Here is a 144,179-nt window from a genome sequence, read left to right as displayed (position 1 = left end):
TATTTATCTATCACAAATATTTTTAATGATATTTTTTTATGATAATATTGAGTATATTTGTAAAAAATTGGAATTGTGTATTAAAAATTTATCTAAATACTTATAATACCCAATATTTCTATAATTTATTGATTAATACTTTGTTAATAATACCAACAAAATTTCAAAAGTCAGAAAAAACTATAAAAACGGCCAATTAAAGTATTTAAACCTTTATTTTCTTGTCTAGACATCTATATGAGGGTTGAAAATAAAATTTACAAAAATCATCTCTGGGTATATATTATAGTCCAAAGAAGATTATCTATGCTGGTTTGGGATTATACAGAAATATCTTTAATAATTGAATAATATTGAAAGTGAAATAGAAAACTAAAAATTAAAAACTGAATCCCTCATATAATTTTAATATAGCCCAGTCTGGTTAAAAAAAAGGTGGAAAAATGTTTCGCAGATATCTGAAGCTTTTAAGACATAGGAGGGGGATACTAGATGATGAATAGATGAAAAGATACTCCTAGTTTTACCTTGCGTTTTTTTTAAGCAATAATTTATGGTCACAATTTAAATTTTTGTCTATAAATTTTTTCCCTTATATTTTAAATAAACAATATTTCTGTCATTTTTTTATGTCAAGAATATCTTTATTTTCCCGTTTTTATAATTAAAATTGATAAATAATTTACAGAGATATTTGCAAAAAAGCAGTTTTTTTGCACTAATTTATAAATTTTATTAATTTTTTTATTAACAAAATAAAATGGTATTAATACATTTAAACATCAAGGAATTACCATCTTTTAGATTTGTGCGAAATTTCCCCCCGATCAGTCAAATATTTTATAAGTTATTTAAGTTCTTTATCCCTGAGGCTAATTATTTAAACTATTGAGCTTGTCCTATGCATGATGCTAGACACATTCAGCAAATTTCATAGGATTCTTTAAGACTTAGACTATCTCAGAAGTTAAATGCGTATTGAGTTTTCATCGAAATTATTTACAAAATAAACGTTTGAAAAAGGGGTATGTTTTTTACTTATAAACAATTATATTAACTTGTATATTTTTTTTTCAAGCTACAGACTTGTACGTACAACCATTGGATAGCTGGTAAAAAAGCTCACAATAAAAAATAAAAAACCTTCTATGACCAATAGGAACGAAGTTAGTGACTATTATAAAAAAAATCATATCTCCGTTGTTTATAAACATTAAGAAGTAAAATTTGCACAAATTTTGAATGAAAATCTAAACTTTATATTAAAACTTATAGCTATAAAATTTACCTAATTTTTCGAAACGACGGTACTTTCGAAAGATCGACATAGGAAAGTAAAGAGGATATCTGTTTCAGCTCCGTTTTTTTTTCGGCATCGGAACTTCAAATTGCAACACGTAGGAAAAATTTACATTATCTCGGCTTCTTTTGCAGCTGCAAGCCTCTTTTTTTATTCTGGAGTAGCTCGTCGAAATATGAATAACTACATAGTTTTCACTGGCCGGAAAATATGTGAAAACTCGGAAAAATTGAGTCCATTTGAAATTCACCCTAAATACTTACTTTTTTTTAATTTGCTCAAATAGTCTGTCGCAGTATTAATAATGATGACATAATACTTATATATTTTATAAATTAAATTTCAGGAAATTTTTTACACATGATATTATTATATTTCTTATATTAATTATAATTGTTGGTATTTTGATAATTAAGAATATTGATTTTTATTCTATTTTTCTTACAAATATGATATACAATATTAATCTAATCTGCCTTACTGCTTTGATAAAATAAGTCGATTTTTTCATCACTTGCCTTATTAAATTTTGCAATGTTTATTGAACTTTACTTTTTTTATTTTCTTTACATACATTGGTTTAAAAGTTAAAATTTGGTTCATTTATTCGACTTCACTGTCAGGTCTGAACCTTTTTGTTGCAGGTTGTTTGTCTTCACTTATTAAGTCAGTCTTTCCATACATTAACATATTATTGGGCGATCTTAATGCTAAGGTGGGTCAAGGTAAGGTAGGAGAACAAGTAGGAAAATATGGGCTTGGAAACAGAAATGACAGAGGAGATCGATTGATTCAATTTTGAAAAAGTGAAGACTTTGTAATAACAAATACCTTTTTCAAATTACCTCCTTGACGGTTATATACATGGACATCTCCACAACATACCAAAGAAAAAATAGTGAGAAATCAAATAGACTACATTATGATAGCAAGGAGGTATCATAATGCTGTTAAATGTACTAAGACGTACCCTGGAGCTGATATAGGCTCAGATCATAACCCGGCAGTTACTGTGATAAAGGTGAGACCAAAAAAAAAATCGGTTGCCAGTAAAGTTGGTTTTACGGGCGAAGATTTTACGTGACAACGTCTTTTTCTCGGTAGAATATTTATTGATATGAATATTATTAAATTGCACAATAGGGACAAGGAATTGAATGAAAATAAGAATTGCACAAATTTTAACTATAGAAATATATTTTGTTTACTAAAACATTGTACATGTAAACTTAAACTTAACTAATTTCTATTTGAGTGAGAGGTTATAATTTGTTATTTTAAATGTTTGACTAGCAATACGCGCGGTTTCTTCTCAATCGACTGAATTACGATTGATTGCAGAGTGATTTAAACTAATAATTTACTTAACACTATCAACATTTGTCAATAGTATGACATAACCTATAAACTCAGTTTCTCAACTTTTGTGTCAATCTAACAATTAATCAATCAATCATAGTTTACGATAATGAAATATTAGTGTACAATTATTTACCTTTATTGTTGTAGTTGTTGTAAATGACGAATCTAAGCACTCCACATTTTCACTACAGACACAGCTGACGATACTTTCAACGATTTTCAACTTTAGCGATTCAACGCGCCTAATTCTCTAGTGCCGCGCGCAGCGGACCGATCATGTTTGAGTGGGAGAGAGACGCAAGGCATTCGCCGGTCCGGCGGGCCTCTCTCTCGTTCGGCGACTCACTGTAACAGACGTGAGCGGGCGTTACTCTTTTTCTTAAATGACTCCGAGCCACAACCTAATTTAAGACGTTGTCACGTCAAAAAGATTAGAAGACCACACAGAAAGGCACTAGATTTAAATAAACTTAGAAACAAAAATATACGACAAGAAACAGAAAAAGCAATAAATGAAAACCTCTGTTCAGTGCAGCAACAAATTAACGATACAAACAACGTTAACCAAAAATTAAAGTACATAAATACAGCTATACAAACAGCAGGAAAGAAACATCTTACAAAAACAACAACAAAGAATAAGGGGTGGATGACACAAGATATACTAGACTTGATGGAACAAAGAAGAAAGATGAAGAATTACCCAGAGAAATACAAAGAAATAAATAAACACATAAAAAAGAGAATAAAAGAAGCCAAAGAGGAGTGGATTAAAGAACAATGTGAAGAAATGAAAACCTATGAGAAAAAGTACGATGCGTTCAATATGCACAAAAAAGTAAAAGAGATAATAGGAAGCATAAAGAAATGCCAAATAGGTAAACAGTAGACAAAGATGGAAATCTTATTGTAGATCTGGAGAATAAAATAAAAAGATGGACAGAATACCTAAATGAATTATTTGAAGACGATAGAAACAACTTAACTCAGATAATCAATGTAACTGGGCCAGACATATTGAAAGAAGAAGTAGAATACGCAATAAGAAACGCTAAAAATGGAAAAGCAAATGGACCTGATGAAATTCCTACAGAACTGTAAAAGCTTTTGAATGATAAATCCGTAACCATAATATAAAATTTTGCAGCGAGGAGCTAAAACAGTTTCCCCTCCACTTTCCTATGTCGATCTTTCGAAAGTAACTTCGTTTCGAAAGGTTTTAAGTTTCGAAAAATTGGATGAATTTTATAGCTATAAAATTCAATATAAAGTTTAGATTTTCATTCAAAATTTGTGCAAATTTTACTTCTTAATGTTTATAAACAATAGAGATATAATTAACAAAAAAATTGTCGCTAACTTCGTTCCTGTTGATCATAAAAGGTTTATTAAATGTTAGTTTTTTTACCAGCTATCTAATGGTTGTACATACAAGTCTGTAGCTTGAAAAATATAGAAGTTATTACAATTGTTTATAAGTAAAAAAGACACCCCATTTTCAAACGTTTATTTTGTAAATAATTTCGATGAAAACTCAATATTCATTTAACTTCTGAGATAGTATCAGTCTTAAAGAATCCTATGAAATTTGTTAAATGTGTCTAGCATCATTCGTAGGGCAAGTTCAATGGTTTAAATAATTAGTCCCAGGGATAAACAAATTCAATAACTTTTAAACTATTTGACCGATCAGGGGGAAATTTCGCAAAAATTTAAAGGACTGTAATTCCTCAATGTTGAAATGTATTAATAACATTTTATTTTGTTAAAAAAAAAATTAATTAAATTTATAAATTAGTGCAAAAAAACTGCTTTTTTGCAAATATCTCCGTAAATTATTTATCAATTTTAATTGAAAAAACGGGAAAATAAAGATATTCTTGATATAAAAAAAAGTTATAAATATTGTTTATTTAAATTATAAGGAAAAAAACTTATAGATAAAAAATCAAATTTTGTCAAATCAAATGTCTTAAAAGCTTCAGATATCTGCGAAACATTTTGCCGTGAAATCGATGATTTTTGTATAACCAGACTGGGCTAATAGTAAACATAGACGAGGGAGATACACAAATAACAAGTTAAAATACCATATAAGTAATGTAAAAAAAACGTTTCCAATGATAGAAAAAAATATATTCTTTATTAGTGACTAGACTGACTAAGTACGTCATGATAATAAAAAATCAAATTTTTAGATTCTTGAGGTTAAATAGTACTCTTTTTTTTGACAAATATTTTTAATCTTTATTCATCCGATAACTCAAGGAGTTCAAGTTGCTCACAAATCCTAAAATATTTTATCTAACATTATACTATTTGTGAAAAAATCATTGATTTCACGCAAAAATCTTAGATAGATATGTATTTGAAAATTCTAAAAGGTATATGAGGGGTAGCTAGCTGATATAAAATCCGTGAATACGTAAGCTGATTTTGCTTTGTGTTTGTTTTAAATAATTTTGAAAAGTGAAAAACTCATTTTGCCTACTAAACGTTTCTTATGCAGTTTAGAGAAAAATAGTTTAAATAAAAATTGGAGATCTTAAAATGTTATTCAATTTGCGAGTTTCTAAATTAAAATATAGAAAGAATTCACTAAGATAGTTGCAAAAACCCTTTATTTTGGAATAACTTATAAATATTAATAACTTTGTTTTTTTGCATAATGTTATTAATTTTGTTTATCTAGAAAAGCGATAATTTAAACAACTGTTTTTGTCCAGACATATACCATAGAGGTATTCTGTAAATCGATTCTATAAGGATACATTTTTAAAGTATATTAAAAACACTGTAACATTTTATTAAATTTGTTATTAAAATACAGTTTGAAAAGGATTGGCTTTTTAGCTTATAAACAATTATAATAACTTTTTTATGTCATAAGCTTGTTAGTAGGCCCAATAAAAATCTGGTAAAAAAAGCATATTCCAAAATAAAACAAAGCGTTATATGACCAATAGGAAAAAAGATAGCATTTTTTTTCTAAAAACCACATTTCCAATATTTATTAAAATTAAGAGCTAAGTGTTAAACAAATTATAAATAAAGATCTAAATTTTATTAAAAAAAAGAGGTTAGTCTTTGTATGTGGGTATATTTTATTTTATAAAAAACCCTTAAAAGGGCAACATTAAAAGCACGAACGTTTTCGGAACAACTGTTCCATCATCAGGTTAAAATACCTAAAATAAGTATAAACCATTTAATTACAGCAAACGTGGTTTAAAATTTTGACAAAGGTTAAAAAACAAAACGGTTATACTTACAGGTTACCATGCCTGAGCCACCAAAATATTTGGGTAAAAACCCTTTAAAATGTAACGTGTTACCAAAGATTGTACATGATGTTAATAATATTATATTATGATGTTTAATATTTTAATTAAATTTTACTTCAGGTAACATACACCCATGCTTAAGTGAGTTCCAGTGTCCGGAGAGTAAACCTCTTCAAACGGACTACAGCTGGTAACTGATTGATAAGAAAATACCCATGAACGATGTCAAAAACAAAATGTCAATGTACCATGAAACAATATTAGTTAAACATAGTATTACTACAGCCAAAAGATTAAAAAATTTTTGATGATGTTAAAATGATAACAGCAATCCAGGTGTTGGGATTTAAAAATTTTTTCTATAATTATTTAATATTGGATATAAAAGATGTAAATTACTGGTGTTGTTGAAGGTCATGTTTAAGAGAATGACGTATGCATTAGGCAGCTTATGTTACTCTTTATCGTATGCAGTGTGGTCTAAAAAGTGTAATTTGTGACGAATTAGCTTAAATATATGGAAATGTCCTTTTATGTTGCTTACATCTAGGACAAGGAAAAAATAAATAGTATATATTTGTAGCTAATGTAAGACTTCGTATTTAAATGAGATTGTTTAATACTGCTCGTATCGTAAAAAAATTAATATAAGTGAGTCCAATAGATTGAGAAAAGGGATTAAAAATCTTCCGGCTGAAGGAATTAAAGTTATAATATATGTGATTAAATTTAAGAAATTGAAAAGGCTGAGATCCTCAGAGACTTGGCAGGAATAAAAGTAAATGAAATGACTAAAGAATAAAGGAGAGTGGGTTAAAGGAAAATAAATGAGTTAATCAACAAAATTAGAGATGAAAGAGGTCCTTCATGCTTAAAGCATCTAGCACCCTGAACAAAATATATTTTGATTATATTAAATTCGGTACATAAAAGCCTGAAATTTTATTTGTGAGTATGATGTACTAAGTTGTTGACTAAGAGAGGGGGGAGCAATGGTTGATTAAGTGTTTTGGCAAAGTGGGAGAAAGTGAATTCTGATGAATTGCTGGATTGTGTTTAAATGGTTACTGAGTTTAGAACTAATGAGTGGATGGTAGATATATGAATTGACAGAGAAATAGGAAAAGAAAAAAGAGTGGACAGGAATATAATGTAAACGTGAAGATTGTATAATGAAATAGTGAGGTATAATAGATGTGATGTTAACAATAGGGGGCTGAAGAAATTCTTTTGGAGGGAGTGTTGTGACAGTAGTGTAGAGAGAATGGTTGTTTTAAAAGCAACAATTGTTGAGAAGGATTAGGTGTTGACGTTTATAGAGGAAGGTCAGATAATGAAGATGGGGTAAATTTGAGAAGTGTGGGTTATGAGAAGAGTTGTCGGTGTAAGGGTTGAAAGTCACGGTTGAAAGATACATGGCGATTAACGCAGTTGGGGCTTCTTTGCTTTTCTTTGACTATTTCCAAGTCTTCATATAGATCTAATTTTAGAAAATTTTTTTGGGGTATATTATGTAACAAAGAGACGTCTTCTGGTATGTTGAGGGTATGTTTATGTTGTGCAAGATGTTGTGAGAAGGTGGAAGTGTTCTCTTTTTTAGTGTGTTCTAAGGAACGGGAAGTTAGTGATCTACAGGTTCTACCTATATATGTAGCATCACAATCAGAGCACTGTAATTTGTAAACACCACTACGATCCATGTACCATTACCAGAAGACGTCTCTTTGTTACATAATATACCCCAAAAAAATTTTCTAAAATTAGATCTATATGAAGACTTGGAAATAGTCAAAGAAAAGCAAAGAAGCCCCAACTGCCTTAATCGCCATGTATCTTTCAACCGTGACTTTCAACCCTTACACCGACAACTTTTCTCATAACCCACACTTCTCAAATTTACCCCATCTTCATTATCTGACCTTCCTCTATAAACGTCAACACCTAATCCTTCTCAACAATTGTTGCTTTTAAAACAACCATTCTCTCTACACTACTGTCACAACACTCCCTCCAAAAGAATTTCTTCAGCCCCCTATTGTTAACATCACATCTATTATACCTCACTATTTCATTATACAATCTTCACGTTTACATCATATTCCTGTCCATTCTTTTTTCTTTTCCTATTTCTCTGTCAATTCATATATCTACCATCCACTCATTAGTTCTAAACTCAGTAACCATTTAAACACAATCCAGCAATTCATCAGAATTCACTTTCTCCCACTTTGCCAAAACCCTTAATCAACCATTGCTCCCCCCTCTCTTAGTCAACAACTTAGTACATCATACTCACAAATAAAATTTTAGGCTTTTATGTACCGAATTTAATATAATCAAAATATATTTTGTTCAGGGTGCTAGATGCTTTAAGCATGAAGGACCTCTTTCATCTCTAATTTTGTTGATTAACTCATTTATTTTCCTTTAACCCACTCTCCTTTATTCTTTAGTCATTTCATTTACTTTTATTCCTGCCAAGTCTCTGAGGATCTCAGCCTTTTCAATTTCTTAAATTTAATCACATATATTATAACTTTAATTCCTTCAGCCGGAAGATTTTTAATCCCTTTTCTCAATCTATTGGACTCACTTATATTAAATTTTTTACGATACGAGCAGTATTAAACAATCTCATTTAAATACGAAGTCTTACATTAGCTACAAATATATACTATTTATTTTTTCCTTGTCCTAGATGTAAGCAACATAAAAGGACATTTTAACAGGACAACATAAAAGGACAATATTAAATAATTATAGAAAAAATTTTTAAATCCCAACACCTGGATTGCTGTTATCATTTTAACATCATCAAAAATTTTTTAATCTTTCGGCTGTAGTAATACTATGTTTAACTAATATTGTTTCATGGTACATTGACATTTTGTTTTTGACACCGTTCATGGGTATTTTCTTATCAATCAGTTACCAGCTGTAGTCCGTTTGAAGAGGTTTACTCTCCGGACACTGGAACTCACTTAAGCATGGGTGTATGTTACCTGAAGTAAAATTTAATTAAAATATTAAACATCATATAATATTATTAACATCATGTACAATCTTTGGTAACACATTACATTTTAAAGGGTTTTTACCCAAATATTTTGGTGGCTCAGGCATGGTAACGTGTAAGTATAACCATTTTATTGTTTCTTTAACCTTAGTCAAAATTTTAAACCACGTTTGCTGTAATTAAATGGTTTATACTTATTTTAGGTATTTTAACCTGATTATGGAACAGTTGTTCCGAAAACGTTCGTGCTTTTAATGTTGCCCTTTTAAGGGTTTTTTATAAAATAAAATATACCCACATACAAAGACTAACCTCTTTTGTTATACGTGGTATACAGCCAGCTGCAGGAATTATTTTCCTTGTGGATTTTTTTTTAAATTTTATTATCCATTTTATACATGATATATACCGAGACGAAGTAAAAAGTTATAACCCGTTAAAATTATGGTACTCGTAAAGTATCTCCACGGAAAAGTGGAGCGGTGAACTTCTTCTTCTTCTTCTCGTGCCGCTCCTAGCGGAGATTGGAAATCATCATGGCCACTGCGACTTTGTTAGCAGCGCGCCTAAAAAGTTCAATCGAACTACACCCGAACCATTCACGTAGATTACGAAGCCACGATATTTTTGTTCTTCCCACACTTCTTTTGCCCTTAATTTTGCCCTGCATGATATTTCTTAAAAGTTCGTACTTTTCACCTCTCACAATGTGCCCCAAGTATTCCATCTTTCTAGTTTTTATCTCATTTAGAATTTCGCATCTTTTGTCTAAAGTTTGGAGTACTTGCGTGATAGTGACGCGGTCCATCCATGATATTCTGAGAACGCGCCTATAGCACCACATCTCGAAAGCTTCGATGTTTTTTGTGGTCAACTGTTTTAGTGTCCAAGCCTCTACTCCATACAACAGGGTAGAAAAGACATAACACCGCAGCATTCGTATTCGTAACTTTATATTGATATCACGATTGCAAAAGAGTTTGCGCATTCTATTAAAGACTGATCTAGCGATTTCTATTCTACATCTAATCTCTTTTGTTTGATCAGTATCGTCTGTGATCCAAGCACCTAGATATTTATAACAGGACACACGCTCAATCGTTGTATTGTCTATTACAAGATTAGCTCTGATGTTCGTTTATTTCGTAATTACCATAAATTTAGTTTTTTTCAAATTAATTTTCAAGCCGTAACTGTTACAGTATATATTGAGACTTTGAACGAGATGTTGTAGTTCTACTAGCGTTTCCGTTAGGAGAACCGTATCGTCAGCATACCTTATATTGTTGATCGTCTCACCATTTATTATCAGACCAAGATCTTCTTCCTCGAGTGCTTGTTCACAAATAGCTTCACTATACAGATTAAATAAAAGTGGCGACAAGATGCATCCCTGCCGGACTCCTCGACGGATTTGAATTTCTTCTGTTAGCCTACCCTCAACCTTCACATTTGCTGTTTGATTCCAATATAGGTTGCATATAATTCGAATATCTCGGCTGTCTATATTTTTCTTTATTAGAATTTGTCTTAGTGGTTCATGTTGTACTTTGTCAAAGGCCTTTTCGAAATCAATAAAGCAGGTGTAAATTTCTTGGTTCATGTCTAAGCATCTCTGTGAGAGAACGTTCATTGCAAACAGAGCCTCCCTTGTACCCAGCCCTTTTCTGAATCCCATCTGAGTGTTACTGATGTCTACGTCTAATTTCCTACAGATCCTATTATGAATTATTTTCAGGAACAGTTTTAGAGCATGACTCATCAAAGCTATCGTACGATATTTGCTGCATTTCCTTGTATTTGCCTTTTTTGGCAGTAGTATAAAAAGGTCGAACGGAGCCATTCCCTAGGTATTATTCCAGTTCTATATATTGTGTTAAATAGATCTAGGAGTATTTTAATAGATTCATTGTCCATAGGTTTGAGCAGTTCTACGGGAATTTCATCAGGACCGGGGGCCTTAGCACTTTTCGCTTGTTTGATTGCATAATCTATTTCTTCTCTGATTATATCAGGCCCTGTATCATCTGTATATTCGTTTGAGATTTCTTGTCTATCTTTGTCATCAAAAAGTTGTGATATGTATTCTGTTCATCGATTCATTTTTTGTTGTAAATCTGTTATGAGTAAACCATCTGTATCTTTGATCTGTCCTGTCTGTGTTGTTCTTCTCCTTCCTGTTATTTCTTTAATCTTTTTGTGTACATTAAATAAGTCATATTTTCGCTCTAGTTGTTCCAACTCCTGGCATTGCTCACTTAGCCATCTTTCTCTAGCTTCTCTTATTTTCTTTTTTATCAGTTTATCTGTTTCTTTGTATCTTATCGGATTATTTGTTTTGTGTACCCTTCTTTCACACATCAACTGTAGTATTTCCTCATTCATCCATTCTTTATGTTTCCTTTCTTTCGGTGTTAAATTTTCTCTCCCTGCCAGAAAATTTAACAGGGAAAACAGCGGTGAACTACAAAAATATTATTTATACTTGTTAGCTACTTATCTTCAATTAACGCAATTATAATCAAATGAATTATTTTTTTAAACGAAAAACTATATAAAGTTAAATAAAAGAAATTAATGTATTTTAATAATTTTTAATTGTTATTATATATTTATTTAAATAATATACACTTATTAATAAAATTAAAATATTTCTTACGAGATAATGTTATAATAATAATAATGATAATAACGGATTTACCGGAAATATATTGTTAAAGATCCTAAAGTCCAAAATGACAAATGCCGATATGGATGCTAAGCCCAAGAAACCATCCAACATCTTACTGGGGGCTGCCAGGCGTTTGTCGGAACTGATTATGAAGAACGCCATGACTCAGTAGGAAAGATTATCCACCAACAACTAGCTGACAAACTGGGACTTCTCCAAACCGACCATCTTCCTTATTATCAATATGTCCCTGACAGAATGCTTGAAAATGACAACTACAAGCTATACTGGGACCGCACTGTGCTCACAGACCAACCAGTGGTACATAATAGACCGGATCTCATACTAGTTAATAAACTTACCAGGCAAACAACACTTATTGATGTGGCGATACCTAACACCAATAATTTGCGTGTTAAATACAACGAAAAGATCGCCAAGTATAGAGATCTAGAAATACCAATCAGGAGACAATGGAGAATGGAAAGTACCCGGTACAGTACCGATTATGCTATCTACTGCTGGTGTTATTCCCAAAAACCTCCTAGCGAACATCAAACAGCTGGGTCTAAATGAACATCTTTATAAGGCCATGCAGAAAGCTGTACTCCTCGCGACGTCCAGATGTGTACGAAAATTTGAGGGAGATACTCCAGCAAACCAAGTCACCTAGGTCTCGATAACACGAAAAGAGTCCCACCAGAGCTCAATCCTTTTGATACCGTAGGTATCTGGGATAAGTGAATTTTTCCCTTAGAGGGAGTGTGAGCCGTATGGCTAAGTACGGATTTAGTAATAAATAATATTACAATTTAATAAATTTTTATGAAAAATTTTTATTAATTTACATTTCCAGGATTGTCCGAGAGATTAATATAATATAATATATAATATAAAAATGAAGGTTCAGCGTACGATATAAGCAAAAAAAATATTTGAAATTTTTCCAGTACGCTTCAATTTGAAGTTCCAATCTAACAAAATGTAGCTTGACAGTTCTTCTTTCCACTTTTCTGTGGTGGTACTTTACGAGTATCACTATTTTTACGGGTTATAAGTTGTATATCGAAAAGGCTATTTTTCGTGTTTTTTTTAAACTGTTTTTTTACCAGCTTTTGATGAGCCTACATAAATATAAGCGTGTAGCATATACAATGTCAAAGTAGGGATGGGAAAAACCTACCGGTTTTAACCGAAAACCGGTTTTTTTACTTCGCAATAACCGGTTTTTTCGGTTGTTTTTTTGTCCCGGTTATAACCGGTTTTTTATTTTTAATGTAAAAACCGGTTATTAGGTTTTTACGGTGATTATGATTAGGTTAGGTATTTTTTTGGATCCCAATCATAATTATTATTTTCAAGTAATTATTCCAAACAAAACCATAACTCAAATTTTATTTTATTTTATAAATACAGAAGCAAACTGAAAGTTCAAACTCTCATCAGCCAGAAACAATTAAGTTTTATTATAATATTTCGTTGAAAAGGTATTTGTAATCATAATATTTACATAAGAAGTGATCTTTTACATCATCTATTTTTCACACTTGACTCTTGACATTGAAAGTGGGTGAATGGTTGTTTCTAGTTGTTTCTGATTACCAAAAATAATGTTCTGACTATAAATATCGAATTACCGATTACGAATACGAATCTCCAAGGATTTCCCTACGTTTTCAAAACGATACACACATTCAGGAAGTATTAAATGAGTTAAAATGTACCTATTAAACAAATATACAAACGTGTTAAAAGTAATACATGATAATTTTTTTTTGATGGTAGTAAAAATAAAAAAATAATTGCATTATTCAATTTAAAATATTTATGTTCATATTATTTTTTTTAAATCCCATTTGAAAGAGTCTGGGAAATTTTTGATAAGTTGAAATGGTTGGGGTGGGGAATTTTTTGGGTTTGGGAGGAGAGGAAACTTGGTGGGTATTTTAGAGGATTATATTTTTAAATGGTAAATTAAATTTGCATCATTAATGGAATACAATAATTGCATATTATATTCTACTCTCATTATATTCATTGACAATAGAACCTGAATTATTTTAGCCGCTCTCTGTTGAGCAGTAGTATAATAATTTTGGTTTACTCGTTTACTGCTCTCTACATCTGACTACAACCAGATGAAATTCTGTCTACCATATGCTTAAAAGATTTACACTAATGTCCTCATATATAGCTGCAATATTGGCAGATCCCTCAATTAAAAAAGCACCAAGGATGATTTCTGATTCAGATATAAAACTAATCACTGAAATTGTAAGCATTTTATCGCATTTCGATGAGGCCACAAAGGAGATCTCGGGTTCCCAGTACATCACTGCTAGCCTTGTTTTTCTCCTTGTGTCTATTATCAAAAGATTTTTAAGAAACCTCAAGCCAAACCTTAGTACAGCTCAAAAGTTATGCCAAAAGCTTATAACGAGCCTTCAAGAGAGGGGCACTAGGCTTTTACGAAATCCCCTGCTTTGCCATGCTACAATCACGCACCCGAGGTTCAAAAAACTATAACTGAATCCGTATATAGCGGAGACAGTCACATCCAATTTAGGCTCGGAAGTTAGGACGTAACTTACCGAAATCGGAAAACTTTGTCCTTCCTGCTCCTTCCAGAATGAAGAAGCCAAAGTAAGTTTAAAATCAAACTCTCTTTGGTCTTCACACGATCTGGAGTTGGTGAACAGTGGTTTCAGTTCAAGTTCTCAGGACACACAGATTCAAAGTTCTTTTTCAAATGAACTGACTCTATATCTGCAGCGGCCTTTGCTGCCAAGTGATCCGTTTTCATTCTGGGATCAGAACAGAACCTGTATGCCAGGCTTGGCTTTTATAGCTAAAAAAATACATGTCGTTGGTCGGAAGTTCGGTGGCATCAGAGAGACTTGTGTCATCATTGAATGATATTGTGTCAGATGAGAGAAGCCGCTTAATCGACCAACATATTATATGAACGAGTTTTTCTTAATAGGCTTCATGAAAAATACTGGCCAACATAATGCTAAATCCATTTTATATAATATAACCTATTTGTAACCTTCTAACCTATACTTTTTTACTTAAAATATTACTTCATATTCTTTTATTGTATATTATTGCAATATGTATATATTAATCTTACGCTATATTATATTTAATAATAATTATAATCATAATTAATAATAAATAAATATAATAATTAATAGAATAAAATGGTTTTATTAAAAATTGTGTTTTATTTATATTGATATTGATGTTCTTTCGATAATTCTAATTTTGATCATATTGATATCGAGTCGAATGAAGTATCGCAAACTAAAGTGCATTGTAAATGTAACTTTGTAACTATTGGATTAAAAAAACCGAAAACCGGTTTTTGGAAAAACCGGTTTTTTTTTGGCCGGTTATAACCGCCAGGTTAAACCGTAAGCAAAAAAAACCGGTATAACCGAAAACCGGTGTTTTGTCAAAAACCGCCATCCCTATGTCAAAGTTATTATAAATGTGTATAAGTTCAAAGGTCAGCTCTTTTTTAAACTGTTTTTTAATAAGAATTTAAAAAGAATGTTTTAAAAAAGTTTTTTAATATGTAATAAAAATTTATGGTTCAAAAAATCGATTGCAATTTACAAAATACCTGTAAAGTCGCAATTTGAGCAAGTAGAGTGTTTAAATAATCGCTCTTCGGGATAAACAAATTGAATAACTTATTCGTAACTATTTGCTCTATCTTTGTGATATTTAGCACACTTTGATAACTCATTAATTGCCATAATTCAAAGTAGCTTTATAACATGTCGTTATGCAAAAAAAACAAGTTATTAACATTTAAAAATAACTGCAAAAATAATGGCTTTTTAACAATTATCTCGGTAAACTGTTTGTGTATTTTAATTTGGATACTCTCAAAATAATATAAATAGTTCTTGCCCAAACAGTTATTCTAGAGGTATTTTTTCGCAATTAAAATTTGTTATTAAAAGCAGTTTGACAAAGACTTTAAAATATAAAGACATAGCTTATAAACGTATATAACAACTTTAAAATTTTTTATGTTATACACTTGTATGCAGGCTCAAGGAAAAGCTAGTAAAAAAGAGACTCTTTAAAAAATCCAGAACCTTCTATGACCAATTAGGAATCAGATAGCATTTTTTTTAAACCATATTTACATTTTTTATTAAATTAACAGCTGAAGCTTAAACAAATTGTAAAAAAGATCTAAAATATAATTATCCAACTGACAAAAGTAATACACAGTAAAGAAGTAAAAAGTTATATCCGATTAAAATGATAATACTCGTAAAATACCGCCACTTAAAAGTGGAGCGGAAAACTATCCGGTGTAATATCTCAGTTTGTGTCTTGTTATTGGTCATTCTGTTATTTTTTAAAATAGGTGCTTTTCACCAGCTTGTCATTAAGCCTACTTAAAACCATGTGACTTGAAAAAAAAATATTACAGTTATTGTAATTATTGTTTAGAAGCTAATAAGTCAGACCTTTTTTAAACTGTTTTTTAATAACAAACGTAATTAAATGTTAAAGTTTTTTTAATAAACCTTATAAATGAAACCTTAAAGAATTGATTGCAATTTTGAAATTAAGACGACTTTAATAATTCAAAAACTGTCGCAATTTAAAGGAGTTATATTACATGTGTTTATAAAAATAAAGACAAAGTTAATAAGTAATAAATATTATGATAGTTAATAATATAAAAATAAGTTTTTGTTATAATTATCTCTATTAAAATGTAAAGGATAAACACTTAAAGACAGATAGATTAATAAAGAAAAAATCATGGATGACGGATGAAATCCTGAAACTAATGGACGAGAGAAGAAATGCCAAAAATGACCCAGACAAATATAAAACTATAAATATATTAATAACAACGAAAATCAGAGAAGCGAAAAAAAAAGAAGCCAGGAAAAGATGCAAAGAAATTAAGACTCTGCAGTCAAAGTACGATAGTCACAATGTACATAGGAAAGTTAAAGAACTCACAGGGGGACCAAGATGAAGGCAGAAAGGAAGTATAACTGATTCTGACGCAAACATCATCTTGGACAAACACAGTAAAATAAAAACATGAAAAGAATATCTAGAAAAACTATCTGAAGACCAAAGAGATATCACCTTTGAGCTAGAAGAAGAGATAAATGACGGACCAAGAATATTACAGCAGGAAGTTTACTCTGCAATTACACAGTTAAAGGATGGCAAAGCGGCAGGCCCTAATAATATACAAGCAGAACTACTCAAACTAATGGACAACGAATCTATAGCAATAATCGCAAATATATTTAACAACATATACAACTCTGGAGAAATACGAACAGAATGGCTAAAATCTGAGTTTATTGCACTTCCAAAAAAACCAGGAGCCAAAAAAATGCAAAGATTACCGTACTATAAGCCTCATGAGTCATCTCCTAAAATTGTTTCTAAAGATAATTAATAAGAGAATTGTTTAAATTCAAATATGGTTGTATAAATTAATCAATACATTTGTCCTCCCTGTATTCCTACGATCCCTATAAGTACCGCCATCGGGCTCGTGGAATGCGTCCCTTTGAGAGAGAAGAGCACCAGTCGTTGAAAAGAAAAGACGCAACCCGGCACGTGAACCCATGCACGCATATTGAATTGATTTCGTTCGTTGTTTTGTAGTGCAAACCCTGGTAATTAGACCCAGCGGTAAGTTTTAACCTAGTTTTACCTAAACCTATAAATTGTCTTTGATTGTTTATTGCAACCATTTAAATTTTAATAATTATTTGCATTTATGAGGAAAAGTCCATTTTTCTCGCCAGAGTTATCGAAGGAATAGTTCTGTTAATTAAGTACTATTAATTTGTAAAAGTACATTTGTTTGTTAATACCCCACATTGGCCTATCTAGCCGGATTTGAACTCATTTGTTGAAAAAATATTTTGTTTTATTTAAATTTTAATGGTTGGTTTCGTCGAATGTCGTATTTTTTATCGTTTTGAGGGTTCTTATCTTAAGTTTGCGTCTCTTGTCGTGGCTCGAGAATAATTTATGACCTTTTTGTAAAGTCGACCATATGGAATTTTTTAAAAGGGGATTATCGTCGTTTTAATAAAGTATCAAATTACAAATCGGTAATTTCGGATTTTAGACCACATTTTTGTACATTTTCGTTTGTATAAATATTATTGGAACTTGTTAAAAATTTAAAATGGAAAAACTTGAAGAAAAGAATAGGAAGCTCAAATTTTTAAGAAAAACTGCTTTAAATGATATTCAGTTAATTTTCGATTTAGGTTTTAAGTCCCTTTCAGACGTTTCTATTCGCCCTTTATTTAAAACTAGACTAGAGGATTTAGATTCGATTCGCGAAGAGTTCTTAAAACATCACAATAATATTATTAGTAATATTCTTTCTGTACCAGACGCGGATACGAGGGTTGAAGAAAATGTTCGGGAATTATTTTTGGAACAATTTTATAAAATAAAACTATTTAGTGCGGAATTATCTGAGCCACAATTTGAAACTCCAGAACCGTTTAGATCAGTAGTAGTTCCACAATCAAATATTCGCTTGCCTAAAATAGAGCTGCCTAAATTTAAGGGTGATTTTAAGGAGTTTAGTTCATTTTTAGATTTATATAATTCGGTTGTACATAATAACGCAGGCCTAGCAGACGTAGAAAAGTTTAAGTATTTGAAAGGATGTTTAGAAGGGACTCCACTTAGTTTGATTCGTAATTTGTCAATAAATAGCGATAATTATCAAATTGCTTACGATCTAATTGTTAAACGCTACACAAATGTTCGTCGTTGTGCGACCGCGCATTGGGATGCGATCTTGGGCGTACAGAAAATATCGGTAGTTAATTCGAAAAATCTGGCTAAATTAGTAGATACGTTTTTAGAAAATTTAGCCGCATTGAAAACATTAGGTCTTCCGACAGAACATTGGGATTTTATTATGTTTAATTTACTTTTGTCGAAATTAGACGCGGATTCAGTAAAGTTATTTGAGTTAGAAAATAAATCGAATAAAATCCCGTCATTTCAAAAATTGGTAGAGTTTATTGAAACTCAGTACATTGCTTACAATAATTTGAATAGTAGCTTAAGTGAATCTAAGAAATCGTCGAGGGCTCCAACTTATACGGAGCCAAAGTGTAATTATAAACATTCCAATGAGTCAAGGCATAATAGTAGTTCATCCTTTGTTACAAATTCGTCGTCAATATGTTGTGCTTTATGTAAACAAAGTCATTTTCTTAACCATTGCTCGTTGTTTTTGAAAAAATCTCCAAAAGAAAGATACCAATTGTGTAAAGAATCTTCCTCGTGTTTTAGGTGTCTTAATCAGGCTAATCATTCTGTCAAGTCGTGTCCAAAGGCCTTTAAATGTAGTAAATGTAATAGTCACCTTCATAATAGTTTGTTGCACTTTGATAGAAATGGTTCCAATAGTCAGTCGTCCATAGAAAATACTAATAATCCAGGGGCATCGGGAGTCGAACAAAATTCGCCTGAAATATCACATTGTGCTGCTAGTTTTATAGGGAAGAAAAACGAGACAAAAAAGGAAATTTTGCTTGGTACCGTTTTAGTTCACGCGATTGATAGTAAGGGGTGTAAACAGCCCTTGAGATGTCTTCTAGATTCAGGTTCAATGAGTTCGTTCATTAGTCGTAAAGCTGCCAGTAGATTAGGTTGGCCTAAAACTCCTTGTTCATTTGAAGTTAACGGACTCAATTCGATGCAAACGAAACTGAATCAAGGTCAAATAAGTTTTTCTATCCAACCTCGTCATCAGGAGTCACCGGTGTTTCACTTGGAGGCTATTATTACAGATCGGGTTTGCTCGGATTTGCCGAGCACCAAAATTGACATATCGACGTGGAATTATATTAAAAATTTGAAGTTAGCCGATCCCGAATTTAACTGTAGTCAATCTATAGATTTGTTAATTGGTTGTAGCATATTTTCGAAGGTGTTGTTAGAAGGTAAAATTGAAGGTAAAGCGGGACAACCAGATGCCCTAAATACCGTTTTTGGTTATATTTTGTTAGGACCTACTAGCACACCTAACCTTTCGTCGACTTCCCTTGTTTGTCTTTCAAATATTGAAGACCCACTAATTTCTTCGTTAACGAAATTTTGGGAACTGGAAAACGTACCGGAAAAGCCAGTTTCAGAACCAGAAGACGTTCTGTGTGAGAACATTTATCTGGAAACGCATAATCGGGACGTCTCGGGTAAATATGCTGTATCTTTGCCTTTTCGTGAATCGCCGCCTTGTTTGCAAGATAGCTATGATATTGCTTTAAATAGATTGCTATCATTAGAACGACGCTTATCTCGTCAACCAAGTTTGAAAAAAGAATATTCTTTTCATATGCAGGAGTATCTTGATTTAGGTCATATGCAGTTAGTCTCTAATGCCGAAAAGAAAAGGGGAAAGTATTATATTCCACATCATTGCGTTGTGAAACCAGATAGTGTTTCAAGTAAAATTCGAGTTGTATATAATGCGTCTCAGAAAAGTCCCAGTCGCGGTAAATCTTTAAACGACTATTTACTGGTCGGTCCTAAGCTGCAACAGAACATAGTCTCGCTGTTGTTGAATTTTAGACTTAATCGTTTTGCGCTGTGTGCGGACATTCGTCAGATGTATCGTAATATTTTAGTCGCTCCTGAACACACGGATTATCAACGCGTGTTATGGAGATTTTCTAGCGCTGAGGAAATTCAGGAATATCGTTTATTAACCGTTACTTTTGGAATAGTATCTTCGCCGTATCTCGCTTTAAGAACTCTCCAACAATTAGCATTAGACGAAGGCTCTCGTTTTCCTAAAGCCGTCTCGCTTATTCGTCATGCTTCGTATATTGATGATTTTGTTTTTGGTGCTTCGACTCTCGAAGAAGCACAAACTTTAGTTGACGAATTAGTCGCTTTGTTAAAGTTAGGAGGCTTTGAGTTACGGAAATGGTGTTCGAATGAACCCAAATTGTTGTCGCAGTTTCCTGAATCCCATATTAATCCTCACTCCATTAATTTTGATCCAGAAGCAAATGGTCCTTCATTAAAAATCCTTGGTTTGAAGTGGATTGCACAGTCCGACGTCTTTCAATTTTCAGTCAAATTGCAAGACGTCCCTTGTACCAAAAGATCGTTTTTGTCCGAATTAGCTCGAATTTATGATCCTTGTGGTTACTTAACACCTATTACCTTTTTCATTAAACATTTAATCCAACAACTTTGGGCAACCGGTCTTAAATGGGATGATCGTCCTCCTTCGGAAATAATTCGTGTATGGGAGCAATATAAGAGCGAACTATCTCTTATTTCACAGTTCAAAATTCCTCGTTTTTTGAATATTTCCTCATGTCCGATCTTAGAGCTTCATGGATTTGCCGATGCTAGTGAAAAGGGATATGCTTGTGTCGTTTATATTCGTAGTATTGATACTCGTAACCTAGTTCAAGTTAATTTACTGTGTGCCAAATCGAAAGTAGCTCCTATAAAACAGATTACTATACCTCGATTAGAATTGTTAGCTGCTGTTCATTTGGTAAAACTTATGTCGTTTGTGTTAGAGTCGTGGAAGCATATAATATTTCAAAATGTGTATGCTTGGTTAGATTCTCAAATCGTATTGCACTGGATTAAAAGCTCCCACTCGAGATTCAAAACTTTCGTCGCAAATCGCATTTCGTATATCCAGTCCCATAGTCAAAATTATTCTTGGCATTATATCGAATCTCGAAATAATGCAGCTGATGCTCCTTCGCGAGGCATGCTACCGGCCGCTTTTCTATCAAAATTAGACTGGTTAACAGGTGCTTCGTTTTTGTATAATATTCCATTAATTTTTCCAGAGGTTCCTCCCTCATTGCAGGAAAAATCCTCTTTGGAAGAGATAAAGAAAGCTTTAGTGTTTGTTTCCACTCGTGAGGAACATTTTCTGTCTTGTTTGCTGAAAAATAAATCGTCTTTTACCTCGATCCAAAGAATTTTGGCTTTTATGTTGCGATTCGCGCACAACTCTCGTTATAAAAGGTCGAAACGGTCAGGACCCTTGACTTTCGTAGAATTAGAAGACTCGTTGATTATTCTTGTCAGATTTACACAAGAAAAGTATTTTGAAGAACATCTTCAATCAAATTCTTTTCCAAAACCATTTCGTAAGTTGGGAGTATTTTTAGATGATAGTACTCAGTGTTTAAGAGTAGGTGGTCGTCTATCTCAGTCTTCGTTATCGTATGAAGCAAAACACCCGTTTTTGTTACCAAAAAAATCTCGTCTTACTACTCTTCTAGTTCGTCATTATCATGAGAAGTATTTACATGCTGGATTTAAGAGTACTCAGTTTTTGGTTAGTCAAAGGTTTTGGATAATGTCTTCTAAACAAGCCGTTAATTCGGTATTGTCCAAATGTATTAGGTGTTGGAAACAATCTCCTAAAAACTTACAACCCCCTATGGGTAATTTGCCTAAATTTCGTCTCGGTGCCATTAAACCCTTTTCGATTTGTGGGTTAGATTATGGTGAACCGTTCTCGATAACCATGTCTCGTTACAGGGGAGTTAGAACTCAAAAGGCCTATTTGTGTCTATTTGTATGTTGCGCTACAAAGGCTATACATCTTGAATTAGCTAGTGATTTGACCGCGGAAGCCTTTTTGGCCGCTTTACAACGTTTTTATTAATTTTGTTTTGTTCGACTTTTGTCAATATAACCGCGACGAAACCATCATTTTAATTTTAATTTTTTTATTGTAGTTTAAGTTTTGAATATTTGTTTAAGATTTGTATAGGAATTGTTTGTATTAATTATCGTTTTAGTTGTTTAAGTAATGATAGTATTTGGAATTCGTTTTGTTTTTTAAAGACCTTATGGCCTTTAAAGGGGGGAGAATGTTTAAATTCAAATATGGTTGTATAAATTAATCAATACATTTGTCCTCCCTGTATTCCTACGATCCCTATAAGTACCGCCATCGGGCTCGTGGAATGGGTCCCTTTGAGAGAGAAGAGCACCAGTCGTTGAAAAGAAAAGACGCAACCCGGCACGTGAACCCATGCACGCATATTGAATTGATTTCGTTCGTTGTTTTGTAGTGCAAACCCTGGTAATTAGACCCAGCGGTAAGTTTTAACCTAGTTTTACCTAAACCTATAAATTGTCTTTGATTGTTTATTGCAACCATTTAAATTTTAATAATTATTTGCATTTATGAGGAAAAGTCCATTTTTCTCGCCAGAGTTATCGAAGGAATAGTTCTGTTAATTAAGTACTATTAATTTGAAAAAGTACATTTGTTTGTTAATACCCCACAAGAATCTACAAGCTGTGTGAAAGTGAAATTTCCCCCAACCAGTTCGGTTTCACAAATGCTGTTGGTACTAGAGAGGCTTTGTTCTCAGTACAAGTCTTATTCCAGAGATGTAGAGACGCCAACTGCGACGTATACGCATGTCTGGTTGATTACGAGAAACTGTTTGATCGAGTACAGTACGCCAAGATGATGCAAATACTAAAAGAAACAGGAATTAACAACCAAGATCTGAAAATAATTAGTAGCCTCCACTGGAATCCGACAGCAAATCTCAGAGTTGAAGGTGAATACACTGACTACGTGAAAATCATGCGTGGAGTGAGGCAAGGCTGTATTTTATCTCCTCTAATCTTCAATCTGTACTCTGAGAGAATATTTATCGAAGCTTTACACGAAACTAAAAAAGGTATTCTACTAAATGGTTACCGGCTAAACAACATCAGATATGCAGATGACACCATAATATTTGCGGACAACTTAGAAGACCTACAAGTGGGTCTTATGAACAAAATCACGTATTACAGTCAACAATATGGACTCCATATAAACGTTAAGAAGACAAAGCTTATCATAATTAGCAAGAAAATAATAACAGAAGGTCAACTCTACGTCAACCAATCCCCTGTAGAAAGAGTGACGCACTACAACTACCTCGGCACCATAATAAATGAAAAATGGACCAACAACCAGGAGATTAGAGCACGCATCGGAAAAGCTAGATCCACCTTCAATCGGATGGAGGCCTTCTTTAAGAGTCAGTCTTGATACAAAAGTAAGAATGCTGCGATGCTACGTCATCTCTGTCCTTTTTGATGGTGTTGAATCGTGGACCTAGAACGAAGATATGTGCAGAAAACTGGAAGCATCTGAAATGTGGCTATATCTAAAAATGCTTAAGATTCCGTGGAATGATCGAGTCAAAAATGAGGAATTCCTCAGAAGAATAAATAAGAATCGAAAAGTACTGACCAACATCAAATCTCGAAAGTTACAGTTCTTCGGACATATTATGCGAAATGAATCCAGATATACTCTCCTTCAAGCTATCCTGCAAGGAAAAATATTTGGAAAACGAGGTCCAGGAAGAAAAAGAACATCTTGGTTAAAGAACCTCAGAATCTGGTTCAATACAACATCTGTGCAGCGTTTCTGCGCTGCTGTAGATAAGATAAAGATTGCCATGATGATCGCCAACATTCGTAACGGATAGGCACATCAAGAAGATAATTATCTCGGTGAATCGTTTATGTATTTTATTTTGGAAACTCTCAAAATAAAGAACTGTTTATGATCTACAACTTTTATCTGACATATTTTTTTCTAGACTGTACAATAAACTTTTTATAATTTTTAAGACTCTGTTTTTTACTTTTTACGATTGCTTATAAAAAAAACCAAACAAAATCAGCTGTACGTCTTACGGATTTTTCATCGGCTACACCTTATATACATATTAGGACATTCAAATATCTGTTAAAGATTTCTTCAGCTTTTTTTCTTCATGGACTGGAGTACATTAATGTGGAGGCGCCCTATGTGTCTCTCAGGAATCGTGACAAACGAATTTTAAATAAATCCTTTGTTATAAAAATAAATCGTTTGTTTAAAAATTGTTCACCCAATTATGATACACATTTTAATTTCACGACCAAAGCATGTTGCTTACATAATAATTATAACTTCACCATAGCAGAATGCATTGTACACCACTTTCATAACTATAAAGACAGCAATGTATATATAATATATACACACAATGCAAAAGACTAGGGATATTTTTATAAATGGACGTATTTTGTTTATCTGTAATCAACTTAAAAAAGTAATACAAAATTGTAGTTTTAATTGTTGTTTAATATGTCAAAAACCATAAATTGCAAAAAACAGAAAATTTGAGCAAAAAAATATATTGCAAATCACCCATGTTTCCCATACCACCATAAAATGTCAAAAATACGAAATATAAACTTAAAATAGAGTATGGCCACCACGTTGGCTTATCACAGCTCTACATATACTGTTCATGCTCCGAATCACATTCTTAATGTCTGCTTGAGGTAGTTGTGCTCATTGTTCTCTCAGAAGCTCTTTTATTTGAAACTCATTGTAGATATTGTCCATATGTGGAATATTTCTTCGTTGGAGCACGTCCCATACATGCTCAGCGAGATTCAAGTCCGGTGAATGTGCTGGCCACGGCAATACATCAATACCCTCGTTATCCAACCAGTTTGTTACAATATGCGTAACATGTGATCGAGCGTTATCATCCATCCAAAGTAAAAATTTTCTCCAACAGCAGCAGCAAACGGGCGCACAACAGGTTCAAGAATAGTGTCTAAATGTTGCTGACTTGTGAGAACGCCACGTGGGAAAATTAGGTCAGTTCTTTCGTCAATCATGATTTCGCCCCTTACCAGGTCCGACGAGAATCTGGATGTAATCCATATCTAGACTCGTCAGTAAACAAAACTGTGGCCCAGTCATTGTCAGTCCAATTCTGAAACTCTTGAAACCAGGTTAATCTTGCACCGCGATTGCCTCTAGATAGAGGTGGACATCTCAGTGGTCGCCGATTACGAAGATTGGCTTCATGAAGACAATTCCTCACAGCACTGCTGCTAATTGTTGCATTATGTGCAAGCTGTAATGTAATTCATTAACCAGCTCGGATGCTGTGATTTTTGGCTGCCTTCTGTCATTTAAAATTAAATATCAGTCTTGAGCGACGGTTGTAGAGCGACCACGTCCTGGATGTTGCTCGGCTGGACTCCCAGTGTCTCTAAACCGACGCCACAAACGACTTACGACGCTTTGGGAGACACCCAGCTGGTTGGCAACTTGAGTTTGTCGCATACCAGCTTGAAGGAGGCCCACGGTTCTATTTATCTCGTCCAACGTTAAATATTGTCGTTGCATTGTAACAAGATGATAGCTTTAACTCACCTATTAAGCAAGAATGGTATAAAGTGACTAAAATTAAAAATAAACAAAACATAAAAATGTCGATTTTTTTGTCCCTTGTAAAAAATGTTCTAAAACACGTATTGCTATCAGTTTTACAATTTTTTTTTTATAAGAAGTGAGTGTCTGTATCAACAATTATAGTACAAGTAAATTTATATGGTCATGAAATTTCTGTCATTGGTATTGTCAAATTATTAAAATATCCTTAGACTTTTGCGTTGTATATATATATATATATATATATATATATATATATATATATATATATATATATATATATATATATATATATATATATATATATATATATATATATATATATATATATATATATAGGAGAAGGTACAAATACGGGCTGTTGACAAGTAGAATTGTTTTGCCTAATAACATATTTTTTCTTTCTGTAATGGCATAAGAACAGTCACGGTGTCATTTAATTAAGAAATGAATATAGTGAGGAGATATAAATAATTATGAGCTACCAGTAAAAATATTTTAATTTTAATTTCATTATTTTTAAGTACCATATTCACACACATATTCATCTCTTTTGGCACCAGAACAATCTATATGTGCCCACAAGTTGCGTATAAGGCAGCGAATCCATCATTTTTACCTCGATAATCACCACAAATTTTTCCGACACAGAAAATACAATTTACGTCTGTATTTTTGACTCCGTTACACCAGAAATTTGTGCAAAATTTCCCCCTGATCGGTCAAAAGTTATTTAATTTATTTATCCCTGAGGCTAAATATTTAAACTATTGAACTTGCTCTATTATTGATGCTAGATACATTTAGCAAATGTCATAGTATTCTTTAAGACATAAACTATCTTAGAAGTTAAATGTATATTGCGTTTGCATATAAATTATTTACAAAATAAACGTTTGAAAAAGGGGTATGTTTTTTACTTATAAACAATTGTTATAACTTTTATATTTATTACAGACTTGTACGTACAATCATTGGATAGCTGGTAAAAAAACTCATTTAACAATATTTAAACATTAAAAAAAACCTCTCAATAGGAACGAAGTTGGGGACTATTCTTTAAAAAATCATATCTCTATTGTTTATAAACATTAAGAAGTACAATTTAGCACACATTTTGAATAAAAATCTAAACTTTATATTGAAACTTACCGCTATAAAATTCATCGAATTTTTCGAACTTAGAGCCCTTCGTAACGAAGGTACTTTCGAAAGATCGACATAGAAAAGTGGAGGTAATAACTGTTTCAGCTCCGTTTTATTTTTCGAGATCGGAACTTCAAATTGAAACACGTAGAAAAAATTGACATTATCTCGGCTTCCATTGCAGTTAGAAGCCTCTTTTTTTTAATCTGTGGTAGCTCATATCTACATAGTTTTCACTGGCCGGGAAATATGGAAAACCTCCGAAAAATTGAGTCTATTTGATATTCACCGTAAAAACTTACTTTTTTTTAATTTGGCTGGAATAGTCTGTCGCAGTATTAATAATGATGACATAATTTTCACCCCCCTCCTTCCGAAATCTCGGAAGGAAAGTCAACATAATCTTTTTTATTTTATATCAATGATGTAGTAATACTTGTATATTTTATAAATTAAATTTCAGGTAATTTTTTGCACATTATATTATTATCTTCCTTATATTAATTATAATTATTTTTTTTTAGTCACCTACACTGTGAACTCGTGTCTTGTGCCGTTTTACTGCTGGTGCATTTAATTTATCTTTGATGTTTTGCGAGTACAATGCTTCCTGTAAGGTGAAGAAATTATAAGCGTTCCATGATTTTTGGCCCTGGAAATATTTAATGAACTTACAAATTTCTGCACACCAGAAGGATCTGGTTCACTGATGTTGCTGGCTTCTGGTGTTTTTGATTGGATAGCAGGTTAAGTAGCTTGAGGTTTTGAATGGTTGTGATTGTTACTCTCAACTTCTGCTGCAATAAAGTCTGCATCTGAGAACAGTCTTATTTAATGGATAAATTACAGTGAAGCGGAATACATTTTGATTTACTAGCAAAAAAATCTCTTAGTTGTCTCATTACAAGCATAAAATACGCACCAATCAAATATATTTTGATTAAAGTTATATTTTTGTTATTTGAATTATGTGACTTAATAACTGTTCTAATACGGTAATAAATATTATGTTATCTTTGAATAATCTGATAACACAGCAAAATGATTTTTGAAAACAATATAAAAGCTTACAAACATTGTTTAGAGATTATCAGTTTGCGTCAGCAAATAAAAAAAACATGGTACCAAAAATATTACTTGCATTTTTTATCGTACAATTTTTAATTGTAACCTCTATACCAATAGACACTTTCGTCCCATTAAATAACGATGATGAATTCAATAAAACTACTCCAGAAATGATAGCAAATGCTGGCTATCCTGTTGAAACTCACTATGTGTCTACTATTGATGAATATATCCTATGCATTCATAGAATACCGTCTGGAAAAAATGGAAAAAAAAATAATAAAGTTGCATACTTGCAACACGGAGTTCTCACTTCTTCTTCTGATTGGATTTTGTTTGGACCGGGAAAATCTCTTGGATATATTCTTGCTGATCAGGGATATGATGTTTGGATGGGGAATGCAAGAGGTAATTCGTTTTTTTTTATAATTTTTTTATATTTTGTATTGGATAAATGTTATGAAGTATTGATTTAATCGATAGTATCTGTATAATTTTTGAATAGATTTATTTTTGGACATAAATCTAGACTATGGATCTTAATTTAACTTTTTTGTAATATTTAATGTTTTTTAGTAATTATTTTATTTTCTTTTACACGAACAATGTTATTAATTACCTATTGATTTTATTTAAAGTATATGTTATTACACACACACACACGCAGTGATCAACCCTGCCCCTAGGAACATGTGTATACCAATGTAAGAATGGGATCCACATGTCCGAAGATCAAACCAGTCACACTTCGCTAGTCGAAGTAGTACCTATCTGACCCCCAGGCTTTTCCACCATCCTTGCTCATCGTGTGACTTACGTGAGGAGGCTTATGATCTGAAATTTACTTAAGGTGCCCTGGGTAATAGGACACCCTCGGTTTTTAATGAATGTGGTTATGCCACCATCAGGGTTAGCCACATCTAGGCTTTTCTCCCTATTTACTTTACTGGCTCTATTGATTTTACTATAGCTTTACGTCGGGACTTGAGTCCCTAAAAAAAAAAGAAAAAAGAAAAAAGAGCGTGTGTTCCGACCATAGAGCCGCCAGCCTGAGCTGATGACTCTATGTTCGGAAAAGAGTGTGTGCTCGGCCACTTAGCCGCCGATTTGGCAAAATAAATTTTGTTCTCCTCGCCGGCTGAGTACCCGAGTGGGGTCCGGCCACCAAGCCCATGTATGCCGCATATGGCCTTAGTGCTCGGATTTCGCGAGTAGATCTTTCACTCGATCTGCCTTAAGGGCCTAGTCCGCAGAGCGGTATATAGAAGGCCTGACGGGCCCCTTCTATATTTGGTTATATAAAGTAAATTTACGTTAAAACGATTAAATGAAAGTATTGAAAATTTCAATGTGAATTACGTTATTGAATCAGAAAACATTTTTTTTTGTGAACTTCCTTGGTGCTTCGGGACTATAAAATGCATGAGCAACAATTCTTTCCTTTTTTTCCTTAATCCTATTTGTGTGCGTGTATTGGGATGTGCATTCCCAAGTATATACGGCTCTCACACACCCCGTTGTATATTGTTCTTATGTACCTAAAAACCTAAAAACCTAAAAGAAAGCGTACCCTCTCACCAGAGTTTTTTTTTGTGTGTTTTCTGATTGACTGCATTTCTTTGTTCGTTCTTCTTGCAACCATCTCATTCTTTATTTATTCGTTCGGTTTCTCCCTATATCGAGCTATCTGTTCTTTAGGTCTTCTGTGTACCGTCCTTGTGTTTTCATTGTAGTTAGTCAGGTCTCTTAACATTCTGCTAGGGTAATTTCTTAGTCCGTTGAAAATTTCATATGCTCTCTCGTCTAGCGTGCGTAGGATTCTTGTTTGTCCTGAGTCTCTATATACATATCTTAAAGGTACGTACTTTGGTATCTTAAGGGCATCTCTGACTATTTGATTTTGAGTGGTCTGTATCTTTTTCCTGTTTGTTTTACAGGTGTGTCCCACGCAGCGGATGTATATGTTAGGACTGGCAGGATAATACTATTCGCAGCCCTGGTTTTGGTTTTAAATCGTAGTTTACTTTTCCTTCCAATAAGTGTTGAGAGCTGAATTTTCAACGCTTTGGCTTTGTGTATTTGCTGATTGATGTGCTCAGTGAACGTTAGCTTCTTATCTAGATGTACCCCTAGGTATTTAGCCTGGTTGGTCCAGTCTACTGGGTTGTTTTCGATTGTAATTTCGCGATTTGATACACTTCTTCTATGACTAAACATTACAGCCTGTGTTTTGTCTGGATTTAGGGCTATTTTCCATTTTGTGCACCATCTTTGGAATCTGTTCAGTGCTCTTTGCAGATGATTAGCTGCATGATCCGGGTTTCTCCAGCTAACAGCTATTGCTGTGTCGTCAGTGTAAAGACTCAACAGAGAGCCTGGCTCTTTTGGCGTGTCGGCCGTATAGATGGTGTACAGGTAAAGCGATAGCACCGCTCCCTGAGGCACACCCGCCTCCAGGGTCCCGGCTTCAAACAGGGTTGCCCTTATTCGAACTCTGAACCTTCTCTTGGCTAGATATGACGCAAGGAGGCATGTCATCGCCTCACTGTAACCAAATTCATTCATTTTATATATGAGTCTATGGTGCCAGACTCTGTCGAAGGCTTTGCTGACGTCCAGAAATGCTGTGGCTGTATACATTTTTTCATTGAATCCTTTAGTGATAAACTCCGTTAGTCATAGTATCTGTAATTCACAGGAGTGTTCGCTTCTGAACCCAAATTGAGCTTCTGGTATGGTTCCTAGTATTTGGGATTCTTCATTGAGTCTTTTTAGTATGACTCTTTCTGCTATCTTGCTTATAGATGATAATAGGCTGATAGGTCTGTAATTTTGCGGAAATGTGCCGTTTTTACCAGGTTTTGCAATCATTATTACATGTGCTCCTTTCCACCTATCTGGGAAGTATCGTAGTTTTAGCATATTGTTTATTATGTTGGTGATATAAACAATAGCTTTTGTTGGTAGTTTTTTAGCGCCCTATTTGTGATGTTGTCGGGTCCTGGGGCTTTTTTGGCAATTGTCATTTTTATAAGTTCCTTTATTTCATCGGGAGATGTATGTGTAATACCTATTCTGCCCTTTTTCTTTCTAAGTCTTCTCGCTGCTCTTTCTACCTCTTCTTCAAAGTCTATGGCATCGTTGGGGTGCCCGTTGTTTCTACATGCCCTTTCTAGTTCGTCCTTCATGACTTCGGCTTTGTCGATTTCCGTGTGGACAATCCCGTTTACTTCGTGTAGAGGAGGTATGGGTTTCTTGTCCTTTCGGAGGATTTTAGATAACTTCCAGAAGGCGGATTTGTTAGGATTTAGCTCTTCGATATAGGAGTCCCAGCTTTCATTTCTATGATTTTGAAGTTGTTTTTTCACTTCCCTATCTAGCTCATTTGCAATAAGCAAGTTCATATTTGTGCGGTAAGCTTTTCTTCTTTTCCGGTTTTTTTCTTTGATTAGGTTTTGAAGTTCTATACTTATATCCCTAAATCTTCCTTTTTGTCTTGTGATTGTTTCGGTTTTGAAGCTGGCATCGATAGCATTGTTTATTGCTTGTTCTAGTTTTATTACACTATCTTCTAGTTCCGTAATATTATTAATTGTTGGGATGTTACCGATGTTCTCGCTCACAATTCTTCTGAAGTTTGGCCAACTTGTCTTCTTTCTGTTGTGGGGCTGCAAATAGTTCATTTCTATTGCGCCCAGGGTCAGGACGATTAGATTATGTGTCGAATCGCCTTCGTTTAGAGAGTGTATCTCGTATTGTTGACCCACGTTGTGTAGGATTGCAATGTCGAGATACGTAGGGAGTTGTCCATGGAAACATGTCGGTTCTGTTGGTCCGATGACATATGTATTCGGTCTGTTCTCGAGATGGTTGCAGAGATATCTTCCGTTTCGGTTGGTCGTCCTGTCAAACCAATTGGGAGATCTAGCATTTAGGTCTCCTATAATTATAGTTGGCTCTTCTGAGTTCAGTATTAGGCTCAAATCTTCGTTGAAAATCGGATCGTGTGGTCTAACGTAAGCTGACACTATTTTTAGTGTTTTGTTGTTGGCCTTAAGTCGAATAATTGTGGCTTCCATTGTCATCAGTCCGTCTGGTGTTGGGATGTGCTCGTGTTTGAGTCCCTTTTTGACTAATATAGCTGTTCCTCCTGATAATGCTCTATGATCCGTTCTAAAGATATCGTAGCCTGGAAATTTGGTTTTTTTCCTTTCCACTAATTTGGTTTCTTGAAGGGCTACGATATCGAGCTCTAATCTGTTTAATATTTCATCCAGAAGGTTGATCTTTTTGAATATTCCGCCGGAATTCCATGACCCAATGCGTAGATCTTCGGTTTGGTTTGCTAACATTTTCGGACGGCTTCTCCAAATGCAGTCATCATTTTTGTTGCTTTGTCCATCATGGACATCATTTCCATCATTTTTTTGTTGTACTCTGTATGGAAGTTTGCGATGAGGGTAGCTGCGTCCTGTACCGACACTGATTGTGATTGTGCTGGAGCTTCTGTTTTTTTTTGCTGCCTGTGCGTAACTGACTCCTTTGTTGACTGGAGCGCTGTTAATGGGTCTTCCTACCGGTCTTGTTGGGGTAGGTGTTTTTCTTTTGGGGGCTTAGAGCATCCTATGTAATTTGCTGTGTGCGCTTCACCACAGTTTGCACATTTAGGGTCGGTTTCCCTGCTTTTCTCGCAATCATTACTGATGTGGTCTTCCCCGCATTTGACACATCTGGATCCGCAATGACAAGCCTTAGAGCTGTGGTAGAACCCTTGACAGTTATAACACTGCAGAGTGTCTTTTGTAATTTTAAATTCATCCTTCACATAGATACGCATGTAGCATATATCACAATTTTTTTTGATTTGTGCAACGTCTTCCTCTTTGAGGGTGACGATGAAATGTGGCAGTACTTTCTTATCGGCTTTTTTGGAGATCATATTGATCACCCTTGTTACTTCTATTCCTTTATTGATTAGTTCATCTTTGATTGTTACTATGCTAGTGGTAGCAGATAGCCCTTTTATGATAACTTTTTTCAGTTTATCGCTATCTATGGGATATGCGATGAATTCAACTTTCGGAGTATGTTCTTCTAGGATGTGTACCATTCCTAGATAATCTTTTCTGGTTTTCGTATTAATTACAATCGATCTGCCTGATCGTGCAAATTTGTTAACTGATATGCCTTGGTTGGCTGCTCTCTGTAGGATTTTTTGATGTTTTCCTACAGTTTTGAGGATTATCGCCGGTGGTTTCGGCTCTTTTACTATTGACTCATCGCTTGTTTGCGGTGAGTCTTTTTGTACGATGTTTTCTTTATCAACTTGGCTATTTTTGCTCAAGTTATTTTGGGCAGGTTTCTTGTTCTGACTCCTTTCTTGAGCCTCTTTCGCAGTATTGCTGAATTCATTTTCTTTTCGCTGATTTATTATCTGCGTCTGTTTTTCGGCGACGCTTATTTTTGTTTTCACACTACTGTCTGATTTCTCAGTAGTGATGCCTATCTTTTTTCCTTTTTTGTTTTGGACTTGTGTCCAACCTGCAGGTACTTTGATTGTTTTTATTGTTTCCGGCTCTTTAGGCTTGCTCTTGCTTTCGGATGGTTTTGCGGGGGGAGGTAAACTGAGTCCTAATTCCACGAGTTTTTCGACGTCGCTTTCGAAGGAGTCTTTCCATGGGTCGATTTCCATTGTTGTTTGTTCTTTTTCTTTGGCGGTAGTTAGTGCCATTATGTGTTGCACTAGCTTTTGGATCTCTTTATCCTTTTCTTTATTTTCATTTCTCAGCTCAGTCGCCTGAGCGAGAAGGTCTTGAATTTGTTTGTTCGCCTTTTCCTCGCAGATTCGGCTTTCCTCCTTTAGGGATTTAATTTGCTCTGTCAGTACATTGACCGACTTTAGTAGCTCATTGGCTTTTTCCCTTTCTGCCATTTCTCTGGCCTTTTTCTTGACTTCTTCGTCTTCCGGGGAGTCTTCTTTGGGCCGTGGCCTTTTCATTTTTTTGCCGATTTCGACGTGGTAGATTTAATAAATTTATTGTATAGCTCGATCGAGCTGGCAACTGAGTGGCTGGATGATTTGGATAAATCATTATCTTCTTCTTCTTGTGATGTCACCTGCGTGACAACACTTTCTGGGGGGGGGGGAATATCACTCATATTGCCGCAAGGCGGTAAACAAATGGTTCATGAAATATAGGAAATTTCTACTTAGTAGACTCTGTTTTTTTTTCACCGACTGACCGCTGTCAGTACGGCTTACTGGGTGCCGTCCCAGGGACCTCGCGGTAGTTCACTCCCTGTATTCACAGGGAGGGATCCTCTTCCTGTTTCTCACACCTCAGGAGCAGGAGCCGTTTCTGTCCGACCTTGTCAAATGTCAAGGCCTTACAGTGTCATCCCTGACGACACACTGAGGTGATCCCGAATTTTTCGCTAACACGAAGCTATCAATAGCCTCTGTAAGGAGCCTATAAAGGCAACTCCCCGACGGTTTAACTAAAAATAACCTCGCATCCGCTTTTGTAGGATAAGTACCTGTGCCACATACGGTGTCTTACTCACCGGGAGCTGATAAGCTCCGTTGACAGAAGGTCAGTTGCCTCCACCTAAGCACGCTTGTCTCTTGGCTCACGTCTGCACTGTTCGACCGCTCGAGTCGAACTTATATTATTATGTCCCTATAGTTCCTTAATATATCTATTTTTGGACATAGATATTCCCTCCTGTAACTTATTTTAAGATATTCTAGTCAGTATTACTCGATTCTAATTAAATGTATCCTTTTTTTAATCTTGTAATAGTGTTTGAATATGACCCCTACACTTTTCTTATGTAAAAGTGGTTTCAGTTAAATTGGCTAAAACTTTTCAGACAGGTGTTTCTGAGTTACAGCGGTTCAAAATTTCAGTTTTTAGCCCATTTGTCTAATATACAGGATGTTAGTAAATAAGTGCAACAAACTTTAGGAAGTGATTCTGCATGAAAAAATAGTGACAGTTTGCTATATAAACGTATCTCCGTAAATACTTCGTTTTCCGAAATACGGAGTGTAGAAATTTTTTTAGGAAATGATGATTTGCATAAAAATTGTGATGAGCAAATAAAAATTGGTAGATTTTAAGAAGTATTTATTGCGAATTTTTTACCATACAATTAAAAATTTTATTTTAATCATTGGCGCGCATAAGGGCAATGGTCTTAATTTCTCTTAGAAATAGTATAGAAAATTAAATAGTTCTTATAGAAAAAAAAACAGGACGCCACTGAGATACTTTAAACTACAAAAAAATTTTACATACTTCATTTTATTTGTGACAAAAATCTTTCTTCCTTTTATATTTCATATGACACGTTTTTATTCAAAAAAAATCTTAGCGTGTAGGTATATTTAATTTCTAATACATTCTTAAGAACTAGGTACTTGTATTTAATAGAATAACATTAAACCAGAACGTTTAAATAGTCACAAAGCTACAAAAAATTGGATTTCCAAAGTATTGGAAAAATGTTATGAAGTATTGATTGAATCGATAGTATCTGTGTATAATCTGTGTATTTTTGGACATAAATCTATACTCTATGTCTTAATTTAACTTTTTTGTAATAATTAATATGTTTTTTAGTTAATATTTTATTTTCTCTTACACGAACAATGTTATTCTAATTAAATTTATACTTTTTATGATCATATACAGGGTGTTTCAAAAAAGGTAACTCCGTCTCTAGGGTAGGTAAAAAACTGAAAAATAATTGGGGTTTGCTTAGTAAAAAATGTTTGTAACGCCATCCGCTTTCAAGATACAGGGCGTTGAAGAAAAAAAAATTTTACGCATTTTTTACGATTTTGCCGATACTACTTATCTACGGATTGTTAGAAGTTGTTAGAAGCAAAGAAGTAATGAGTTACTTTAGGGGGGCGGCAGCTGTTTATCAACGCCCCCCAAATTTTCCTTGGACCCAAAAAGCCCCCTTATCTCTCTTTAACGCCCACCGGACCGCCCCCGTTGGGAACCACTGGTTTAGAAGGTTAATGGAATCTTTAGAAAAAAGAATAGACTTGTGTATTCGCGAAAACAGAGGGCATTTTGAACACTTACTGTAATTGAACTTCTTGTGAGTTTTGTTTAATTACTAACTATTTTATACCAGCATCAATTATTACTTCATAATTTTCAAATCAAAATATTCCGAAAACGGTACACAGTATCGAGTTTTACCAAGAGCACCTTTTTCGTGTAAAATTGAATGATGTTTAAGTTTACTTGAAATTTTGAATAATAATTATACTCTTAAAAAAGTTATATTGACTAATACTTAGTACGATCCGTGTAACTAGCGCCCTCTACGAGAATCAGATATAAAAAAAAATTCATGGGATGGCAGCTTCCAAAACAGATTCGTATAAAATTTCATTACAATGTTGCCAGTAGTTTCGGCAAAATCGTAAAAAATGCGTAAAATTCTTTTTTCTTGAACGCCCTGTATCTTCAAAACGGATGGCGGTACAAAAATTTTTTACTAAGCAAACCCCAATTATTTTTCAGTTTTTTACCTACCCTAGAAAGGGGGTTACCTTTTTTTTAAACATCCTGTATAATAAATAGTGTTTTAATATGACCCCTACACTTTTCTTATGTAAAAGGGTAAAAGTCGTTTCGGTTTAATTGGCTGAAACTTTGCAGAGAGGTGTATATTTGGCCATTCTAATCAAATGTTATTTTTGACACAAGACTAAGAAATCAATTGTTTCTGAGTTACAGAGTTTTAAAGTGTCAGTTTTTAGCCTATTTGAATAATACAAATTTGTATAATACACAGGATGTTAGTAAATACGTGCAATAAACTTCATGGAGTGATACTGCATAGAGAAATAGTGACAGTTTGCTATATAAACGTATCTATGTAAATGCTTCGTTTTCCGAAATAAGGGGTGTTGAAATTTTTTTTAGAAAATGATGATTTGCATAAAATTGTGAAAATAAATAAAAAAAAACAAATAAAAATTGGCACATTTTAAGAAGTATTTAACCCTTAACTACAGAGATCCGGTATTTCTTACCGGTGGGGGGTCCCAAAACGCGGATTTCGTGGTAACCCTACCACTTACAATTTCATGCGTCTCAGTACCTCTCGGACAGTTTGTATAACAGTGCTAATCAAAGCTGTTGGCGTGTATTGTGAATATTTTCTTTCGTAGCGCACATCAAAAACCTTAACCGGTAAAATTGACCGGAGGTCGATTTTTAAGTAAGTATGAACTGTTTATTTTTTATATTTTTAGGAAAAGAGTAAAGAAATGGACTCTAGAAGTCAACCTGGACCTTCAAAGATGGTTAAATTTGGTGATAAAACTTTTGAGGAAAATTTGCAAAAATCGAATGAAGAAAATTATTCTGTCGCAAGTGATGTGGACTCAGATGCAGGGTATTTACGAACAGACCATGATACTGAATCACTGAAGAAAGAAAAACCACTCATATTTGCATAATGTACAAGACTCCGATATGTTTGCAATGCACGGCAAGAGTTTGCAAGAAATGTGCCACTTAATTTTTTGACAATTTTACCTCTTGCAGATTTTTTCTCATGAATGTATAGATTTTCGTAAATACTATTTTATGTTTCTTTTATGATTCTATGTTAGGTTTATTTCTTTAAAAAAAATCTGAATTTTTGTTCATAGCATTTATGGCAGTTTGTTTCAATATACCAAAAATGTTACCAAAATTATCCTTTAATAGATTATTTTTTAAAAATCTTGTATTTTATTAATAAAATCAGTCATTTTACCAGTTCTCCCATATATAGACACTACAGAAAAATACATAATTCATTTTTTTTATTAAATTTATATTCGACTTTATATTTGACTCCATTTTATAATGACCGATAAAAAATACCGGGGCTCTGTTTTTACGTTGTAATATTGGAATGTCTGTAGTTAAGGGTTAAGGCGAATTTTTTACCATACAATTAAGAATTTTATTTTCATCAGGGTATGTTTAGGTATATTAATTTTCTAATACATTCTCAATGTATGTATGTTTAGGTATATTTAATTTCTAATACATTCTCAAGAACTAGGTACTCGTATATAATAGAATACCATTAAATATAATAGAATATCATTAAACCAGAACGTTTAAATAGTCACAAAACTACAAAAAATGTTCAAAATGACCTCCCGGAAACGTGACACATTATTTAACTCTTAGCCTCATTGGTTGTCGTATTCGTGAAATATTACTCTTATTTTATTTCTTATTTACTAATATAAAAGCGGTTTCAGTTAAATTGACTGAAACTTTGCGAAGTAGTGGCTTTTGTCATTCTTATCAAAAGTTCTCATTATTTTTAAGTTTTTAGTCAATTTTTCAAAATCATGAATTTGGAAATGTACCATCCCACACATTCAATATGGTGCATATATTTTCCTGGCAAAAGAAAGTTGGATATTCTGGGTTTGTTGCTTCTCATTTACTAACATCCTATATTATACAAATATTTATTATTTAAACTGACTAAAAATAGTCACTTTGAACGAGTTTAGAGTCTTGGAGCTCTGAGATTTTTTTATCAGCACGACAAAACCTACCTCTGTACAAAGTTTCGCCAAATTTAACTGAAACCACTTTTACATAAGAAAAGTGTCGCGGTTCTTTCTTCAATTACTATATAAAATTATTACAGAAATTAGAAACTAAAATTTTCTCAAATATTTTAGTGGTTGCTACGTAGTTATGACACATTCAGTGAAGTATATATAGCGCTATATAGGCTACATAGCGTAAAAACTTTATTAATTGGGAAGCTTGGTTAAGAATTATGTTTCTCTCTGCGAGTTTATATTCGGATATACCACTGCCCGCTGAGGTCCAATTTGACCTAAATGGCGATTCTATAGTAGTATAATGATATATAGTTATGACGTGAGAAGTGCACTTTTATATAAAATTTCTCTTATTTATTTTAGGTACAGTGTACTCCAGAAATCATACTAGATTAAATCCAGATACCGATAGTGAATTCTGGCAGTTTAGTTGGAACGAAATTGGATATTATGATTTACCTGCTATGATCGACTATATTACAAAAACAACAGGTATTGATGGAGTCCACTATGTTGGACATTCTCAAGGAACGACATCATTCTTTGTCATGACCTCAGAGAAGCCTGAATATAACAAAAAGATAAAAGTTCAAGTTAGTCTAGCTCCTATTGCTTACATGAATCACATGACAAGTCCTTTGTTACATATCATTGCTTTTTGGGAAGGGTCATTGGAAATTTTAATGGGTCTTCTGGGAATGAATGAGTTTATTCCTGAAAAAGGATTTTTACATCTATTAACAGAAGCCATTTGTAAAGAAGGCTTAGGACCAATCCTGTGTGAAAATGCATTATTCGCGATTTGTGGTTTCAGCCTTAATGAAATGAACACAACGAAAATTCCTTTAATTGTAGGGCATGCACCAGCTGGAGCTTCTACTAAACAACTGCTTCATTATGGCCAAGAAATAAACAGCGGACATTTTAGAAAATTTGACTTTGGCATGATCGGTAATCTCGAAAAATATGGAAGCATTTGGGCCCCCGATTACGATTTATCTAAAGTAACTGCTCCAGTTTTTTTATTTTACAGTAAAAATGATTGGTTAGCTGGTTTACAAGATGTCGAGAGACTGTATAAGGAACTAGGAAATGCCCAGGGAAAATTTTTGATAGCGGATGATTTCTTTAATCATTTAGATTTTACATATGGCGATACCGCTCCAAAACTGATTTATAATGAAATCATTAGTATTTTTAACATGTATTGATATTGTACTCCATTTTTTTTTTTAATAAATCATTTTGTAACTTTTTATTTTACATTAGTAATTATTTGCATTATTAAAGATACTTTTTATCCCAAATTTAAATCCAAACTTATTAATACCGACTGGGTATATCCAAGCTAAGTTTGAATTAAATATACGAAGTGATATAGAAATCCGAACACCCAGTTTAAATGATTTTATTTTAATAAAATTTTGTATAAGTACTTAACGAAGCATAATAAGTAAATGATTAAAATTTCAAAATGATTGCATTACTTTAAAGCCCTTTTACCTTTAATAATGTGTGGATGTACCCCGATGTGTTACATATGTTACTCATTCTCCAACGCGCCTAGGCATGCTTTTGATCAGGTAGTCAATGTCCTCTTGTGGTATCTCATTCCAGGCAACCACCAACTCCTCTCGAAGTGCTTGTAGAGTCTGAGGAGGACGTTGCAAATTAAGCAATCTCCTACCCATCATATCCCACACGTGCTCAATTGGGTATAAGTCGGGAGATCTTGGTGGCCATGCTAACAATGTGACATCATTATGTTGCAAGAAGTCTATTGTGACTCTTGCAACATGTGGTCGGGCATTATCTTGTTGGAAAGTTGGATTTGCCAGGGTGTCCAGTAGGGTAAAAAGTGGGATTCTAGAACTTTTTGGATATAACGCTGCAAGTTCATTTTACCTCTGATGAAGATTAAAGGTGACCTGGAACCATAAGCTATAGCACCCCAAAACCATATCTCCAACAGTGTGATGAACATGTCTTTCAACAAAAAACTGTGGATTCCTCCTTTCACCACGTCGCCTTCTAACCCTCGCTCGACCATCGTGCATGCCTAAACAAAATCTAGACTCGTCACTAAAAACAATACTGTTCCATTCCTGATTCTAGAGTGACCGTTCTCTACACCACTAAAGGCGATTACGGCGGTGTTCTGGAGTTAAAGGGAGGACCCAGTGTGGTCGGTATGAAAACAGGCCAAAACTTCTAATTCGTCGGTAAACACTTCGCATGCCAATAGGTCTTCCGTGTTCTTCAAACCATTCATTTGCAATGGAGCTGGTAGTGGAGAAACGGTCTCTTAAGGCCAATAATCTTAGGCAACGATCTTCACGGTCTGTTGTTCTACGGCGGCGTCCAGTGCCCCTTGCTCTTTGCTTACGGCCTTTTTGAAGCCATGCCTGACAACACCGAACCACGGTGTCTACACTTCTTTGCACTCTAACTGCAACTTCCCGAAAAGAAAGTCAAACTCACTAAGTTGACGAAATCGTACAGGTCTCCGTACTCTAGGCATCGTAACCAATTGTAAAGAATGTCAAGTACCACAACGCGCCAAATTTGGATCTTTACTGCGGCTGAAATATTCATTTTTAGATTGTTAGTGAATTTAAAAACAAAAAGTATAAAAACCGGAATCTCTAACTGATAAGGCTAAAGACTTTATCACTTGTATTTTTCAGTAAGATAAATAAATTACACCAAATTTTATTGAAATAAAATCATTTAAACTGGGTGTTCGGATTTCTATGTCACTTAGTATATATAACTAAAAAAGAAATAGTGTTACCAACGTATTAGTTGTTAGCATCTAGCATAGAGTTATTATTCGACACTTTATTCTCTAGCCTAATCAAAGACTATGTTCATACAGCATTCAAAATAAACAGATTTACTCATGTTATCAAACCAGTGACGTATAAAATTTATTTATAAGAAAAAGTAACAAAAAAACACGTAACATTAAAAGTAGCGTTACGTGTGTTGGAGAATTTTTACAAATTATATACTACTCTTCTAGTACTACTATTTCCTCCATAGCGCTAAAAAATGTCTAAACAGATATGTGGAATAGGTCATAAGGCAATTGAATAATTTATACATCGTACTATATATTACTAACGATATGTAGACTAAAAAAAAAGCGAAATAAACCTACGGTATGCATAGATTAAAAAAAGAAAGCAAATATATTAAAATGAAATTTATTAGATGTGTAAGAAATAAAATTATTTCATCAATGTGATAAACTAAGGTATTTGTCACTATAGTTGGATAATAGATAAAAGGTCGAAATTGTTGGATTTGCTTGGTTAGTTGCAAGTTTAGACAATGAAACTTGGACCTTTAATAGGGTTAATAGCGCATGCGTTAAATGGTAGATAAATTTAACTGCTGTATATAGTTAGCTGATGCAGGTGCTGATACTGTATGCAGATAGCTGTACTGACAGAAATTTAACGACTTCGTAAGGAGTTTAGTCTAGTGAGATAGCTTTGAGAGTTCAGTTCTTTGTTATTAAGTATCCAGTTAAAATATGTTTATTTTGTCAAAAAGTGACTATATGACATTTTTGCCAGCAAATATGACAAAGGAAAACTAAAGAGTCACCGAGAGAATGACCAAAAGAATTTACTCTTAAATGAAAATGAATTTTCTTTTCTAGCATTGTAACATTTTCGTTTTACCCCGTATATCATAAAACGCCAAAAAAGGTTGTTAATCTTTTAACGTCGCTGAGATTAATAATCTAAACATTTTGGAGTCGGTTTATAATAAACAAATTACTTTTCCGTTTGATCTTGGTTTCGCCTAGATATTTATGAGGAAATAAAAAAGAATCTTTCCGTTTATGCTTATACCGATGTTTGAGGATAAAGTCACTCCTCAGTGGACCGGCCGAAAGAGCGGTCGCTTTTATTGTGGAAATTCGAATTTGGTCGTCGGAACTTCGATGTTGGCAGACGCAGGAGAGCAATTCAGCGACTGAGCAAGAAGGTTCGTTTTCGTGAAGTTTTGGAAAATCCGGCAAAGTTTCGCTTAATTTTATGCGTGTAGTGAGATGAATATGATTTGAGTTTAAAATGCAGTTCAGCAATCTTTGTAATATTAGTTAATCATCGTTTGTTGTGCGCTTTATTCTGTGACAATAGATTTGATAATAGCGTCTTAGGGCTAAGTAAGCCGACATATTTTTAAAATGAAAAATAAGCAGCCGAGTTTAAAGAATCACATAATATTATCATCCAAGTATTTGATTTGATTTCTCCCAGGATTTATCCAACCTCCATTTGTGTCTCCCAAGGGTCGGATCTAAATTGTTTGAATTTGTGGGTCAATTTTTTTTTTCGTTCAAATCTAAGATAACACACTTTTTGAATAATTAAAAAAAAGTCATTAGCCAGTGAAACGAGTAGTTTTGTTAAATTTTTCTAAATAATAATTTATCGTCCATACACCAAGATTTGGTCTCATAACAATTTAAAAAGTTTATAAATAAATATAAGTGTTATTTCTCAGCTAATTGTCATATTTTAGTTTCTTTTAAATAAAATTAACCTTTGACAATTAATTCATAATTCAGAAATGTTTGGTAGTTATTTCGACATATGACAGTTAGTACATTTTTCTGCCATTTGGTTCATAACCATAGTTCTAATTTTGTTTTGTTTTTAGAAGGTTCAATGTCATATTTTTTGACATATTTAAAATATTTTTTGTAATAAATGTTTATGCGAAATAAAAATAAACATGTAATTTTATTTTTTTAACGGCTTCCTAATTTTAAATAGTTTAGAAGTCTTCTTATATAGTGTTTATCCAGGACATCTCTGTAAGTATTTCTTGATCTCTTTTTCGTAGTTAGTTCTCTTAGTCTCCCCAAAAAAGGAAGGTCCCTCCACGACCTTGCTCTCCGATCAAAAGACGAGTAGCCGTTCGCAAACGTTCCAATTTTTTTGCTTATCCTATCGCCAAGCCCAGTAATGATTCAGTCTTCCCTTTAGCCCCTTATAATTAAATTATAGGGAGCCCCTTATAATTCAATTATATTATTATACCTATATATAATATAATTTGAGATACATTGCCTATACTGATGGTAAAAACCCCTTCGTTAAGATGGACATGAACTTTTAGGTAAACCTCACTTCCATTACGAGAGAAGAGTATTTAAATTAGAATGGTTATTTTCGAGAAGAAAATTCTACCTTAGCGAGCAGAGGCGTTAACAATTTAAATAAATATACATTACAGAGCATGAACCACACGTAAACTTAAACCGCAAGTGTGCAGGTGGTGAGAAAGGTATTAGAAAAACAGATGAAACAAATAAAAAGGAAGAAAATTTTACAAAACTGAACGTGGAATGGAGATACGACAATTATACAAAAAAAATGTTGCAGAAACGTAAACAAATTACTTAACTAATGAATTTAGGTTTAAATTAAAAAGGTAGAACTACAGAGAGAAACTATTTTAAATTACTACAACTATTATAATTTTTTAATAAATAATACGTTATATCTTGGTATTTTATTTCATAATACAAAAACACTATTTGGAATGATATAATCCATGAAATTTTATTTAGAATAGTTCAGTCCAAGTTTAATTGTATAATCTCTAACAGAGTATTGACCCATTTAATTTGTATTGAATTTTCGTCCAAGGTTGACTTAAATGTCCATCACCAATCAACTGTCCAAGATAAACTTTCCGTTTTCCATGCTTTTTATATGAGTGTCCAGGATTCTAAATATTTAATTATTATCCCCTATATTATTAAATCCCTTATCCGCTTATATTATTTGTTGCCCTTATCCCCTTATATTATTAGAAGATTATTATTATTAGTCAATATTTTCTTTGTCATCATATCCTATTTGCTAAATCTTGTGATATGATACCTCGCACGCCATGATTGGCCCGATAGTAGTAAAGATACGTGTCTAAAGCACCTTTGGAATACTAACTTACTCCGTGACGTTACAACCCTTCGTGGGTTTTAGCCAACTCGACAACATGTCTCCATTGTTTTCTGTCTTGAGCAACCTCCATCCAATTCTCCACGCCATAGTGCTTAGGTCTCCTACTATATTATCTCGCCACCGGAGACGAGGGCGTCCACGTGGTCTCCTTCCAGTTGGAACTTCCTCCCACACCAGTCCTACTGTTCGTTCGTCAGAATGTCTTCTGAGGTGTCCTGTCCATTGGAGTCTTCTGGACTTTATTTATTTTATGATGTTGACGTCGGGGTAAAGTTCTTCGAGCTCTTTGTTAGTTCTTATCCTATATTGTCCTGATGCTTCATCCAGCACAGGACCAAAGATCTTCCTTAGGATTTTTCTTTCCCAAACACATAGTTTCTCTTCATTTGCCTCTATTATCGTCCACGTTTCGCTTCCATACATCACAACGGGTCGTATGATTGTTTTATAGACCTGCATCTTCGTACATCTTGTTAGTTGTTTTGATTTTATAAGGTTTTGGAGGGCAAAAAGACATCTGTTGCCGGCCTGGATCCTGTTGTTTATTTCTTGTTATCCGTTATTGTCTTCAGTTATTGTTGTTCCAAGACACTTGAATTCTCTAACGCGCTTAAAGTTAAAGTCATCGATAGTGATGTTCTGACCGATTCTGTCTCTGCTTTGGTTATTGCGACTCATATAGATATATTTCGTCTTGTTTTTGTTGATTTGGAGCCCCATCTTCTCTGCTTTCTTCTCGAACCTCACGAAAGTCTCCTTCATCCTTAATCGTGTGTTTCCTATTAGATCGATATCGTCTGCAAATGCCAGTAGTAAGTGTGGTCCTTTTCGATGAAATACTGTATTCAGTTTTTCGATTCTTGCACTTCTGATTATGATTATGTGTTCCAGAGCTATCCCCTTTGGCATGCCCCCATATTTACTTTTTTGTTATTGAGTTCAATTCGTTAAATCCTGTGATATGACACCTCGCGACTTAAGGGTTGTCACTCCCAAAGGTACTTTTTAAAAAGGCCCTTTTAAAGGTACAACTAACAGGGGTGAATGTATCGTAATTCGTAGAACTATCTTCGTAAGAACTATATAATATCTTTATGGCATAATGTTAGCCAACCCATTATGGGGTCCCCCATTTGTCCCCAGAGGACAAAGGTCGAAGTGAAGATACATATCTAATGCCTATATGGCATGATGTTTGATTTTTTTGTCATCTTATTCTATTTGCTAAATCCAAGCATATGACACCTGTACCTATCTCTTCGTTAATGCGTTTGGTGATACAACCTTAAAGTTCTTATGACATACCACCATATGTGATTTATCGTTGTCATTGTATTCTGTTCTGATAGTAAAAAAGATATGTGGTTAAAGTCTCTTTAATATGCCGTTATGTTTTTTTCTTTGTCATCGAGTTCGATTCGTTAAATTTTGACATATGACATCTACCACGCCATGATCTAACTAGTCATTCTACCGCTACCAAAAAATGCTATAAAATTACCAGGCAGAACCTTAGCGATTTCTTATGGGATTTTAGTTGGAGAAATACGCCGTAGTGGCATAGCTGATTTACACTTCACTCTACTCTATATATTCTTCGTCTCCTTCTTCTTCTTTTTATATAGACAAGACTTTGTCTGTTTTTCAATGTGCCTCCAGTAAGTTGTCGTTCCATCTTTTTTGTGGTCTTCCTACTGATCGTCTTTCTATTGGGGAACCGTGTCTTGCTATCTTTATTACTCTATTTGTTGTCATTCGGCTTGTATGATCGTTCCATTCTACTCTTCTATTTCTTACCCAGTTCTTAATGTTCTCTAACTTGCATCTATACCTGTCCCACAGTGTCTTACCATAAATGTTTCTAAGTGTTTTCATCTCTGCTATTTCTAACATCCTTTTTGTTCTCTCTATGTCAGGTCTTGATGCCCAGATATTTAAACTCCATGACTTGTCTCTGACCTTCCAGCTCCAATTTACATCTTAGTAAATCTGTTCTTGTAACTATGCATTTTGTCTTGTTTGTAGAAATTAACATGTCAAATTTTGTGGCGGATATATTAAATTGGTGCAGCATACGTTGTAAGTCATCTTTACTTTGAGAGAGTAGTATTGCGTCGTCTGCATAGCAGACTATTTTAAGTTGTTTTTTTCCCCATTTGATATCCTTTTTTAGTTCTTACTCTTTTATTATTTCATTCATAATCAGGTTGAACAATAGAGGACTCTGGGAATCTCCCTATTTTATCCCAGTGCCAGCTTCAATAGGATCGGTTAGTTCTTCTACTTTTACTTTTATTCTGTTGTTTTGGTAGATATTTTCGATCGTTTTTATTATTCCTAGAGGTATCTCTCTTGCGTACAGTGGATAAGTGGATAACGTCTTTTAATTTGACCCGGTCAAATGCCTTCGTGAGGTCCACGAAACATAAATATGCCGGATTGTTGTATTCTAATGATTTCTCTTGCACCTGCCTCATTATAAATATAGCGTCGGTGCATGATCTTCCCGACCTAAAACCTTGTTGTTCTTCTGCTAGTGTTATAATTTCATTCAGTTTATTTATTATCACTTTGGTTGTTAATTTTAATGTTGTGTTTAATAAATTAATTCCTCTGTAATTTTCTGGGTCCAATTTGTCTCCCTTTTTGAAGAGAGGTATTAGGATGCTTGATCTCTATTCTTGAGGAATTCTGTTTTGTTCTAGTATTTTTTGATTAGTTTTAATAGTTGTTTCGTAGTAGAGTTCGTTCGGTATTTTGTCCTCTCTTGATGATTTTCTATTTTTTAATTATTTTTTTAATTTTAGTTAATGCTTCCTTTACATCTTCCTCCTCAATATTTAGTTTTTCGTTTGCCGTCACCTTTGGTGTTGGAGGTTCATTATCGTCACTTTTAGCAAATGGGGATCGAAAGTAGTCTACCCATGTTTCCTTCTGAATGTGTTTCATTTTTATTAGTTCATTCATCTCCTTTCATTGTCCTCTGATCATTGTCCATATTTCTTTTTGTGTTCGTAGAAGTCGTGTTCCATCTCTTTTGAGAAACTCTGCCAATGTTCCTTTTTTTTTGTCTAACTAAAGTATTCGTTTCATTTCTCATTCGTTTATATTGGTTGTATGCCTGTTGTGTTTTTTGTGTTCTGTACTATAAAAGGCTTTCTTCTTTTCTTCACATTTTATCTTGACTTCCTCTCTAAACCATGGTATTTCCTTTTTTGATATGTTAGTGTTCGTTACTTTCCTCTATCCAAGTGATTCTATTGCTGTTAATTATGTTATTTTTGAGTTTTTCCCAGTTTTTCTCGATGTTATCGTTTTCTAATATGTCATACCCAGCGATCTTCTCCGATATTCTTTTCCTGTATAAGTATTCCGTAGATTCCGTATTTAGTTCTTCGATTTAGGAATTTTGTTTGTGTTGGCGCCGCTCTCTTGGGTGGAAAGTATTTCAGGATGATTCTTATTTTACATAATACTAGGCTATGGTCGCTACCAATATCTGCTGAGTTGAGGCATCTTACGTCGATTATTTTCGATGGATGTATATCTCTCTTGGTTATAACATAATCTATCATAGATCTTTGTGCACGGGTGCTATTAAATGTATATTTGTGTTTTTCTTTGTAGTCAAAAAATGATCTATACATCGCTCTATATATGTCGCTCTATACATTCGAGCGACAACAATTTGCCTCCATAGAGCGTTCCACGTTAAGAAAATAACATTGCGGAGGTGGGATTATGTATTTCTTATGGACGATAGAAGCGCAGCGATGCCAGGACTAACCCAACCACGATTCAGGGTTGTATTATATGTATGTTCGTTTCCACAGACATGAATGAAAATTCATGTTTTTTAACGTAATTGACCAAAAATTAAAATTCCAAAAAAGAGATGAAAAGTAGGGAAAATGATTTTAATTATATAAATAGTATTTACAAAAGATAATTTTATTTTATATTATTTTAATTATAGTAACGACAGTTTATTAATTTTTCGGTGAAAATACCATATGCCATTAATCATGGAAATCAGTAGAAAATATTTCTTAGCTAAATCATGCATTTTGCCGCCTATTAAAGATAAGCAATTAAACGGACCACTTTGCGTATATCTAATTACTAATTGCAACTTAAAATAATACGGTGTGCGTATGTCAGCGATTTTATGTTGTTCTCTGACTACATAAAGATAATAATTCTTTGCGGTTTTTTAGTAGTTATTGTGACTTTACAGTTAAATGTTAATTGAAAATGGAAATTCAAAAATTAAGCCAAGGAAATATCTTGGACATCCTTGCAAAACAAATTATTTTAAATGTATTTAATTGTCATCTAAATTTAAGAAGTGGTGACAGTGTTAGAAGTTTAACCGATAAAGTAAGTGCTATGACGGGATAAGTTTTAGTACAATTTCTAAAATACGCAAAGAAACTGCAAAAGGAGGACTAAGGCCCATAGAAAACGTACCAAAAGTAGAGTGAACAGCAAAAAGTTCACTTACGATGCAGTAGTTCGTACGCAGCTAAGTGCCACCGTGCATAATTTTTTCATTTTTAGAACAAAGTTTTTGCACTGGTTAAAAAAGACCTAAGATTTAGCAAACATGCCACGAACAACGATGTGGAGAATACTCCATGACATAAACTTTGTTTTTTGCAAACGAGGAGTAAAGTCAAGCATGATTAAACGGCCCGATATTCTAAAATGGAGGCATCAGTATTTGCGTGAGATAAAAACATTTCGTTCTCAAGGATACACTGCCGTTTCTTTGGACGAAACTTGAGTGAATGTTAGACATGGTGTTTTCAAAGAATGGAAGGACCTCTCAGTGACTTTAACCAGGGATGCGTTTGTTAAGGGGTTGTGAACAAGCCTAAAAGAGCCGACAAAACGAGGCCCCCGATGTATTATAGTGCATAAGGGTAGCAAATTGGGCTTTGTAGAAGGTGCTGCTTTTTGGTTTTTAGCTAAAAAACTCAGCGGACTTTCATGATGAGATGAATGGTCCTATATTTGAACAATGGTTTAAGCAAAAGCTGCTTCCTAATCTTCCAAAGAAAACTGTTGTGGTGATGGACAACGCTTCGTACCATTCGAGGAGAGAAGTAATTCCGACACAAGCCTTCAATAAAGATCAAATTAAGACATGGTTGCTAGAGAAAGATATCTTTTTTGAAGAAGATTATTTAAAATCAGAGCTCATGGTAGTTGTAAACACATACAAAGAAAAATACATAAAAAGACATATTGCCTTACATAACACAGAATGCCGCTATGGAACAATTAGTACGAAATGCAAACTATTGTAAACTTTTTATTAAGAGCAAACATTTTGGGTTATTGCCGGATATTGAAAGTGATAGCGATGATAGAGAAGATCAGAATAGTGTTAATATGCAGTGAGTAAATTATGTGATAGTGTGCAAATCGGCGGACACAAAGTGCCAAATCCGAATAGTCTGTAAATAATAGTCCGACAAAAGTGAAAATTAGGTAATAGTGAGAAGAATTTCATATAATATAACTCTGGCATTGAACTCGCAAGTAGGAGAGCGAACTTTGGACTATATATATATATATATATATATATATATATATATATATATATATATATATATATATATATATATATATATATATATATATATATATATATTCAAAATATTTTTCGACCGTACCGTTTTAAATATTGATTTATAGTATCAGCAATCGGTCAGGAAATAAAACTCTATTTGTTGAGTCTCAATATTTCGTCACCATTTTGTGACTTCTTCAGGAGAAACTGTAAATTTATTAGAATAATTAATTATTATGTGTAAACAAAGTGAATATTTTAATACTTACAACTATAAAAATAAAAATTAAAATTTTTTTTGCATATCTAAATAAATGACATATTTGTTTGATTTTATTTATCAGTTATGGTAACCGCAATATTTTATAGAGTGAATTCCCATTGTACAATTTTTAGTGAGTCGGTTAAAATAAACAATTACTATGACACTATTATCCATATTATAAAGTGGAAAGATGGAATTATTAGTACAGAATTGAGAACGAATCAGGAACACGATAAATTGATCTATAAAATGTAAATTATGGTATGTAATCAGTTATTGCAATACTGATATTTAGGAATGTAATAAAATTATTGGTACAGTTACTGGAGAATTACTAAGTGTGTGTTTAAATGTTAAGATCTATCATATTATATATAATATCTACTGCAACATACTAAATAATATAAGAGTTCTCTAAAATATAACAGATGACATAGAGTTTATAATAAATACAGAACTCAATATGTAGTATATTATCGATGTTATTATATATGTACTGTAAACTTTAAACTGTAAACTCATTACTTAAAACTAACTTAACAAAAAAAAACACACAAACTCTGCAGAGAATAATGTTTATATTCGTAGATACAAAGATTTAAAAAATTTTAAACGGACATTTGGCTTCATTAAGAGATGGTTATCCACTGAAGACAAACAAAGCACTGATTTATTGCAATCTATGCAAACAACGTGACGCAATACCGAAAATTTCTACAGGGGTTATGGCATGATTAGTTGGACAAGTGGATTTGTATGACGGAAATATTTGATATATTATTTGTCATTATTTATATTTCGCTCCCCTTTTGAATATAGTTGGCCTATAGTAGGAATCACTGCGATCCCTTTATAGTTTTTAGGATCCGTCTTTGTCTCCATTCTTCTGGAACTTCTTCTCCGTTTAAGCATCTTTCGAATAATTTTCGGATCATGTAAACAGTTTTGATGATCCATACCTAATCATCTCTGAATATATTCCGCCTGGGCCTGGAGATTTTCTTAATTTCATTTCCTTAACTACTTCTTTCACTTGTTCTATTGATATTTCTATTCCTTCTCCTTCTCTCTATTAATAAGTCCTTAAAATACTCTACCCATGTGTTCTCTGGTATTCTATTTATTATGACTTGGTTTTTTGTGGTTGTTCTCATCGTTTACCTTTTCTCAAGACTTCTCGTTTGACTTCTTTATTCAAGTTTTTATATTGTTGTTTGGTTTGTTCGTCTCCCTATTTTAATAACTTTTGATATACTTTCTTCTTTCTTTTTATCTTTTCTTCCACTTCTTTATCCCACCAATATGGTTTATCTACTCTCTGTACCTGTGGCCCTAAGGCTTCTAGCTCTGCGTCTGTCATGCAGTTTTTTATATGTTCTTATTCATCCGTCGTTGATCTGTGTGATTCCTGTAGTTGTTGTGTTGGTCTCCAGGAGTAAAGTAACTGTGTGCTCTCGTTATTTAGATTGTCGAAAGTGTACGTAGTTCTTTCTATTTTTTCTCTGTGTTGTGTGTTGATGTCTGTGTGGTTAGTGTCTACGAATGGTGGATATATTTTTCCTATTATCAGGTAGTGGTCCGACTCGCACTCTGCTCCTCTATTCGCCTTTACGCCCTGTACTCTGAACTTAGTTTGTTGTCTTATTATGAGATAATCTATTTTCGATTTTAGACCTCTTGTGTGCTGGTACCAGGTGTATTTATGTATGTTCTTGTGGGCTAAAAAACCATTCAAAATCTTTAACTCATATCGTTGGCATATATTTATGAGTCTCTCTTCGTTGTTGTTAACAGTTTCTTCTCCATACATACCTACCACTTTACTTTGTACTTGTTTTCTTACTCTGGCATTAAGGTCTCCTCCGCATATAACCTCATGGCTGTTAGGAATTTCATTCAAGATTTTTCTAAAGTCTTCTTCAAAAGCTTCCTTTTCTTGTACTGAGTAGTCATCATTTACGGCATATACCCCCAGAATTGTTATTTGTGTTCCTCTTAGAAGAATCGTCACTTTAATAAAACGTTCGTTGTATGCTTCCCACGTTTTAATATATTATTCGAACTTCTTGTGTACAAATATTGATATCTCTGCTCTTGCTCTTTGATCCTTTCTTACTCCTGAGAAGAAATGTAGATAGTCTTTTAATTTTTTGCTTCCATTTTCTTTTTTCTTGGTCTCAGAAAGAATGGCTATATCTAATTTTTGATTTACAAATTCCTGCATAATTCCTTGTTGCTTATTCCGGATTCCCTGTATATTCCAGATTCCGTAATTCATGGTCCATTTTCGTTGCTGTTTTCGTCTACTGTAATGTCCGTCCGGTAACCAAGGCTCATTGGGTTTTTTAGCACTGTAGAATTTTCACAAGTGTAAGGTCACTGGCCTTACGACTTAACCCCCATCTTTGGAGGACCGAACTTTCTGTTGGGGTTCATTCCGCTAGCCGATATGCTCCAGTTTTTAGGAGCCAGAAACTCGCCTTTTACCCTCTCTCGTCTGCTACATAACGCACCCCCATTATACGCCATGCACCCAGTGGTTACGCGACATGGTATGTCTTCGTGGACGTGAGAGTAGAATTTATTGGCAGAGCTGAGTTTTATTCCTAAACCCTCCAACTCATTTGTTGAAAAACAGTAGGCATTTCTTAAAGTTTTGTTACGACAAAAGCATCGGCAGCTTCATGTCGCCTCCAAGACCCATTACCAGCCTTTAACCAGCTCCTCAAGGTTATCGTCTTCTAATATTTTATTCCCAGCAATCATCTCTAATATTCTTTTTATGTATAAGTATTCTGTAGATTCCGTTTTTAGTCCTTCGACTCTAATTTTTGATCTGTTGAGTGTGAAGTGTTTCATGATGATTCTTATTTTACATGATACTAGGCTATGGTCGCTACCTACGTCTGCTGAGTTGAGGCATCTTACGTTGATTATTTTTGATGTATATGTATCTCTGTTGATTATAACGTAATATATCATAGATTTTTGTCCACAGTTGTTATTGAATATATATTTATGTTGGTCTTTGTGGTCAAAAAATGTGTCAAAAAATGTATTTTAGGTTCATTATTCGTGCAGAAGTTTATCATCAGTTCTTCATTTTCGTTTTTAACATTCTCGTTATGTTTTTACTTAATTACAGATATTACTTGATTGCCTATTGGATCGTTAAAATCCTCCAATATTATCATCTTTCCTCTGACTTTATCTACCACTTGTTATAACTCGTCATAAAACGTTTCTCTTGTTGTTTGAGGGTTGCTGTTTTCTGGACCGTATACTTCGATGATGTTCAGCTCTTTCTTCTCCATTCTGATTTTTGCTGTAACAATCCTGTCTGATATGTATTTACACTCTTTGATGTAATTTTGGTATCTTTGTTGTATTAGTAAGGCTATACTTTCTTTGGCCCTGTTTTTTTGCTACTCCACTTTAGATTAGTATGTATTCACCTAATTTTGATTGTCCTTTTCCTTTCTTTTTTATCTCCTGTTGAACGCAAATATCTATTTGTTTTTTTTTCAGCACTTGGATTATTTGTTGGTCCTTTGAGTTGGGCGACCTAATATTCCATGTAGTAATTCTCACCTTGGGTTTTGATATTTTTAGCTTGTCTTTATTTCTTGCCGTAGTCATCTTCATAGTATCAATCTTGTTCCGAAGCTGAACATTGTTACTATGAACAATATTAATTTTTACGATTGGTAAGTTGCTAACCTTGCCAATCACCCCACGCATTTTATCCGGTCTTGGGACCAGCGACTCGTTGCGACCAATCGTTGCCACCCAAATATCACAATTGTAACATTTGTCTGAGGCCGGATTGACGTGATCAGAATTAAAAAATTTTATCTGTATTTTTTAAAGCACTGGAATCATTTTTTAAAACACCAGAAACTAGTTTAACACGTTTTTAACATTACAAATAAACAATAAAAATCAAACAGAAGCAGTGCTTACGTATTGACTTACGTACTTACGTTATCACAGTCAAACTAATCGGAGCGCAACGAAATCACCGATTATTTTAACCTTTATTCAATAGTTTGTTTACATTATAGGTATATAAATGTCGACACAGAATATATCCGTGTTTTGATGCCAAAATATTAATTTTGAAACTTGAGGGTACACTCTGAGGACCATTTGTTTTGTTCTTTAGTAATTAAAACTGACGAATAAATAATGCTCCTACCCAGAACGAGGGTAATCATGTTTTTTTGCGTAATTTTAAAAATTAAATAAGCAAAATAATTATTTTGGAGTGTAAAAATGTGATGATTTAAAATTGCTGTAGAATTTGTGTAAAAGCACCTACAAACCTTTTTGCAAAACAAAAATGTAGGTCTTTTTTATACTTTTAAAATAATGATTTTGCTTTTCTCTGTATTCTTAATCTACATTCTACAGGGTGAGTTTTAAGTATTCAACGTCTTAATTATCTCGGAAACGGCTTGCACGATTTTTATACATTTTGGTGCGTCAGAGTTTTGTGATGCGGATGATATTATGATGGAATTTACATTGTCAGGTTTTTTCAGTTTGTCAGTTTTTCTGGAAATGTAATGAACTTTCTTATTTTAAATTTATGATCCTGTATATTTTTTACATTATCATGGCTATGGCTGTTACAATAATACCTTTGACGTTTGAATAAATTAGTATTGTTGGTATTTATTTAAAGTCAAAATGGATTGTATATCTGGAAAAGAACATGTAACGATAAGACTACCAAAGACAATTAAAATACTATTATTAAAATAATACCTCAATCAACTATGTGAGCTTATCGTCTATGTTTCGCCTAGGTCAGTCTCTCAAGTGTAATTCTGTCTTGTCTTAAACTATGAAAATTCAGTTGGTAACAAATAAAACAATGAATTAACTAATCATATTTATTCAATATAAAACAAAATAATATCTAGTTTTCAAAAACAACCCTGCCTAAAGCTTTACAAAAAACAAATGTAAATGATACTTATTGCCTATATTTGGTTACTTGCTCTTGTTAAGATGTTGCTTCCAGATTATGTGGGTAGGTCTTGTTGTTACCTCCAGAGTATGTGGGTAGGTTTTAAAGTCAGCTGCAGTTAGTTAGTTCTAAATTATTCTATAAATTCTATAAATTATTTAAATTATTCCATAAATTATTAGATAAATTATTCCAGAAATTATCCAATAAACTAGAATATAACATTAGTATTAGCGAAACATACAAAGGGGTTACCTTCCTTGCCAATTGTTTTACAAAATTACAATTAAACAAATTGCAGATGGCAAGGATACAGTGAAATACAATTATGATCAAAATTAGTCAAGTCTTGTAAGATTCATACATGCATAAAATTGAAAACGTGGCTTTGGAAGAAGTGAGGCTATGAATATTGAAAATAGAGTCAGAATTATAAAATATAAGTTACAATGAAACTACTTACCCCAAGAGATTTCTCCAGACCATAAAATGAACCTTATCATAATTTTTACCTTCTTTTATAAATTTCAATTACAGAGAAAAAAATATATCCCACCACGTTTGTTAGCTGATTGACTAAAAGTAAGAAGTGACTACAATAAATATATAATAAAATGTATAGCACAGATGCCATAGGACGTATGCCTATAATGGAATTAGCTCTTGTGTCAACATATAACAGAACATTTTAGTCTACCGGACGGAAAGAGAGTGTGTGCTATCTATTTTTAGAAGAAAAAATGGTAAAAAAAGAAACTGAAGGTTAAAGAATTAGTAAAATAGTTTCGAAACACAATTCAGATTTCTGCCTTAATCTGAGCCTTCTAAAAATTGCAAGGCAAAGCAGATGTTGATAAAGATGTTAATAGAGACATGGGGAATCTAAAATTTGCATTCCACGACATTGAAAAATTTTAGATTCCCCATGTCTCTATTAACATCTTTATCAACGTATGCTTTGCCTTGCAATTTTTAGAAGGCTCAGATTAAGGCAGAAATCTGAATTGTGTTTCGAAACTATTTTACGGATTTATTATCAGATGTCGCTATTGCGTCCGTTTCGAAGCCATTTTAGTGTTGCTTCTTAAAGACAGGAAATATTTATTTTGCACGTTGAGAACGCCTATGAATATCTGTTCTGATGAGCCTTATTAAGGCGAAATACGTATAAACAAATACATAGACGCTTTGTACGTGAAATCAAATCTTGACTGTCTTTTACATTTCATGTTAAAGAAATAATAAATTCATAAAGAAATTAAAATAAAATAATTAATTAAATATAAATTATTAAAGGTGAAATGTGACGTTTATAACGTTACAAACAAATTGAGATTTTATTGATATTAGGATATGGTGGTATGCATAGAAGTCAACAAGAAATGTGTAGTATATTAAATATTTTATCTCCTAACCTAAATCTAATTAGTAAAAAAGTTGAACAAACCTGGATCAGTAAAAGATTTTTCAAAATCAGGGCGCAGAAAAACTGCATCAACTGAAAACAAATGTTTAGATGTTTGTGTCCTTTTAGAAGACGATTCACACTTGAGTACTAGATAAATATCCAGGGGACTTGAGATTTTACTTCGAAAATTTTACGTGAAACTAAATTTCATTCATACAAAATAATATTGTTGAGAACTTGTCTGATTATGATTTCAATAGACGTGAAGAGTTTGTAAACATAATTATGTATTTCTTTTGATATGTCATTTTTTACTAAACGTAGTTTATTAAATACCGAGTACGTCAGCTAAAATATTAAATTACAGTAGCTTATTGTTAATATTGTCTAACATTAGTACCAAATTATCAAACTCAAAAGTAAAATAAATTTTTGTTCACTGCGTAGAAACAACATTTGACTGTGTGTCTTGTAGTACCTTTCAAATGAGGTATTACAAGACCCACATTTCAATTAAAAAAAAAACGTCAAAACTGGTAATGTATGTAATAAGAAAAATATTCGGAACGCACTCAGGTTGGTAACATTGTAAGATGTTACCATGTAATAACAGGTGCAAGAAAGAGGAAATAAAACCATTCTGAATCTAGACACGACAGATAGAAAGTGTTTCATTATAACCTAACCTCCTCTCCAGGCTAACCTATCCTATAAACCCGACTACGTATCATCACATGGTGCCGAAACCCAAATCTGAAACCAAACCGAATTCTTTAAGACTTAAGAAGAGTATAAAAGTGAAATTGAATTTAAGGCAGCAATAAACTCAATGCAAATGTCAGGTAATCTATAAGAAGACTGGAAATTCCTTATACAAAGATTTAAAAACTACCTCCAAGCAACAGAATTAACAAAAAAAACTTGAAATAACCCAATGCGCACAACTGTTACAAGAGTTCTCAGAAGTTATCAACAGAAGAAAAAGATAAGTTAGAACCTTTAATCACAAAATTTGAAACACATTTCAAACCCAAAAGCAATGTATCAAACGCAAGGTATTGCCTGTTTGCCAGAAACTAAAATGAAGGTAAGTCCCTTCAACTCTCTACAGTTGATGAAACAGCTGCAAATTTAAAACGTAGCGTTTATTTCAGCAAGCTTGATGCTTCAAAAGCATTTTGGAGCATAAAACTTGATGATGAAAGTAGTAAATTATGTACTTTTAAGACTTGCTATAATAGATATAAATTTTTAAGGCTGATCTATGGTTTTAGTTCAGCAAGTGAGGTATTTCACAAAAAATTCAGCAAAATATTTAAGATGGAGGATATAGAAACATATATTGATGATATAATTGTTTATGTCTCTTCAAAACAACAACATGATATGTTTTAGAAAGAGCTAGGATAAATAATTTCAAATTTAATTATGAAAAATGAAGTTTTGGCGTAAAAACTATAAAATTTTTAGGATTTAATTACATAGGATATAACAAAGAGGGTCAAATTATAGATAGTGATAAAATTAAAGCTATTCAAGATATGAAAACGCCAGAAAGTAAAAAAGACATACAGAGATTATTAGAAATGATAACGTTTGTCAGACTTAACCTCACCCCTTAGGGAATTAATTAAAGAAAATGTAGAATGGCATTGGTCACATAAACATGATGAATGTTTTAGTAAAATTAAGGAAATAATTTCAAAAAGCCCAGTATTAAGACATTTTGATATAAATGAAAAGTGTTTAATATTGGTTGACTGTTCAAAAGATTCAATAGGAGGATTCAATAGAGAAAGAGGAAATAAAACCATTCTGAATCTAGACACGATAGATAGAAAGTGTTTCATTATAACCTAATCTCCACTCCTGGCTAACCTATCCTATAAATCCGACCACGTGTCATCACAACCGTCATTTAAATTTAAAAGTCGACCTATTTTAAGGTTTTTATATAAAGCAAATTGTTGGTAAAATAATGAATTTTTTCCATAATTTAGCCGCGCTCTGAATAAGGTTTTACATTTTTTAAAGTGTTTATGTACATTACTGCTTAATATTTATTTTTAAATTAATTTTTAATTTCTAAGTTAAAAAAAATATTTTCTTTTTGAATTATATTTCTCAAACTACTTGTCATTTGTTCTTGTCACCTGTTGACCCAATACTTTCTATGAAAAGTGTAAACACGTAAATTATTAATATTGTCAAATTTTGTAAATTTTATTTTTATATACAAGAGAAATACTTTCACATAAATTTATACTGGTTTTAATTCATGTCCTTGGCTGTTATTTTGGTGGGCTAAAAATATAATATATATATTATAGTATGAACAACTATTTATTGTATAATTCTTATAACTTACATATATCACTCGTTGTGCCGATATGTTTCTCCCACATTTCTTTATGAACAGGATCAGCAGGTCCCCAGTTGGTGTCTTTTAATGATGAATTAATTCTCTAAATAAAGATATATATAGTTACATTAAATCAAAAAATCGTGAATAAGAATAAGAATGTTTTAGTAAGTTAACAACAATTTTACTCAAGATTTTCTAACGGTCAAATTTTATTTATTATAAAATACAATTGCAAATCTTGCACACTCTAATAGTAATATTCCATGTTTTTCCTATTTTTCTACCTATCTTTCTAGTTGTGCTGTGTTTGTTCACTGTAAAAACTAACTCAGCTATATATTCTAGGTATTAGTGTGACTTTAGGTGTAAGGTACCTTAAGTTAGAGATACATTTGTTATCAATATATAGAATGGGTTCCCTACGCTTACTCGTTTAATTATTCATGTCAGTATTTCAACAATGGATTAAATCAAATCTGTTAAAAATCAATCTACTGATATATTTAAAATACCAATGTAAAAACCAATCCATTATTGACATTTTTCTTTTAAGTAATGCCTAGTGTAATCGTTTTCATCGTTCTTGGCGTGTGCGTGTAAAAACACTTGCAATCAGTTGTTTCATCTGTCTTTCCTTGTCTAAGCTCGATTCGTTTACCTCCTCCAGTGGCGGAGCAAAATGTAGCATGTCAAACGAAATAATAGTTATAAAAGAAAATTATAAATTATTTTTCATTAAATTTCTAATAACGGAATATACGTATAAATTGCGAAGAAGTATTTTTCTAGCTTGCAGTACAATAGGACAGGATATAACGAAAAGTACATTTTAAAAGGATTTTGAAATATACCCAAAAAAGTGTTAATTATTTAACCCACTTGAATTAAAAAATGATACAGATTTTTTAAGTTTTAAGCACTGTAGCGAATTCTGAACTGTTACAACGTACTGACCTTGATTAATTAGCTAATCAGTCAGCGTCTTCACTGGAACTGTCTTCATCATTGGAATCTTCCGCCAAATCGATGATAATCCTACTTTCATCATATGTGACCATTTTTGCCCAGTCGTCCTGAATTAATTTTTCAGTATGGTTAACACAACTCGCCCACACTGCAGGTGTTACCTCAGCTAATGCATCGCCCCAAACTTTTTTCACTGTTTCATCTCCACGTCCATGTTATGTTCTCCAATATTACGATCATAGTATTGTTTAGAAATGCCCCAGACCAACTCAATCGGATTATATTGACCGTGATATGGAGGCAATCTCAAAACCTGATGCCCATGTTCTTGGAGTAGCTCGTCTATAACGTACCTGGTATTTTGTGGTTTATTCTGGCGACAAAGACTCAATAGCTCTGTCTTTCCCGAATCGTTAAAAATTATTTTTTTCGCTCGTAACTATTCTTGTAAGTCCGATTTTTTCCAACTGGCATTCGGTAACTTTTCTATTAAACAGCTATGGTATGAGGCATTATCCATAATAATTAGAGATGGTTCTTCCAACATTGGTATCAGCTTTTCGGAGACCCACTTTTTAAAAGACTCTTTATCCATAGAATAATGATAGTCTGCACTTCGATTTCGTAGAAAACAGTAATCCAGCATCTTTAACAAATCCTTGCCTACTTCCGGCATGTAAAACAACAAAGCGTTTACATGTATTTCCGTGTCCTTTTCTAATGCTTTTCACACAGTCATCTTGCCAAGTACGTTTATATGCCCCTTTTAGAAATATCCATGTTTCATCTAAAAAAACGAACTGAAGTGGGCTTGGACTTGAAAAATTTCTCATATAATGCCTCAAAAATACAGTCGTTTAGAGACAATGATGGTTTCTCACATAGCACTCGTCTACTATTTTCTAGTTTGTATAAAAACCCACAATTTTTCATAAGACGCCACAAACTTGTATCAGAACCGTCATAGAGATGCTTGTTTCTTAATTGTGTATTTAGAACTTTAATTGTAACGTGCTCTTCTTTTGCTTTCATGCCATACAGTACATTTCTCTTTCATAATCTCTCCTTTTATAGTATCGCTGACATCATTAGTATTTTTTTATTGTACATTACGTGACTCTCCTGGTGTAATAAGAGCTGCCCCTGTCTTGTATTCACTTTTTATTCTTGTCACTCTGCGAAGACTGATTTTCAAAGCGTCCGCTACTCGTTCATGTACCGATGATAACGAAAGCAAAGGTCCGTTGTTTTCTTTTTCTTTTTTAAAATACTCCAATAAATGAACTACACATTGTCGCATTTCTCCTGTTATCGTTTTTCCCGGCATTTTTTTTTTTATTAAATAGAAACAATTAGTTATTCACAACAAAAAATAATAAGTAAAACTGTTCGGAACAAATTCCAACAATGACTGACTAAAATCGACCAAAACAACATAAAATATCAATGGTAATTGCTACAATTATAAACCTATTAGCCAGCTCATTCAAGAACAATGCCACAAGTCATTATTGCAATGGGTATCGGAAGAGAGAGAGTTAATTTATAATAAACTGGAATTTTTAAGGTGTCGAGAGTATTATTTTATTTAATGGAATTCCACACAGTAAGAGCTCAAACTATTAATTATTTAAAAACTGTTTACTTATAAAAACTTTTTTTACATTAGACATAATTTTTGATCTTTCGTCTAATTTCTTTTGTACTGATTGCTGTCAGTAGTGGATCATTAGCAAATCTAATAAGTTTTAACAAAGTACATTGACGAAAATTTCTTTGTTGTATTAGTCCATCGATTTAAAAATATCCAACAATGCCAGAGTAAATAGTGTGTGTGGGATTATAACTAATTGCCTCGTTCTAATTGATTATGTTTCATTTTACGGGTATCATTTTTGCGGATTAGCATTTTATAACTTAAATATATGCGGCTATTTCCAGAGCGCGTTCAATGGTCCATAGGTCTATGTTATCGAACGATTCTTTATAGACAATACATGTTAATTGTAGTAACTAACTGTATTCGTTGACTTTTTTATTATTACTGTAAGAATGTAAAGGAGTTCGGTTGAAATGTAACTCTTTCTAAACTCTACCTGTTCTACTGATTCTTATGCATAAAATTTTTCATAAATATAATGTATTTATTAAATTAGTATTTCTTTTATTTGTTGGTTTTATAACTAATACTATTACCTCTTTTAAGGTCCCTTTTTCGACATATGTGAGCCTGTATATCATATAAAGTGGTATACACATCATGGAAGCTATAGACGAAAACCAACCAATTGCTACCATCCAGTCAGGATATGCACTTTTTTGATAAATTATCCTTGTATTAAATACTATCACCATAATAAATATAAACTAAAAAAAAACAAAATGAATGATACGCCATTGGGTTATAGTGCTCATTTTGTTAACATCGTCATAACTAATTTATTTTTAAATTTCACTATCGTTGTAAATTAAAATAGTAGGCGAGAAAAGGAAGCACTATACCTACAAACATTCAACAGCAAGATGAACCTTCGTGAAATTTTTTGCATTAGATACGGAAAAGTATCAGAAAAGTTTGTAAATTTAATTCATGATGGTAAAATAAAAATTGCAATTTGTGCACAAGGAAAATGCATTTTCAAAGTACATAGAAAATGAAAAAGTTTCAAATAGGAAAATATAGACGGAATGAATATAATTTTGTTAGTCCGGGGATTTTGAAGCCGCTGAATGCATACCAATATGATAACGACGACGATGCTCAAGCTACCTAGTGTCCAGGGTTAACCTCGTCTAACGGAGTATTTTAGTTTTATTTAGGAGCTACTTGGTGACCAGGATATACATCTTTTATATAGTCAATATCGTCAATAAATACAAATATTATGACATCTATGATCCTATAGCCACCTGGAGCCCAGTATGGACCTAATCCCCTACAGTTATATGTTATTTTTATTCGAAATTAGTCAACAGTCCTTATTCGAGTGATTTTTGGGGTTGCTGAACTCGAATATTACGGCGATGATGATCTCCAAAGTATCTGGTAGTCAGCGTAGACCTTGACTCCTAAGATTTTTTGTTAATTAGTTATTTAAGTGTTTTGTTAACATGAAACTCTAAGAGACCAGGTCACCCTGGGCACCAAATACTTTGGAGGTCAACGTCGTCGTAATATTCGTATTCAACAACCTAAAAAAACCCGAGTAATGACTTTTGTCTGATTTAAAATAAAAATAACATAAAACTCCAGGATAAGAGGTCCACACTCCACAAGGTAGCTTGAGAACTATTAACGCCATAATTCGAAAATCTCTAAGTAATGACATTCGACCGATTTCGAATAAAAATAACATAAAACTCTAAGAGACGAGGTTTACACTGGGCACCAGGTAGCTCGATGACCATCGTTGTTATTGTATTCGTATTTAGTAAGCTCGGAAACCCATGAGTAATGTCTGTCCACTGATTTAAATAAAATTAACAAGCTTCATGAGAAGAGGTCCATGCTGGGCATCAAGTAGCTCGACGAGCATCGTCGTTATCATTTTGTATTTAGTGACCTCGAATTTCCCCGAGTAACAAAATTCTGTAAACAACTTTCTGAGTTGCAAATTTTTCATTTTCTATGCACTTTGAAAATGCATTTTCCCTATAAATAATATGCAATTTTTATTTTACCACCATGAATTTTGTATTACTTTCCCGAAAATACAAATAGTTTTACAACGATTCATCTTGATGCGTATAATTGGTAGGTTTAGTACTTTTTAGTCCTTCATTTCCTCGCCTATTATAGGTATACCGAGAATTAACTAAAATTAAAAGATTGAAAATACTTTATTGAGATTTGGTGGTTCGGTTTGAAAATCATTTTTAAAATAGTAATTTTTAAAAAGTCAAATAAACTGAAATTAAACGAAGTATAACAAATCAAACTTTAAAAATAAAACATTTTTTTAAATCCCACATACCCTCATCAACTAGACATATTTCTTCACTGTAACATATGCTTAACAAAGTCGCATAACACACGCGGCAGCGGCCAGCACGGACGAAAAAAACAGAGTCTTTAAAGTAAGATACTCTTATTTTGTTCGAACAATTGTTCACTGCCGTAAGGCTACATGGCTTTAAACTCCCCCCCAGACAGTCCCGACATGTACGTGTCGGAACTAGAAGATGAAGTCAGCGACAATCCCCTGTCGCCCACCCCACAGGTCGAAACTTCTAATACCTAAGAAATCTTAAATAAAGAGTTAACCGAATTAATCACGGAAGTTAAAAAACCGCGCGAACAATATACGCAATCTCTTGAGGACATCATGGATGATGACACCCATAAAAAGAGAGCCTCCCTGACGACTCGGACAACGAAGTCGAAGAACTGAAAAAGACCAAAAAAGAAGACCTAGAAATAATGGAAAAGACAGACTTGCTCCAAGCCATCGAGAATCTCCACAGAATCATAGAAGTGCAGCATAAATGTTATAGGAAAACACAAGAGGACCTGCAAGCCCAAATCAAGGACCTGCAGAAAACAATTAGAAAAAAAGACGCCGACAACAGACGTCTCACAGACAAAATAATGGCCCTTCTTGAGAAAAAAGAAGAAAACGAAAAGGACGAATCCACGAAGAAAATAGAAAAACCAAAAAAGACGGAGATTCCGGCGAAAAAAACGGAATCCAAATCAAATAAAGAAATTAAGCAACCTACAAAGGAGCAAGAAAAGAAAAAAACGGATGAAAAACAGAAAACTGCAACAACGAAAGTAAACATCTACGAACCTGAAAAGAACAATGAAATGGACACTATCAACCCTGACGAATGGCAAAAACATGCGGTCCAAAAAAAAGACTGGCAATCGCCCAAGTGTAAAAGACCCAGGACAACTGTCAGCGCAGCTGAACAGCAAACCGAAATAATCAAGAGAAGAAAAGAAAAAGAAATGGACTCCAACATCAAACAAATTCAGGAGAAGAGACAAGAAAAAGAAAAAAGGATGCAGCCTGGCACCAGAAAAGTAAACAACCCCGAAAACGAATAAACGGAGAAGACAACAAAACTTGCGCCTAAACCACCGGCCATTATTTTGAAGTCAGTAAACGAACATCAGCGTGTCTTTCAAAAAGCCGCTGAAAAGAAGATAACATCAGTAAATAAGTTCGCCCGATCAGGAAGAACGATCGTCATACAAACCAAAACAAGAGAGGACTATTTAGAAATGGTCAAAATTTTGGAAAATCATGAGCCAAGAGTAGAGTTTGTCGCCTACCCAATAGATGGCGACAGAAAGAAAAGAGTTATAGTCAGAGGGCTAGCCGCCACTACCGACCCAAAAATTATACAGGAGGAATTACAAAGACAAGGCATTGAAGCAACAAGAGTGATAAATATCATCTCCAAAAAGGAAGATAAAAAGCCTCTTCCGATGTTCTTGGTCACAATCCGTGAGGAAGATGACCAAAAAATCAAAACCCTAACGAATATCTGCTACATGAAAATCCATGTAGAAGATGAGATAAAGAACAATAGAGAAACCATGCAGTGCTACAACTGCCAGGGATACTACCACAGCTCCAAAGCGTGTCACTGTGGAGCAAAGTGTGTTAAATGCGGCAAAAGTCACATCAGCAGCGAGTGCGATATGGAAGGAGAATTCATCCCAAAATGCGCAAACTGCAACGGAGAACACACGGCAAACTACCGCGGATGCACCAAAGCACCAAAAAGAAGACCGCCAACCAGGACACAACAGAACCCACCAGCAATGGAGTCAGCTACGCGCAAGCCACAAAGAATCAAAAAGAAAACGAAACCACAACTGCAGCAACAGAAGCAGCAGCACTCATTGCAAATTTCAACAATGACATAAACGCCAAAATGACACACTTCTCCACAATGTTAGAGCAATTAACCCAAGTGATGACCGTGATAAGCTCCTTCGGCAAGCAATGTTAGCACACCAATCGGGAGATCTACGCATTAGGTCTTGGAACTCAGGTGGATTATACACAAAAATAAATCTTCTGAACGAAATCGTAAATCGATTAGAACTAGATATCATAGCGCTACAAGAAACCAAACTGGTGGAGAGGAAGAAAACCAAATTCCCAGGCTATGATATCTACAGGACAGATCACCGAGCGAACTCGGAAGGAACAGCCATTATGGTCAAAAAAGGAATAGAGCACCAAAACATACCTACTCCAGGTGGTTTGGTCACAATGGAAGCCACGATAGTACGGCTAATCGCCGGAAACGAGACACTAAAAATAGTTTAGTCTACATACGGTAGACCTAATGAACCGATCCTAGACGAGGACCTTAACAAAATCCTGGATTCAGAAGAACCCACGATAATCATAGGAGACTTAAATGCGAGATCACCGAACTGGTACAACAGAAGAACAAATCCGAATGGCAGACAAACCTGTTGCAGATATCCAAACCTGGCTGCAAATCATCTGCAAAGTGCTCTGAATAGATTCCAAAGATGGTGTATAAAGTGGAAAATTGCACTAAATCCCGACAAGACACAAGCCGTTATGTACAAACACAGAAAAAAGAGACCAGACAGGGAGATCACTGGAGGAAACACCCCTGTAGAATGGACGAACAAGGCTAAATACCTCGGAATCATACTAGACAGTAAACTTAACTTTACAAACCATGTCAAACAAACTGTCTACAAAGCAAAAGCATTAAGAAGTCAACTCTCGCCGCTAATAGGCAGAAAGAGCAAACTTCGCTTTAAAACAAAAATGAAAGTAGCTAACAGCATAATACTACCCTCCTTAACTTATGCATCTGCCGCCTGGGGACACACATGCAAATCGAACAGGAAGAAAATCCAAACAACACAAAATTGGATAATAAGAGAAGCTCTGAACCTACCCAACTATGTACCTCTAAAGTACCTCTATAGGGACTCAGGAGAGAAAAGAATATTAAGAATCATGGACGAAAGAGCCCACAAGATCTTTAACGAAGTCAGAAATCATCCAAATATAAAATTAAGAAAGTTGACAAACTACGATATAAACCACAGACTGGTATATAAACGGCCAATGCAACAGCTCATAGGATATAGGAATTAAGAAACATGAAGAAATGAGATAGCCACAAAGTAAACTGAAAGAAACAGGTAGACAGTGAGCAACAAAAAAAATCGGTTGCCTGTAAAGTCGGTTTTACGGGCGAAGATTTTACGTGACAACGTCTTTTTCTCGGTAGAATATTTATTGATATGAATATTATTAAATTGCACAATAGTTGTTTGCAGTTGAAACGCGCTGTTTCTTCTCAATCGACTGAATTACGATTGATTGCAGAGTGATTTAAACTAATAATTTACTTCTAATAAACACTATCAACATTTGTCAATAGTATGACATAACCTATAAACTCAGTTTCTCAACTTTTGTGTCAATCTAACAATTAATCAATCAATCATAGTTTACGATAATGAAATATTAGTGTACAATTTTTACCTTTATTGTTGTAGTTGTTGTAAATGACGAATCTAAGCACTCCACATTTTCACTACAGACACAGCTGACGATACTTTAACCACACGTGTGAACTTGTATTATGACGCATTCTCGGTTTTCCAACGCCAAGAACGCTCGAGAAAGACAGAGACACAAGCACGCACCGATTCAACGCGCCTAATTCTCTAGTGCTGCGCGCGCAGCGGACCGATTATGTTTGAGTGGGAGAGAGACGCAAGGCATTCGCCGGTCCGGCGGGCCTCTCTCTCGTTCGGTGACTCATCGTAACAGACGTGAGCGGGCGTTACACTTTTTCATGAGTGACTCCGAGCCACAACCTAATTTAAAACGTTGTCACGTCAAAAAATCTAGTATTAAGTACAATATACACCGAGGTGTGTGCAGGCACTATACACCCGGGAATGCACACCTCAATACACCCACACTTAGTAGATAGATTAGAATTAGATTAGCTATAGGTATATACACGGAGTGTGTGAGAGCGTTATACACTTGGGAATGCACACTCCATAGTTAGGTTAGCATAAGTAGATAGGTAAAAACAACAAAATGCTCACTGGCTAATAAAACCACGCAACTAAAAATAAAAAAATCAAAAAACGCATCTTTCCAATTAACACCATCGTTAATAATAGGGAAAAATCTTACGAACTGACAACGACGAAAGTTAGCATAACGCGCGAAACCGGGAATTATATCATCTGATTCTGTGGCTAATCGCCATATAGAACGGAGATAATTAATAAACCGAGGAAAAAATGTTTGGAAAAAACTGTATGTCAATTACATATAGTTACGAATTAAAAATAAAAAGCAAAATAATAGTATAGTCAAAGCCAATAGGCACAGGCCCTTCAGGCATAAAAAAATCGCGAACTCCGAGCATTGAGACCATGTGCGGCAAACATGAGCTTGATGGCCGGCCCATCTTTTCGGACGCCCAGCCGACGACTAGAACAAAATCCGTTTTGTCAAATCGTCGGCTGAGCGAACGAGCACACACAAACACCTCTGATTAGAGAGCCGCTAGTCACGGCTGGGGACTCTCTGATCAGAACACACAAAATTTTTAGGGACTCCAGTCCCGATGTTAAAACAAATAAATAGAAACAGTAAAGTAAATAGGGAGAAAAGCCGACATTTAGGCTACCCCTACAGTCAGGTGGCATAACCACAACTACTAAAAACGGAAGGTACTTCATTACCCAAAGTACCTTAGTAAATTCTAAGATCATAAGCCTCCTCACGTTAGTTATACGCTGAGGAGGGGTGGAGGAAAAGCCTGGGGGTCAGATAGGTACCATCTCGACTAGCGAGGTGTGACCGGTTTGATCTTCGAGCATGTGGATCCCTATCTTATATTGGTATACACATGCTCTTAGGGGTAGGGTTGATCACCTCGTGTGTTAATGTGTGTGTGTGTGTGCGGAAATTTTATGTTTTTAACCATACCATGATAAACATTACAGTTGAATGTACAAATAAACATATTAGATACTCCTAAGAAAACTATATTTGAGAAAGAAACGCAAAGGAAATAGATGCTTTAGAAATTCGTGCTTTTATTGGCTTATTCTGTTTGGCAGGTGTTTTGAAAAGTGGCAGGTTAAGCACAGACGAACTTTGGAATAAATACAGTACAGGAATTGAGATGTTTCGACTAACAATGTCCAGGTATCGATTTAAATTTTTACTAAAGAAAACTATAAGATAAATTTTGTCTCATACGATAGATTTTTGAAATGTTTACTTTTAATGACAAAAACGGTTATATGCCGTTTGAATACACCACAATAGATGAAAAACTAAAGGTATTTAGAGGTCTATTAAGTTTTAAACAGTATATACCTAATAAACCAAATAAATATAGATTAAAATTTTTTGCGGTAGCAGATTCTCCATCGGAAGTGGTAGATTATGTGAGCCTCTAAGAGGAACAAAACGGAACATTACTGCGTACTATTGGTTTTCAAGCATACCAATAATCCAAACCTTTCTTTGTGATTACAAACTTACATTTCTAGGAATGTGTCGCAGGAATAAGAAGGAATTACCCCATGAATTTTCTAAACTCATAAGCAGATCTATTCGACCCAGCATGTTTGCTTTTTATGATGATATTAATTTGGTGTCCCTATATACCAAAAAGAATTAAAAAAGTACTCCTCCTGTCTAGTTTACATCATAACGATACAATTGATGAGGATCCATGAAACCCGAAATGATTCTTGACTACAATTCTACAAAGGGAGGAGTTGACACAGTAGACAAGTTATGTGCTGGTGCTGCCTATGTCTACACTAGGAGTACTCGACGATGGCCAATGATAATATTTTATTCCATGCTAAATGTAGCTGGTATAAATTTCATGGTGCTTTTCTATTGTAGTAATAACGAGATTCGTTTACCATGAAGACAGTTTTTACACAATTTAGTATTTGCTCTGATTCAACCGCAGCTTAACGTTCTTGTTTGTCAAGCCAATATACCACGTATTATGTCATCGATAATAAAAGCAATCACTAAGGTATATCCTGTAAATTACCCTCGACTTATTCCCGAAGGTATAATAGTAGAGGTAGATGTGACTTTTTCGACAGAATAACTTTTAGAAATTTAAACAGACCTACCAGTCGCAAATGCAAACAATGTGGAAAATATATGTCTTCGCCTCAAAGCAACAGTAGGATATGTAAAAAAAATGACTCTTGTGATATTCATGTCAAATGATTCGAAATAAATCCTTCTGTTGAGTTTAACACTAGGATAAATAAAAAGTGATTTACTTTTTTCATAATATTACATATCCTTGTGCAGCTTCATTCCTTTAAGTCCAAATTTTATGACAACATACATATCATACCATTATATTTTGTCGTGTACCCATTTTGGTCATCAATATTAATGCAACACTAAGTTATCTTACGCACATATCCTACTGTTGCCATGTACTTATTGCTGAGTTGCAATTATGTCTTTGTTTATACTATCCAGCTTGCGGTCACAATTTTATCTTCAGTAATCTTAAACAATAGTTCCATTACATTGATGTTAAAAGGTGTATGTTAAAGAGTAAAAACGAATAATTCTATATGGGTATCTAGAAGTCAGTATTTAGTGTATTTAGCGAACAAAAATAACACTGATTCTGAGTTGTTATCTGGAATTTATTAAGCACAGGAAAAAGGTAAAGTAAATTCAAGATAAATTCCCCTTTAGAAATTTTGGGCTGATTTAATAAAATGCAATAAATTTGTACTTTCACAACTTTCAGTATCCGCTATTACTGATTCTGATGATTTTTTTTATTTTATTTTGTTTATTATCTTGTCAAATTTTTAAATTTTTGGAAAATAAGTGTGTTCATGTTATTATTTATATAATAACATGTTTGAACAACAAAATTGTTTTGTTTTTTGTATTGAAATGTGTAAAATTTTAAACAAACCTTTGGTGCAATATAAGTTTATATACCAAAAATTTACGGATATCATTAAAAAACAGATTATCTTTGAGGGCAACAGTAGGTCAACTAACATTTTTTCCAATTATTTTTTTTTTACTTTTTTATTAATTAATATAAATTGTTATTTGACACATAAATATATATATATATATATATATATATATATATATATATATATATATATATATATTCTTAACAAATAATCAAACTTTTATATTCTAATCAGTTGTTTTGATTTTTAACAATTTTTTTTCAGGATGTATACCCGATATTACATATTTTGAAAGTTTAAAACATTTTACTCAAAATAAATGATCACGCTGTATTTTATCATTTTTTAGTTAATCATAATTGATTAACTAAGATTAAACCATCTTAGATACGCATATGATGTAGTACTAATAGCCGACACGTGGAATGCACTGAATACGATGATTGAGGAGATACAGATACACACAGAATCCGTAAAAAAGACTGAAATTGAATTTTAGCAAAACTAAACTAATGTCAAACAAAGATGACAAATCTATGATGAACATCCAAGGGACAGAGATAGAAGACGTAGATCAATATACATATCTCGGTCAAAATGTCAAGGTAAGCAAAGAAAATTAGACTACCGAAATAAGCAGACGTATAAAAATGAGATGGGCAGCATTCAGTACTTAAAAATAAGAATATACCTCAACGACTGCGAACCAAAGTGTTTAATTCCTGTATCCTACCTGTACTTACATATGGAGCTCAAACCTGTACATTCACTAAAATAAACATGGAGAAGATCAGAAAAACTCAGAGAGCTATAAAACGACAGATGCTGGGTATCTCACTCAAAGACCATAAAACCAATGAAAACATTCGCAATAGAACAAAAGTAAAATATGCTGTCGAACAGGCAGCTAAACTGAAATGGAAATGGGAAAAGGGAAAGAAATCGGGAATTGGCGACCATATGAAGCCAAAAGCCGGTTTTGATATATAGGGCTGAAACGTGGATCTTATCTCAAAATGAAAAAAGACTTCTTAGTATTTTTGAGAGAAAAATTCTTAGAAAGATTTTTGGGGCCGTAAATGAAAATGGGCTATGGCGTCGAAGATACAACTTTGAACTATATCAGTTATACACCGATCCAGATATTGTTAAATTCGTTAAAGTGCAGATACTTAGATGGGCTGGACACATTACTAGGATGTCAGATCACGAATACACGAAGAGATTAACATTTTCAAAACCAGAGGGCACAAGAAGCAGAGGACGACCACGAATGAGATGGATTCATGATGTGGAAGAAGACTTACAGATTTTAAGGGTTAGAAGATGGAGGGAAGTTGCTAGGAATCGACAGAAGTGGCGACTTCTTTGTGAGCAGGCCAAGATCCACAACGGATTGTCGAGCCTTCCGAATGATGATGATGATGAAGCCAAAAGACCACGAGGAAGACCGCAAATGCGCTGGAGCGACGATATTAAAAGAACTGGAGGACCAATGTGGAAACTCTTACAAACAACAGAGATGAATGGGGAGAAGTAGGAGAGGCCTATATTCGGCAATCCGAATAGACAGAGGGGCTTAAAAAAATTTATAAAAGTTAAAATATCTCTGGTTCTAATCAACGAGAATTGATATATATTTTTTTAATTTGGGATAATTTGTATTATAAAAATTTAGTTACCTAGTTAATTTGTGAACTGTTTAGTTAACTGAGTTATTTGATTAAACAATTTAAAATAAATATTAATTGGGCAAAAATTTACTTTTTTCTCATTAATATTAGTAGAAATGTTATGAAATATAATTATATAAAGTTTATTAAAATTATCTGACAATAAAAAACTAAAAACTTTTGTTTTCATCACTTTCACAAAACTTATTATAAATTATTATCACTACAGCTGTTTCGGCAGAGTGCTTTTCTCACTTGTTACTTGAAAAAGTTTTCAGTGTTTTATTGATAGATAAAATGAATTTGCATCAAGTAACAGTCGAATCCATCACTTATTTAAAACAATTAGTTGTAATACGTAATTGTACTACGTAAAATATATTTACAAGGTTATACAATGATATTTAAATGTGTATGTACGCTATTATCTATCCAAGATCCTGAATGTAGAGTTGTGGAAATGTGGCACACAACATGGCAGATGCGGCTACATGATGCAAAAATGAAATAAACTATCATTCCCACTCTGTGACTGCGGACAACCACAAACAATCTGTCATATCATATCACAAAACAGTGTCCCACAAGATCCTATCATGGCAGGCCAGGGGATTTCCTAATGGCGGCTCCAGAGTCGATAGACTATATAAATCAGTTAGATGTTCGTTTTTAAACATATGTAATATATTTTATACAAAATATGTGTAAATTTAAATGTAAGTGCCATACGAAAAATAAATAAATAAATGTGGAGATGTGGCAACCCTGGGGTCCAAGGCTACCAGGAAACGATGTGACTGGTTTACACAAATAAAGCACTACAAACTTATAATTAATTGTCCCAATACCAAAAGTGGGACAAATCTTTGACATATTCCGAGAGCACTGTATAAATGTAGGGAAGTAAATCCTTTACGGATTTTTGAGGGTTACTTTAAAAAATGTTGCTTAAGCCCCGTCTAAACCTTTGTGTCTATACCCAGGTACCTGGGTATCCTTGGTAATTGTTTTCTGTAAATCATTGGCGATAGTATGAATATTTCTATTCCAGCTTCTAGTTTTTCCTAAAATTATTTAGAGCGAAAGGATTTATAATAAAAACCAAAGAAAAAAATGCATATAATATATAAAAATAACTGTCAAAGTTTTTACACACCCGGGTAACACTAGTGTTTAGTAAATCATGAAGCTGTGTCTAGTTATTTTATAATAAAAGTGTTATAAAAACATAAATAAAAGTTAAATTTCAAACACATTGTCCAAACTTACTTATATCTCCTGATTGTTCGTTACATAGTGGACGATTACAAACCTTACATAATTTTCGTGTCTTTCTTAGCCGCTTTTTCGCTAAAGACATACAAATGTAGCAATTTCCAAGAATTTTAAGATATCCAGTAGAATATCGAAGAGGTAATGACTCTGCTGTATTACTTGAATCTGTTTTTCTAACATACACTCAATTTCTGACCTTGATGAAAAATTTCGATATACATTTGGTACTTTAGATCTGGCAGAAATTGCAGGCATCACTAGTTGTTTCCCTAAGTCTTGTGGAAAAATTTCCCTATATAAAATATATAGGCTGCTAGGCAAGCTACGTCTAGGATATTGTAAAAGAAGGCTAATGGCCAACGCAAAGTTCTGCGTTTAGTAGAATAATGAGAAACCATTTTGTCCATGTTGTCTACGCCTTCTTTAGTTTTATTATAAAACTAAATAATTTCAGGTTTAATTTTTGAGTTACTTACATCATCGTTATTATGCATTGTTGACAGCAAGATAACGCTTTTTTCTTTTTTGGCACATATGAACAAATGGTAACACGATCTGTACTGAATCAGTGTAATGAAGATTAAGGCTCTCACTCTAACGAAGGCACCATTTCTTGTAGAATATATATGGTTTGTTTCTTTTTAAAGTACCAACTAATGATAAATTCCAAGACAACAGGAGACGGGCTAGTGGAAGAGTTTTGAAAAAATTATCCATTGTTATGTTTCGTCCAGAATTTTTGTATCGGTAACACAAATCTTTTAATACGCGTTCACCTTGATTAGTTTCGCATCCAGTTGAATTTTTTCCGGTATAAAATTGTCCAGTAAGTGGATACGAATTATCGGCATCTATGCACTTGGCAGGTTTTACTGGCATATCTTGCGTGAAACGTGTCCTACCTCTAAAAGAAAATAATTGTTCATCTACAGTAAGACAATCCGATGGTACATAGTTACGACGTAAATTATCATTGAGAAGATGGAATATATCTGTGATAGCTGCAGCTTTATCATTTTGCAAACGTTCTGCACGCGTTTTGTCATTGTCAAACCGTAGGAATCTGCTGATGCTCCAAAAGCGATTTATGCCAATTCTTAGCACTTCTTTCGAGTGCTCTAAATTCGAATGCCATACTCTTGCTGTAATAAGATTACCTAAGTATTCATCAAATTCTTCTGTTGTGAGTGACTTCCAAACTTTTCCAGGTTTGTCGAGGTTTTCAGCATTATATTTTTCACAAACGCCATTAACTTTTCGATTGGTTTCGCGTATAATTATGTCACACATTACGTCACTAAAAACACATTTGAATTTATCTCTAATAGAAAGAGTTTTAGTAGAACGTACTGGGCCCGTCTTTTCACGCAAAAGGTTACGTTTTAGTGTTCGACTAGCAGTGAACGGTTTTCGTTGTCAAATCGTTTTATTTTTTGCAACCAGAACATCACTTTGGGGAGAAATTTCTTGAAAATCGTCAAAATTTTCATCACTACTATCGTTGTCGTCGGTATTGATTTCAATCTTATTATTGATATCAGTGAAAACGTCCTTTACCCAAAAGCTTCATCTCCATCTGGTTTGCTTTGCGGAACATAGTCCTCATCTGATTCCTGGTTTTCGATATTTTTGTCTACTTCCTCATCTATATCGTCTATAAATTGTTGCAAGTACTTCTGTTGCTTTTCATACGTCATTCTTAAATTGAATGATCTATGTATAAAATATTGTAAAAATAAACCGTAATAACTTACCTTTTAAATTCGCTAGCACTGACTTCTCTTCTTGCATTGTTACAACATAAAACAGACATATGGTCATAAAAATATTAACAACTTATAAGCACGAGCACAGTTAAATGTACACTAAAAGCAAACAAACAAAAATTTCAAGCGTGTTATTTTCAGAACGTACAAGCCACGTTTACCGAAGGTACCTGGGTAGCACGGGTATAGACTACCGTATATATTGTTCTGTTTTATAGGTGGATGCCTGGTCTCCCTGGAACTCTTATGTACACGAAATACTAAGTATTGTTGTCATTTTTAAATTTACACAGTTGGCGAATTATTTTTAAAAGTGGAGTTACATTTTCGTTACTAAATTAGAAATATTTTTAAATAATTTTATATGTACGAATGAATTTATTCGAACAACAACGTAACGTATAAATAACTAGATGACATAAGATGATATTGAAAGGGAAAATATATCTTCACAATGCAACGTTTGTAATAAACAAATTAAACAAAGACCTTGTTTTCTTACCAGTAACAATATCGGAGTAGTAATTTTCCATGAAATGATCCAAAATAAAGGCAGTTTATCGTTTAGCATAAACTCAATGTCTCTTCTAAATTTCTTTACTCCATATATCCATCCAACCATAAAAACTTCTGCTAAACATATTAGAACTACAGGTATAGAAGCTGAGTACCAATCAAAGAGTTGAAGCCAGTACATGCCGCCCTAAAATACAGATTTCATTTTAAAGATTTTATAATAAAACCCTTGTATTTTAATGATTTTTACAAAAAATCTTCGTATAATACTGTGTACTGGACACATTGTCGTAAAAGCCAAATAATAAGAATAACAATCCGCTGACCTCCAATCGAGTTGCGATCACCAACGCGATGAAACGATGTAGTTGAAAAATTAGTATACACGAATTTCGTCACTGTGAAATGTCAAAGTAATTCCCAAATTAAGAATTTAGGGACAGATAGTGTTAAAAGAGCAAAGTGATTCGTAGAAGAAACGCAACAATAAATTGCGCATTTTTTAAAATGTATAGATTGGAAGTATATCATAATCACATCGGCTTATGACTATCGGAATGAAAAAGTGTGTTACAAACATGCAAGCGTGAAATAATAACTTGTATGCTTTATACTTACATTTGTAGTATATATTGTAGAAATACCCATCATAAGAAACACTATACCAACAGTTACTAAAGAATGTCTCTTTCTTAAATTCGGAAATTCATCCATTATTGCTGTAATTACGGTTTCTACCTGAACAAACTAAAAAGTTAATTAAGAAGTTAAATAAGGATTTTTATCTGTACCGCAATGACTGAAAATTTTAAAAGTGTATTAGTCTGTCTAAAAACGCATTGCCTCTCGCCACGTATACTTTTTTTTTGTAACTAAGTTTCTACTCATATGTTAATCTTTTAAGTATTCTGATTAACTCATTATTTCTGCTTCTATTTTTATATGGCTATTGCGGGGTTACTGCAGAGTTTTGTTACATATTTTTTTATTCTTATTGGGCATATATTATTTATACTGTTTGATTTTAGCACCCTACATTCTATGTTAAATTTTGCTGCCCAAAATTATAATTTTTGAGATTGTTTTATTTAACAGTTATTCATTGGGCCCGTTAAATCTCACAGGCATGAAGTGGGTTCTGTATAGCCTTCCTCTGCTCTGTTAAGTACTCTTTTTGAGATTTCAGAATTTTCATGAATCGAATCGAATGAGATTGACTTCAAGTTAATTTGGAACAGTTTTCAGAATCTGATTCGAATCGGAAGAAGCAAGTTTACTTTGGGTGTCTGAAAACACCGGTATTGAAGATAATGAAAAAGCGGACCTAATGGCAAAGAAAGGGTAAAAAAAAACATTTGAAGCGTAGAACCTGTCGTTGGCATAGTAAGGAGCACAGACAAAAAACAATATTGTAGTGAGTAACGCATAAAACGTAATCACGTAAAAACAAATGGGTGTCAAACGTTTGCAGGCTTTCAGTTGCCTTAAGGAACACATGAACAAAATTGAACTGACAGAGGGTGCGAATTGCAAATTCTGTTGGGCTCATGATGAGATGGCAGAACACGTTCTCTGCAACATTTTAGCATTGAATAGGATACGCTTCAATACTTTCAAGCAATATCTACTAGAGCCCTACGACTTTGTAGAAGTATCACCTAAGATAAGGACGGGCCACAATATACCTCTCAGGTCGAGTAAAAGGGTGGTTAAGCCTCATATTGATCTTAACCTAACCCAAACTAACCACCGCCCATCTTGTGTTCTGGTTAAGTGGCTTGCCCTGTTCAACCGTCTAATATTTGCCTGATTTATTGTTTTGTTAGAAAGTCTCGGACGCTCACGCCCAGTATTGCACATTCCATGGATCATTATGTAACTTTAAGTTAGTTTGGAACTGTTTTGAGAATATGATCGGATCGGAAAAAGCAACAAAGTTAGTTAACTCTGGGTACCGGCATAAAGCGGTATATCCTATAGTTATTATATCTCAATGAGTGGTTAGTTTCAATTTCTATAAAGATTTTTTAAATATGTATCATTTTGCACTAGTTTTTTAATTTACTGTCAGTTTTAAAACTATGGTATACAACCAACTACTGGGTTTTTCACTTTTATTAGTTATTTTTTTTTGGTTTTTATTATATTATTGTATTTACTTTTAGTTTTTTCATCTAAACGTTTATTTTCCATTCTGTTTCTTTTTAAAAAAAGTGATTATGGAATATAGTTTGTGTTACAGCAGAAAGTGAGTCTGTATTTCTCCCCTTTTGTTTCTTACTCCGATTCCAAAATTTCTGATTTTTGGCTCTTATTCGTCTTCTTTATTTTCGAGTTGGCCATTCGAATCTTTCACTAACAGATTGGAATAGGATAAGTTCATCTTCTTAATCCCTTGTGGGTTATGTTTTGTTAAGACTTAGATGTCTAGACGTAACTCTTACGAAAATGCTTTCAATTCACTATGTTCTTCTGTAATTTTGTGCGTAATAATTGACTGTTTCCCATTTATAGTAGAATATGTTACCTAATTTTAGACTTAATTGATCTTTTCCTCTTCTTTTGACGTCGCCAGTTTCTATAATATCCCATTGGATATATTTGAGTTCTTCCTCGTTACGTGATTTTCTTATCTATCGATAAGGTTTTCTTAAATATCGGTTCATACTGAGAACACCACGCTTGCCTGTCGGGTTGTTCAATTAGTTTGGAAAAATAGTAACATATGCCATAGAAGATATAATAGGGTAGATATTGGGTTAGGACATAATTTCTCTCAAGTATGGTAGTTAAGAGAGAATTAAGGCTTACATATGGCAGGGTAGCATCCCTGAAGTAGCTGATATGCTTCGTTTATTCTATTGTTAATTGTTCTCATTTCGTTATTCTCATTATTTACGTTGATTATTAGGTAGGCCTAATAGACCGAAATAATTAGGTCGGTTAGATAGCCAAGCGGCCCAGGTAGCCGACTCTCATTCGCTTTACTATCGAATGGTTAAGTGAATGTGCATTCAAATCCTGGCTCGGTGTACAGAAAAACAAAAAAAAGGCTAACCCAGTAGTTTAAAATATTAAAACGAATCTGCGGCTTAGACTAGAATATGCTGGTGTCTGATAGGCCTAGCAGTACGGCAAAGAATAAGGGCTTGCGGCTCGGTGACACTCCTCCATAGATCCCTCTATATATATATATGTATATATATATATATATATATATATATATATATATATATATATATATATATATATATATATATATATATGTAGTGAAAGTAATAAATTTAAAAGGACTTTTTTGGAAATGGTTTGTATTAGCAAAAATGATAATAGTTTAAACAAAAGATCTGAAATTCAAAATTTAAGCAAAATTTATAATTATATTCTTTCTTTATGATTTATATATAAAACTTGTAAAATGTCATATTTAATTCTCCATATATCTGTCACATTCTTTCAGACATCTGTCAACGGTGAATAAATCTTCTTCTTTTTGTTACTAAACAAAAAAGAATGTTTAAACGAAATTTTACTTTTGGCAATATAATTGTCAAAAATAAAAATTTTATGTTGGCATTTATGACATTGAGGCTATTTGTAATTGGTTGCTATTTGAACTTGTTTATAAATTCAATTATTTTTATATTAAAAAAAATGTTTTCAAAATTATAAAAAAATTTTCGGAGAAACATTTATTAGATTAAAACATTTTTGTATTAAATATTTTGAAGATGTAAGCAGTGATTTTTACTTACCAAACTAATTTTTATTTGGTAAGTTAACAAAAATTGTTTTTTCTTTTTAGTTCAACCTTGTAAGTATTTTGTCTTTTTTAGCTCTTGATAATAATTGTAAACACAATTGAAAGCTCGAGAATAAAAAAATAGTTAACCAATAGCCCTATTATTGACTCCAACCCATCCAAAACAGTTATATATATATATATATATATATATATATATATATATATATATATATATATATATATATGTATATATATTGGGTAGGCACATTTTTTATGATTGTGTGAAGTTATGTGTTTCTCTCAGTATAGGCGGTTACTATTCAATCACTAAAATTGGACTCTTCCCCGTGCTTCTCTGTTTCTTGCTCCAAGTTTTTACTGCTTTTAGTTTGACAAAGTAACATAGAATTACAAAGATCGATTCCAATCCCTGTTTCTTTACTACCTACTTACTCTACATACAGTTATTATATAGATTATAATAAAATCAATAAAAGTTATTGTTAATATTGTTATTTACTGTTCTGAAGCTATTTTCTTGTGTCATCTTAAAGCAGTTACTATGTTTATTGTGAATAAGCCACAATTTAACTTTAAAATAAGTTTATTAACGTTTCAATTTCTACTGCGGAAATAGTTCTCAAAATGTAAAACTTTAATAAATTAAAAAATTTTATTTTTTGTTACTTGGTGAACAATTCTTTTCTAAGTAACAAAAAACAAAAATTTCATTTATTAATGTTTTGTATTTTGAAAAAGATTTTCGAATTGGAAATTGAAACGTCAATAAACTTATTTTAAACTTAAATTGTGGCTTATTCACAATAAAAACAAGAAAACTAGTAATCGTTACTTAAATGAAAAAATTAAGCAATGATGAATGTAGCAGGCGGAATACTTTTTTATTTCAAAATAAAAACTTTTCAGAACTTACCAAACTATCCAATCCTAGCAGAAACAACATAAAAAAGAACAAAACTGACCATAGCTGAGGCAGCGGTAGTAAACTTATTGCTTCTGGGTATGTCACAAACACCAAGCCAGGACCACCACTGGCGACAAGTGGTATAGGCAAGCCAGTTTCATGTGAAAGAAATCCAAGAACAGAAAAAACGACAAACCCAGCGAATATACTAGTTCCGGAATTTGCCAGCGGTACAATAATGGTATCTCTAAAAATATTATATAACATTTGTATCATGATAATTAGTAAATATAGGTTCGCGATACAAAAAATAAAGTTGATTTTTCCAATTTATATTTATTTCGTTATGTTCAACCTCAGGCTCTACTCTCATCTAATTCTTTAACACTCATATAGTTATATAACTTTTAGAGTAGCTGAAGTATATTTATTTGTAATACGAAATATATTATATATTTGTTTCGTGAATATTTTGAAATTATTCAAATGTTTCTCTAAAGTTTTGGTATTTGTGTTTCGATATACAAAATTTTTTTGAAGCCCTTGTGTTGCCAACCTAAAAAATTTACATTATTGGCCAATCGGGGTACCCAGTTACCATATACCAATTTTTATGTAAAATTTTGCTGTAAGTTAAACTTATCTTTAGATGTACACTGATTTATTTATTGTTAATGAAGATATTCTCTGCAAAATATATAAAAAATTATACAGAATGGCCTTTATACTCTTAAGTCAGGCATAAAACGCAGACAGCCTGTTTTTTGTTCTGTATTTTCTTTTATGTTGTGCAGTTAAGAAGAAAGAGGAATAACGAAGGCATAGGGCGAAAATGAGATTACTTAGATAGATGAGTGACGTGACAAAAAAGATTAAATTAAGAATTGATGATATGCGGGTCCCTGGAAGGAGTAGGAGAGGTCATGTCGTTAAAGGGGTATTAATATTGGTATGATCCAAGATAGAAACAAATTGTAGGCAAATGTAATTAGGGAAGCTGACTTCACACAGATATAAAGTCAACGATAATGATGATGGTATGAGCTTTAGTAAAATAATAATTTTGTATACTGGTATTTTTGTTTTCTAGCTTAAATTTCGGTATTTTAGTTATCTACTTAGTCCAAAGTACATTTATTGTTAGACTTTTCTCTATTTGATTATTTTGTGCTATAAACCTTATTGATAAGAAAACGCTCAATTAAATGAATTTGTGCTATACCTCAAAGCTAGAATTGTCAAAAATCAAATAACTATATATATATATATATATATATATATATATATATATATATATATATATATATATATATATATATATATATATATATATATATATATATATATGTAGTGTATATAACGACGCTTTCCCGAAAGTTACCTACCCAAAGAATTGGTAGGTAACTGGTAGGTAGGTAATTGATAATTTTTTACGCTATATATATATATATATATATATATATATATATAGCGTAAAAAATTATCAAATACATATATATATATATATATATATATATATATATATATATATATATATAGCGTAAAAAATTATCAAATACTTAAAGAAAAATTATTAAAGTTAATTTTTTACCTACTCACAATCTTCCATTGTTTCTGAAGTCATTGTAACTTGCAATGTTCACTATTCCTCCCCATCCTGGTCCCAAAGAGAAAAATATTTGTATTGCAGCATCTGCCCACACCTACAATATTAATATAATAATAGATCTTGTTTAAAATCAAAATAAAGATCATATAGTAGTACATATAATAAAAAATTATTTCTATTATAACAATTTCTAAACCAATGTTAAAATACTTCAGTTAGTTCGACCAATCATGTGACATTTTTGCATTTGACAATATTCCATTAATACTATTGAAAACGTTGCCAATGTTAGTCCATAACACTAGTATATAGGAAATGAGTCAATTCTCAATCTTAAGTAGTTTCTATTTTTTATTGATGGTAAATTTTGGGCTACCTGTTTCAGGGCTTAAAAGGTATGCCTTATCATCAGGCCTAGGCCTCAAGCATAATGCACTAGGTTAGTCCTATTTAATAAAAACTACAATGTATCATATACAGGAAAGCTCTATGAACTTAGATAAGTATGCAAATCACTATTCCCTCAAGGAGTCCATTCACTCTTGCACTAATGCTTATATGTAATGATATATTTTCGTTCGCTTAATTTATTGTTATAGTTGTGTTTTTTTTTTTTTTTTTTTTTTTTTTTTACCGCATCAACCCCTAGGGTTATTAGCGGGTGGTATATCTTTATTTTAGAAAAGTTACATTTAGTATATTATTAAAATTTACATAACAGTTAATACAACCATTTTATGTTATGTTACAGTTTGTTATACAGTTTACAATTTTTGATAAAATTTATTGTATTGCTGATGTCTTCTTTTAGAGTTTCTTTCAAATTGTGTTTTAGTTTTGCTGTCGATCTTGCTGTTGAGTACACTGGACAGTCTATCATTATATGTTGCACTGAAAATGGTATTTGACAGATGTGGCAAATCGGCTGAGGGTCCTTGGAGATGATGTATCCATGTGTAAATTTTGTATGACCTAGCCGCAGTCTGTTAATAACTACTTGGTCATGTCTTTTAGCTGGGAGCGGTAGTAAAGCAGAAGTAACATCTGGTTTGATACTTTTTAATTTTGCTTCTGTTTGGTTCCATTTTACTTGCCAGATTTTGTTCATGTAAGTTTTTATTAATGTTTTTTGGTCTGAAATTGGTATGTTTTGCATAATAGGAATTGTCATGTTATTGATAGTTTCTGTTGCTGCTTTATCAGCTGCTTCATTACCCTTTATCCCAACATGGGATGGTACCCATAAAAATGTTATGTTTTTACCACATGTTTGGGCATTGTATAGCATGTCTTTTATTAATGCTAAATTGGCATGAGTAGGATACATCTGCTTGACACCATTTAAGGCACTTAGAGAATCTGATATAATAAGAAAGTTTGTATCAATGCTGGTACATTGGTTCAGTGCGTTGAAGATTGCCTGCAGTTCTCCAGTATATATGCTACACTCCTTGGCTAGACGGGTGACAGAGGTGTTGTCTTCAAAAATAGCTGCAGCAGCTACACCATTACTGCTTTTAGAGGCATCAGTAAAAATTAGTTTGAAATCAGGGTATCTGGAGATGGTAGACCGGAATTGTTGTTGTATTTCAGAAGGATTGTGTGAATGTTTGGGATAGTTAAGTAAGGTAAAATCTACTTTTGGTATTTGAACTTTCCAGGGAGGAGACTGGCATCTGTTTGTAGAAGTGGCTCTCAATTGATGTATATCGAATTCAAATCGATTTATTCGTTCATTGAAAGGTAAGTTTCTAGGGCAATAATTTGAGTACAGATTTGGAGGGTTGCTCCTTATTAGGCTTGTTATAAACGGGTTTTCCTTTGCACTGAGATATTTAGTAGCACAACACATTGAAAAATATTGTCTTCTGAGAGTTAATGGCGGTTCTCCTGCTAGGACTTGAAGGCTGCTAATTGGCGTGGTTCTGAAAGCTCCGAAAACTATGCGTAATGCTGTGGATTGGATGATGTCCAGTTTGTTCATTTGAGTTTTAGTAGCAGTTTCGTAGCATATACATCCATAATCTAGTTTGCTTCTAATTAGAGCTTGATATAATCGCAGAAGAATAGTTGTGTCTGCGCCCCATTTGTGATTGGAAAGAACTTTTAGAAGATTTATTCTCTGTTGGCATGATTTAATTAGTTCATTTATGTGCGATGTCCATTTTAGTTGAGAGTCGAATGTCATTCCCAAAAATTTGATTTCGTTGATTGTTATCAGAGTATTTCCGTTAAGTTTTAAATTTAAGTGGTGTTGTGTTTTTCTTTTGTCAAATATTATTACTTTAGTTTTTTCGGTTGAAAATCTCAAGCCTATATCTAAAGACCACCCTTCTAATTTATTTAGTGTATTTTGTAATATTGATGCAGCTGATTTTAGGTTTTTACTTCTCATATATATTACAAGATCATCGGCGTAAAGGTTTGCTTTTACTGGAAGCATAAAATGGTTAGATACGTTGTTGATTGCTATTAAGAATAGCAGGGGGCTTAATACAGATCCTTGAGGGATACCATTTTCCAGTGATTTCTTAGTTGACATGACACCGTTTGTTTTAACTTTTATACTTCTGTTCTCCAGGAAGTTTTTGGCGAAGGCTAGGAATTTACCATCTATTTTCCAACTCTTCATTGTTTTTAAGATGTGATATGTCCACGTGGTGTCAAATGCTTTTGTGATGTCAAAGAAAATTGCTATTAATTTTTGTTTATGTATAAAAGCTTCGTGTATTTCAGATTCTAATGCTATAATGTTATCTATTGTAGACCGTTCTGATCGATACCCACTTTGGATGGATGTAAGGAGATTTTTCTTTTCTAAGTACCATTTTAATCTTTTGCTTAGAATTTTTTCCATTATTTTACAGATGCTACAGGTAAGAGATATTGGTCGATACGAAGAAGATAAGTTTTTTGGTTTATTGTCTTTTAAAAATGGTATTATAATTGCTTCGCGCCAGAGAGATGGAAATTTATGGGTCGAATAAATTTTGTTGTAGATCTCTACTAGAGTAACCTTCGCGCTTATAGGTAGTTTTTCTATGAAAACTGGTGGTATGTCATCAGGTCCAGGTGAGGTATTTTTGAGGTTATTAAGACTTTCATTTAATTCATCAAGTGTTATGGAAGTGTTTAGTGGATCAGCAGTATCTTCTATATTAATTTTTGATGCTTCTGTTCTTTCTTTGTGTTCTAAGAAATTTGGGTGGTACTGCTGATTGCTTGAATACAACTGATAGTGTTCTACTAAAATTTCTGAGATTTCGTGTTTGTCTGAAGTTGTTAGATCATTTGTAGTGATTGTGTCAATATGGTTAAATGTTTTTGAACCTTTTATTTTCCTTATTTTTTGCCATATATCCCTTATGGGCGTAGACGAGTCAATTGACGACACGTAATTGGTCCAGCTCTCTTTTTTTGCTTGTTTTATTAAAAATCTAGATCTGGCCCTTAAAGATCTAAAATTGTTTAAGTTATTAGGTGTGTTAAACTTTTTGTATATATTAAAAGCATGTTTTGTTTGCTTTAAAGCGGATGCGATTTCAGTGTTCCACCAAGGAAGAGGAGCTTTTGTGATATTTTTGGTTTTTCCTATAGAATCTCTGGCTGCGTCTAAAATTATACCATTGAAAGATGATAGAGTAGTGTCTATATTATCTGATATAACGAGATTTGGTATACGTATGCTAACTAAGTTCGAGTATTTTTCCCAATCGGCTGACTTTAATTTCCAAGTTTCATATGGTGTTGTACAGGTTTTTTCATCTTTGTCATGAGTAATTATTATCGGAAAATGATCACTGTCGTATAGGTGGTCCAATGTATTCCACTGTAAAAATGGAGCTAAAGTTGAATCACTGATAGATAAGTCTATGGAGGAAAAAGTGCCATTATGTGCATTGAATCTAGTAGGTGCTCCTGTGTTTAATAAAACTAGTTTTATGTTATTAATTGCTTCTAATAATATTCGTCCATTTTTATCTGTTCTTTGTGATCCCCATGCGATGTTGTGACAGTTTGTGTCACCCAAAATTAATTTTGGAGATGGAATTTGTTTAATTACATTTTGAAGTTCTAATAGAGTAGTTTCGTCAGGATGTGGTAAATATACGTTGCATATGTTGATTTTAAAATGATGTATTACCGAAACTGCTACTGCTTCCAGATTTGTATTTAACGGAATTTCTTGGGATTGGATGGTTGAATGTACAAAGATTCCGACTCCACCACTGGATATTTGCTGTACTGCTCGATTTTTTGTATAGGGCATATAATTTTTTAGTTTTGCTTGATTGTTAGAAAGACGAGTTTCTTGAAGACATATTATTAGTGGTGATAGTTCATTGATTAGCATTTTAATGTTTTCAATGTGGCTATAATAGCCATTCAAGTTCCATTGAAGAATGAATATAATTGGACTATTGAGATAAATCGTAGTCGCTTTCTTCAGTGAGGGAAGATTCATTTGTTGGATTTATTTTCTTTATAATTCTTGTGATATTATTTTTCATGCGTCTATCATTTAATTTTGAGTGAACCATTTTTAATAAGGTGTATAAGCCGTCAAAATCTTCTGTATAGTTTTTAGCTGTGACTTCAGGAAATTTTGATCCTATTGCATTTATCACGAAGTCGCATAATTCAGAGAAATTTAGCGTATATGAAGGAGATGCTGTCATTAAAATGTTTTCAATTGGTTTTAATGTGGCTTCGACATCTAAAGCCTTTTTCTTTTTTTTTGTGTGCGGATTTTTTTGGAGTTATGAAAGTTTCGTTTAGGTTTTTAGTTTCTGAGATTTCAGGAGAGGTTGAAATTTGCCTTTTTGCTTGATTGGTTGTTTTACTATTATTGCTGTTAGCTTTAGTTGAAGGTATGCTGTGTACTATAAGCGAATCATTTGTCGTTGGGATATCTGCAGAAATAGGGTTGAAACAGTTGGTTGTATCATCTGAAATATTTGTTGCTGAATTATTCTGATTTATTTCCATGAGTTCGAGTTCTGAGGTATAAGGATCTTTAAGTGTTTCTGTACCAGTTGATGTTGATGTGCAGTTTTCTTCTTTGTGGCCAGTAGTATTACATCTAGAGCAATTTAAACCATCTAGGGATAGGAAGATTCTGTAAGGAGTGTTGTCATAGGTTATTAAGATTGTATTTGGAATTGGTTTGGTGATTATCGGAGAGACAAATATTTGCCGCCTAAAGCTTAAGACATGACTATACTCAGACTCGGGCATGCCAACTTTTAAAAACGTTAATTTGGATACTGCAGTTATTTCTAGTTGTTTCAGTTCTTCTTCTAAAATACTGTTCGGAATGCTGGGGCAGATGTTTGATATTACTAGTCTCCTTGCTGGCGTAATAAGTCTTCGAATTTCTATCTCATTGCCTTGGATGAGTACTGTTTTATGGTTGTTTAGTAAGGTATCTACTATGCTAGTATTGTTCAAGTAAATACAAACTCTGTTGTTAGCTATTCGTGATGCAAAGATAACATTTTTTGGTGTGAGTAGAGACTCTATGGCTACTATGTATTCATGTATTTTAATACCTTGGATAGCTGACAGAATAATGGCTTGTTCTTTTGAAGGAAAATTGAAGTTGCTTACTGCATTGGAGTATGTCGATGTTGATGATGTAGTAGGTATACTAATATTTTCAGAATTATCCATTTTTAATTTTTGTTTTCTTCATTTGATAAAATTTTTCTAGAGCCGGTCTTGTATCGGCTAATTAGTTCGACTTGTGGAAGCTGCCAAAAAACCAGAGACTGGATTAATTGATGTGTTGTATTGAATTATGGGTTATGTATAATATTTAATAATATTGAATTTGTATTAAATTGGTAATGTACTCACAGTTTATTTTTTGTGTGAAGAAACTTTGTTGTTTAAATACTCTATTTAGTTAACAATATTTTAAACGCAGGGTTGGAATCTCGAATTAAACTTTAAAATGTGGAGAAACTTTAAAATGTGTAACCACACTTTGACAGTTCATAGTTGTGTTTGTAATTAAAAATATAAGAAATTAAAATTAGGGACGTCACATACATGAAAACACAAGCACAATTTGTTAAAACTAAAATAAGTAGTAGTATTAAAGTAGTTGATTAAAAAAACCATTGAATAAAATAGACCCCTGATACTTGCATTTGTCGACTTTGAAAAAGCATTTGATACGGTCAATCAAAGTGAAATGTTCCAAGCTCAAACACAATGTAAAATAGATCACCGATACATATCCCTCATCAGATACATCTATCAGCATACTATAGCCTGTGTAAGACTTAATGAAGATACTGGGACCTTTGGTATTGAAAGAGGCGTTCGACAAGGAGACAACATGTCTCCTAAATTATTTACAACTTTGCTAGAATACGCTTGTAAAACAATAGATTGGAACGAAAAGGGCATCAATGTAGATGGAAAATTTTTAAATAACCTTAAATTTGCAGATGATATCGTTCTTATTGCAAAAAGCTTTGATCAGGTACAGATAATGCTCCAAGAACTCCATACTGCCACAAAAAGAGTTGGTCTTAAAATAAATTTTTCAAAAACACAATTTATGACAAATTTAGTCCACAACAAAAACATCTCAGTAGAAGACAAAGATATTGAGCCAGTTGACTCCTATAAATACTTGGGCCATGAGATCAGAATAAGTTGAGGCAACCAAAAAATCGAGCTAAAAAGTAGAATAAACCTCGCCTGGGCTGCATTTGGAAAGATGAAGGATATTTTTAGATCTAAGATTCCAATGTGTCTGAAAAGAAAAGTATTTAATCAGTGTATTTTGCCTGTGATGAACTACGGCGTAGAAACCCTAACACTCAAAAGAACAACAGTGAGTAAACTACAAGTTGCGGAAAGGGCAATGGAGAGAATAATGGTAGGGATTTCTCTACGTGATAGAATACCCAATGCTACTATACGCAAAAGATCAGGAGTAGCAGACGTTATTGAAAGGATAACAACACCAAAGTGGAACTGGGTAGATCATGTAGCAAGATCAGTTGATGACCGGTGGACAAAAAAATTTTGGAATGGCGACGCCGAATACAAGCTAATAGAAATAGAGGTCGACCCCCCAACGAGATGGACAGATGACATAAGAAAAGTGACTACAAATTGGATGCGACTAAGTGGAAAAGCATGCGAGAGGCCTATGTTCAGCAGTGGACGTTAGAGGCTAGTTGATGATGATGATGATGAAAATAATTTGCGCTAGATGTTATGTCTTGTCATTTTTGAAAGGTTATATATATATATATATATATATATATATATATATATATATATATATATATATATATTATATAGCATTTTTCATATAAAAATGCTTGCACTTCACAATTTATATAACGTGACGTCACTTATATTTACCACTTCAAGAACGTCAACCTTAGAGTTCAAATTTTCCTAACACAGCTAATAATACGAATCCCATACGGAACTGCTCGATCTTTCATAGGCGTCAACATGGTGTAATAATCAGAAAAATGTAATTATCATTATATTGGAAATTTTAGAATTATGTTGATTAAATAACCAAGAACATTTGTTATTATTAATAATATAAATTTTATGAAATATCTCTGTAAGTCTAATATTTCACAAAATTATAATTTTAATTAAATAGATTTGACAATTGTACGCAACTGATACGGGAATACTTTTAATTTCTTCTCTCTCAAATTTTATTGAGAGTTCAGCTTGTGGCAAAAGTGTAGGTATAAAGTGTTGCTGCTTTTTTAGAGTAAGAATTTTGTTTATGTTTTGATTTCTTACACAATTTGATTATAATATAATATATATTATTAAATTGTATTTATAAATACATACTAAATTTAGATCAATAGCTTTAAAAACTAATTATTTTTGTGTATTGTGACTGTGCTATGCCAAAACAAATAAAAAGTCTGTAGTAAGCTGATAAGCTTTCATATAAGATAGATTATTTTGAACAAGAAATAATGGCGGGACATTTTTACTATTAAAGCCCTAAAAAAGGTATGTTTAAAATTTAGAATATATAATTTTGTATTAAAAAATGTTTTCTTATGTATTTTAGTGTGTTGCCGTAGTCTTAAAACTAAGTGTATTTACTGTTAATATAATAGTTTGGCAAATAGTTGACATTTTATAAATTCCTCACTTACTAACTATTCTGATATTTTGGCAACGCTGTGGGGTTCTGACGTCGTAAATCTTGAATGACATGCAAGCAGTTTTATATGAAAAATGCTATAGCATTACATTTATGTAATGCTTAAACGACGAATAAGATGTGGATTCCTAAGTTGCTTGGCAAGTTCTCTTACATATGCTCCTCGTTTGAACCTGGTGTTTGTATTGCTGTAGTAAATGATTTGTAAATGTATGCCAGCAATATTAAGTAAAAAGCAAAATATAGTTAAGGGCCAACGTTTGCTCACACATGTATTCGAATATTCTGCCCTTATCCTTTTCATTACATTAACAACTCCTTTAGTTATTTAGATTATAAAATGTTATAACTAAAAATTTCATTGCATCACCACTTTCTAAATCAATGCCATCATCTTTGTGAAACCTAGACAGCATCAACACATTATTGTTAAGTTTTGGTATGTACGAAGTAAGAAGGCATTTATTGGAATTGACTCAACAAGAAAACATATTAAGTCATTATGCCATTTTATGCCATATTTCGTAGGTTTATTTGCAACACATTATGGCGAAACTTGCATCTTCCTCGGAAAACATCAAGCATCTCATCTACTCTTATGTACCTACCCACTGGGTGATGTTGTAAACACCTTCCTACAAAATTATCCAAAACGCATCGCACAGGCGCCAAATAATCTTCTTGGGCTCTTTGTTCTCTAGATTCAATATCATCAAACCAGCGAAGTATTCTGGGGCTGTTCCATCCGTACTCCCAAGTTCTAAAGTATTTAAATGTACACTTCTTTGTACCTTCTTTACACCAACAAGTTACAAAAGCCAAAAAAATGCACCCATTTGCTTAAAATCTGTAGGACCGTAATATTTCAGGCCGTTTCTATTAAATTTACTAGAGAAAATAAGATTCACATAATATAATATTGTTTTGGCTTTCTTGGCAATACTTTTTACGCCTGGAAACTGTGTAACAATATTTTAAGGTCTGGTTTTTCCAACATTTTTGTGCACGATCCCTTGATAACTATCTTTATTAATATAATATGGACCAGTTCTTTCAGATCTTCTTACATTTAAAAAAAACATTACACACATGCAATTGTTTGGAGGCAGCTTTGTTCACTTTGTTCTTATAATTTGTCACTTAAAACGGCTTCCGAAAATTTTGTGTGCGATTAATTGATTTTATCTTGTTACAGGTCATCTTCTATACCCTTTCAAAGCTGCACATCTAGCTGCCCAGGTACTTAAACATAAGATTTAATTGGGCTGGTTGATTAGGATTTCGATTTGCCACTAGTACCTTTTGTTTTTTTTTTGGTAATAATTTTGAAGCCTAATTTATTTCCTTCAGCTGATATTTTGTTGTAGTAAATATAGAAGTAAATTCTGCAAACCACCCTATGGAAATACTATTTCAGAATACATATAGAACTGGATTGGGTCATCGAGATCGACTTGGGAAATATGTTCCTTCTTAGTCATTTTGACGTGCCATGTCGCAGATAAGAAACTTCTTATCCAGTCTATGCTTTATTGAGTAAAGGCGACCTTATACTCACAGCCTCAGACCGACACTACTTTTGTATCTTAATACAAGATTTTCTTTAGATACATGAAACACAATAATGCTGTTTGAATGCTAAGATGAATATTTAAGCACATGTCTTTCTACTCTATTTCGTGTTCTTTTGTTTTTGACGATTTTGTTTTTTTTTCTACTGAATCCTATTTTACTATCATACAAACAATATACCTTTTAGTATTTTACCAAGAATTTAGCTTATCTATCTACTTTTCTTAATTGATTAGCTAAAATTCTTACCTTAACATTTGTAAGCTCATCCCAATCTGGTACAATATAGTATTTGATGCCCTTCCAAGCTCCAGGCAGTGTAACTCCCCGAATAAAGAGTATCGTTAATATAAAAAACGGAAAAGTAGCAGTAAAATAGACAACTTTTCCAACAGACTTGATTCCCCTAATTATACAAACGTACGTGATTATCCAAGAAACTATATTTGCTATAAAAAGGGGCCAAACTATACCGCCAACATCTGTGACTTCCGGAGATATTTGTAGTATTTTGTGACTAAAATCAAGAAAGGTATTAATTAATTAGAAGTTTATTAAAACTATTTTTTTATTGGTGTTTTTTTTCCTCTTAGCTTGGACAATTGTCATTTAGCTAGTCTCAATCAATATGAGTTTTATTAAAGATTTTAAATATGCCAATTAGTGAAATATGATTAATCTAATTATTATAATAGTTATTCCATACTAAGCTAATGCACATACTATGTTAATAAATACTAACTATATTATACCTATGTTTTATTAGTGTTAAATACACATAAATATTTTCGTTTAACTTTCGTTTAACGTAAAATCGTTTAACTTAACCTAATTTTTAAAAAAATTGAGATTAATTAATTGATTAGACAGCAACCTACAGTATGATGCAAACATATGGAAAAAATTCATTAGTTTAGAAACACAAGACTTTAAATAACTTCATAGTTATTTTCACAAAAATATTTAAAACAATATTGTCACTGATTGGTCGTTATTGTCCATGATCTATGAATCCGTCAACTAATAGACTTCAATTGTTTACTGCTCGACATTTTTGGTGACATTAACAATTAACAAAATTGAAAACAGATTTAGAGAATCAGGCCATGTTAAAGATCTCTCCAGAAGTGGTAGAAAATAATTATCCAAAGCAACTGGAGGTTGTACTGACGTTTCAAGAAAATCCCCATACCAGTACGAGGCATGTCGAACTAGATAATAACGTCCCAGACATATCGATATTGGGCAAGTGAAAAATCACATTGGATGGAAGAATATAGGACACAATAGCATGATAAGGTGAATGTTTGGACCGAAATTATAAATAATCATATTATAGGGGTATATTATTTAACGAAAGCTTAAGGGCTCCTCGTTATCTTAAATTTCTTTAGGATTATCTGATACCACAGGTGAATCAGCTATGGTATCAGATAATCAGAAAAAATTGTTGGTTTCAAAAGAATAAAAATTCCCCATACTACTTTGTTGAGGTATGAACTTACTTAAATAACGTTTTTCCATGTGGGTGGATATGTAGAAATGAATCTATCGAATGGACACCAAGGTATCCAAATTTGACTCGATTGGACTGTTTATGGTGATTTTTAGAGCAAAGTGTAACAAAGTGTAAATAAATATATATTATGTGTGAATAAATATATATTAGGTGTAAATAAAATATATTGATATAAGTTACATGTTATTTATTCCATAGTTTTGTATCATGTTTAATAATTTTAGTATTCATTTAGATTTAGGTATTGCTAGAAATTAATAAAAAAAACTTAAATTAAGTTGCCTTAATAATGTTTATATAGCTTATTTTGATAATTTTTTTGTTGCAATATCAGTTTTATTTTGTTTTTGGGTTATTAGTTGCACTATAATTAATGAATAGGACTTTGAATCTCAATAGCATTTTTTATTAATTACACTTCTCCAAGAAATTAACGCACCACTTGAATAAATCAATTTTATTTGTAAACAGGCGAAGAATAAAAAATAAAACTTCACCAGATTTATTCTATATTTTATAAGTAATTATAACCATTTTTGTCTAATCATCAGAAAATGTTGAAAGACAGGAGAAAAAAAATTAAACGGAAAATTCTAAAAAAATAATGATAAGAAAAGTAAACTAAAATATGAAAAAAGTCTTAATAACGAGTGTTTCCACCTCTACTACGTATAACAGTCTCACCCACAGTCGTTGGCCCATACTTAAAATTAATTGCCGTATTTCATTTTGGTCTAATTCTCTCCAAATCTGGATCAGCCTCTCTCCCACTTCCTGTAGGTTGTTTGGTTGGATCGGTGTCGCTCTTAATCACCTACCAAGGATATCCCAGAGATTTTCAATTGAATTTTAAACCGGACTATGTGCTGGCTATTCCATAGTGTTAATTTCTACCTCTTCTAGATAATTTCTGACGATCTGTGCAGCGTGAGATCTGGCATAACCTTGCATTAGTAAGAAATTTTCACCGATATAAGAAGCGAATGGTACTACATGTTGCTCCAGGATCTCCAATATGTACCTTTCAGCTGTAACAGTTCCATTTTGTATGACCACTAGGTCCGTACTTGCGGTCAAAAATACCACCACATACCATAACTTATCCTCCACCAAAAAATTTGGTGTGTGAGAAGTTATACTGAGCATATCGTTCGTTGGGTCGTCGCAACACACGAACACGTCTGTCGTTATTATACAAACAAAATCGGGATTTATCAGTAAATAGCACTCGTTCTCAGTCAGGCTCTAACCAATTAACGTGTTCTCTGGCAAAACGTAGTCTCCCCCTTCGATGCTCTGCAGTTAATAGAGGACCTCGGGCGGCAATCCTAGTTGTTAAGTTGTATTTCCTAAGTCGCTGGCGAACAGTTTCAGTACTGATTTATATAGCATGCACGTCTCGAAGCTGAATTTGTAGACTTCAATGTATTACAAAACGTTGTCGAAGAGCAGAAATTATTAAAAATCGATCTTGAATAGGGGTAGTTACCCGGTTTCGTCCTTGACCTGGTCTGCAAGTAGGATCCCCTGTTTCGAGGAATCTTTCTTTCGGTAATTCCAACCTTCTTCCGACAGTATCACTGCTTGGGCTCATTCATCTCGGGTTAAATTATGTGATTGACGCTCCATAATAAACACAATTAACAATAATCAACAATTAAACAATAGCCGAATAACATTCGTGAACACTTGGAAATTAATATATTTATAGAATTAAACAAAAAGAGAAATCAAACGATTTCTACCTAGCGAAACCGAATTTAAATTTTTACCACTGTGTTTCCTAAAATTTGCGAAACAAACAGCTAGATAAATTACTTGACAAGGGAATCTAAAATTGCATTCCACATGCCGTTCATCCTGGTCAAAATTGGTAGTGAATTCAGTTTCTGGTACTCCAAACGAAGTAAGTAATAAAACATAATGACGGTATTAGATTTCTGTTTTGATAAAGGGCAGCGACAACCGCTGATACGTATTTAAACTGCTCTAAAGCTAGAGTAGTGGCTATACCGTTCTGACGAGACCCAAGGAGGTCGAAATACGTATCAGCGGTTGTCGCTGCCCTGTATCAAAACAGAAATCTAATACCGTCATTATGATTTATAGAATTAGTACATTTTTTGCTTCTTTTTGTTTTGTTGAAAAAAAAAAGTATAGCGATAAAACACAGTCAATAAATTATAGAGTGTACGAATAGCATATATAAGGGGCTTGCAAAATATTACATTACAATGGTAATTTTTACTAACGACAATAAAATATTTTAGTATTTCAAAGTGGTGCGTTAATTTCTTGGAGAAGTGTATTAGGTTCATATAATAAGATAAAATTTTATATTTGTCATATTTTACGATTTGTAAATAGAGTTTACAAAACATTAACAGTTACAGGTTGTTTAAAACATCAATATCTTTCAAGTAATTAAACATAGCTCTAAATTTACTCCGAACACTGCTTTTATATTGTTTGATACTGAGTGTTTTTGTATTTAACTAATATATTTAGGACACTCTATTAAACATGTGTTATATATTGTCGCAGTCACATAGGTCACAAATACGACGGTTTGATTTGAAGATTAGGTGTGTGTGAGTTAGTCGGCTATAACCTATTATGTAAACGAGTTAGGTTCACAAGCAGCTGGCGATACCGAAATTCGGATGAGGTTTTTACGATGGGTGAAGTTAATTGTAAAATATTCTATTCGTTTTCCCATTTATTTGTTATTTTTTTTTAAGGAACAATTTGTTTAGACACTAAGTTCAGTAACACTGAAGAGGGACTGTGTATTGCTTCTCTGACATAAAAATCTCCTTTTTCGTTTCCGTGTAGTCCATGTGTGATGGAACCCATATAAAGCGTACTTGCTGCCTTTCGTTATTTAGTAAATTTAATTGTTCTTTTATTAAAATACCTATAGAATTACTTGTATCTAACTGTTCTATTATAATTGTTGCACTGAGAGTGTCTGTAATTATAATAGATTTTGGAATTTTTTGATCATCTATATGAATAAGGGGTTGCAGAATTGAGTATATTTTTCCAGAGTAGATACTGCAAGTAGAAGACAATTTAAACTGTGATTAAATATTCTAAGCTATGACTGCTGATCCCTTATCATCAATAGTTTTGGATGAATCTGTATAGATATGACAATGATCTGGAAAAAATGCAAGTATGTTGTAAAATAACTGAATAATTGTTGCATGAGGGTTTCAAGCTTATTGTATTTAGAAAGAAATAGATTACACATTGCAGAAGGAATGGTCTAGGGGGAAGATGTGACTGTATTTGTCTAATCAAAACAGTTTGGCAATTGAATGTTACAGAGAGAGAGAGATAGAGAGATATCTTCTTTTATTTATTTTTATTTAAACCTAGGTGAACAGATTCCCTTCGTTGGCTCAGTGAAGATGTTCGTTCTGTTGTAATGGAAACACCAAATAATAGTAGCAGAGTTTATTGTTGAGACGTACACTATGGGTGTAGACCCGGGATTACTTTGAGTAGAGACTGATGAAGTTGATCGTTGAAGACTATATGTTCGTTGAGTGAATATTGATTGAATGCTTCTCTAGTCAAGAGATATTAGTTTTATATAAATTCTATTTGGGTCAATATTTTTCGCGTACCTAGCGTGATATGTGTATTTAATTTATGTAAATTGTTTAACTTTGTCAGTACTTTTGACTGATGTCCAAATTATTATTTATAATTGACCAAATGTGTATGTAACCTAATTAACTACGTGTGTGTATTTAATAACAAATAGATTCATTCGGTCTACTGTGTGATAAAATTATACTGTCCAATTTCGGATATGAATTATGAAGATTTGATATTGGACATACTGCGGAATCGGGCAATCTGGCCCAAGTGTCAATACTCAAAGTTTACATATAAGTATTACATAACATAGTAAAATTCAAACATGATAAATTATAAATAGTTTAAGAATAATCAATAATCTTCCAACCGTACCCTAGCTATCAATGTCCGACTCTATCTCTAGATTAAAATTAGGGCAATTGGATGAAAATGTGGAAAGTGGGATGTCAACTTGGGAAGTCGACCGTACATTGTTGTGCCGATTACTAACTAATACAGGTACTTCCTGTTCGTTAGTCTGAGTTTGTGGATTCCCTGAACGACATAGTCGTGCAACAGGACGGTACTTCCATAACGTGAGTATCCCAATTATTACCATTATAGTAATGATCCCGGTGGCCACAAAATAATGCCAATTAGATTCGTGAATCGATCGCCACTGCGTATGCGTCATTTCTTGTTCCAGACTCTCCTCCTCAAGTAACACATGACGTAGCTCTCCTCCTGGTATGTCAAGGTAGGTGTTTAGAGGCGTGTTAAACTTGCGGGGTGTCCTCGCCACCAGTTGGGCCACGGGAGTGATTGGCGACTTCAGGTAACTCGTCACTGCTCTGTCCACCCCACTGCTAGTGGGGAGTAATGTAATATTTTTCGTTTGGGCGATACATTTGGGTGAAAGCTTCAGGAATGTGACTCGTTCCAGTACTCTTTCGCTCCGATTTCCATCGCAAATAATGGATATGTGTATCGTGACTGGCGTGATAACTAGCCAGAGGTTGGGAGTACCCATCTTACTCCATTGAGCTGTCTGTATTGTCCTGGCTACCACTGGACATGTGCTATTCTTAGATCGCTCATAAATTTCTTCTAGTATGCATGCAGTTTGGTTGGGTATCCATGTTTCTTATAGCCGTTGGTGAGCACGCTATCTGCGCCTTTATCAACAGTAAGCACCTTTCTCTATCTTCCGTGGTCAATTCGAAGTAGTGCAGTGTGTTATAATCTACGACCAGTAGATTCCTTGGGGCGACAAATGTGCGCAACACCGACCCCTCAACGTTAAGTGGTATGGCCGTGACTTTGAGCATGCTGTACTTATTTTTCCCTGTCACTATGAAGTAGCCGATGACTGTTATATATCTGTCGTCATGACTGACTTCTGTTTCTATAATGGGTTGTCGTCGTATTTCGACCCCTTGAGGCAGTATCTGCCCTGCTTTCCCTATTAATTTGGTTATTTCACCCGGTTTTACTATATCAATGAAGTGTCCGTGGTTATAGTGAAGGTTTAATATTCCCTCGTAAAATTGAGTATATTCGTTTATGAAGTCCATAACTTGTAATGCTATCGTTTGTATTCGTAACGTGCTATATTCGGTTTCTAGTTTTTGTGCTTTGTCTTCTACTTCGTTAAGTCCTTTAGATATTTCTTGTAGACCTGTGATTAGTGCTTTGTTAAACTTGTTCATTTGCTCGTTTATCCTGTTCTCTGTGTGATTGATTGATGTTATTGTTTCTAACATTATCTTCGCCTGGTGCTGTGATCCCTTTATTAGCTCCTTTTGGTTATTATCTAATGCTTCAATGTTACTGTAGGCTTCGTCATTGACTCCAAATACTGAGGTTAATATTGTTCCTAATATTCCTCTTCTTTCCCTTCCTTTTATTTCTACTGTCAGCCCCTCGCTTACTGACTCCGCCTTTCTTTGTCCTTCCTCCAATTTCTCTATTATATCCTTACAATTCACGATTTTTATCTCATGACACAGTTCTCGTACGCCTTGTATCATATTTCCTATTAGTTGGTGCTCTGTTCGAATTCTTCCTTTTTCGAGTAACACCTTTATTCGAAATGTTCCCCGGTCTATGACGACCTCTCCAAGGTCTTCTGTGAAAAATCCTGGTACCGGATTATATATTTTATACGGTTCTGCCTTTATGGGTTTTAACATCGTTAAAAACATTATAGCTACTAGTATTTTCTTCCATCTTAGTGCTGCTGCCTTTTTCGGCTCTTCCTGTTTCTCTTCTCTTGTAATTGTTGTATTGTTCTTAACGCTAAAAAGGGTGCTGCGGCCGTGCCGTATGTCACCGTCGTTAAGTTATACTCTTGTATGTGGTCCTTTGTGTCCTTTCTCCACAAAATTTTTTGATATTTTTGGTCTTCTTCTGCCATTCTGATTTGTCTAAACATTTTTTCCAGATCCGCTGAGTATGCTACCTTTTTGGATCTCCATCGTAATAGTATATTTGTCAAGTCTTGTTGTAATTTCGGCCCTGTGTGCATAATATCATTCAGGCTTACTGCCGATGAGCTTTTGCTTGATGCGTCAAACACGGCTCTTATTTTCGTTGTAGTACTGTCCTCTTTTCTCACTGGATGATGAGGTAAGTAGTACCCATCTCCCTGGTTTTCTGCTATTACCATATGACCTTGGTTTTCATAATCTTCCATGAATTATCTGTAATTCGCTTCTAACTGTTTGTCTTTTGCAAACTTTCTTTCTAGTTGCATCAATCTGGCGAATGCTTGCTGTTTAGATTCTCCTAACTTTGCGACGTCTTCCCTAAACGGAATTTTTACTTCGTATCTCCCTTCTTCATTCCTTTTTACAGTCTGTCGATACAGTTCTTCACATTCTTGTTCTTCCACTGAGAAACTTGTATCCTGATTTACTTCTTCTAATTTCCAGAAGTTCTTTATTTGTACGTCCATTTCTTGTCTTGATATCATACAGCATACTTCTGCTTTTATATTCTCCCTTTCTCGTGCTATTCCCGAAACTATCCATCCTAGTTTGGTGTTGTGACTCAGGAGTCCATTACTTATTCTGTGCATCCCTTCTGTCAATATGTAACTGTATTCTTTTACTCCTAGTAGTAAGTCTATCTTCCCTACCTTGTAATATCTTGGATCTGCCAGTATTGCATTTTTCTCGTTATAGAAAGAATTATATCCTTTTCCGGTAAATTCCTTGTTATCTTCGGTAGTACTAGTGCTTCTATTTCCATCTCGAAGTCACTTTCGTAATGAGTTTCGATTAAAAGTTTCATACTCCAGTTGGCTGTTTTTTCTCCTGACGAGCCTATCCCGGATATGGTCGCCTGTATGGGCTTCCTTGTTGTTCCTAGCGTCGTCGCAGCTTGTTCCGTTATAAATGCGCATTGTGACCCTTGGTCGATTAGTGCTCTCATTATGTGTGAATCTCCTTTCGCATCTCTTATGCGTACCACAGCTGTCGCTAGTAATGCTTCACCTTCCTTATGGCTTGCACAGTTTACTGAATTCTGCCCTCTTTGCTGGTCGTTGCTATTCCTAGGCCCATTTGTATCTTGTGTATTTTCTCGCCTTCCGTTATTTTGTTCTCTGGCGTTGTATGGATTATTATTTCCTCCTCTGTACCTATCAGCTTGGTACCCGTTTCTTCTATTATTTGAATCTCTTCCATTTCTTTCTTGTGTTTGTTCTCGTTTCGTTTCATTGGAGTTTCTTTTGTTGCTTGTGTTTCCTTTTTCATAATGTAACATATGGTGGTGGTCTCCGCCACAGTGTCTGCACCTATATTGTGAATAACATTGTTTTTCTTTTTTATGTGCTAGGCAGTTTGTACACAATCCTTTTTCTTTTATCATCCTGTTCCGGTCTCTTACATTGAGTTACTGAAATTCTCTGCAGTTCGGTACTCCGTGATCTCCGTTGCATATCACGCAATGTGTTCTTGGTTTCCTAAGAGATCCTCCTTGCTTCTCTTGTCTTTTTTCTGACTTCAGCAGTTCCAGTGTCTGAAATCTTCGCTGTAAGAATGTTTGTGTCGATTTGTACGTCGGTATCTCTCTACTGTCTCCAATGTGGTTTTCGTACAGCCTCCTAGTTTCATTGTCCCATTTCGTTATGATAATTCGGGCTATCAATGGGCTCCACGCTTCCGTGTCTGTTCCTAACCCTCCTATGGCTTCCAGACTTTCGTGGAAGGTGTCATGTAGTGATTTCAATGCTCTAGCAGAAGATTCCTTTACTTCCTGCGCTAGTAGCATCCTGTCTATTAATTTAAACAATATCATCCTTGGGTTCTCATACCTATCTTTTAGCATGTTCCAGGCCACTTCGTAGTTGGCCTCGGATATGTTTAAGTGTTGTATCATTCTGTTGGCTTCCCCTCTTACTTGAGTTTTTAGGTACTGCATTTTTTCTGCGTTTGATAACTGGTCGTTTTCATGTATTACTTTAGTAAACAGATCGTGGAAAGTTCTCCACGTTTCATATCTGCCTTCATACACAGGGATTTTTACCTGCGGCAATGTCACACCGTCCCTCCTCTGTGTGCTTTCTGGCCGTTGCATTCCTGGCCTTATTTTCTTTAAAACTTCCCTGACTTTCCTCTTTAGATGATTTATTCTCTCTACTTCTCCAATATCTGTAGCGTCCAGTTCCTCATTTACTGCTGCTTTAATCATTAGTGTATTCACCTTTTCCATGTATTCTCTTAACTCTGACTGCAATTCTTCATCCTCCTGCAAGTCTTGTTCATTTTCTGGCCGTAATAATTCATCGATTCTTTGTTTTCTTATCTGTATCTCCTTTACTTTCGGTGCTTTTCCTCTTTTCAGCACCCTTCCATATTCTTCCAACAGGGTTTTCCCCTCAATGTATGTCTTAAATACCTGATCATAGTATTTTGTTTCAAAATATTTTTCTTTCGTTATACCCCCTTCTAGCAGCTTTTCGTGGTTATTTAAAAATTTTGCCCAATATTCTTCTAATTTTTCCTGTCTATCCCGGATGTATTGTTGATTTTTCCGAGATTGGGAATCCTTTTTTGTATTTGAAACGAGTTTCACTATTTCTGTTCCTATTTCCGCTTGCTTAACGTATAGACTCTCCATGATTATTTTAAAAATTTTTACATTCAGCGGTAAATATATTAGACAATACTAAATGTACGTTATGTATTAAATAAGTATACCTGTATTATAACACTTTCTTTTCTATCGAAATGTGCAATTTAGCGAAATATGAGTTTGACCTTGCCTGCTGTGCTATTCTTTGCATTGAGGTAGGTCAAGATGTAATCCACACACTCTTATAATAATATATATACATATATATATATATATATATATATATATATATACATCTTTATATCATACCTGAACCATCTGAAAAACCATACAATCCTGAACCTCCTATATCTAGAGTATTTAGAGCTGCATATGGCACGCTTATCTTCATTAATTCTAGCAAGGATTTCAAAAATGTATATATACAAAAGAAATTTTTAATATTTTAAAAGATATATAAATGGGGATTTTACTTATTAATGACATAATCCTGATCCCCTTGTTATTTCAGTCAATTCTGAACCTAAACATACGTGTATATGCACAAACCTGAGCCTAAGAGATGTTGCCAGTTTTAAGTAAAATGGGATTTCTTAGGAAAATTTTCGTATGTGTTTGCTTGAGAGTCAGAAGCAGTATATTTTTACTCTCCCTTAATTGTACATATCCTAAATCCTAAAATATGTAAACAGTACGTCCTGTACCGATTATTTTAACAGCGAAGGCGTCATATCACTACCATAAATAAACCATACGTTCCAGTTCATAAATGTGAAAAATATGAGCTTTGGTTAACGGCGATTTATATCAAAAAAAAAATAAATCAGGAAAGTATTGCATTAATTTATTATCAAAAGTAGCTACATTGGTACATTAATTTGACTCTACTATTTATTATAGCTTAGGTAATAGAAATTTAACTTGCCTACAAACATAAGAATAATGTGATAGAGATCAGATCAAAACTAAAACAAGAAAGTCTTTCAAAACAGTAAAAAAAAATTAAAAACCAACTAAAAAATATTAGAAAATGGGTGTTTAATGTTTAAGTTTTCCTGTATATATATATATATTATATAAACTATAGCGTTGATGCATGTCCATTTTCTTTCTTTAATTACCTCGGGATATTCTTTAATAAGGTGTTGCACTTTTACCTCAATGGAAGGCTTTCTTTTTTTAATTTTGGAAAAGTATTCTGCGATAATTCTTTTTTATTGTTTTGTCCATGATCTTCTATCAATAAATATTTTCTTTTTTAAATTGCCAATCTTTTTTTGAAGTTCTTTGTTATTATCTCAGTTAGCTGAAGTAGATGGAATCTCGCAAGCGACGTTTAGATTATCATGAGTATCCAAGATATTTTCCATTTCTTCCTCTTCCGCATCAGAGAGAGGAGCTAAGTTAATGTTAGTTTCGTCTAATGTTTTAACTTTGTATTTTTCAGTTTAGAAAAAAAGTTTAGAAATTTTAGCCGTTTGATATACTTTGACAAACGATAATAATTGCAATGCATTTGTAATGAATAATAATTTGTAATAGTGTCATTTGTAATGAATTTGCTTAATTGCTCCATATCATTATTGGAAAATTGAAGAAATTGAATAATGGTGGCCAAATGCTTTCGAAGTTTTGTTGCTGTTATACTCGCAGGTCTCTCCAACTGACATTTTTTGGCATATTTATGAATAATTTTAGTTTCATCAACATTTCAATTTGTGAAATAATTCTTCTGTAGATGTTTGCAAAAAAAATATTAAGTTTCTTGAGGTCGTTAGTAAGCACCTTGTTCCATTTATTTTGATTTAAATTGGTACATGTTGAGCAGAAACTTCATTACACCATTGGGATTCTAAAATACTTTTTAATATTTTAAGTTCTTTTCTCTCATCGCTTGGGTTTTCTATCTGAACAAGAATAATATATGCTAAGTCGCAACATTTTCTCATAAGTGTCCCAAAATTTATGGCCAACGTTGGTGACTCATAATTATTTGTTTCTGGGTTATATTTTTTTATTTTATTAACTCCAGAAATTATTAGTTGAACATGCTTTGGACGAAGAATATCTATAAGTTTCTTAATATCAGGATTCTGTAGTCTTGTAGTCTAAGAGTTTTGCGAGTCTTCGCATATTTTGTCTTACCAAATCAATTTTGCCTTTACTCTGACGGCCTTTTATGTCGTCTGCACGCATTCTGAAGAAAATTTTTGATTTTAATAAATCATTACGTTTAAGAAAATGGTGTAGAAGCAAAGTAGTTTGTTCGTCGCTTTGGGACGTTTGTCTTCTATTATTTTTCTCATCATAATTAGACGGACAAATTTTGGTATGCTTAAATAAAAATTTTTTCTTATCTTTTTCTTTAAGTTTCATAAAGCCAATCATCTCTCTTTTAAATTAACCTTATGACATAATATGTTAACTACGTCAATTTCTTCTAAGTGCGATTTAGAAATATGTCTAGCAAAATGGAAAACATTCCCGTGCTCCGCTCTATCAATCACTTCTTCAAGTATTAACGAATCGTTCTCACACTGTTTGCTGTTACAGATTTGTGGATGGCTCTTTTTTGTGGCATTTTTAAATTTGAGAACTGCAAGAAAGAGTCAAAGTTTAACCAAATTTAAGAACAATTAAACAAAAAAATAGCTACCCATTTTTTTAGCTCGGCCGTCTTCTGATGGCATATAATTAGGATATTTATGGAATCGTCGTCATCCTCTATAAATTCACTTTTGGATGTGTTAGACGAGTTATTAATTTTTTTTTTCTGTAGAAACACAGCATTATTATTTTCCGCATAGGAATCACATTCGTCGGATAAAAAATCCATATTTATTGCTTGATCTGGGTCCCTATGTTATTAGATTTGTATGTTCTCGAGATATTCCCACTTTCATCATATTAAATAGAAGAAATCAGCTTGAAATTTTTTGTCACTCAATAATTTACAACTAACCTATTTTGACACCCATTCTTTTTGAAATAAGATAGTTATATTTCTTTGAACTTCCAAATATTAACTCTTTTCGAGATATTTTAATATTGGTAATTTAGCACATGATTAATGTTTTGAATGTCGAAGAAGTGTAACATTTTGATACAAAAGGATTAGAATTTCTCTGTAAATACAGGAAATTTATTTAAAAAAATATATTTTATTCTTCGAGCTTAATAGATTAGAAAAAAGCATTTCAGACCCATTATTATTAAGTAAGTATATAAAATATTATTTAAACTTGGCCAATTTACTTTCGTTAAACGTTGCTCTTTTTCGTCTTTCCCCTTTCCATTTTTCTCTTTTGAACTTTAAACTTTTGAATCTTTATTTACGTGTATCTGAGAAATTGGATATAAGCTGCTCTCCGAATTTTTCGAGCAATAATCAAAGTGTATTTTTTCTACGTTTTTGTTTAAAAATTATACATTTAATCTTTAAATCCTTTCTCATTCTTTGCTTTTCTGGTTCATTTTGCACAGGATGTTTCAAAACTATTTTGAAAAATTTCAGGGGTATGATTGATAGATGAAAAGTTCTCCTCATAAACAGTTCCCCTTTGCGCTATTGTTAACTAATAGAGACAAAGGTTTTAAACTTATTAACCTAAATAACATGTAATAGTGCTAATTTAGTCAAATTCGTCTGAGATACTGACAGTGATAAAATACTAATTTAAAAATATAAACAGGAAGACATCAAGGTCCATTAGTTAGATATACTTTTCTTTCTAAGATAATTCCCCTAGAGGTTTATCGAAGTACTTTTAAAACATCTTGCATAACAGTTAGCAAAAAGAAGATGACGTGATTTCTCTTACTTGGGATGCCCTATATAAAATGAATTTAAACAGGAACTCAATATTTTGAGATATCGCAGACTACTAAAAACATTTCATAAGCCGTCTAAAATGATGTATCACAGAATTCCCCTCTATTAATTACGTTTTTGGTTAAAAAAATAAAAACTTACTTTTTTTTAAACATTATTTAGAACAAATCCTAAAAACCGGATAATATGATCATCCCAAATTGCAAATCAGCTTCTTTCGATAAGAAAATCGCCTATAATAATTTTTAATAAACTCTTGACACAGCCTTTTTGTAAATATGAATTAAAATCAAGAATAACTATTTTACTTGGACACCCTGTACCTCTGTTAATATTAACTTATATAAATAAGCACAATTCATCTAGATTTTTAAGCCAAAGTGCTCAAAATGATAATTTAGTTTAATACCTTTGGTATAATTAACCTTTCCCTAAATACATATCAACCATCAGTTTACAACGTCCTTTATAATTATTCATTTTTAAACACACCTTCCTGAACCAAAACAAACGACTGTTGCAACTAAATAATAATATCTTATACCATCTATTGAACAGAAATCTCTCTGGCCTTGGCTAAAAATAGAATTCCCCAATTCTCTAAACAAAATAATGACAAAGCAATGTTGCCACATAGTATGGATCAGGATGGTACTAATTGTAATAATGTATATAAAAATCATGTATATTCAAGAAATTGTTTCCAGCGCCAAAGTGGCAAATGGCTGAACTAAAAAATGCAATCCTGAACCACAATACAAACAGGTTTCTCTTGGATTCCGAATGACATATTGAATTGAAAGTTAGGCAGTTTTGTCCGCTGATGGCACCACTAATTAAAAAAAATGATTTAATTTGTAAATTTTAAATCATATGTCAGTTATATAAGGAAACCAATCCTGAACCAATATACAGGTTCAGGATCGTAAACGGGGTTCAGGTTTGTGCTTAAGTTTTACTATCGAAGGCTCAGGATTGTACTAAAAACAAATATATATATATATATATATATATATACATATATATATATATATATATATACATATTTATACCATACCTGAACCATCTGAAAAACCATACAATCCTGAACCTCCTATATCTAGAGTATTTAGAGCTGCCTATGCCACGCTTATCTTCATTAATTCTAGCAAGGATTTCAAAAATGTATATATACAAAAGAAATTTTTAATATTTTAAAAGATATATAAATGGGGATTTTACTTATTAATGACATAATCCTGATCCCCTTGTTATTTCAGTCAATTCTGAACCTAAACATACGTGTATATACACAAACCTGAGCCTAAGAGATGTTGCCAGCTTTAAGTAAAATGGGATTTCTTAGGGAAATTTTCGTATGTGTTTGCTTGAGAGTCAGAAGCAGTATATTTTTACTTTCCCTTAATTGTACATATCCTAAATCCTAAAATATGTAAACAATACGTCCTGTCTACCGATTATTTTAACAGCGAAGGCGTCATATTACTACCATAAATAAACCGTACGTTCCAGTTCATAAATGTCAAAAATATGAGCTTATGTTAACGACGATTTATATTAAAAAAAAAAGAATAAATCAGGAAAGTATTGCATTCATTTGTTATCAAAATTAGGTACATTGGTATATTAACTTGACTCTACTATTTATTATAGCTTAGGTAATAGGAATTAAATTTGCCTACAAACATAAGAATAATGTGATACAGATCAGATCAAAACTAAAACAAGAAAGTCTTTCAAAACAGTGAAAAAAAAATTAAAAACCAACTAAAAAATATTAGAAAATGGGTGTTTAATACTTAAGTTTTCCTGTATACATATTATAAACTACAGCTTTGATGCATGTCCATTTTCTTTCTTTAATTACCTCGGGATATTCTTTAATAAGGTGTTGCACTTTTACCTCAATGGAAAGCTTTCTTTTTTTAACGTCGGAAAAGTATTCTGCGATAATTCTTTTTTATTGTTTTGTCCATGATCTTCTATCAATAAATATTTTCTTTTTTAAATTGCCCGTTTTTTTGAGGTTCTTTATTATTATCTAAGTTAGCTGAAGTAGATGGAATCTCACAATCGACGTTTAGATTAGAGTATCCAAGATATTTTCCATTTCTGCCTCTTCCTCATCAGAGAGAGGAGCTAAGTTAATGTTAGTTTCGTCTAATGTTTTACCTTTGTATTTTTCAGCTCCACCTTCCATCATTAAAAGTAAAAGTTTAGAAATTTTAGCCGTTTGATATACTTTGACAAACGATAATCATTGCAATGCATTTGTAATGTGTGTCATTTGTAATAAATTTGTTTAATTGCTCCATATCATTATTGAAAAATTGAAGAAGTTGAATAATGGTGGCCAAATGCTTTCGAAGTTTTGTTGGTGTTATACTCGCAGGTCTCTCCAACTGACATTTTTTGGCGTATTCACCTGATTTCAATTTGTGAAATAATTCTTCTGCAGATGTTTGCAAAAACATATTAAGTTTCTTGAGGTCGTTAGTAAGCAGCAAAAGTTCTTCCTTGTTCCATTAATTTTGATTTAAATTGGTACATGTTTGAGCAGAAACTTCATTACACCATTGGGATTCTAAAAGAGTTTTTAATATTTTAAGTTCTTTTCTCTCATCGCTTGTGTTTTCAATCTGAACAAGAATAATATATGCTAAGTCGCAACATTTTCTCATAAGTGTCCCAAAATTTATGGCCAACGTTGGTGACTCATAATTATCTGTTTCTGGGTTATATTTTGCTATTTTATTAACTCCAGAAATTATTAGTTGAAAATGCTTTGGGCGAAGAATATCTATAAGTTTCTTAATATCAGGATTCTGTAGTCTTGTAAAGTCTAAGAGTTTTGCGAGTCTTAGCATATTTTGTCTTACCAAATCAATTTTGCCTTTACTCTGACGGCCTTTTATGTACGAATATGTGTACTGGCAAATTGAGAGATCTTTTTTAGCAATAAGATTTATGTCGTCTGCACGCATTCTGAAGAAAATTTTTGATTTTAATAAATCATTACGTTTAAGAAAATGGTGTAGAAGCAAAGTAGTTTGTCCGTCGCTTTGGGACGTTTGTCTTCGATTATTTTTCTCATCATAGTTTCAAGTTTCATAAAGCCAATTATCTCCCTTTTAAATAAACCTTATGACATAATATGTTAACTACGTCAATTTCTTCTAAGTGCCATTTAGAAATATGTCTAGCAAAATGGGAAACATCCTTTTCGCAATAGAAGCAAAAATCCCTTCGATCTTTTTAAACGTTTTTTTAACAAGTGGCTGAAAAAAGAAGTAGAATGAATCAAACACGTTAAAAGAAAAAGAAAAGATTTAAGTAAAGTAACATTAAAAAAAAAGAAACATAATTGATTTTAACTTAAGACACGACATCTTGTGACTCAGTTGTCTCGTCCTTTACAACTAGTCAGATAGGCTTTTTTTATACATGTAGCTGAGTTTGGTTTGTTTTATTGGCCACAAAAAAACCCGTCTGACGAGACGTAAACGACAAAACAACCTTACCACAGTATCTCATGTCTAATAAATTAAAATCAATTCTGTCTCTTTTCGTACGTTATATGCTTTCTGACAGATTGTTAGTTTAAGAATTATTAGAGTTTAGGGGAATGTAAAGTATCAAATTGTTTTGAATGCCATATACTGCTTATATGGTTATTTAATTGAGTCCTTACTTTCTCTTCTAGAGCAAGAGATGATATCCTTTGAGCTACAGTACTGCTGCTTGTGTTTTGCTCCTTTTCAGTCTGCTTCTCCATTTGATGTTCACTTTTTTGTTTATTATCAAAATTTAAGAGTTTCCGTATTATTAGGGATTCGTCCTTCTCGCGTTTATCTCTTGCAATCGGTTCTTTAAATAAAATTGAGGAAACATCATTCCCATCAATCACTTCTTCAAGTATTAACGAATCTTTCTCACACTGTTTGCTGTCACAGATTTGTGGACGGCTCTTTTTTGTGGCATTTTTAAATTTGAGAACTGCAAGAGTCAAAGTTTAACCAAATTTAAGAACAATTAAACAAAAACATAGCTACCCATTTTTTTAGCTCGGCCGTCTTCTGATGGCATATAATTAGGATATTTATGGAATCGTCGTCATCCTCTATAAATTTGCTTTTGGATGTGTTAGATGAGTTATTAATTTTTTTTCTGTAGAAACACAGCATTATTATTTTCCGCATAGGAATCATACTCGTCGGATAAAAAATCCATATTTATTGCTTGATCTGGGTCCCTATGTTATTAGATTTGTATGTTCTCGAGATATCCCCACTTTCATCATATTGAATAGAAGAAATCAGCTTAAAATTTTTTGTCACTCAATAATTTACAACTAACCTATTTTGACACCCATTCATTTTTGAATAAAATAGTTATATTTCTTTGATCTTCCAAATATTAACTCTTTTCGAGATATTTTAATATTGGTAATTTGGCACATGATTAATATTTTGAATTTCGAAGAAGTGTCACTTTTTGATACAAAAAGATTAGAATTTCTCTGTAAATACAGAAAATTTATTTAAAAAAATATATTTTATTCTTCGAGCTTAATAGATTAGAAAAAAGCATTTCAGACCCATTATTATTAAGTATGTAAAATATTATTTAAACTTGGCCAATTTACTTTCGTTAAACGCATATCATCCACAACGTGATCACTTATAGATCTTACATTACCCATACGTTGCTTTTATTCGTCTTTCCCCTTTCCATTTTTCTCTTTTGAACTTTAAATTTTTAAATCTTTTGTTACGTGTATCTGAGAAAAAATTGGATACAAGCTGCTCTTCGAATTTTTCGAGCAATAATCAAAGAGTATTTTTTCTTCGTTTTTGTCTAAAAATTATACATTTAATCTTTAAACCCTTTCTCATTTTTTGCTTTTTTGGTTCATTTTGCACAGGATGTTTCAAAACTATTTTGAAAAATTTCAGGGGTATGAACGATAGATGAAAAGTTCTCATAAACAGTTCCCCTTTGCGCTATTGTTAACTAATAGAGACAAAGGTTTTAAACTAGTTAACTTAAATAACATGTAATAGTGCTAATTTAGTCAAATTCGTCTGAGATACTGACAGTCATAAAATACTAATTTAAAAATATAAACAGGAAGACATCAAGGTCCATTAGTTAGAGATACTTTTCCTTCTAATATAATTCCCCTAGAGGTTTATCGAAGTACTTCTAAAACATCTTGCATAACAGTTAGCAAAAAGAAGATGACGTGATTTCTCTTACTTGGGATGCCCTATATAAAATGAATTTAAACAGGAACTCAATATTTTGAGATATCTCAGACTACTGAAAACATTTCATAAGCCGTCTAAAATGATGTATCACGGAACTCCCCTCTATTAATTACGTTTTTTGTTAAAAAAATAAAAATTTACTTTTTTTTAAAACATTATTTAGAACAAATCCTAAAAACCGGATAACATGATAATCCCAAATTGCAAATCAGTTTCTTTCGATAAGAAAATCGCCTATAATAATTTTTAATAAACTTTGACACAGTCTTTTTGTAAATATGAATTAAAATCAAGAATAACTATTTTACTTGGATACCTTGTACCTCCGTTAATATTAACTTATATAAATAAGGACAATTCAGCTAGATTTTTAAGCCAAAGCGCTCAAAATGACAATTTAGTTTAATACCTTTTGTATAATTAACCTTTCCCTAAATACATATCAACCATCAGTTTACAACGTCCTTTATAATTATTATTCATTTTTAAACACACCTTCCTGAACCAAAACAAACGACTGTTTGCAACTTGCAACTAAATAATAATAATAATATCTCATACCACCTATTGAAAAGAAATCTCTCTGGCCTTGGCTAAAAATAGAATTCCCCAATTCTCTAAACAAAATAACGACAAAGCAATGTTGCCACATAGTATGGATCAGGAAGGTACTAATTGTGATAATGTATATAAAAATCATGTATATTCAAGAAATTGTTTCCAGCGCCAAAGTGGCAAATGGCTGAACTAAAAAATGCAATCCTGAACCACAATACAAACAGGTTTCTCTTGGATTCCAAATGACATATTGAATTGAAAGTTAGGCAGTTTTGTCCGCCGATGGCACCACTAATTTAAAAAAATGATTTAATTTGTAAATTTTTTAATCATATGTCAGTTATAAAAGGAAACCAATCCTGAACCAATATACAGGTTCAGCATCGTAAACGGGGTTCAGGTTTGTGCTTAAGTTTTACTATCGAAGGCTCAGGATTGTACTAAAAACAAATATATATATATATATATATATATATATATATATATATATATATTGTTATCAAAATAAATGAAATTATTTGCTACGTAATTATTTTAATTTTTCCAAATAAAATATTTAATTGTAATTAAAAGCAAGCTGTATGTATGAACGTTTCTTTTTTCAAATTGTCATACAAAATTACTGTTTAGTTAATTATAGTTGTGAATGACGTTTATTTTTGTTTTATCAATTCTCTGTATTATTTAAATGGTATGCATTCTAAAGTACATTATTATACGATTGATAGAGTGGAGATTGTTGTTCTAAATTGTTAAGTTGTAATAAAAAAAACTTGTTAAATTGTAAGATTATAAAAGTTGGAAGATTTTGTAATTATTCAAAAACTTACGGTTTTTTGTGTTCTTAGACGTTGAGGATCCCTCGCTTCTGGTGGGTTCTGCAATCGGTCCTGTCCTTTGGCTGCTCTGCGGCTCTAGTATGGCTCTCGGCTTTGGTACTGCTCTCGGCTCTAATATGGCTCTCGGCTTTGGTACTGCTCTCGGCTCTAGTATGGCTCTCGGCTTTGGTACTGCTCTCGGCTCTAGTATGGCTCTCGGCTTTGGTACTGCTCTCGGCTCTAGTCTGGCTCTCGGCTTTGGTACTGCTCTCGGCTCTAGTATGGCTCTCGGTTTTGGTACTGCTCTCGGCTCTGGTACCGCTCTCGGCTCTAGTATGGCTCTCGGCTTTGGTACCGCTCTCGGCTCTAGTATGGCTCTCGGCTTTGGTACCGCTCTCGGCTCTAGTACCGCTCTCGGCTCTAGTATGGCTCTCGGCTTTGGTACTGCTCTCGGCTCTGGTACTTCTCTCGGCTCTAGTATGGCTCTTGGCTTTGATACTGCTTTCGTTCTCCCGGGTCTAGTGGTCTCTCTCTGCTACTGAGGGTGTTGCTGGCGTGGACTGTATAGGCTCTCTCAAACTTCCTTGAAGTATTCTGTTTCTCGATAGGACCATGAACAGATTCCCCTCGTTGGCTCAGTGAAGATGTTCGTTCTGTTGTAATGGAAACACCAAATAATAGTAGCAGAGTTTATTGTTGAGACGTACACTATGGGTGTAGACCCGGGATTACTTTGAGTAGAGACTGATGAAGTTGATCGTTGAAGACTATATGTTCGTTGAGTGAATATTGATTGAATGCTTCTCTAGTCAAGAGATATTAGTTTTATATAAATTCTATTTGGGTCAATATTTTTCGCGTACCTAGCGTGATATGTGTATTTAATTTATGTAAATTGTTTAACTTTGTCAGTACTTTTGACTGATGTCCAAATTATTATTTATAATTGACCAAATGTGTATGTAACCTAATTAACTACGTGTGTGTATTTAATAACAAATAGATTCATTCGGTCTACTGGGTGATAAAATTATACTGTCCAATTTCGGATATGAATTATGAAGATTTGATATTGGACACTAGGGTTTATCCTTTTTTATTTGTAGTGCCAAAGTGCCTTTGAAACGTTTAGCGATAGTGTTATGTAAAGTGGGATACGATTTTATCGCATATATGGATGATACGCATGTCAATGACAAAAATATTGTTCCAAAATTTAAAGAATACATAATGTAAACTTTTAATGGGGCTAGTACAAAATGCTCCTGTAGCTATTCTAAACTCTGTATTTGGTATGACTTCTAGTTAAGCAAAAAGTGTCTTCTTTGCAGATGAGTACACAGCTGATCCATAATGATCCATAATCAAGTTTTGATCGTACTAGTGATTTGTAAATATGAATTAAATTCTTAAAATCCAAGCCCTAATTACGATAGCACAGTATTTGCATTAAATTAAGACCAGATAGACAATATTGCTTAATTTGCATAATATGGTATTTCTAGATAGTTTCTTATCAAATATTATTTCTAAAAATGTTGTTAAGTTGTTTCCATATAACTGAAGATCTAGATTTTTAGAGTGCCGTTTTTTTGAAAATAACATTTGGTTTTGGTTGTAGAGAAATCATCAGCGTATAAGCTCGCCTAAACAAATTTTGGAAAGTCTCCTAAGATTTTGTTTATCGCTACTAAAAATAGTGTTGAACTAATAATAGATCTATGGTGTTCTATGTTTTCAGTCTTTAGTGCTGGATATTATACCATTTATATCGACTTTAAACTTTCTCCTGTTTACTGAATTTCCTTTGAAACCCCAATGACTCAGTGTGTTAAGAATGTCTTATCTCCAATCTATTTCAAAAGCTTTTGTTAGATCGAAAAAGACATTTGTTTATTGATTATTAATTTATTATTTTCCTAAAAGCAACTAAGTCTATAATTCTCTATTTTGAGAGTCCATTTTGTAAGAAACTCAATATTGGTCCAAATTCTGTTGAATAGGGTAAGAAGATATTTTTTCCATTATCTGATAGATTTTGTCAGAAACTAACAGGAATATCGTCTGGTCCTGGCGCTAATTTTTTGCTGGTACTTAACGACTGATTAAGCTATTCTATGGTAAATGTTATATTAAGAGGATTATCTTTAATGAAATTAAAATCTATTAATTGATTTTCAAAAGTTATCTTAGTATTGATAAAATCTTTGTAAACGTTGTTATCGCTGGATTTTATTTCCAATTGTTTTGCTAACGACTCTGCTATGTTGTTATTATATATAACTATCTATTTATTTTTGCATAGGAATGGATTCCTTTATAGGTATTGCTTCCAAATATTTTTCTAAAATTTTCCCATACTGTGCTTATAAGCATAGTGGTATTAATAGTAGACGTAAATTATTGTCAAAATTTTTTCTGTTCGTTTTAGGTATATATCTAGCTTGAGCCCATTATTTCTTATATTTGATAAGATTTTCAGGGGTTTTGTGACGTTTTAATTTGTTACAGGTTTTTTTTATGTCACCAAGAGCTATATAGTACTTTTCAATTTTAGTATCCCGTACCGCAATAAATAAAACTGCTTGATTCTTAGAAGGAACCTGAATTGAAGTATTATAAAGCACAGCAGAGTATGTCTTGTTTGAGATTTTTGATCATCAGTCATGGCTGCCTAAACTCATTAGTACTTATTCAAACCAGTTATAGAAGTTATTCTGAACAAGCTCGGCGACACTTAACCCTACAAACGGTATGTTTTGTAGTGTTTGATATATAAAATGAGAATAACTCACAATTTTATTACGTAATGTAGCTACACTTACACTATCACCTATTCCTTTTTTTAAGTCTATTTTGATATAGACCAGTTTGAATAACACGATTTTGATGGACTGAAATGTATACAAAGTTTGTGTTACCATGATCAGGATCGGATCCGATAAATCTTTAGATGACTTTTTAAACATTGAGGAGAATCATATTGTTTTTACAAATAAACTGACAAGAGATGATGGTACTTTCAGTAGTATATACAATTCATTTTGCATAAAAATACCTTTCATCCGTACAAAATTCAAATTCATCAAGAATTATCTAAATATGATTTTAATCGACAATTAGAGGTTTATGAAAATATAACAGATAAAATATGCATGCAAAAGAAGTATACAGTGATAAAAATCCTGATACTCTATAAATGGTAATGTAAATGGGCATAGTACTTAATACTGGTCAGATAGGATGGATGACAAATATGCTTGTATAAAATCATAAAACAGTAAAACCAATAAAAAAAAACAGTATAGATACGAGGACCGTTCCCAAACATCTTGATAATCTCCAAAATCAAATTATAACTAAAATAAACCATTCGTTTCAGAACAAAACATACACTTTGAATAAGATGGTGCCGCTCACATTTTTATAGAGATAGGCAGTATTTAAATACCATTTTCTCTCAGAGATGCATTGTTCGAAGACGGTTCATTGAGTTACCGGCATGTTCACCCGAATTAACACGACTACATATGCGACTCCTGTCCTTCTTATTTCTTCATTTCTAATCATGTCTCTGAGAGTTAGTCCAAGTAGCGAGAGTTCCATTCTTCTTTTGTGCTACTTTGAGTTTGGTTGCTGTAGCCTGGGTTAGGAAAGTGTTTCGTCGCCGAAAGTCATGACTACAAGCACACATTGGTAGAACGTCTTCTTTTTCAAATAATTTTGCATATGCGGCCTTTTGAATGTCATCTCTTGAAGATGTCAGATAAAGCTTCATATGCGGCATACGCTAAAGTAATTTTTCGTTTGGTTTGGTTGTCTCTGGCAATTTGGATTTCATGACCTAAGTATTTATATTTATTACTAATCCTATTTTGTTGCAGTCCAGTTTTGAATTTTCCCTTGGTACCAGATTTGACATGTATTGTGTCTTTGCAAAATTTATGTTTAAATCAACTTCATTACAGGGGTATCTAGCTCAGTAAGCATAGTATAATCTCTTTTAAGTTATCTGTTATCAGAACAATGTCGTCAATAAATCGTAGGTGGGAGAGATCGGTGGAAAAGAGATGGGTAGAGATTATTTAATTATTGAATAATTATTATATTATGTAACCAGCATTTTTGTAAAATCTGGAAAAATAAGCTTTTCTGCAAATAATCATCTAACCTATATTAATATAAAAAAATTTAAGATAGCAACAATAAATGGGGACGTCTTAGCCAAACCCTACAACGATGTTATATTGTCACTCTGTTTAGGTCTATTAAAAATATAGATCCATATACCTATATATATATATATATATATATATATATATATATATATATATATATATATATATATATATATACATATATATACATAGGTTTCCCCCTGTTTTTAAAAACACGCTTCTAAAAGTTGCTGCGGCAAATAGTTTTTTAAGACAAATATATATAATAAAATACAAATTACGTAAAATAAATACGACTTATACTTACTGAAAAAATTCGTCCGCGGGAGTTTTTAAGTCTGTGGCTTTAATTGATGAAATGGAATGGGACGTGTTTAAACCAGGTTCATCTATAAACTTCTCATAAAAAATTTAGACTATCTGATTTATTGCATATGCACAATGAAAAATATGAAAAATGTATAAAAAGGAAAAGAAACGAATGACTCACAGTTGGTTTTATTATAACCTGGACGACCGGTTTCGGTCTCTACAATTTTAGATCATCTTCAGGTGCCCGAAAATAGGTTACTTAAATAATAACAGTATAAGGCAATGTATTAAAAGTAAGAATATTAATTAATTAAATTGTTTAACCTATTGCCTTGTAACGTTTTTGGTTAAGTAACCTTTTAACGGGGACCGAAATATAGGCTGATTTTATAGAGTTCTATATCAGTTATAATAAAATCAATTGTAAGTAACTATTTTTCTTTTTTTACCTTTTGATAATAGACTCTCATTTTTATACAATTTATTAATGCAGTAATGTATTTCTATTTATTTTGTTTTACTTACCCCATTGCAAAATATTGTATTCCAAGAATTTGAACAGAACTGCCACGGTAATTTTGATTTACATGAGTGAATCAAAAATATTAATGGATAGGCACATATTGTATTAAAGTATGTACAAACTACTAGATTAACAACGATCATGGCATACCCAGCACCTAGAACAATTTTTTTAAGAACTTCCGAGAATAGGGTTTACTTAAAATTATTTAAATAAAATAGACAAAAAGTTTGGTCCACAGAGCATAAAAAAAAAACAAAAAAGTTCTTCGTTTTTCGACTTGTTAATCCCCATTATTTGCGCTTTTATTCAAGTACTGAGCTCGGATTAAATTTTATTCTCATAGTTCAAGTTTCGGAGAAATGTAATTATTTTTGTTTGTGTTTCAGCGAAGGTCTAAAATAGTTACGGCGAAATAAACAATATTTCTGTGCATGACTACGGAAAATATATTAACATAATGCACCGATGAAGAATATAACTACTCCCGAAAGTGGGCCATAAAAAATTTTTTTCGGTAAATACTGGCGAAAAAAATTGTTTTTATCTACGAACTCGCTAAGATGTGTACAATATTTTTGACAAAAATAATTACTGTCAAATTGTTATCAGCAAAAAAAAAATCACTAAGTGCCCGCGAAGACAATTTTTTATCTGCCAGAGAAGAAGAGTTATTAAAATATTTGGTCCTCCCTGTCTGACTTCCTTGTTATTTTTATTATCTGTGTCTTCTAACTATTTACATTTAGATTGTATCTTTTGCCTCAGAGTTTGTTTTTTTTTTATTTTGCTTCAGTTTTTCTGCTGTTTTCGCGAATAATACCATGTCGTCTGCAAATATCATGCATACCTTTGCATTTATTATTTACATTTTATTCTCTTCTATACAATATTTTTTAACCCTTAACCAACGGGTTGAATTACTTTTACACAAACGACGTAGTAGAGTCCCTGGGACTCCATGTTGTCAAACTGACAATTTGTGTTCTGAATGTTATATTAGAGGTATTGAAAGTTAAAAAGACATTTAAAGAAAGCCTATTTATTATAAAAAGTTGAACAATACAAAATAATACCAACTTATAGGAAAATAAAAATTGAATGAACCGAAAAATCTGCTATCAGCGTTTGCGTCGATAAAAAAATAAATTATTTTATATAAACATTTTTTTTTTCAAAAACACGTTTTTAAAACTATATTGAATACTAAAACAATATTTTTCATACAAAAAGTTCTAAATTCTAATTCTAAAAAAAAATTGTGCATGTCCTGGCAATTGGACAGTGAATCACATTTCGTCACGCTTACTTAAACATTCACTACCCTTTTTTTTGCTACATTGCAAACAGATCGGTTATTTACACTGTATACACAGAAAACTTGTCTTCCTTTTCAATTTTGGGCTACATAAATAGCAGTACTTTCTAGCTTTCCTGGGTAAGGTATTGTATTGTATGATCGTCATTTTCGGTTGGATTTATTCTTAGCACCTTTGAATGCTGAGTCTTAGTTCTCTTGGAAGACGTTGGTTAATTTCTTGTTCTCGAAGAAGTGGTTCATATAATTGCTATACCAAAATCTTCAGAAACTCCAATCTTGTATATTTTGTTCTATTGGCACCAGCCTGGTGAAAAATTTATGCATTTAGTGCACTCATATCGATTATTCTAAAAAATATGGCCATCGGCCAGCGCCTGGTTTTTCGACTGCACGAGTATTTTGTGCATTTTCCGTCTACTGAATCTACGCCTGCTTTTGTATTGTTATAAAAGGCGTTTATTTCTGGTAACCTAGTTTCGATATCATCTTCTTTCGTGTGATGCAGCGAGAAGAATAAAAGCACATCCGTATTTTTCTTTGGCACTCGAGAGAATATAGTTTTAATTTTTGTAAATCCGTATAAAGTTGAGTTTACAGATCTTGAACTAGATGGTAGGAACTCTTTAGAAATTTCTCTCTTTTTCCTTTTCATAGTGCCAACGTATGTTAAATTATTATTTAATAAAACATCTATAAGTTCCACCGATGCGTACCAGTTGTCGCCTGTAACATTTCTGTTACTGCCGAAGATCGTCTTGGAAATACGAACCACTGCTTGGGAAGGAAAAGAGAGTTTTTTTTCTTCTGCAGTCAAATCCTCTAAGGCATTAGATTCTTTTTCAGAATATATATAAGTGTTGTATACATAGTGGGTGCGAGCATCTGCTAAACATTGAATCTTAATTCCGTACTTTTCGAGTTTACTAGATAATTATATACATTTTAAACCTATATCGCCCTCGAAAAGCGACTAGAATTTCATCGACTGTAGTATTAGCACCTAGTACATAAGAATTTTGAGAATTTTGGTTGAAGATCTTTAAAATATGCGAAATTGCGGCAGCTGGATCAGTTTTAGCTCAATTCGCTCTTTCTTCTCGTGTATCAAATCATAGGCAAATTAGAAGTACAGCAAATTTACAAGCTGAGAATGCCATTCTAAATATTTCTCTCCCTGTACTATCAGTAGCAAACAGTGCGTTGATGTCTTCATGGTTAGACTTGAAGACTGATGTAAATAACAGAAGGCCCAAAAATCCATTGATCTCTTTATTATTATTGTCTCTAAATTCTGTGCTGTTGTGATTTCCATCCTTTTCCCGATATTGCCTCGATAGTTTGACATTTGTGTAATATACAAAAATTTCAACAAAATCTCTAGAAAAAATTTTAAGCCACGCCACCACTGGTTCCATCTGTGTCAAAGATCCTTTGATAATAGGCAATCTTAATAAATTAGAAGCAGGTGTTCTAACATTGCGAGTAGGTTGTTAGATGGGATAGGACTGATGCCCATTTGTATCTATTTTTTCCATAAAAGTATGGTCTGTTTGGATCCACTTCATTCATTGAATCTTCATCAGACTCCTGACTTTCGTCCGATTGACCATCGCTAGCATAAAATTCGCTTCTAGAACTATGGTCACTTAAAATTGGTTCTTCGTCTTTACTGTTTGGCGGGTCGTCACAATCTTGGTCGAAAAAATCACTATCGGCGTCTTCGTGCCATCGCCCAACAATTTCTTCAAAATTAGCATCGTCTGGATACACACTTTTTTTACTTTTCGAAACCGTTATTGAACTAATATATAAAAACTATCACAAACTACGTCGTAGAGTTCCTCGGACTCTAATGTGTTCTATTCGATAACTTCTACGCAGCTGATCGCGATTTCGCATAAGCATAACGGAGATTTCCCTACTACCTGAAGGTACTGTACGACACCACTCGTTTGGATCAATAGTGGGGAAATATGAAGTGTTGTTTGAACTGCGGAGTCCGAGGGACTCCACGACGTCGGTTAAGGGTTAAAGGTTTTTTTACATTTTTTCACTAGCTCATCTATTACATTTATAAAAAGTACTGGGCTTGACCTGAGCTAACTCATTATCTAAGTGCATGCGATGTTTCAAATGGTTGACATTGCATATTTTGTGTTCTATTGTATTTATTGTTTTCATGTATATATATATATATATATATATATATATATATATATATATATATATATATATATATATATGTAAATATTATATACTTTATATACTTTAAAAATATATTTTTATCAGGTATTCGCTCACTTGTTTCTCTTCCAGTCTCTCCCATTATACTTCACTGTTCTTTAACACTTTCTCTATTTAAAAGCTCTCTATAAAAAAGAAACAAATAAAATAGTGTATGAGATATTTTATCAAAGGATTTTTCGAAATCTATTAAACATACATAAATATTTTTCCTAAACTCAAGGCTCTTTTGTAAGAGTAGTCGCATGCAAAAAATAGCCTCCCAAGTACCCATACCGTTTCGGAAACCAAACTGCTCATCACAAGTTATACCCTTACAAAGTTTATATATGCGACAATGCAATACTTCTATAAAAATTTTGAACGTGTGGTTCATTATGCTGATAATTCGATAGTCGCTTCACTGTCTGGTATTCCTTTTCTTGGTAATAGTTATAAATATTAATTCTAACCAGTGGTCTGGTAATTTATCGCTGCTATATATCTTGTTAAATAAAGAGGTAATAATCACAACGCTCTCATCATCTAATGGTTGTAACAATTATGCAGGTATTTCGTGAGGACCAGAAGCTTTCCTTCATTTCGATTGGTCGATAGTCTTTTGAACTTTTGTGTTAAGAACCGGTGGGCCAGTATGGCTCGATTAGATGTTACTTCTTGGTAGATTCTTTGGTTATCTTTAAATAATTCTATTATTTAATTTTTCCAGTCTGTAGAGCGCTCTTTAATATCACTTATAATTCTACCACCAGAGTCTTGCAATATATTTTGCATATAAATTCTGCTTTTGCGTGTTATTCCTTTTAGGTTTTCATGCAAATGAAAGCTGCAGTGTCATTGCTATAGTTTCTCAATTTGCAAACAGGATTCTTGTAGCAATCGGTCTTTTGCTAAATGGATTAAGTATATGGCAGAAGAAATCTCGAACTGGCCATGACCTATAAACGGATGACAAGCCAATGATGATGATGAGTAATACGAAATTATTTTCTCTTCTATTTTTGCCATGAATAGACATACTTTTTTACCTTTTAACAAACAATGTTTGATCTTTTATGGTTGTCTTCAATGTTTTGGTTTAGTTTTGTGTACAGCAAAGTGACTTATGTTATTAGCTTACAGTAATACTAACTATAATTTTTTTGCACTTGTCATTTGTATTGTCTTGCATCTTTGCATAAAAATCAAATATTTTTTCTATAAACAATCTAAGTACAAATTTGACAGATTTTTTATTCTTATTATTTCTACATTTTTATTTTTTAGTACTTATACTTCAGTACTATTATCAACAATAATATATACCAATCTTGTTTCAAGTGTTTTTTTCTCTAAACAACACATTTTGTAACACTTACATAGTTTTTTCGTCTTTTGCAATTGCGTCTCTTAGATGCCAGAAATGGGTACTCTTCTTTTTTAAGCGCAACCATAAACGTCATACTCTTCTCTGTTTCAAGATTTCTTAAACTTCAACCTACTTCATTTTTAATCAAAAAATAAAATGCTATTTAGTTGAGGAAATAAAGCAATGCAGGGGCAGTATGACGAATTGAGATGCAGTTTGGTGCATTCGATTCGTGAGAGCGTCAGGAAATTTTGTGAACTAATGCGATCATCAAGAAATGAGAAACTGTTCTGTTTGTAAATGAGTTCTTTACCTACTTTCACTGTATACAGCAATAGTATAAACACTTACGTGTACGTTTTGTCGCATTTGTTTGTATATTTTTATTAAATAAAAAAAAGTTAAAGTTGTATAAATTTAAGTAAATAATTAATTTAGTTACATTAAAAAATTTTAAAAAAAAGTTTTTTATAATAATAAACTTATTACGTGCAAGATAAATAAAACATTTGAATTTTTCCGTTGTGTGCTTATTTACCTAGAGAAAATTCTATTGTAATTCAATAAATAATAAGTGATTGTTTGTTTTTTATACTTTTTTCTAATAATTTTTTTAAAATTATTTACATATTTATACATATCAAATTGTTATTACTTTCCTCACCTTAGCTGACATGATATTCGTGTTCAGCAAACCCAAAAATCCCTGAGAATCAAGTTTTGAATGAATTTGTATACAACCTGCATAAAACTTTCAAAGACGAGGTATATACTGTCCCCCTGGGCACCAGATATATTGAAAAGCTTCGCCGATATGATATTCGTGCTCAGCGACCCCCAAAACCCCCAAATAGTAAAATTAGACGTATTTAAGCCGAGTTAAAATTTTTTTAATTTGCAACTCTGAAAAATGCATTTTTCAGATCTACTTTTTCATTTCTTTATGATCACATTAGTTCACAAAAGTTCTTGACGCTCTCACAAATCGACTGTAAAAAACTGCATCTCAATCCGTCTTACTGCACCGATTTTCAAAGGTTGAGCCGATTTTTGCGCTTCATTGTCTCGACTTATTAAATGAATTCTTTTAGTAATCGATTTTTATTATGACGAAAAAACCTAGTACAAAATAATCAATATTTTAATCAAAGTAAGCCAAATTAAACCAAACTTACCCTTAAATAAGGGGCATATGTTAAACAATTTTGTACATCCTACACTCGCAAACTGACCAAGAGAAGTTTCTAAAAAAAATAACGGTATTCCACAGAATACTAACATTATTAAATATGGCACAAGAAAGGCACCTAAAACAAACAAAAAAGGAATTATATTAAGTTTTTTTTATATTTAGTTGTTTATATATTTTATATTATTAGTTATATCCTATAAATTATACAAATAAGTCTTGAAACTACAGCAAAACATGTTAGAATAATGTCGTTTATTGTAAAAGTGATCTAAGACTGTTTTTAAAAATAACATTTGTTTTAGAAATAGAATATTAGGTAGTAAAAGTTTTCGTTGTAATTACTCCACCATCTGCGTCTATAATCTTATATGGAATGATATTTTTTTAATCAGAAAACTGGAACTACTGAATATTTAGAATAAAGTAAGAATAAAGTAAATTAACTCACAAGTAACTTTCATATTAAAGTAAATTATAGGCTTACTACCTATAATACGAGGATGTATTGATATCTAATTACGCGAACGGCGAACCTCCAAAAAGATGGCCATGACCTATTAACTCGGGTTCAAAGGAGTAGTGATGCGCAATATAAGGTGTTGCTTCCTGATAACACCTCTAGCCACTCCTACTCAATTCCTATCCTCACCTCCAAGAAGTGTGACTTAATCACACGGGTGGACCCTGGCAAACCTGAGCAACCCTACCGGAGATTGGGTAACCAACCCCAGTGGAAAGTAGGGTCAGGGCCGACGAGGAAGGGAGAAATGGTCCTCCGAAAAGGGGGTTAGGCATAGGGCTAACAACCCTATCCTAGAAAACACACATGTTACGAATGTTCAAGGAATGAAAACCGGACTGATCAAACGACGACGACTGCGCGAGAAAAAGGTACACGATTTAAGAATCGCGACATGGAACATCCGATCCCTATACAGATCGGGAGCCCTCCAAAATCTGCTCGGTGAACTGAATAGATATGATATAGATATAACAGCTCTGCAGGAAATGAGATGGACCGGGAGTGGCACCGTTGACAAAAGACACCACATTATATTCTATAGTTGCGACGCTAAAGACCACGCACTAGGTACTGGCTTCATTGTAAATAAAAAGGTTAAGCACCTCGTACGAGACTTTCGTGCTATGAACCCTAGAATGTGCATCCTGAGACTAAGGGGAACATTCTTTAATTACAGCATCTTAAATGTGCATGCCCCTACAGAGGAAAAGGAAGACGATGTCAAAGAAAAATTCTATGAAGAACTAGAAGCTGCGTACCATTCATGCCCAAAGAATGACATTAAAATTATTTATGGTGATCTCAACGCAAAAATAGGAAAAGAACTACAATACCTACCAACTATAGGTAAGCACAGCCTTCATGAGGTATCCAATGACAATGGCATCAGACTAATAAATCTAGCAACTTCCCTTAACATGGTCATTGCCAGCACATGCTTCCAGCGAAAAAATATTCATAAGGGAACGTGGAGATCTCCAGATGGGGTTACAGTAAACATGATCGATCATGTTATTATTGACTCAAGACATCACTCAGACGTAATAAATGTATGCAGCAGAAGAGGGGCAAATGCAGACTCGGATCACTATCTAGTGGAAAGTAGAATAAGAGCCAGAATCTCAAACATTAAAAAAGAAAAGGGATCCAAAATTGAAAAATATGAAATAAAAAACTTAGCAGACAACAGAAAAAAGGCAAAATACAAAGAATATATAAAAGTAAGGCTAGAAAACAGACAAAAGCACGAGGAAATAAACAGAGAATGGGAAGCGTGTAAAACCATCATACAAGACGCGGCCAAAGAGATCCTAGGTCTACAAAAAAAGCCCAAATCAACTGAAGGACAGTGGTTCGATGAAGAGTGTCGCAACATAACAGAAAGGAAAAATAATGCATATCAACGACTACAACAACGATATAGAACACGAAAGGCAGAGGAGGAATATAGAATGCTAAGGAGGGAAGAGAAGAAAATACATCGCAGAAAGAAAAGAGAACACATAGAAAAAGAACTCCAAGAAATGGAAGAACTAAATAAACCATCAGAAACCAGAAAATTCTACCAAAAACTTAACAAAAGTAGAAAAGAATTTAAACCAAGAACAATGATGTGTAGAGGCAAAGAAGGAGATATAGTAACTCAACAGAGTGAAATACTACAAAGATGGACAGAATTCTTCAAAGAAAAGTTTGAAAAAAACGAAGATCCACTATATGATGGAATTATACTGGATAAAACGGATACCAGAGAAACAACCCCACCTTCAGTGGCTGAAATGCAAGAAGCAGTTACCAGACAGAAAAACAACAAGTCACCAGGATTAGACAATATCAGCGCAGAATTAATAAAGGAAGGTGGAGACTCCCTATTAAATGCGATACACGAACTAATAGTGAACATATGGAATAATAAACAACTGCCACAAGACTGGAATACCGGAGTAATTATTCCACTACATAAGAAGGGAGATCAGCTTCAATGTGAAAACTACCGAGCAATAACGCTACTGACTGTGGCATATAAAATACTGTCAAATATTGTGTATGACCGATTGAGACCATATGCGGAACAAATAGTTGGGGGATATCAATATGGTTTCCGCAGGCAGAAGTCCACAATAGATCAGATCTTCGTCTTGAGACAAATCTTGGAAAAGACTAGTGAATTTAATATAGACACACATCATATTTTCATTGACTTTGAGAGTGCCTATGATAGCATCCATCGAGAATTTCTGATTCACGCACTGAAAGACTTTAATATTCCAACTCAACTCATTGATATCATAAAAGAAACACTTAAAGTACAAAGCAAAATTCGAATTCAAAACGAACTAACAGATACAATTCATGTGAGAACGGGCCTACGACAGGGAGATGCCCTATCCTGTATTCTATTCAACATCACATTAGAGAAAATAATTAGGGAGTCAAAAGTCAACACCAGAGGAACAATAATAACAAAAAGTGTACAAATATTGGCATTTGCAGATGATGTTGATATCATAGCCAGAAGCGAAAGAGAGATGATAGAAGCATTTAATGCGATAGAAAGAGCGGCACAAAACAGTGGCCTAAACATTAATGAAATAAAAACCAAATACAGGAAGGTCAGTAAATCGACAGGCCAAAGAAACCTACAGAATCTGACAATAGGAGACTATAACATCGAAAGTGTGAAAAATTTTACATACCTAGGTTCACTAGTTACCGCAGATAACAATGTCAGTAAAGAAGTTAAGAGAAGAATACATATCGCTAATAAAACATATAATGGACTAATTAAACATCTAAGATCTAACAACATCACAAGAAGCACCAAATGCAAAATATACAAGACCCTGATAAAACCGGTCCTTGTATATGGATCAGAGACATGGACATTATCGAAAAGCGATGAAAACCTATTAGGCACATTTGAACGAAAAATCCTTAGACACATATATAAGGGGGTGAAGGAAAATGACATATGGAGCAGAAGATATAACTTTGAACTGTACACAGCATACAACGAACCCGAGATCATAACATCCATAAAGATCGGACGTCTGCGCTGGATGGGCCATGTTGAACGAATGTTGGAGACTGAAACACCAAAACATATTATGAGACAAACACCAGTAGGAAGAAGGTCAAAGGGAAGACCCAAACTTAGATACATGGAACAAGTGGAGCAAGATCTGAAAACACTTAAGATTACCAACTGGAAAAACAAAGCAAGGAACAGAACAGAATGGCGGAAAATCCTAGAACAAGCCAGGACCCAGAAAGGGTTGTCGAGCTACTGATGATGATGATGATGATGATGATGACCTATTAACTCGGTGACTACCGGGCAAATTTGGTACGAAAATGTTCGTAGTAAAAACGTAAACAACTTTTTTTAATAACATTTTTGGATTGTGGTGGGCAAATGTGTAAATAATCAAGAAGAAATAAAAAAAAATTATTTACAGTTTTAATTAAATTTTATATTTATTTGGCTCGGTTTAAATATTTCAACTTCTTATTTTAAAATAATGAACTATGGAAATTTCCACAAACACTCAGATGAGCGAACTCTTAATTTTGATTATAAACAAAAAGGCGATTAAAAAAATTTATAATACGTCATATATTCGGAATCTCCTGTTTTACCATTTTTACATTATAACTTAACCAGAGAAGTTTCATAGAAAATTTCAAATTTACAAGTTGAATGATCAAAAAGTTTTAGCAATTTTTATCCGACGTGCGAGTAGCGCCAACCTCGTTTATTTCATATTATAGAGAAATTCGTAATAGTCGATTGATAGTATTTTGTCGATAGAGTTTGATAGTCATTTAAGTTTGTTTACATATTTATAAAAATTATCTTTTTATATAAATTTTTGAAAAGACTAGGACTTTTACCCACAATACCATATTCGTAGAAAAACTGTTGTTTTTTGACCAACATGTAGTTCGATATATATTTTTTCCTTTTTCCAATTTATATTAATGATCTATGTAATGATCAAAAAAAGTCTCGATTTTTTCTAAAAAGGTCATTACAATATTTACAAATATACATACATACATACATCTATGAATATTTAATTAGTAGGACAAAGTTTTGCTTTTTGCAAAATGAATTAGCCTTAAAAGATAAGATAATTTACAAAATTTTTCGATTCTTACTCATTTGTCTATAGAAAGTGCTATAAGAATTGTTAGTTGTTTCCTAATTTCAGCAGATCATTATCATCAACAGCCATTTCATCCATAGTCGGATCTAAGCCTCTTTTGGGTGTGTCTATTCATTTCTGTTTCTTGTTTTTTTGAATTCATTCGTGACCAGCCATTTGTTTGATGTTATTAATCCATCTGGTTTGAATTCTGCCTCTACTTCTATTGTTTGCTTTTGGTAGCCATAATAATTCGCATCGTTCAACGATTGTTGTCCATTCTTCCAATATGTGTCCTGTCCAGTTCTATTTTAACAGCAATCTTTTGGATTATATCTGTAACTTTTGTTCGCCTCCTTATTTCTTTATTAAACTTGCGATCGCTGAGCTTAATGTTGAGCATTCTCCGTTCCATAACTCTCTGAGTCACTTGAAGTTGTTGATAATAATATTGTTGGTAAAGGCTTTTGGTTCGGTTCCATATGTCAGTACCGGTAATACGTACTTATCGAAAGTTTCTGCCTTTAAATTATTTTTTGAGTTTGATTTAAATATTGTTTGTAATCTTCCGAATGATGCCCATTTTAAGGAACATATTCTACTTCAATCAACCTTTAAGTTAAGCTTTGTTAATTCGATTTTTTGTCCTTATTATATGAACGACTTAGCTTTGTTATATTATTATTGTCCAAAATAATATCCTCTGAAGAACTAAAGAACTATAGGCCAATCTCCCTGCTGTCCCAAATGTACAAACTGTTTATGAGAGTAATAACTAACAGGTTAACGTCGAAGCTGGATAGTTATAAACCGGTAGAGCAGGCAGGATTCCGAAAGGGTATAGTGGATCATCTTCTTACAGTCAGAACGCTAATAGAGAAAGCCAATGAATATCACTTGAACTTAAACATTGGCTTCGTTGATTATGAAAAGGCATTCTACTCCACAGAACTTTGGGCAATAGAGAGAGCTATGAATAACTGCAGGATTGACTCCCGATACAGAATGCTCATATATAATATTTACAAGAAATCTACAATGAAAATATGAATAGATGCTAAAACCAAAGCTATACCAATCAACAGAGGAGTTCGCCAGGGAGATGTTATCTCACCAAAGCTATTCACACTTGGACTGAAAGACGTGTTTAATGACATTAGCTAGGCAGATAAACGAATAAATGTTAATGGAAGAAAACTGAGTCATTTAAGATACGCTGATGACATTGTAATATTCTCTATAAGTTTCGAAGAACTGCAGACCATGATGACGCAACTATTTCAAGCTTCGAAAAAAGGAGGTCTTAAGATGAACTTGGAAAAAACAAAGATAATGACAAATACACCAAACATTAGAGAAATAACGTTGGACGACATGAATTTAGAAACAATAAGCGAATACATCTACCTGGTACAGATAATGAAAGTTAGACAAAGAAAATCAAACTGCCGAAATAACCAGAAGAATAAAGTTTGCCTGGTCAGAATTTTAAAACCTGAGTTGGGTCTTGAAAATCACTAAAATAGAACAATATTTGAAAACCAGAATTTACGTTCAGTGTATCCACATTATACTCACGTATGGTTCACAAGCGTGGACATTCATCAAGTCTAATATGGATAAATAGTAAAAGCACAAAGAGCGATGGAACGATCAATGCTCGGGATGACACTTATAGACAAAAAACGAACAAATGGATTATATGCAAAAACCAAATTAAAAGACGCAGGAGAACATGCTGCCAAATTAAAATGAGATAAACCACAAAATTCAACAATGGAGACCATGGTTAGGAAAGAGAAGCAGAGGAAGACCTAAAATGAGATGGGATGATGACATTAAGAAGATCGGAGGACACAACTGGAAGCAAGTGGCACAAAATAGAAAACACTGAATTGGTTTGGGGGAGGCCTATGTCCAAAGTTATATCTAAAATTTCGTTTGTTAGATATTTAGTTTTTGCTAGATTTATTTTGAGTCGTAGTTTGGTACGCTAAATTTTTCTATTACTGGCCTGTATTTTTATTTAACTATGTCTTAGGATTATTAATTTTTATCGCTTTGAGTATGTATTAGTGTTTAAAAAACCCTTGTTCTTGAAAGAACTTTTTAGTAATAAATTATGTTTGGGGCTATAATATTTCATAAACGAATACGTTTTCTTTTAAACCACTTCATCCAAGTACTAATTATATATAATCCCTCTTAAGTTTTTATTGGTTTTTAGTTAAAAGCGTTCTAAAGTGTATTATATTCTAATGGGAACAAACATTTTGAATTAAAGGACACATTCCCTTCCCAAAAATTACTTAGCTAAGGCCTAATTTATGAAAAGCCAAAATCGCATTTTAGTTGTCAGTTGCTAGTTAATATTTGAATGTCAACATGCATTCAGACGTTCATCTTTGTAGTTTTTGAAAAACTCGCAATTTTGTGATAAGTTCTATGAAATTAAATACCTTTTCGTAATCTACCACAGCTACCCAGAGTGTAATATTGTATTTGTTTTATTTTTTCATTAGTGTTCTTATTACTGGTATATGATCTATGTTGCTATAACCTTTTTTAAATCCTGCTCACTTCCTATACTAATAACTATCCAGTTTGTTTGTTAGTCACAATGTAATTATTTTCACAAACAGCTTATACAAGACTGATAACAGGATAATAAATTTATAGTTTTCTAATTTATATTTATTTCTCGTTTTAAATATCAGTATTATAAGAGTACTTAACTAAGCTGTGGGTACTTCACTTATATCGATACACTTATTACAATTGATTTTTATCATTTTTGTCAAGTGTTGTCCGCCATACTTTATTAGTTCTAATACTATTTCGTCTTCACTTGGAGCTTTTTTATTTCGCATAGTGCTCATTGCGTTTCTTATATCGTTCTCTGTAATATCTGCTATATCTGGTATGTCTTTAGATCCAACATTTTTTACTATTTTTTGGTATTTTTCGTCTTGGTGGTGGTGTTGGTTTTGACTTGTATAATATTTGGTAGTAGTTTTCTATCATGGTGGTTATTTTCTTAGTTTCGGTAATTTCGCTGTTTTCATCGGCGTATAACCCTTTGGCACACTTAGGGCCAACATACCAATTAGACTCAAAAGAAAAGTATTTGACCAATGCTTATTACCGGTCATTACCTATGGGGCGGAAACTATGACTCTAACCAAGACTACGACTTCAAAATTAAGAAAGGCACAGAGACGAATGAAGCGATCTATGCTGAAAGTAACGTTGCGGGACCGAATAAGAAACGAAGATCTGCGAACAAGGACGAATATTGCTGATAACGCATAATGGAACTGAAATGGAACTGGACAGGATATGTAGCGAGAATGCGTAAGTCACGATTGACGAGAAAAATTAAACATTGGAGGCCAAGAGCACACAAACGTAGTAGAGGCAGACCACCTACACATTGGGCTCACGATCACCAAAAATTGGCAACAAAGAGCACAAAATCGTAAAGAATTAAGGAGTTTAAGGGAGGTCTATGTCCAGGCTGGATGATGATGATCATGATAACCCTTTGAAAAAATCAAAGACGATAGATACAATGTAAACTCATTTACGTACATTTTAGCTATTAGACAAAATACATCTATAGATAAATTGCCCCTATTGAAATCGATATTAAAACATCATATTTTAAGCTCAATGTGGCAAATCAATAGGTAAGATCAGGCTATTTGGCCAGATATCATATGAAGTAACCAAGTATGGATATGGATGGATTTAACAAGACGATAAGTTACAAAGTTACATCTAGAATTCTTCGAAGGAAATAATGCGATAGAGTATATATTGACAAAAATATTTTTATACATCATTTTTCGTTTATTTACGATTATAATCTGGTCATAAATGACCAATAATCAATTTTAATATATCCCACATTACTGGAGTTGCTTGAAATTAAGAGTTTACCCTATGGTATTCTCTTAATCTAATCTGATAAATAAGGCACTAATGTAAACATGCACCAAGTGCACAAACACCATAATTCGAGGGTTTTATCATCTTCATTCTTCTAGTTAGCCCTCTGTTGTTAAGGAGCTGAATTGCTTCAACATTCACATGGCTATGGAGTCGTTTTCCATGATTTTCTGCCATCTTTCTATCCGTTCGGTCGCCTTTTACAACAAGCAAGTGGAAAACTATGCAGATCTTCTTCTTGAATGGCCTGTGGTATACATGGAAAATCACAAGAAGAAAGTCCTCCACATTCTATACAATGTCCAATTTATACGTATAACAGAAGCATAATCGTATTTCAGACAAATCAAGTCATCTTAAAAATGTATTAAATTTGAACTTACAGTACATTTAAATATCTTAGGGCCGGTTTCACCAACGACAAATAGCAGTCTATTCAATGAATAAAGTTATTCGACCAATAAAACTGACATATCTGCGTTTCACCAACGTCAAATAAGACTTATTCTATGAATAAACTTCAAATTTTTTAGTTATTAGTCCAATATCGGCCAAATAAATATTTATTCTTCGAATAAGTTGACAGCTAACCTCACTTTAAATATCAATAATAAAGAAAATTCATTAGTTTAACTTGAAATTATCAACAATGTATTGCAGGTAAACGTAATTATATCACACAATTTGAATTTTGTATACATAAATATTTATTTTAGATTATTATCTTCTTCATCATCATCCTCTGATGACGAAAATGAGCAGCGAAGGAGAAGACCACGCTTGCAGCTGCAAAGAAGAAACCCTTTTGCTGAATTTGATTATGTGGACTTTAAAACTAGGTTTAGATTATCAAAGTTCTCCATTTCTTCCTCTAAATAATTTTTGGTGCTCTCGCGTTTTTTGTCCATTTTCTCAAGTTTCAGATTCACAATAATTTACAATCACAACAAACAGATTTTTTTTATATAAATTATGTATTGACATTTGATTTATGATTTTTGATATGATATGATTTTTGGGGCCGTAAATGAAAATGGGCTATGGCGTCGAAGATACAACTTTGAACTGTATCAGTTATACACCGATCCAGATATTGTGAAGTTTGTTAAAGTGCAGAGACTTAGATGGGCTGGACACATTGCTAGGATGTCAGATCACGAATACACGAAGAGATTAACATGTTCACAACCAGAGGGCACAAGAAGCAGAGGACGACCACGAATGAGATGGATTGATGATGTGGAAGAAGACCTACAGATTCTAGGGGTTAGAAGATGGAGGGAAGTTGCCAGGAATCGACAGGAGTGGCGACTTCTTTGTGAGCAGGCCAAGATCCACAACGGATTGTCGAGCCACTTATGATGATGATGTATTGACATTGACAATTATTATTATTTTGACAAATTAATCAACCAATATCAAATATTATAGGTTATGTATATGATTACAATATTGATTACAGTGAAAAAACGTGCGATGCGCTTGGCCAAGCACCTAAGAGGTGGAGGCCAAGAGAGGTGTCAACGAGTACAGTCTGCGGAAAATCATTACACGTTAAACTTATTCGACGAATAACTAACTGTGGATTACAAATAGTTATTGAAACGGAATAAAATTTATTCTACTAATAAATTTTATTCGACGATTAACTATTCAGTGATTTATTTGTTGTTGATGAAACCGGCCCTTAAGGATATAAATTTATATTATAAAATGTAATTATTTTTTGGTTGCAAGTTTGTGTAACTTGCTGTACAGAAACATATATTGTATTGTAATCTTTCAACACCCAGTAATAACCTTTTAATGCAGCTATGTGTAAAATATGTAGTTTCGTTGACCAGGTTAGAGAAGCGGTATTTTAAATACAAATTGCCATGATAATTTTGAATCTTCTTAAAGAAAATAAAATGACACGTGAAAAAGACATTGTAGCTGTTATACTTAAAAGCAAATATATTTACCTCCTCCATTTCTATAACACAGATATGGAAATCTCCATATATTTCCAAGCCCGATAGCATAACCAAGAATAGATAATATAAATTCTGTTTTATTGCTCCATTGTCCTCTGGCCTTGACTTTTTCACTTGCAGTTTCATAGTGATTATGTTCTGCTGAATTAGATAAACTTTTTTCTTCTCTAGCTTCATTCATGGTTTAATAGATTTACCTAGGAATAAAACAATTCTATAAATAATACAAAAAGTTTAATCAAACAATATTAAATGTATGCAAGTGCATAAAATTGTAAGTTTTTCAAGAATGGAGAAGTTAAGATAATTCCATCAGTAAATTTATTTACATATTTCATGCTTCACACTTTGTTCATATATTTCATGGCTATATGGCATTTTTCCCACACCAGTCAGACATCTCTCCTATTATATCGATCATACAGATGTACTTCTATTTTATATAGAGATGTACATTAACAGTGGAATCTTGTTTCCAATTCCATCTATCTTCTATACCATCAATATTACACAAACAATATATACAATTCATATGTATCAGTGTTATTTAATTTAATAATTTTACACAATGATTCCGTTAATTGTATGACATTATTACTCTCGTGCAAGATTTTTTCTTATTATTAATTAATCAATTGGACTATTCTTGTTAAACGTATCACATTAACGTATCACATTTTTTTTCTTTAAATAGAACCGTATTGATTAATAAATTCTAATTTACACTTAGTAAACATTAGTTACGTTTACTTAGATATCATTAAAAAAATAATATAACCTATTCCTAAATCTTGTTTAAAACAACACCCACGGTGGGTATATATCAGTCAAGAATTTACTATAAAATACCATTCACATGTTTGAAGTCCTCTCACTTTTAATTAATTTTTATTTTCTAATCTAGTCAGTTGGCTGATTTTAATGGTTTGGACTACGTCCATTTTTTCGAGCAGGGATTTGTACGTTCCCCTAAAAATAAGATCTCGGCATGGGGGTGTATTCTGTAACATTTCCGTTAAATTTAAGAGGCCTCTAAAATTTAACTCTTAACAGTCCTCTTAAAGTTTTAGGTAACATTGACATTCTATAAAGAAATATTATAGAGGACCGCTAAAATATATTTTTTTAGAGGAATCCTCTGAAAGGTTTTCAATCAGATATGGTAACGTCGCACTTTGATCGGGTTTAAACTACTTGGCTACTTGTAAGCTAGAAATTGACCAAAATCTAAGTGTCGGAGGCCAAAAACCTAAGAAAGAAGAAAAAGTTGACAGTCTGCTTGACTTATTATTTTATTATTACTGAAAATATATTTCAGTTTATTTGTGTTCGTGTTGGTTTTATTTTCGTTTTAATAAAATTTTATTATGTCTCGTGCTCCACGAACAACAAAATCTCAAAAAGAGCTTTTGATAAGTTTTTTTTTTGATAAGTTAATAAAATTCTAACAGCCATTAAAATTAATCCTAAATTAATTGGGAAAAGTCCATGTGTTACGGGAAAGGATTGATCATATCTCGGATTATCTTTTGATGTAATCTGAATTCAGCTCTACAAAAAGAATAAAAAATTTGAATTTTGTTATAGGTGTAACACATGGATTATAAAGTAAACTGAGAGTTACCTTTCATTATTATTTATTATTTCATCAACTAAAGCTTCGCCAAATATATCATAAAAAGCCATTTGTCTTTTTTAATTGTTTATCTGTACTATAATATATAAATAAACTAATAATCATATAAATCTAACCAAACAAAAATAATCAAATGATATTTAACGGACTGCTAAAAATAAGAGGACAAGTTTTGACATCCTCCAAAATATTCTGTATTAGCAGGAGTTTTAACGGTTTAGGTTATGATTTTAACAGATGCATAAGTTACAGAATACAAAAATAATTTTAGCGGACGCTTAAATTTTGGAGGCCTCTAAAATTTAACGGAAGTGTTACAGAGTACCTACACCCCATGGTGTCACAATATTTTTAAAATTGTTTTTTTTTTAAATGTAATGTTAGGGTCATTTGATCTCGTGATTTGTGGGTAGAGTGACCTAGTCTTTAGTTGTAAATATTTACCTCGTGTTAAATTTAAATGTTATCATTTTACCTTTTTGCATGAATTTTTTAACGTGAAGATACTTATTTTTAGGTTTTCACTGATAATGGTGCGATGCGACTGAAAAGCTTATGAATCTGTTAATAATTTTTGAATAAATTAAATCTTTTTAATAAGTATATACCATTTTACATCAGAAGTTTTTACTTCGTTGTAAGTTTGTTAACTATGGTATACAGCCACCCACTGGAAATTTTACCTTTTAATTTGTAAAAGGTTTTGAGTTTCCAGACTTTTGTTTAAAATAAAAGCTGCATTAGATAGATTGTCATTTTGTTGATGATTCTACAAAATTATAATGAACATTCTATAGAATTCCTTCGTTTGGTTTTGTTAAAACACTTACTCACCCTTATGAGCACATCTTAGCTTTAAAAGCTACTAGTAGTAGATAAAAGTGAGTTAATTTCATCCAGAAACTTTATACACATGTTATCTTGCCTACTTCACATAATTTAATTGATAAATTGCAAGATTTGATAAACAAAGTTTAATATCCCAAATAATCTAATGAAAAATGTTGCATATATTTTTTTATTGCATATAAAACAAAAATTTTAAAATACATTTTTTGTTTAATGTTTTGTCTATAAGTAGGAATTTCTTTTCGAAATACAGGTTTTTGCAGGTCATCTCATTCTTATAAAGTATTTAATACTTTTCGTTTTACTCATAAAGAAGTATTTTAAATGGTATATCTTAACGAGATTTCAGCCAAATAAAATATTACAGGTGTAAAATTCTCAAAATAATAATAAAATATTTAAACATACTAACTCTTGTATCTGAAACTTATCTTCGCCAATAACTTATAAACTTTTTTACTACTTCAAAACCACCACAAAACTACTTTTGGTAATTCAGTACACGTAACAATCGCAGTTGTAACGACAATAATGGAATAATAGTTTTGAATGACGATAATGGGATCAATCTTAAAATAAGATAATGGTGGCTAAAGTTAGATCTACACAAGCATATCCGCTACACCACATAAACGTAGATAACTCGTATATAAAATTGTTAAGCGGAATTGTCTTTGTGATTAATTTAATGATACATTTTAAGGGGAGATACTAAGGCTGAATACTGAGAACTAGAAGTGTCTTTGCGGTATTTATTCACGTATAAAGTTGAGATGTTATATTTATAAATTAATAAGAATCTACTCTAGCGATTTTCTGTCAACTGATATATTTTAATATTGACAAACATTATAGACTCTTACAGGACATAGTCACTAAAAGATTTGAAATTTAAAGTTAAAATTAAAAATTTTCCGTAAATAAGAAAGACTCTACTTTTTATATTTGGTGTGGAATAGACTCCTTATAAGAAATTAATTTTGTAACGTAAACTCGTTTTCTTAAAAAATTAGCAGTGCCGGGATCCTTTATTTTTTTTACGCAACTAGTTTAAATATTTTTTAAGTTCTGGTAATGTTTGTTTTTAGACAAAAAAAATTACTTTTTATTGGGCCATTCTTGGGGTGTTGTATAGTTTTGTGTTTGAGCAAAAGATTAAACTATTTCGACAATAATTTTGTGAACTTAAGATTTAATTTAATTTAACCCTAGAACAGCACAGTTAGTTCATAAAGAAACATTTCTCATTAGATCTGATAAACGTGAAAAAACATAAACTAGTGCTTTTATCGCACTTTTTTAAAAATTAGGAGATATGACCAAAAAAATTAAACAAAATTCCAGTGAAATAAAACTTGTCTCTTAAAAAACCTTTAAAGTAAAATAAAACATAAACGTTGTTACAGGATAATTATTTCTTACTCTTAGCCAGGCACTTCAACTTTGGTTCTGACACACATAACATAATTAAGCTCGTTGTTCTAAACAGTATGGTTTGTGGCACAACGAATAAGCAGAACTCGTTTTTCGATCCATTTCATGAGGACAAAAGCAGCATCTAACCTTTTTAGGCAAACTAACATCAAAATTATCTCTTTGATGTACATTAACTCCTAATATTTCGTTAATTTTTACACGTAGAGTTGTTGGCAAATTGGTAACTTGTAGTCTTTCCCTTAGTGCTTCAATTAATGCAGTTGAAAGTTTTTTAAAAATGTTTTTCTATAGATTTAATAATACAAGGCAAGGTAGACGGAAAAAGAGGGCCAGATCGAAGAAGGACGTCATGGCTTAGAAACCTGAGAGATTGGTTTAACAGATCCTCTGCATCTCTTTTTCGAGTTGCCGTCAACAAAATTTCTATAGCCAATTTGATCGCCAACGCTCGATAATCGAGGTCCCTTAAGCTAGCGGGGACACATGAGCGGAATCCAATTTAACCTACGTAATATTTTTTCACCCATTTTTCACTAATTTATTACCACCCTAATAATTTTTCACCACCAAACCAACCTTAAGGGGAACGATTCTGCTGGCTTAAGGTTCAAGCTAGCAGAATTCAAAAAAAAAACTTTTTGTTGATGGCATATTTTTTCACCAATTTTTCACTAATTTATTACCACCCTAATAATTTTTCACCACCAAACCCCCCTTAATGGGAGCGATTCTGCTGGCTTAAGGTTTAAGCTAGCAGAATTCAAAAAAAAAACTTTTTGTTGATGGCATATTTTTTCACCAATTTTTCACTAATTTATTACCACCCTAATATTTTTTCACCACCAAACCACCCTTAATGGGAACGATTCTGCTGGCTTAAGGTTCAAGCTAGCAGAATTCAGAAAAAAAACTTTTTGTTGGTGGCATATTTTTTCACTAATTTTTCACTAATTTATTACCACCCTAATATTTTTTCACCATCAAACCACCCTTAAGGGAAGCGATTCTGCTGGCTTACGGTTCAAGCTAGCAGAATTAAAAAAAATATTTATGATCTACCACCTTGTTCTGCTAGGTTTTTACGAATTTATTACAACTTTAGTAATTTTTCACCCCTTACTACCCCTTTAACAAAAATTAAATAAATTTGTTTTTTCAAAAATACTTGAATACATTTACACGGTGTGTGTGTGCGAGTGTGTGTGCGTGTGTGAAAAACACTTCTGTTGTAATAATTGGTATATTTAATTAAAAATTACTACTTACCTATTACTTATTAATTACTTACTAAAAGTACTACAAATTTCACTGGACTGATAAGTCCGAAAACGTTTTCAACTTAATCCTTTAGGATTTTTAAAATTTAATTAAATATACCAATCACAACAGTGTTTTACTTCAATGTTCGAGTTTTTTAACTATATGATATACAGCCAACTCACGGGAATGATCCCTTTTTAAGTTGTAAAATTTTGTTAAAAAATAGGTAGTGTACAAAACAACAATATTGCAATGTTTAGCATATAAAAAAGTTGGTGAAGTTGGTGTTTGTGTAAATTCTAGCATTTAAAGATGTAAACTACTTTCCTTATTTGAATTTCTAGTATTTATGGGAATTATCTTCCACACTGACACATACGGATTTCAAGATTGGAGGGTTATTGGAAAACAGATCCACTATTCAGCTTAAAATCTTTTTTGCAGAACATCGGAAGAGATCTTTTTCTTATAATTTTAAGGTGCTTAATCTTCATCCATAATCCAATGGGACCAAATGTTATTCCTGAAGATCGGTTTTATAGAATAAGAACAGTTATAGACTTTTTAATAATAAAATGACTGCTCTGCGTTATCCAGTAAAATAATTATCGCTAGATGAATCGATGGTACCGTGGAAAGTTAGACTTAGTTTTAAACAATATACTAAACAAAAGACATAAAAGACGATATCAAGGTTAGAATTAATTCGTAAATTAATTTATAAAAAAGCAAAGAAAGACGGAATATCGCACGCGAACATTTACCTATAAATAATTGCTAATAAATCGGACAAACGCGAAACGAAAACGAAAAGATGCAGAGTATGTCCTATCCTAAAAATAAGAAAAAACCCAATTTATGAGTGTGTGGATTGTGCCGAGAAACCAGATCTCTCCGTGGGCGATTCTTTCAAACATTTTCATAAACAAAATAAATAAGTTAATATTTTTTTGTAATAACCTTTAATTTTTACCTATATTCAACTGACAATGAATGAAAAATCGACAAAGAATTAAAATACAAATATCTTTAAATTTTTAAAATGCTGCTAATATAAATTTATTTTACTACGCAAATAATCTATATCAGCTGTTCTGACCAACCGGTAATTTCGGTCTCATTTGAATATACCTACTTAAAATGTTTTGCAATATAAATTCTTTATGTTATACACCTAATCTTAAAATTATGTTTTGACCAATCGTTAATACTCTTCTTATTTAAATATTATTAAAATATTAAATACCTAAATTATTTTTCAAATTTTCATCTACCTAATGAATGCAAATCTTTTAACAATAGGGTGCAATAGGTGCGCACGATCCCGACGACCCTCCTTTACAATCAGATAAATAATGTAATAGACGTAATAAAATTATTTCAATTTGAATATTTCTTACCTGGTAATTTATTCTGTGAAATATAAAAATTCCATTGTATTTACTAAAACTCAACTTGATTTCAGTTATTTTATATTCATAAAAAGGACTAACGATTCGATTTCGCTTAGCCATGTAATACGACTCGAATCAGAGTCAATTTTTTAAAACGGGTAAAATTTATAGTTTTTGGAATAAAGTGTTTTCATATTTTTAATATTTAAACATTGAAAAAATAAATATTAGTTAGTATAGAATAACATTTGAAAATGTTTTTCAATTAGGGTAGTTGAGAAAAACATGACTAGGCTGGTAAAAATATAGTAAAATTCTAGCAGAGCACTCTTGTGTTTTCAAAAAGATTTTTTATTCACCTAGCGTCAATGTGTATCTTGTTGAATGTTTCCCATTATCTGAAGCTTAGGGGGTCAAAAATTATAAGGGTGGATCAAATTTAGTAAAAACCAGGCAAGCAATTTATATTTTCAGTTACAAGTAGAATACAGTAAAATTATAAAAATAGATTTTTTATCACCTTAAATTTTAAGGTAGTAGAATTATTGACTCCTCATAGAGGGTAGTTGAAGGGTGAAAAATTACTAAGGATGGTAATGTATTAGTACAAATCTAGCATAATACTGTAGTATCTCATATTTCCGAAAAGATTTGCTTTGCATTCAACCAGCGTAAATGTGTAGATGGTGGAATTGGTGAAGTTCGTTAACATTTAGTAAAAACTAACCAGAGAGTTTCTTATTTTACTTATAAATAGTATTTAGTAAAATTATAAAACAAAACTTTTTCACGTTTAATTTAAACATAGCAGAACTATTGACTTCCACTAAGGGTTAGTCGAGGGATAAAAAATTACTAAGTTGGTAATAAATTCGTAAAAACTTAGGAAAATACTGTGGTATATCATAAATATTTTTTTTTAATTACGCTGGCTCGAATATTAAGCTAGCAGGAATGTTTCCAAATAAGATTGGTTTAGAGATGGAAACTTATCAGGGTAAAAATACTTTTTTATGTCAGTTATAAGTAGAGGATAGTGAAATTGTAAAAAAAGATTTTTTTCACGTTAAATTTTAACCTAACAGAATTATTGACTTATCACAAGGGGTAGTTTAGGTGTGAAAAATTACTAGGGTGGTAATAAATTAGTAAAAACTTAGCAGAATACTGAGGTATTTCAAAAATACGTTTTTTTCTTATTTTGCTGGTTCAAATATTCAGCTAGTAGGAAAGTTTTCGAATAGGTTTATGGGAGCAAAATTATCAGGATGGTCAAAGTTTAGTATAAACTTAACAAAACACTTTTTTATTTCAGTTAAGTAGTGGACAGTAAATTTGAAAAAAAATTTCTCCTTAAATTTTAATCTAACACAATTATTGACTTTTCACAAGGGGTAGTTAAGGGGTGAAAAATTACTAGAATGGTAATAAATTCGTAAAAACCTAGCAAAACACTGGTATATTATAAATATGTTTTTTAATTCTGCTGGCTTGCGGTTCAAGCAAGCCAGCAGAATGGCTCCCCTTAAGGGTGGTTTAATGGTGAAACAATATTAGGGTGGTAATAAATTAGTGAAAAATGGGTGAAAAATATGCCATCAACAAAAATTTTTTTTTTTTTGAATTCTGCCATCTTGAATTTTAAGCCAGAAGAACCGCTCCCATTAAGGGTGGTTTGGTGGTGAAAAATTATTAGGGCGGTAATAAATTAGTGAAAAATGGGTGAAACTATATGTCATCAACAAAAAGTTTTTTTTTTGAATTCTGCTAGCTTGAACCTTAAGCCAGCAGAATCGCTCCCATTAAGGGGGGTTTGGTGGTGAAAAATTATTAGGGTGGTAATAAATTAGTGAAAAATTGGTGAAAAAATATGCCATCAACAAAAAGTTTTTTTTTTGAATTCTGCTAGCTTAAACCTTAAGCCAGCAGAATCGCTCCCATTAAGGGTGGTTTAGTGGTGAAAAATTATTAGGGTGGTAATAAATTAGTGAAAAATGGGTGAAAAAATATGTCATCAACAAAAAGTTTTTTTTTTTGAATTCTGCTAGCTTGAACCTTAAGCCAGCAGAATCGCTCCCATTAAGGGGGGTTTGGTGGTGAAAAATTATTACGGTGGTAATAAATTAGTGAAAAATTGGTGAAAAAATATGCCATTAATAAAAAGATTTTTTATTTTATTATTCTGCTAGCTTGAACCTTAAGCCAGCAGAATCGCTCCCATTAAGGGTGGTTTGGTGGTGAAAAATTATTAGGGTGGTAATAAATTAGTGAAAAATGGGTGAAAAAATATGCCATCAACAAAAAGTTTCTTTTTTGAATTCTGCTAGCTTGAATCTTAAGCCAGCAGAATCGCTCCCCTTAAGGTTGGTTTGGTGGTGAAAAATTATTAGGGTGGTAATAAATTAGTGAAAAATGGGTGAAAAAATATTACGTAGGTTAAATTGGATTCCGCTCATGTGTCCCCGCTAGCTTAAGGGTCCTCGATAATCGAGCCCGGCACATGAAGAAGAAGAAGTTTTTCTATCGTGTTTTCGATCATCTATCCATTGGGGATTTGCAAATGAAAATATAACCATAGCATTTATTTCGCGAGCATCCAACATATTGAAAAATATTCTGAGAGGCCAGCGTCTAGTTTTACGGGAAGTCATGTAAGAGTGGCACATCTGATCAAAGGTGTCTGTACCACCCTTTG

The 144,179-nt window shown here is 32.9% G+C and overlaps 2 protein-coding genes across 2 annotated transcripts; one reads left to right on the top strand and one right to left on the bottom strand.

Annotated features, from left to right (window-relative positions):
- Nucleotides 1-28,139: 28,139 nt before the first annotated feature.
- Nucleotides 28,140-40,004, top strand: LOC140447771 (lipase 3-like). The gene is made up of 2 exons (XM_072540626.1): nt 28,140-28,542; nt 39,110-40,004. Exons 1-2 carry the CDS (start codon nt 28,185-28,187, stop codon nt 39,955-39,957), a joined length of 1,206 nt encoding a protein of 401 aa, XP_072396727.1. The 5' UTR covers nt 28,140-28,184; the 3' UTR covers nt 39,958-40,004.
- An 18,547-nt stretch (nt 40,005-58,551) lies between these two features.
- On the bottom strand, nt 58,552-137,937 carry LOC140447770 (sodium- and chloride-dependent glycine transporter 1-like). Its single transcript, XM_072540625.1, has 13 exons — nt 137,806-137,937; nt 134,897-135,105; nt 124,294-124,425; nt 118,208-118,362; nt 117,678-117,766; nt 92,775-93,042; nt 82,771-82,874; nt 81,181-81,418; nt 77,120-77,248; nt 76,488-76,688; nt 62,493-62,663; nt 59,334-59,430; nt 58,552-59,269 (listed from the first exon to the last, which is right to left on the bottom strand). The coding sequence occupies exons 2-13, from the start codon at nt 135,087-135,089 to the stop codon at nt 59,226-59,228; spliced, it is 1,821 nt and encodes a 606-aa protein (XP_072396726.1). The 5' UTR covers nt 135,090-135,105; nt 137,806-137,937; the 3' UTR covers nt 58,552-59,225.
- Between the last annotated feature and the right edge of the window lie 6,242 nt (nt 137,938-144,179).

Source organism: Diabrotica undecimpunctata, chromosome 8 (genome assembly GCF_040954645.1).
Source record: "Diabrotica undecimpunctata isolate CICGRU chromosome 8, icDiaUnde3, whole genome shotgun sequence".
Taxonomy (NCBI): domain Eukaryota; kingdom Metazoa; phylum Arthropoda; class Insecta; order Coleoptera; family Chrysomelidae; genus Diabrotica; species Diabrotica undecimpunctata.
Note: the sequence above shows the minus strand (reverse complement) of the source record. Positions and strands in the feature narration are given on the sequence as shown.

Bases quoted from the DNA above. Each gene is read 5' to 3' on its own strand.
- LOC140447770 (XM_072540625.1), bottom strand. From the start codon at position 135,089: ATGAATGAAGCTAGAGAAGAAAAAAGTTTATCTAATTCAGCAGAACAT. The intron at 93,043-117,677 runs GTAAGTATAAGT...TCTTGATTTTAG, and splicing joins CCCGCGGACGAATTTTTTCA to TCACAAAATACTACAAATAT. The intron at 76,689-77,119 runs GTAAGTATAAAG...TCTGTATTTTAG, and splicing joins CTACAATATATACTACAAAT to GGCGGCATGTACTGGCTTCA.
- LOC140447771 (XM_072540626.1), top strand. From the start codon at position 28,185: ATGGTACCAAAAATATTACTTGCATTTTTTATCGTACAATTTTTAATT. The intron at 28,543-39,109 runs GTAATTCGTTTT...TATTTATTTTAG, and splicing joins TTGGATGGGGAATGCAAGAG to GTACAGTGTACTCCAGAAAT.